This window comes from Ahaetulla prasina, chromosome 5, assembly GCF_028640845.1.
Source record: "Ahaetulla prasina isolate Xishuangbanna chromosome 5, ASM2864084v1, whole genome shotgun sequence".
Classification (NCBI taxonomy): domain Eukaryota; kingdom Metazoa; phylum Chordata; class Lepidosauria; order Squamata; family Colubridae; genus Ahaetulla; species Ahaetulla prasina.
Window position 1 is genome coordinate 55838421 of NC_080543.1, and position 144179 is coordinate 55982599.

A 144179-nucleotide genomic window follows, 5' to 3' on the forward strand; every position below is an offset into this window, starting at 1 on the left:
ATAAAAAAAACAAGGAAAAGGAAAACACATCTCAGTCAGGGGTCCCACATTTCCTCAACCCTTCATTTCAACCCTGAGCTACAAATATTCTCCTTTATTGGTACATATCAATCAATCAGAATAGAGCTGGAAGGAACCTTGGAGGTCTTCTAGTCCAACCCCCTGCTGAAGCAGGAGACCCTGTACCAGTGACGGCAAACCTTTTAGGCACCGAGTGGTCAAAGTGTGCATACATGCCCAAATTGTAAGGTGCGGGCGCATGCGCCCACACCCCATGTATCTGCCCGCACCCCGTCCAAATGGCAAGGTGTGGGACATGTGCTGCCGTGTGCCTGTGCCCCGCACATATGAGACAGAGACCCGAAGACCAACTGGCTGGTGGGAGGTGTTTGTGCATGCCTGGTAGACCTGAAACAGAGTTGGGGAAACAGTGCGCATGCCTACAGAGGGCTCTGGGTGCCACCCCGGCACGTGTGCCATAGGTCCGCCACCACTGCCCTGTACCATTTCAGACAAGTGACTGTCCAGTCTCTTCTTAAAAACCTCCAGTGATGAAGCACCTACAACTTTTGAAGGCAAGCTGTTCCACTGGTTAATTGTTCTCGCTGTTGGGAAGTTTCTCCGTAAGTTCAGGTTGTTTCTCTCCTTGATTTGTTTCCATTGTTTCTTGTCTGCCTTTGTAAAAAAAGGATGGGTGTTCCGGGAGCAGAGAAGTGAGGGGGAGTCTGCTGTCCATCTAGCAAAGCACCCCCAGAGTCGAACATCCACATTGGGGGAGGCCAATTTGCAGAGCCAGGCTGTTACTGAAGGATAGGATATTGGGGGCAGAGCTTACCCTGGAGGGCAGTGAAATGCAGTGTAATACCATAGTTTTATATTTCTTGCCATTTTGCATGATTTAGAAGTCTAGACTATTAAACTATTAAACAAAGTAGACTAGCACTACTTTGTAGCTTTAAGTTTGCCTACAGATATTTTTAAAGGTATTTTTCTTGCTATTGATGTGATTTTTATAGCCAACATGGCTATCTTGGCATTTTTGCCCTACTGCAGGGCTGTCAACTTCCCGGCCCACAAGTCAGATGCATCACCTGCTGGCTATGCCCACGCCTGGCTTAGTGAAGGGGGAAAAAGTCCCAATACATCACGTGATGCCACCTTGATGTGAGTTTTACACCCCTGCCCTAAATTGTGGTAGTAAGAGCTTTCCTCCTTCCCAGGTCCTGCTGTGTTGCTTCATTATGACATGGGGAAGACATTCCTGGGAGGGGTGAGGGAAGATTGTTGGGGATGTACTGTATGCCAAGCATATACACTCCCAGCAGGGTCATGTAAGGCATAAAACTCATCCTAGCTCCCAAGCAAAAGGGACACTTATATTTGCACCACAAGAGAAAGATGCTATAAATGAATAATCAGTTTAGTGGTGACAGTAAAGGCATAATTTCATACTATGCAGGGAAAGGTGATAGTAAACTATTCCTGTGTTTTACCAAGAAAACCACATGGAAAGACAACGGGCTGTCCCGTTGCAATGTAGTACCTTATGATGGGCCCCTCAGGCCACATGGATGCAACACCTTATTGAGGAAGACCTGAGGATTTCATGTTGTTTATGATATGGGTATATTAAAATCTTTGAAGTGACTAATTGCTGATGTTGCAGTGCAGGACAAGAAAGCTGGAAGCTGCAAACACAATCTGGACCCATTATGCAAAGGCCTAATTCTCTGAAGAAGTCCATAATGCTATGAAAGGTATTAGGATGGAGAAAGAGGGGACAATTGGTAGCAGTATGGACTAAATTACAGTAGCAATGTATACACTATTGGAAGACTTGAAGGATCATGAAGGATTGTCCTGGAAAATCCATGTGGTTGTTAAGAGTTGACAACAATGCACGACTCGCAGGCCGGATGCGTCACACGCTGTCAGCGCACACACCCAGTTTAGCTAAGGGGGAAAAAGTTGCAATATGTCTCATGATGATGCGAGTTTGACACCCCTGCTCTAGGTGGCTCAAAAACCAGTAGTAGAATGAGGATTGTTGTGTTCAGCTGGAGGACACGTGACAAGTAACAAAGCAGCCGATTGGCTAAGCCGCCGATGTCTTGCCAGTGGGAAATTAAGCAGCTGCGATTGGCTGAGCCGCTGACAGCTCTAGTATAAAAGAGCTGTCAGCCTAGGGCTCGCTTGCTTGCTCACCTTAGTTAGTAGTTGTGATTTTAATAAAGAGCTGTTAATGGCTATCCTGCATCGCCTCCCTCTTTGCTGTTGTTTTGTAAATACAACAAGGATTATCATAAAAAATTATTGCAGCCATTCCATGTCTTTCACTTTTTTCCAGGCCTGTTTTTCCAGGTTACAACTGTTAGGGCATAGAAACTGAGGCAGAATTGAGATGGACGTAAGAACCAATCAGAATGTTCAGACAAGAGATTCTGCAAAAGCTTTCATCAATCTTATTGCTTCAAGTTTGTTGGCTCCTGATATTCCGGGGCCTTTATATAAAGATTACCTCTGATGATCTTAAATCAGAAAGATATCTGAAAATTTTAAGTCCACAAGGGTAAAGCCAAATTCTGACAGCATCAATAATGGAGATATATTCCTAACAATGGGAAAATTTATTTCATAAAGTAACATGTTTCACAGTATATGTATATGCAGTATTGTAAACCATCAATGCTAATATTGTAATGGAGATAGTCAATTATTGTGTACCACAGGCAATAACTTGTAATACATTAACAAATCAATTTGCACAGGAAAACACTTAAAAGAAAATAGATAGGATTTTAGACTGTTGTAACTTTGACTTTCTAATATTGATTTCCTTTAGCAGTACATATTATAATAAACTACTCATCCTATGCTCATACATGCTTTGTTGCAATTTTTGTGGTACTTTGCTGCCAGATTTTATAATCTATTGAAGATGCTGAGGCCTGTATTTGAAATTTAATAGGAGAACTATAATAACTGAAATTATTCAAACAAGGACCACATATAAAAGAACTCTAATTGCACTACCGAGAATACAGTTGTGTTGCTAACATTATAATACCAATGCATAACACAGATGTTAATACATTATGGAACCAGAAAATTTATAGTTCTACTGCTGTTTCAAAATGTACAATTTTAAAAGCACAATATAGAAGTCATTGTATTTAATGACTGTAATAAGTAGAAGTGTTATATGAGATGATTTATATAAATACATTGGAACAGTATTATAGAAATTGAAATGATGGTTTATTTTTACTGCTCCATGGAATGAGGTGCTTCACTCAGATACCACAAAAGAAAAATATTTTGTAAACAGAGCATACTATACCAGTCTGCAAATACAGCAAAAGGAACAGACGTATTTAGCATGGCCCTTCTCAAAAAAGATTTTCATAAATTTAAAAAAGCAAGCAATATAAATAGGTGTGACAATATGACTAAGAAAAGACTATCTTGCTTAACAGTAGTATGGAACAGACATATATTTCCTTCATGACATGAAAATACTACATTTAAGTGCCATCTGTTGCAAAAATTTTGGAAGCAGACTATTGCAAGTTTACAAAGCATTATGTAGGGGATTATAGAATCTGCCTCAAGAAGCATCACCTATAACACTGATGTTTGTCTGTGGAAAGAGACATTTAACTTATCAGAATAGTACATAAACCATTGTTTTGTTCGTTGATACCATATTTGAGACACATTACTTCTATACATTGTAAAGGAAAAAGCTGGGAGAGTTGAAATATATGGACCATCTATCCAATTACTTCTTTACACAGATCTTCCTATCAAAATTAATATAAAATTTCCTTCAACTTAGAAAGCAACATTCGTATTAGAATAGGAAGCTATATAATGAGAATAAGATCAGGAAGAGAATAACGATAAAGCTGCAACAAATTTTTTCATGTCTGCAAAATAAAGCATGTGCAATGATAGGAAAAATATATTACTATATATTGTTTAAAATTATTTCAATTGTTGGGGGAATTCACTTCTACAAATCTTCATAAAGCTCTATTATAATTTATTTCCCAACATTAATATTAAACAATTGGCATCTTAATTAAACTTTGACAGTTCTTTGGTGAATACTTACGTATAAATATACCAGTTATCAGATACTGGAAGTGGTTCTACATTCTAACAGAAGGGCATTTAAAATGGTATTTAAATTTTTATATAAGAATGTTCAAGAAACAATTGTTTAAAACTCTTATGTGCCTTATTCAGAGAAACCAATACATGCTTGTTGGTCTTGAAAGACAAACTTAATGTTATACTTTCCTATGAACTAAAGTGAAATTGAAACAAGCATAACTTTTCCTTGCATTGTGTCCATTAAAGGAACAGAATGAGATCACTATTTAGTTTAATTCTGTGCATGATTCCCCACCCTGCCACCTTTGTGTAATAACTTAAGAATTAATGTTCAGTGCATCTGATTAAAATATTGCACATACAGAATTAAATCAATGCCCAGTTCCATTAGTTAATTTTAACTAATAATTTCTACCAAGTTTAAATAATTATATTTTAAATAATTTATCTTTCCATAAAATCATGTGTCGGTAATGTTTTAGGTGCTAAACAAATTAAAGGATCTGTGGTCGAATTGCTGTTGGTAGATCTGGATGGTATAGGAGGTGCAGGAGGGGGTCTTGCTGGCAATAGATGAAAAGATCCAGAACTTTTGTTATGACCACTGTAAACATTAAAGTTTGAGTCAGTGATATTTTGTTCAGTGCCCAGTGAAAAATAAGTTGCTTGCAGGGAAGAAGCTCTTTTTAAATCAGTGGGATTGGCCAATGGTTTCAGAGTTAATACTAAATCGTCCTCTTCAAATGTTACCCAACCTTTTTGTTTTCCATTGTTAGATATAGAAGATGTACTCTGCAAACTAAAATCATCTTCAAATGTATCAACATAAAATGTAGCTTTCCCTTTCTGATGAATAGGAGGCTTTAGAGATGGAAAAGGATTAAAAGTGGGTCCTTCTGCTGAACAATGTGAAGTTGCTCCAAATTCTTGAGATTTGGTTCTAAACGGATTTCCAGTCTTAATATTTTTGTCAGTAAAAGGGTTTGTGCTGTTTAATCTGGTAGCAAATGGATTCAGAGAATTGGACGTGTATACCTCAGATTTACTGTGTGCTAGTGTATGTGGTGTACTTGTGTTACTGAAATTAAAATTGTCTATTGCAGAAGGCAGGTTTTTCAGCTTCTTTTGACTTAACGATACAATTGGTGACATCTGAACTGTCTGAATTTTAGATTCAGAAAACAGCTGAAAGGACAGATCTTCAAAAGGATCATTGTTTAGTTGTGTTTCAAGCTGAACAGCGTGAACTCCATTTGTTCTAATCTGAAAAATAAATACAACGTTCAAATATGTAACTTGTCTGATAAAAGATCCATTGTTCATGAAAGAAGCTGTGGATTTGAATATCTGCCTTTTGTAATTTGCTTTATACTTGAAAAATATTCCTAAGTTTCTTTCTATACAATTTTTTTTCATTATTTTCACTGCATTATCCCTGTCAGAATATATTCACCAATGTATCTACTATGTACACAGACATACAGTATGAAAGAAAAATTACAGAAGTTTTCAGATCACAACAGAATGTTTGGGTTAAAAGCACTGCATGGTATAAAGAATTGAAGCATTAAACTAATAAAAATTCATGTGTAGAAAAAGTTATTATAAAATATTTTTCATAATGAAATCTTAGTAATTAAGTCTTAAGCCTTCTCATTTTTAAGTGCAGGTTATGTTAATTTGAAAAGAGTAATGAGAAAGTTTTACTCATACTTGATAAACAGGCCAAAATAGAAAATATTTTCTCTATCATTTATCTATTAGAAATATGTCCCATGAATTTCAACAGAATTAAAGCTCAGTGAGAATGGAAATCATACACAAGCTCCCAGCCCTAACCAACATTCTCACCCATCCAAAGCCTTTCTCTAGTGAGCTCAGACAATTGCCCCAAGGTGACTCAAGCCAATGGCCTGGTTCACCCTCCCAGCACAGGGAACATAAGATGCTCTGTCCAAGTACAGGAAATAAGTTTAAGTGTAAAGGCAAGTTATTTTTAATCATTTAGACACGTTTCTTTTAATATTAAAATATCTATTATGTAAAACTAAACTCCAATAAATATAATAATTAGACACAATGTAAAACCATCAAAGGTTATGACTTGAAATATTACACTCTAATATTGAGATTACATTTAGCAAAGCTTGACTTGAAAATTCACTATACTTAAAAACCAATGATCAATATATAACACTGAATCTTAACTATAGAATAGAAATAAAAGTTTAGCAGCAATTAACGTATTCTGTTTATAACTAGGTTATTACCAAAACCGAAAATAGCATATTATGTTTTAAATTGCATTGATCTCAGATGCAAAGAAGCTTTTTTTTAAAAAAAAAATGAAGATTAATTTAAAATTATAACAAGATCGATTTTATGTTAAAAGTAACTTTTTAAAAAATATGATGGAGAAAGTTGACTTAACCAAAAAGAAAATTTGAAAATAAAAATGAAACCAATATTTCTCCTGATTCTGTAATGTTGTCTCAGGCTACTTGTGTTGATCAGTGTTAAATAGTTTCAGATAGTGAAAGAATCAAGCACCCTCAGTTGCAAGAGTTCTCAAAATGTGAGTAAGGTCCACTTGAAAAATTGTAAATAAGACTTCAACTTTTCATTTTATTAAATAAGCTGCTAAACTGTTCTGTTCCCTTTTACCATGGCAATAGCAAGAAGCTGTACATCCCCATCTCTCTTTTCAATTAATGTGTCACGGACAAAAATAAGGCTCTTTTTGAATAAATGTTAAGTCTCTCAAGTATGCTGTCATATTACTTCCATTCTCTCCACTTCCAAATAATAATTAGTACAAATGGGTATATTGAAACATATATAACACAATTTGAAAACTCTTGCCCTAGAGGGCATAGCATGTCAAGTTAAGTAAGTTGCCTTATATGTCAATAAAACGATGCATATTTGCCTATTCATACAGGCAGGTGATTTCAGTGCAAGCACAGATGTATGAACATAATTGTTCATACATCTTTTATGCTAGAACATATGGAGAACATAGAATGGATGAAAAAATGTAAGTCCAGTAAAGAATCAGGTACCTTTTACCCTGAAGGTTGATCCTGCTTGTGAAAAGGAGACAGATATCAAAAGAAAACATTAGGGAGAAATCCAAGGTAACATGCTTCGAAAAGACTCAGTATTACGTTGGCCATATTAAGGGAACTATAATTCAGGTACAATGTACATGCAGACATCTTTTTCCTGCACTAACCTGAGTACCTCAGAACAAACAGCATTTCTCTGTGACCCTGGTTTACAAAGAAGGCTGGTAGTTGCAAGAAGTGGATTTTGTGTCACTTTAACAAAAATGGGTATTCCTGTCCTTACTCAAACTTTTCTATATTCCTATGAAAAGTTGGGCAGGGTTTCAAGATGAATTCTCTTGAAATATAATTGGATATAGAGCAAAAGTTACTTAGATCAAATACCAATAATATTGTACATTATGGAATTGCTAAATTATGGAAATTCTAAAGGTTCACAATTTTTCTCTTGCTGTTCTATTTTCTGAAGACAAATTAATAAAGGTATTAATTTCCTCATTTGCTTCATAGATCACAATAATATACTGCATGTACAATTGCTAACATACATCAACATTAGGACAGATTAATTATATATCAAATTAAGTGTTTCTTAAAAATGGATTTTAAATTATAAACTACAATTTTGAACGTTATTTTATTTTTAAAACAGCAAAGGTAAGTGGGCAGATACAATTTTCAGATTTGAGATTATTTTCTTGTAGCCAATGAAAAACTGTATTTTTCCATCTGGCTGATCTTTCATTGTAATAAATTGAAATTGAATTTATTTGTCCAGGGCCGTGATAGCTCAGGCTGTTAGAAGCCTGTTATTAGAACATAGCAGCCTGCAATTACTGCAGGTTCAAGCCCGGCCCGAGGTTGACTCAGCCTTCCATCCTTTATAAGGTAGGTAAAATGAGGACCCAGATTGTTGGGGGGGCAATAAGTTGACTTTGTAAATATACAAATAGAATGAGACTATTGCCTTATACACTGTAAGCCGCCCTGAGTCTTCGGAGAAGGGCGGGATATAAATGTAAATTTAAAAAAAATGTTTTTAAGTCTTAATTATTTCCCCCCCTCTTTATTTTGGCATTCTGTTGTTGCAAATTTTATTCTATATTAATTTCAATATTTGCATATTTTTTTGCCTTTTGGAAGTTTAAATATTTTTCTGCAAACTGTTCAAGGAACACTTTGCAGAAACAGAACCTCTCTAGGAAATAAAATTCTGGCACAGGTTTTGACTATGATGAAGATAACTAATGTCCAATGTACTGAATCCAAGATAATTCTAAACATAATTTGTTAAACCCCTCACTTGAATTATGCCTATGCTTCCTTGTGACAGAGATTAGGAAGCGATAGAACAGTTCAGCCTTAATTTGGACTTTTAATAGTTTAAGCCTATATTGGCAATATATTGTCAATTGTTCAGCTTTCTACACTGAATATAGCAGTATTTTTGAGTGGAGCAGTACGGAAGTAGCAGTAGATAAGTTGCACCCAAAAGAAAATGTTTAAAAAATATTTTGTACATACCTGCTTCTGTGATGGAATGTTGTCAGAAGGCAAACTTTGGGATGATTTGCTGCGGGGGGGAGGCTGTGGTGGTGCCTCCAGGTTTGATGGAGAAGCTGTTTGAGACGTTGCTGTCATAGGTATAAGTGGCTCCTGCATCTTTACAACAGAGGGTTGAACAGGAACTGCTCCTTGTGGTTTAAGTGGTTCAGGAAGTATAGGTGACCCTATGAATACATATTATTTTCTTAGTTCCAATACCAAAAATGTTTTTAATAAAGATAGTGATAATAGTAGTAATGCCAAATCCAGTCTGAACACCTGGCTGACTGCAACAGACCATAATGTTTTTTTTATTTATTGCTCATTTATTAAAAGCACTGAAAAAAACAGTAGCAATTCTTTCTTATAGACAAAAAAAGCAAAACATGCTTTGCAATCTTTATTTTATTTATTAATAAAATTTATATGGTGGCCTAACTCACTCAGAGTGAATCTTGCCTTATAGTTGACCTAAGTACTGACTCGCTTTAAAAATAAGAAGTGGGTATTTTGGAATTAGGTTTCATCCAAGGGATAGCATCTGTATTCCCTTGAATGCACTAATAACACTCCTTTATGTAGAAAAATTACATTAAAAAAAAAGAAAAATGCATAATATACTCACCAATTTTACCTGTTGTTAATTCTGGTGGCTTAGGATGGAGTTCAGACATATGCTTTCCTATAGAAGGACGCACATGACTTTGTGGTACACTAATAACTCCAGCTCGGGGAGGAACAATCTGAAATGGAAGTATAGATTTTTAAGCACGACTATAATTGGAATTGGTTTGTTTCAAAGTAGGCTGGCAACTTAAACCAGTTGTCCCTAGCCTAGGGTCCTACAGATTCATTGGGCTTCAGTTCTGTTGTCTTCCAGACTGATAGTCTCTAGATGCCCCATTCATGTGGAGGCTCTTAAGTTAGAAAAGGCTGCTTCACCTATTTCTTGGCATCCTAGCAATTAATAAAAGCTTTACATTTTTCAGTGTAAAAGTAAGTATATATATGGATCTTGGACATCTACAAAGGAATATCTATTGGATCTGCACAACCCTTAAAAGTAATAAAGTCAAGGAAAAAGAGGCTAGCCTGTGTAACTTGCAAGGTGTGTGCTATGTTCGTATTCCTGCCTGAAGAGGACTCCAATTCATACCTGCATCAAATGCAAACTGATCAAATTACTGGAGGAGGAAGTGGAGGATCTACAAACGTTTAACTACTCTGAGAATTATCTGTGGAAATGAGAAATTCTGGAAAGGACAGAAGTCCATCTACAAACTGAACCCACCAAGGAAGAAACAACTACCAAGAAAAATGAAGCCTTAGAAGAAAAAGGAGGCAACAGGTCACTCAGAAGACAAAACGCCTGAGAGGACCTATGCTTGCTACTGGAGCTTAACATTCATTTTCTTACCCTCTCCCTAGAAGAACGCATACAGACATCTGGACAAGAATCTTCATCGACTGTTACAGTAACAGGAAGAAAAATAGCTCAGACTGTCACAGAGAAGAAGAGCCTGCTGGGTATCCAGAAGAGGAAAAGTCACGTGTTCGTGACTTCTCAGAGAAATAGAATAGAATAGAATAGAATAGAATAGAATAGAATAGAATAGAATAGAATAGAATAGAATAGAATAGAATAGAATAGAATAGAAATTTTATTGGCCAAGTGTGATTGGACACACAAGGAATTCGTCTTGGTGCATATGCTCTCAATGTACATAAAAGAAAAGATACCTTCATCAAGGTACAACATTTACAACACAAATGATAGTCATAGGGTACAATTTAACACTTAATGATACAACACTTAATGATAATCATAGAGTACAAATAAGCAATCAGAATCAGCAATCTGCAGACCAGACAACCTATCAAGCTGTGTCCCAGATACAAAGTTCAAAGACGTGACAGTGAAGCTTACCCAACTAATTGAATTCATTGATTATTATTCCTTTCTTCTCGTTCATGTTGGGACGAATGATACAATAAAAAAGAGCCTGAAAAAAAAATCAAGGGAGGCAGGAAAGCAAAAGAGGAGCACAGGTGATGTCAACATCCAATGAGAGAATGGAGGATTTCTGAGGTAAACCACTGGCTCAAGAGCTAGTGCTGCCTGGACTATGGTCTACCTATTTATATGTAGGGCTCCTGGCAAGAGACCGAGTACACCTCACAAAGACTGGGAAGTATGGACTTGAAATACATCTTGCTTGAGCCATCTGAAAGGCTTTAAACTGAATCTGGAGGCCAATTTCTAGGACCAAACCCAAAGTATAAATATCAAGACAACGAATCTGACAATAAGGAAGGAAGTGGTGATGAGGAAATGACACTCAGGTACAAAACAGGAGATGTAGTTAGCACATACAAGGTCAGCCATAAAGGGCTCAGATGCCTGTAATAATAAAAATATGGGGAACAAACAGGGAGGACCTGAGCCATAGCGCAGGAGGACAGATACAATACTATTGCTATTACTGAAAATTGGTGTGATGGAAGTCATGATTGGAGCATACTGCTAAAAAGAAATAATTTGTTCAAAAGAAACAGATGCAACAAAAGGGGAGCTGCATTGTATGTAAAGAATACTAGACCTTTACAGAAATACACACTAAGGATGAAGATCTTCTTGAAAGTATTTGGATGAATACTAGGAGGAAAAAAAAAACACAAGTATAGGTGTATCTCCAGCCAAGGTCACCCAACCAAGCAGAGGAAAAGTCACGTGTTCGTGACTTCTCAGAGAAATAGAATAGAATAGAATAGAATAGAATAGAATAGAATAGAATAGAATAGAATAGAATAGAATAGAATAGAATAGAATAGAAATTTTATTGGCCAAGTGTGATTGGACACACAAGGAATTCGTCTTGGTGCATATGCTCTCAATGTACATAAAAGAAAAGATACCTTCATCAAGGTACAACATTTACAACACAAATGATAGTCATAGGGTACAATTTAACACTTAATGATACAACACTTAATGATAATCATAGAGTACAAATAAGCAATCAGAATCAGCAATCTGCAGACCAGACAACCTATCAAGCTGTGTCCCAGATACAAAGTTCAAAGACGTGACAGTGAAGCTTACCCAACTAATTGAATTCATTGATTATTATTCCTTTCTTCTCGTTCATGTTGGGACGAATGATACAATAAAAAAGAGCCTGAAAAAAAAATCAAGGGAGGCAGGAAAGCAAAAGAGGAGCACAGGTGATGTCAACATCCAATGAGAGAATGGAGGATTTCTGAGGTAAACCACTGGCTCAAGAGCTAGTGCTGCCTGGACTATGGTCTACCTATTTATATGTAGGGCTCCTGGCAAGAGACCGAGTACACCTCACAAAGACTGGGAAGTATGGACTTGAAATACATCTTGCTTGAGCCATCTGAAAGGCTTTAAACTGAATCTGGAGGCCAATTTCTAGGACCAAACCCAAAGTATAAATATCAAGACAACGAATCTGACAATAAGGAAGGAAGTGGTGATGAGGAAATGACACTCAGGTACAAAACAGGAGATGTAGTTAGCACATACAAGGTCAGCCATAAAGGGCTCAGATGCCTGTAATAATAAAAATATGGGGAACAAACAGGGAGGACCTGAGCCATAGCGCAGGAGGACAGATACAATACTATTGCTATTACTGAAAATTGGTGTGATGGAAGTCATGATTGGAGCATACTGCTAAAAAGAAATAATTTGTTCAAAAGAAACAGATGCAACAAAAGGGGAGCTGCATTGTATGTAAAGAATACTAGACCTTTACAGAAATACACACTAAGGATGAAGATCTTCTTGAAAGTATTTGGATGAATACTAGGAGGAAAAAAAAAACACAAGTATAGGTGTATCTCCAGCCAAGGTCACCCAACCAAGCAGAGGAAATAGAGGCACCTTTTGGAAGTCAGTAAGCTGAAGTGTGCAGGAAACACACCACTGTAATAATGGGGGATTTTACCCTGAACTGGGTAACAACTGGGAAACAAGCTGCAGCAAGTGGAAGATGGAACAGGTACCTAACATACATTGACAACTTTATCATCCAAAAGATGGGAAAAAGAACTACAGGATCAGCTACACTGGATTTCATACTTACTAATAAGGATGAAATGATTGAGGGAATGGAAAGTGACCATGTCATGCTAGGATTCACCATAATGCAGGCAAGGATAACTGAACAAAATCAGACTCATGTTCTAGATTTTAAGAGAGCTAACTTTAACAAACGAGGAGGATGAACAGGGAGGATTCCATGGATAAAAATTCTGGAGGAAAAAACAGTTCAGGATGCTTGGGAAATTCTGAAAAATGAAATAAAAAAGACCCAAACAGAAACAATATCACAGAGAAGAAAAACAAGATATCTAAGGAGCTTGGCATGGTTGTACAAAGAGCTCTCTGACAAACTGAGGGACAAACAGGACAAATATAAAAATGTAAAAAGGGATTTAATAATTGAAACAGAATATCAGCAAATTAGCAAATTTTTGCTGGAGGAGTTCTTATGCTATATTGATGGTTAGTTGCTCAGACCCTTTGTCAAACCTTCCAGGAATTGCCCAAATAATCCCCCCCTTTAATTTTCCCCATTTTAAGAACCTCTGTCCCATACAACCCAATTATATTCACCCCCCTCCATATTTTCAACTGTAGTATACAAGTCTCTAATCACAAGCGGCACATCCTGCTTGCATGTTTTGTCAATTTCAGATTGAACTCCTCAATTTCTTCTTCAGTATCAGAGATTAAAGCCTAAAGTTGGATAATCAATGGATTATCAATGAAGCCTAAGTCATGGACTGCATGGTAGTCTAGTAATGTTCTTGCTATATCCTGCCTAACCATGAAAGCAATATCGTTTCTTCTTTGTTTTCCATGTAGTAAACAATTTGGGGAGTAAACAATATGATTTTCTGACTGAAAGTGTCCAGTTCCAGTCCAGTTAGCTTGCTGAGATATAAGCTTAAATGAATCCAGTTAATTACTAATTAGGAACTAACTCACGACAGAAATACAACCATGTTTGTTATTGACATATCCTATGTGAAAGTACAGGTTTATGTTTATGTTTATAGAATGGTGAAATGAACGATGACAGGGAGCTACATCTTCACCACCTTTCTATATACTTTCACTGCATGCATTTTTCAACCCCAACCCATATCTAAGGACAAAAATGAGCCATGCAACAAGAAAAGTGATTGAGATAATAGACTCAGGATTTCTTTTGGTAATATTAAAATTAATCCCACTCTTTTATAAATGGTAATTATTATAGAGATATCCTGAGAGTTAATTAAATGGGTTTAAACTGAAAACTTAGAATATTTAAGTTTTTCATTAAAATACTCACCAAGGACCTTCTGGCTAATATCACTAGAGAATATTTTTTAAAATGTTACATAAGTAAATGTTATTCTATTCTTAGTTTTACCAGAAAATATATATCCTTACCGGTCTACATGTACTGGATCCAGATGTTCCTGTGTTTATTTGTCCAGTGGGAGGCTGAGTCTGATTATAAGCTAAAGAAAGGGGATACTTAATTAAAATGTATTTCTAAATTCAGATTCTCTATAATTACTAAATATTTAATATTAATATATAGCATCTATTATCTTTGTGGAATAGGATTTTCTTTTAGATATGAAAGGATGGCCTTCCCTTCCAAATTTGTCGTGCATATTGGTCACTGAAACTATACACTGAATACTAATGATTCCTGCAGTATTAGAAAATTACAACTGTAGATTCAAAATCCCTTTTTTAAAAAATTGATAGAACTATGTAATAAATGGAGATACCGGTTAATACCAGGAATTTCTCCATTAATACCTGTGGTGGAAATGGAGAAATTCCCTAAGATTGAATTGAAAGAATGGATTAATAAATTAAAAGATAATCAGATATATACAGTAAATGGGAAGACTGGAAGAACAAGATAAAGAATATAACACAACTAAAGAAAGTTTTATCAGATATTAAACTGGTTGAATTTAATACAATTAGAGAAATGGATAAAAATGGAAGAAAGATTCAAGGAGAAAGATAGACAACAAAATCTGAAATGATTATAAAAAAATGTGAGGTGAATGAAGAATATATAGGTAAAGGAAAAATTGGGAAAATATATAGAATATTAACTGAATTAAAAGATCAGGCAAAAGGTTTAAAATTAATTTGGGAATCAGATTTAGGGGAAATAAATGACAATGATTGGAAAAATGTTTGGAATAGAAGATTATATATGCCAGTTAAGGAAAATGGATATAAAATGATATGGAGGTGGTATCTAACACCATGTAAATTAAATCAAATAGATGTTAAATATACAAATATTTGCTGGGGGTGCAAGAACAAGGTTGGAATATATAAACATATGTGATGGGATTGTGATAGTCCACAAAAAATATGGGACATAGTGTTTAGGGAAATTAGAGCATTTTTTAATGTAAATTTAGATATGTCACCAAGGATTGCATTACTGTTGCTAGTGGAAAAACAGAATATAAATGAAACAAAAAAGAAATTGATTGTAAATTTGATAATGGCAACTAGTTTAGTGATGGCTAAATACTGGGGACGAAATTGGGATATTCCAAGAAATGAGTGCTATAATGAAATTTGGAGTATGGCAACAAATGATAAATTAACAACAGAAATTAAATTTACAAAAGGGATGATTAAAGTAAATAATTATAATGAAATATGGGGGGATTTTATAAAAACAGTGTTGGTGGAAGGCAAAGGGAATAAATCTACTCAAGAATATATGTTGCTTTGGAGGGGATAAGGGGATACTTGGAATATATCTTGTTATAGAAGTAGAAATATAAGAGAAAAATGGTCTTGGGTATGTGTGTGTGCACTGTAATATTTGTATTTCCCCCTTTTTTGTATTTAGTTATATGTATTATGTTTGTATTATTTGTATTCCAAAATAAAAAATATTATAAAAAAACACACCTAGTATGACTACTCTGATAGTAAAAAAAGGAAAAGAAAAAGAAAATTATAATTGTATACTGTAATCCTTATAACTTTGTTCTACTAATGAGTTATTGAGATAGCATTTATTTCCTTTTTTAGTATTGAAACTGGTTCAGCATACCCACAAATATATGGTCCTATTTAGGGATCTGGGAGACTTTCTAAAAAAGCATTAAATCTTACCTTTGTAATTTGTATCATTTATAGAATGATTTATTTAATAAGATTTTTTTCTCTACTGTCAAACCACTTTCTCAATGAACTATCTTGTTAATGGCACAGATAAGAATATTAATAATGAATTATTACTGAAATGAATAAGTTGCTCAGTTCCAAAAGTCTCTAAATAGCTGGCAACATGATTCCATTTGGTAAGAATATTTCAAACATTAACATTAAATTTATGAAATATAGACAGAAATCTAAATGTTCACTAGATATGAAATTTAGAGATTAAATATTTACATATTCAGTTTAAAAATTCAGCGTGACATTAAGAAAAAGAGTTACCTTCTTCTCTCCTAGCTACAACAGGGCTGGGAGGAGCACCAAAACCTTATCAGAGGAAAGCAGAAAAGTACTGTATAACATGTAAGCAACATACCAGATTAAGAAAAGGCAAAAATAAAGAGAATTGCAAGGCTTTTTAATAAGATTAATAAATGTTTTTAATTACAATAGTTGCATTATATATTATTGTAATATGCTCAGTAAAAAAATAAAAGCTGGTATATCACTCTTATATAACACAAATAGCTGCAAACACCAATTTACCACTGCCATAGCCCTTGGGAGGGAATGGTCACTCCCACACAACTAGGGGTAACAAATATGTGTTCTTTGCCCTAGAAGGGCTCAGCTGAGGCTATCAAGTGCTTGGGCAAATGTAGACAACAGCTGTTGGGTCCCTTAAGAGGTGGGTTGTAGTGTTGATTATGCATGTGTGAATGTGAAGGGCCGGGTGAAAGGAGGTGAGTGAGTAGGCAAGAACATCAGGATGGTGATGGGAATACAAGATCCAGAATTTTCAAGTGGTCTTGCTGTCTGACATCAACACATTCAAACTTGGTCCCTGGTTATTAGGACCCTGAGCTCTGCTGTTATTTTTGAATGTCAGATTGGTTTGTAATAAGGCTACCCTCATCTGTAATCTTATAATAGATGAGAGTGCCAACCTGATATGCCTAACCAAAATCTGGGTGGGCCTGAAAGAGGGTGTCCCTCTATCACAGTGGTGTCAAACTCAAGGCCCGGGGGCCATATCTGGACCACGGGGCCGCCCTAGAAACAGCAAAGGACTGGCCCGCAGTGCCTCTGCCAGTGAAAATGGAGCTTGGGAGGGCTGCATAGGGTCCTCCCAAACTCCATTTTCACTGGCAGAGGGTTGCAGGAAGCCATCGCAGCCGAAAATGGAGCTCACAAGGGCTGCATGCAGCTCTCCTGAGTTTCATTTTCGCTGGCAGAGGGTTGCAGGAGGCTGTTGAAACCAAAACAGAGCTCGGGAAACCAAAACAGAGCTCGGGAGCAGAGTGGGTTCGGGCTGCCACAGGCACCCCTGACACCATTGACGTCAAGCTGGCCACACCCACCCTGCCCACACCCACCCTGCCCCACCCCCGAGGTCAAACACAACCCTAATGTGGCCCTCAATGAAATAGAGCTTGAAACCCCTGCTTTCAGAGGTGGGTTTCAGTTTATGGTTATACATCAGCTGAGATTCTACTGGAGGTGGGTGGAGAGGCTGTTGTTATCTTGCAGATGTGAGATTCTCTGATTAAAATTGGGCACTATGGAACAGTTGGGATTGTTTCTGGTACTGTCCTTCATGGTGCCCAACATCAACCCATTGCTTGACTGGCCATAAAATCTCTGAGGTTGTTGGTTCGTGGATATTTCAATTAGCCAGAACAGATAAAGCAGGCCTACTCCAGGCCCCTCCCTTTACTGTTGCTAGTGGGATCTAGGAAGCATGCCCTTTTCATGACGGCCGCTTCCTCTTTAGTCTCTGTTTTAACCTTCTGGAAAACTGTAAACTGCTGTAAAATGTTGGCTCTTTTGCAACTCTTTTGTAAAACTTTTTTGGATTAGTTTCATTGTATCCTTATTTATTGATTGATTTTATGTTATTCTTTACTTTGTAAGCTATCCAGCCAACTAAAATGAGCACGAAAATCACTAAATAAATGAATAAACAAAACAGCAGCATCTGTTAAGCCATAGTTAAATAATCATTACCTCCAAGTTCTTTTCTAGTAAGTGCAGGACTCTTACTCCCTTAGGAGTAAGAGATAAAGGCAGCAGTAAAAAAAGTATTAATTGAAAAAAAGGATTAGAAATAAATTAAGAATCATAATAAACAAATTTATTATTGTACATTATATGGGAGCTTTAGGCTCATATTGTGTAGTGACAATAATTAAAATAGAGCACTCTTGTATATACATAATCCAAAGCAGCTATCGTACAGAAAACTAAGAAGTCTTGCTAAAACTTCTATTATGTTAAAATAATAATGTGGTTACAAAGAGAATTTAGGATGGAACAAAATGTGGAGATCTAATCTGGGTCGGTCACCGGGAAATGCAGAGAATATTAATTATAATTGGGTTTGAATCAATAGAAACCATGGTTGTAACTGTTTCAAACAAATCATAGTTAACACTATATCACTGAATTGATAGGATATGGGTAAAGCATTAAGTAATAACAGAAGCAATTCCAAAGTCTTTCTGAAACTGCATCAGACGGGTAGGAGGGTAAATATATAAGCCTGATTTTGCATCTGTTTTTCCCATGTCAGACCAAAGTCAAAAAACCTATAGTCTTCTAGCTGTTAATGAGTATCATGACCCCAAACCAGCATATCCAAGAATCAGTTATGAATGGAATATCAACAGCTGGAAGACTACACGTTTCCAAGCACTATGCTGAATTAGGATTCAGCATATCTAAATGTAATGGATAATAAAATTATTAAATATATGTTATCTAAAAATAACAGAAAAATCTTAGGACTATACTGTTTTCATGTTTTATTCCGTACCTGATGGAGGAGGGGGCCTTTGTGGTGGAGCAGGGCGAGCAGGAGGCACTCCCGGTCGAGGTGGAGGTGGGCGTTTTGGTTCCAAGCCTTGAGTAGACTCTTTTAGTTGAGCTATCGGTTGAAAATCTGCTGGTGAACGTGAAAATAATATAAAGGGATAGTTCAAACAGCAAATAATGCTATCACTATGTTAGTGTGTGTGTTACTGAAAGCAGTTCAAGGATTATACCCTAATATAATCTCACATTTTTGGGATGTTTGGAAGCTCATATATGTATGTGTGAGTGGGGGCACCCCCCCACCCCCCCAATCACAGAACTAAACTAGCACCAATAAAGGTAAATACATTAAGGTGCTTTGGAAGCGTCCCTCAGTAAAGATCATGCTGGCTCCCTCCTTGCTGGCTTTCTGGAAAACTGAATTCTTTTGGGGAGAGGGTCTTTTCTTATGTTTATACCTGAGGCCATCTTGTTTTCTAGTTGCTTTGTGTATTTTTCTTTTCCTTTCATATTTTATTCTTTATGTTTTTGTATTGGGCTTTATGTACATTGAATATATTGTAAAGAGTCTACATCTCCATGTTAAAATACCAGGTTTTTGAGTCGTAAAAAAAAAATCAGACTAAGATAACATCAGAATTTTCCTCACCTTTAATATAACATATATACAATTCAGTTGAAAAACAAACTGAAATCTTTTAGAGGGGAAAACAAAAAAAAAGTACAATAACACGTTTGTATCAGTGGTGGGTTGCTACCAGTTCGTCCCGGATCAGGTGAACCGGTAGCGGTGATGGCAGGAGGCTCCGCCCACCCACCTGGGCGCTTCTGTGCATGCGCAGAAGCATCATCTGCACACTCGTGTGCACATTCAAACTAATATTTGTTGAAACACCTTTTTGATTTTATGACAGCATTCAGTCATTTGGGGTAGGAGCCTAACTGCATGGTACATCTTGCCTTAGGAATTTTTGCCCACTATTCCTTGCATAAACACTCCAAATCTGTCAGATTGTGAAGGCATTTTCTGTGCACAACCTCTTCAGGTAATTCCACAGATTTTCAATTGGATTCAGGTCTGGGCTCTGGCTGCGTCATTCCAAAACTTTGAGCCATGGTGGAGCAGTGGTTAGAATGCAGTACTGCAGGCTACTTCTGCTGCCTGCCAGCTGCCTGCAGTTTGATTTCCATCAGCTCAAGGTTGACTTGGCCTTCCATCCTTCCAAAGTCGGTAAAATGAGGACCCAGATTGTTTGGGGGTGATATGCTGATTCTGTAAACCACTTAGAGAGGGCTAAGCAGTGTGAAGTGGTATATGTCTAAGTACTATTGCTATTGCTGTCTTCTACTGGTGAAGTCATTTTTTTGTTCATTTGGAAGTTTACTTTGGATCATTATCATGTTGAAACGTGAAATTCCACTTCATCTTCAGAATTTTAAGTAGAGACCTGAAGATTTTTGACTGATATTTGGAACTGTTCATAATTCTCTTACCCTTGACAATTGCCCTAATTATCGCTGAAGAAAAGCAGCCCCAAAGTATATTGCTACCATGACTTTTCACTGTAGTTATGGTGTACTTTTGATGATGCACAGTGTTGTTTTTGTGCCAAAGATACTTTTCAGAATTATGGCCAGAATGTTCAACCTTGGTCTCATCAGACCATAACACATTTTCCCATATGCTTTTGTCGGTCTTGATGTAGGTTTTGCAAAATGTAGCTAGACTTACATGTTTTCTTTGTAAGAAAAGGCTTCCATCTTGCCATTCGAGCCCACAGCCCAGACAAATGAAGAATATGGGAGATTATTGTCACTTGTAGTATACAATCAGTACTTGCCCAGAAATTTCTGCAACTCCTTTAATGCTGTAGGTCTCTTGCAGCCTCTTGGACTAGTTTTCATCTTGTTTTTTCAGCAGTTTGGAGGAATATTCAGCTCTTGGCAATGTCATTGCCGTGCCATATTTTCTCCACTTGTTGATGACTATCTTCACTGTATTCCATGCTATATCCAATGCCTTGGAATTTTTTTTGTACCCTTCTCCTGATCGACGTCTTCCAACAATGAGATCCCTTGATGCTTTGTAAACTGTTTGAAGACCATGTCTTTTGCTGTAAGAGGCAACTGTGTAAATGTCAGAAAAATCCTACTAGTATAGTTGAACTTTATATGGACTTTATCAGAGTCACTTTAATTGATGACAGGTACGTATGTACTGATTACTATTTAATACTAGTTTGTATGTGATATGTTAATTCTGAACACAGCCACATCCTTACTTATAAGAGAGTATGCACACTTATGCAACCACGTTATTATACATTTCTTATTCTTATTCTTCTTTTCCCCTCAGTTTGTTTTACAATTAAATTGTACAACTTCTATATTATACTAAACCTGGAAAAAAATTTGAAGTTATTTACCTTGATCTGATTTTTTTTTTTTACATCTCAAAAGACTGGCATTTCAGCAGTGGTGTATAGACTTTCTATATCCACTATAGATAATGATAGTGTCTTTGATTGTGACAGAATAGAAGTTTGATTAATAAATAAATATCTACCTTGAGAAGACACTGGAGGTCCAGGAGTCTTATTGGGTGTCCTGCTTGGCCTTGATGGAAGAGTTGGAGGCAAACCCTCTGATGGAGTAGGGGACTGGCAGGGGCTTGAATGAGGGGAAGAGGCAGGTGAGGCTCCAAGACTAGAGCCTGAAGCTAGCTGTAGGTGTTGTGGGAGAATTTCTTCTACTTCAGTACTATAATCATCAACATCACCTTGAAATGGAAAAATATTCCTATAAATTGTACCACGATTAATATAAAATGAAAACTATTATGCAGAATATTACACTTTAATATATAGTCTCAATCAAAGTTTAAAATGTGGATACATTCAGATTTCATTTATTTTAATGTCATATAGCGCAATGCAATTTATTTTAATTTATATATTTAGGCACCTCTCAACTCCAAACTGATAAAATAAATATTAACAATTATATACAAATAAAAAACAAACAAACAAGAACTGGTGGTAGATCTAGCTAAGCTAAGCCTCATACAATTTGACAGAGATCCCAGCCACCCTAATCCAAGGCCTGGGACAACAGTCAGGTCTTTTAACTTCTTTGGAATGGTAGCACAGTGAAATCATATAGATATTAGCAATCTTATTGCTAATTAAATTACTGGAACCCTGGCATCTTGATGATAAACAGGAACTTAACTATTATATATTTCTCAGTATTCTATTTGAAATTTAGGTACATCTCATTCTGGTAAATATGTGCCAAATAAAAGGTAATAATTTCATATAAATTGTTGTTGCTAACTTGGTCCCATACAGAATCAATAAGGTAAATTTAGAAAAGATTTTGTTGATAGTTAAATTTATGAACTAACTATAGGAATGTAGTATTAGATGGGAAAAATAGTTTTTATTCTTATCCTAAAAGTCAGTAAATTCAATAGATTCAACTGTGATGCGTTGTATATTAGTAACATGTGCTGTAAGATAGCATCCATTGAACAGAATCAATCTTGAATCTGGCAAACCTTCCATATCATAGTCTGCTGTAACTTCTGCATCTTCACAAAGCAAAGTAGAACTTGTTGATGAGGGCAGCCCAATATTAACTCTCTCCAAACTAATTTCATCTTCTAAACTCTTAATCCAATCAGGGTTTTTCAAAGAAATGTTAGCCGTTTTCCCAAGAACCTGAATTTCAACCAGAAAGAATAGTTCACACAATTTCTTAAAAAATCAAATCAAAATACACCCCCCCAAACAAAAGTTCTTTATACGGTAATTAAAGAGAAAAGAACAAACATGATCATTTGAAAATTCCTTGTGCACAAGCTATGTATACTCCATTTGTTTAAAAAGCAACCCTAACCCTAATCCTTACCTAGAAATAGGGACATCTACAGAAGTGTGTCAAATGATATCATGACCCAGATAATATTCTGTCCCTTTTTGTTTGTCAAGACATTCCTCACAAGGAGTAGAATTTTATATGACACAATAGAGGCAGTCCTTGACTTACAACCACAATTGAACCTAAAATTTCTATTACTGAGACAGATGTTAAGTGAGTTTTGCCCCATAACATAACATAACATAACATAACATAACATAACATAACATAACATAACATAACATAACATAACATAACAACAGAGTTGGAAGGGACCTTGGAGGTCTTCTAGCCCAACCCCCTGCCCAGGCAGGAAATCCTACACCATTTCAGACAAATGGTTATTCAACATTTTCTTAAAAATTTCCAGTGTTGGAGCATTCACAACTTCTGCAGGCAAGTCGTTCCACTTATTAATTGTTCTAACTGTCAGGAAATTTCTCCTTAGTTCTAAGTTGCTTCTTTCTTTGATCAGTTTCCACCCATTGCTTCTTGTTCTACCCTCAGGTGCTTTGGAGAACAGCCCGACTCCCTCTTCTTTGTGCCAACCCCTGAGATATTGGAACACAGTTATCATGTCTCCCCTAGTCCTTCTTTTTATTAAACTAGACATACCCAGTTCCTGCAACCGTTCTTCATATGTTTTAGCCTCCAGTCCCCTAATCATCTTTGTTGCTCTTCTCTGCACTCTTTCTAGAGTCTCAACATCTTTTTTACATCGTGGCGACCAAAACTGGATGCAATATTCCAAGTGTGGCCTTACCAAGGCATTATAAAGTGGTACTAACACTTCACGTGATCTTGATTCTATCCCTCTGTTTATGCAGCCCAGAACTGTATTGGCTTTTTTAGCAGCTGCTGCCCACTGCTGGCTCATATCTAAATGGTTATCCACTAGGACTCCAAGATCCCTCTCACAGGTACTACTATTGAGCAAGGTACCACATATACGGTACCGGTGCATTTTGGTTTTTTTGCCTAAATGTAGAACCTTACTTTTTTCACTGTTGAATTTCATTTTGTTAGATAGCGCCCAATGTTCAAGTCTGTCAAGATCTTTCTGTAACTTGAGCCTATCTTCTGTTGGCTATTCCTGCCAGCTTGGTGTCATCTGCAAATTTGATGAGTTCCCCATCTATCCCCTCGTCCAAGTCATTGATGAAGATGTTGAAGAGTACTGGGCCTAAAACAGAGCCTTGGGGTACTCCACTGCATACTTCCCTCCATGTGGATGTAGTTCCGTTGAGGACTACACGTTGAGTGCGGTTGGTCAGCCAGTTACGAATCCATCTGGTGGTGGTGCTGTCTAACCCACATTTTTCTACTTTATCTAGTAGTAGGTTATGGTCTACTTTATCAAATGCTTTACTGAAGTCCAAGTAAATTATATCGACAGCATTCCTCTGCTCTACTAATTTTGTCATTTTGTCAAAGAATGCGATAAGATTAGTCTGGCATGATCTGTTTTTGACAAACCCATGTTGGCTTTTGGTTATTACTTTGTTTGCTTTTAGGTGTTCGGTGATTCGTTGCTTGATTATCTTTTCCAGAATCTTCCCCGGTATTGAGGTCAGGCTGTAGTTTCCTGGATCTGTTTTTTTTCCTTTTTTGAAGATGGGAACTACCATTTTACGACCTTTCTTACCACAGTTGTTAAGTGAATCACTGCAGTTGTTAAATTAGCAAAACAGTTGTAAACTGAATCTGGCTTCTCCATTGACTTGTCAGATGGTCACAAAAAGGTGATCACATGACTTCTGGACACTGCAACTGTCATAAATACGAGCCAATTGCCAAGCATCCAAATTTTGATCATGTGTCATGGAATGGTCCTAAATGTGAAAAATGGTCATAAGTTACTTTTTTCAGTGCCGTTGTAACTTCGGTCAGTAAGGAAAAGGTTGTAAGTTGAGGACTACCGCTATACATTTGGCTGACATTGGCATCGTTGCGGCTAACTGCAAAACGAAATAGCTATACATGCAAACATATGTGGAAACAATTAGGGAAAATCTTAGAAACAACCACTTCATGTTGCTTCATCATTCCCATGCGTCCTAATATACCACTGACTTAGGAAGAAATATGTACATTGAAGCACAGTCCACCTCAAAATTAAGTCCCAAATTTCACAAATTTTGCAAGAATGTCTTATCTAATATCTATACGTAATGATTAGAGAATACTAAAATAAATCACAATACCACACACTCTGCTTACACCAGTATTATTTACAGAGGTATAAATAGGGATAGAAATGATTGTTACCTCAATACCATCCAGATCCAGAACATTTAAAGCAGAACTGCCTTCCAAAAATGTCACCCACATTTTATCTTCTACAAATCTGTAAATTATAACAAATTTTAAATATGAATAACACAACATACTGAAGATTACTACTCATCTATATTTTGTCTCTGTAGTTTGTTTTTTCAATATTTCTACTTTGGCCAAACTGACTAGCATGATATGGCTCCCTGAAACAAAATGTAGATGCAATAATATCTACAAAACTTACTACAAAGTAATAAAAATATTTATAAAAAAAGAATAAAGAGAACCCTCTTGCCATTCCAATTTGGTTTCTATAAGCCTAGAACACTGAATACATAGCCATAATTCTCAAGACAATGTTATATATTTAACATTATATGAATGTAAAACTGCTTCAAAATGTTTTGGCATAGGAAATGTTGTCCAAATATGTTAAAAATTATTATTTCCAAATTTTGATAAGTAAAACACTGCCAAGCAAAAACGTCAACATTGTTCAATCTATTTTCAATGCTTCTTATCATACAATATTATACTATATCACTTCTGAAAATATTCAATCCCAGGTATCCTCATATTTAAAAACAATGCATTTTTATAGCAATACAAAGATGTTTTCTGTTGTAAGCATGGGCACTATAAAAAGGCCTAAAACAAATACATATAAGAAACTCTAAAATGCATACCTATCATATGTATTTTATATGTCTACTGCTGAAAATATATACCATAAGTAGTCCTTGACTTTAGACCACAATTGAGCCTAAAATGTATGCTGCTAAGTAAGACACTTGTTATGTGAATTTTGTCCCATTTTACGATATTCCTTGCCACAGTTGTTAAGTGAATCTCTGCAAATGTTAAGTTAGTCACATGGTTGCTTGGCTTCCCCATTGACTTTGTTTGTCAGAAGGTCATAAAATGGTCATAAGTCACTTTTTTTGTAACTTTGAATGATCACTAAACAAACTCTTATAAGTTGAGCACTACCTGTAACTGTATTATCATTAGTCTTATAGAAAAGATTATGCTGAGAAGCTTCTCTGAAAATTGGAATAATTTTACCTTCTATCCTAACATAATCTCCCCAAATATTATAGACAACATAAAGATTTATCATTTTAGCTTACTCTAAATAAAAGATTTTGAACATTTTAAGAAAGGTTGCAGTATTTACAACTGAATTTGTTCTAACCTTATAAGTATAACTTCACCATAAGTTGCAAATTTTTGAAGAAGTTCATCAATCAAATTATCATCAAAATAGTTATCTTCTAATGACGATCCTTTAATGGAAATCATTATAGTGCCATCAGGAGGTCCCTGAACTGCAATTACTTCCTTGTAACTTTGTGTCGCTCTTCTGCATCAACTTCAAAAATATCTATATCAATAAGTGCAACAACAGGCCTGAAAATATATCAGTAAAAGTCATAAATTAATTCAAAGCTATGGATCATATTGGAATAGGATAGAATTTTCAAAGGATGAGAAGCTATTATGAAAGGATCATACCTATGGTCAGATGTTTTTAATTCTGCCCGTCCATAATATAGAAGACCGCCTGGATTCCATGTGTAAAGAAGTTTATTTTCATCGTCAAAATTGGAGTTCAAAAGGTCCATGTCTTCCGCTAAAATGAAAAAAATGTGATATGTTCTAGAGACCTCAGATTATAGGACTACAAAGGGAAAAGGAAATCAGTCTGAAATTCTCACTTCAGCTTTGTACTGAAACATACATTGTAAATATAATCTACAAGCACATAAATTAAAATACTTGAAGCAGTGAATTGGAATTTCACTTCAGAGCTTTTTTCATTTTCACAATACTCTATTATTAGAAGGAAACTTTTAGAATATATTTAATGCATTTCTAGTATTAAAATGTTTGTGTGTTCCCACATGGAAGTAAAACCAAAAATATCCATGAATCAGATATAATTATTTCTCATAATTCTAATACCGTATATACTCGAGTATAAGCCGACCCGAATATAAGCCGAGGTACCTAATTTTACCACAAAAAACTGGGAAAAACTATTGACTCGAGTATAAGCCTAGGGTGGGAAATGAGGCAGCTACTGGTCAATGTAAAAAATAAAGATAGAGCCAAGTGTTCTATTTCTTAAAGGGAGAGGAAGGTGTAGGGAACCCCACCACGGTCTGATTAATTAAGATGACGACATAATGAGTGCGAAACGTCGAGGCATTCTGATGATTTGCACGCCTTGGGTCTCCTCTCCTATTTAATCTTTAATCTTTCAGGGAAGGCAAAAGATTCGCCGCCGTTCGGCGAGGGATGCTGCTCTGCCTTTTTTGGCTGTGAGTGTGGCCGGGATGGAGGAGGTGCGGTGAAGTAAGATTCAACAGCGGCAGGGAGGAGCTGGCTCTGTGTTTGTGTGTGTGTAGTATGAGCGTTGGCCGCCCTGTTTCCTGGTGCTCTGCTCCCTGACCCCAGTGGCAGTCCTTACTCATTGCACTGTTCTCTTCCTTCTTCGCTTTTTCTCTCTCCTCAGTTGTTAAGCGAATCTCTGCAAATGTTAAGTTAGTCACATGGTTGTTTGGCTTCCCCATTGACTTTGTTTGTCAGAAGGTCATAAAATGGTCATAAGTCACTTTTTTTGTAACTTTGAATGATCACTAAACAAACTCTTATAAGTTGAGCACTACCTGTAACTGTATTATCATTAGTCTTATAGAAAAGATTATGCTGAGAAGCTTCTCTGAAAATTGGAATAATTTTACCTTCTATCCTAACATAATCTCCCCAAATATTATAGACAACATAAAGATTTATCATTTTAGCTTACTCTAAATAAAAGATTTTGAACATTTTAAGAAAGGTTGCAGTATTTACAACTGAATTTGTTCTAACCTTATAAGTATAACTTCACCATAAGTTGCAAATTTTTGAAGAAGTTCATCAATCAAATTATCATCAAAATAGTTATCTTCTAATGACGATCCTTTAATGGAAATCATTATAGTGCCATCAGGAGGTCCCTGAACTGCAATTACTTCCTTGTAAACTTTGTGTCGCTCTTCTGCATCAACTTCAAAAATATCTATATCAATAAGTGCAACAACAGGCCTGAAAATATATCAGTAAAAGTCATAAATTAATTCAAAGCTATGGATCATATTGGAATAGGATAGAATTTTCAAAGGATGAGAAGCTATTATGAAAGGATCATACCTATGGTCAGATGTTTTTAATTCTGCCCGTCCATAATATAGAAGACCGCCTGGATTCCATGTGTAAAGAAGTTTATTTTCATCGTCAAAATTGGAGTTCAAAAGATCCATGTCTTCCGCTAAAATGAAAAAAATGTGATATGTTCTAGAGACCTCAGATTATAGGACTACAAAGGGAAAAGGAAATCAGTCTGAAATTCTCACTTCAGCTTTGTACTGAAACATACATTGTAAATATAATCTACAAGCACATAAATTAAAATACTTGAAGCAGTGAATTGGAATTTCACTTCAGAGCTTTTTTCATTTTCACAATACTCTATTATTAGAAGGAAACTTTTAGAATATATTTAATGCATTTCTAGTATTAAAATGTTTGTGTGTTCCCACATGAAAGTAAAACCAAAAATATCCATGAATCAGATATAATTATTTCTCATAATTCTAATACCGTATATACTCGAGTATAAGCCGACCCGAATATAAGCCGAGGTACCTAATTTTACCACAAAAAACTGGGAAAAACTATTGACTCGAGTATAAGCCTAGGGTGGGAAATGAGGCAGCTACTGGTCAATGTAAAAAATAAAGATAGAGCCAAGTGTTCTATTTCTTAAAGGGAGAGGAAGGTGTAGGGAACCCCACCACGGTCTGATTAATTAAGATGACGACATAATGAGTGCGAAACGTCGAGGCATTCTGATGATTTGCACGCCTTGGGTCTCCTCTCCTATTTAATCTTTAATCTTTCAGGGAAGGCAAAAGATTCGCCGCCGTTCGGCGAGGGATGCTGCTCTGCCTTTTTTTTTGGCTGTGAGTGTGGCCGGGATGGAGGGGGTGCGGTGAAGTAAGATTCAACAGCGGCAGGGAGGAGCTGGCTCTGTGTTTGTGTGTGTGTAGTATGCGCGCGTTGGCCGCCCTGTTTCCTGGTGCTCTGCTCCCTGACCCCAGTGGCAGTCCTTACTCATTGCACTGTTCTCTTCCTTCTTCGCTTTTTCTCTCTCCCTCTCTGTCTCTCTCTCTCCCTCTTTCTTTCCTTCTCGTTCCCAGTTCAGAGCTCGGACTGCTCTTATTTTCACTCCCCCTTTTCTTTTCTTTTCCTTCCTTCCTTCCCTCCCTCCCTCCCTCCTTCTCTGCCTCTCTTTCGTCCCCCCCCTCCCGGGATCCTTGCGGGTCGAAGGTTCTGCCCTGCCTTACACCAGCCGCCCACCTATGCCAACGTCTCCCTGGCTTTTTCGCTCTCTGTAAGCAGCGCCTCCCCGGCACCGCCGCCCCCACGGGGGCCAGGAGGGGGAGGGGGGAGAGGGGGGCGAAAATGCCGACCGCCCCCTCCGCCCCCCGCCCCCTCCGCCGACCACCGCCGCCGCCGCCATCAAAAAGCGGACCGAAGGGCGCAGGAACCCCTCGAATGTGCCGGCAGGGTTGTTCTGTGTTCCTCATGAACGGCGGGTCTCAGCAGCTGGCAAAGGGGCTGCAAAGAGAACCGCCCGTTTCCCCCGTAAGGGACCTTGGTCCTTCCCGCTCGGCGTCTTTCTTTTTCTCCTTCTCCCCCGGAGGACGGGGAAAACTCTCCCAGACCTTCTCGAGATCGCTTCGGATTCAGTCCCTGGCTTTGTCTTTTGAATGGCAAAATCAACCCGCGTCCTTGGTTGGGGAGGCGGGCGGGAGAGGAGGCGAGAGGAGGGCGAGAGGAGGAGGAGTAAGAGGAGGGGGAGAGTGCCACACGCCCCCCCCCCCCCCACCGCGGGCAAGAGGAGGACGAGTGAGAGGGGGGCGAAAATGCCGAACGCCCCCTCCGCCCCCCGCCCCCTCCGCCGACCACCGCCGCCATCAAAAAGCGGCGGAAGCGCCGGAGGCCAGCCACCGCCCCAAACGAGCCGGCCGAGCTGGCAGAACATGCCGGCAGCATTTGGGCTCGTCCTGCCAGCACTTCACGGCGGCCTCCCCACCCCCACTGCCGCCGCACTCAATTTCGGCTGGAGAGGAGGCGGGGTGACAACGCCCCTCCGCCTCCGAGGCGAGAGGAGGACGAGTGAGAGGCGAAAATGCCAACGCCCCTCCGCCCCGCCCCTCCGCCGACCACCGCGCCGCTGCCATCAAAAGCGGCGGAAGCGCCGGAGGCCAGCCGCCGCCCCAAACGAGCCGGCCGAGCTGGCAAAGCATGCCGGCAGCATTTGGGCTCGTCCTGCCAGCACTTCACGGCGGCCTCCCCCCACCCACCCACCCCCACTGCCGCTTCGCACTGAATTTTGGCTTTTCGGAGAGGAGGCGGGGTGACAACGCCCCTCCGCCTCCGAGGCGAGAGGAGGCAGTGAGAGGGGCGAAAATGCCAACGCCCCTCCGCCCCGCCCCTCCGCCGACCACCGCCGCGCTGCCATCAAAAGCGGCGGAAGCGCCGGAGGCCAGCCGCCGCCCCAAAGCGAGCGGCCGAGCTGGCAAAGCATGCCGGCAGCATTTGGGCTCGTCCTGCCGGCACTTCACGGCGGCCTCCCCACCCACCCACCCCCACTGCCGCTTCGCACTCAATTTCGGCTTTTCGGAGAGGAGGCGGGGTGACAACGCCCCTCCGCCCCTCCGAGGCGAGAGGAGGCAGTGAGAGGCGAAAATGTCGAACGCCCCCTCCGTCCCCCGCCCCCTCCGCCCACCCCCGCCCCCGCCATCAAAAAGCGGCCCAAGAAAACGCCGGGGGCCAGCCGCCGCCCCCAAACGAGCCGGCCCAGCTGGCAAAGCATGCCGGCAGCATTTGGGCTCGTCCTGCCGGCCCAGCTGCAAGGGTAGACTCGAGTATAAGCCGAGGGGGCGCTTTTCAGCACAAAAAACGTGCTGAAAAACTCGGCTTATACTCGAGTATATACGGTACTTCCCATTTTTGTACAGAATGCTTACAAGAACTAATCCTCACCAGACTACTTTGTATTGGCAATATTAAATTTCATTATCTGACCTGATCGGTCAAAAGGCCATTTTCGTCTTCTCCACAGTATCCGATCTGTCCAAGCTGGTGTACGGCATTTTTCACTGGTATCATAGTCATCCGAAAATAAATCATATTTGTACGTAGGAGCAAAAGCTATTTTTCCCTCAACGAAGCCTCTAAATATCTGTGGGAAGGAAACTAGAGCATTAGGAAAACTTTATTATACCAATATCATACAAAGCTACGAAGCAAAACTTAATTTATAAATATATATGCAAATTGGTTATGACTGGAGCTTATAGGATCTCTGGAAGATGAAATAAGAAATATCAAAAGGTACATTAATATCAAGAACAAGAGGCTCCTAATGGTCCAATAGTAATGAAAAATAATAGCTCTTATGATAAAAAAAAACCCTAATCTTTTCAAGTTGTGCAAAATCAAAGGAAACAGTGCTAAGGTTTTCTTTGCTTAAGTGCAATTTAAAGAGGTTCTAGAGCCTCAAATATGAACTGAAAACCTCCTATTTGCAAACATATTACATATTACTCTGAGGCACAAAATAACTACGACCCATTGGACTCCTAATACTTCTAAAAAGCCAGATAACTAACCAGCCTTTGATCCTGAATATATTAACTTATGCAACACTCAACAGTTAGCAGCAAAGAGGAAAACCATATATCTTTAAAGGAAATGTGCAATGTTACCTGCCCTGCATTTTTCTGATTAACAAGTTGATCTCCTGCAGTAAGAGCATCCCAATTTTGCTGCCGAATTAGTTCTTTTACTTCCTCATTAGGAAGATCTATACGATAATTAAAATCACCACACCAAAATACATAGTCATGTGAAAACAGCATTCTGCCCTGAAACACAAGAATAAATCAGTGCAGCCACTTTGAATTTGGGTACAACACATATTTGCTATTAAATTACAGTACAAGTGATCCTTGACGTACAACTGTTAATTCAGTGACCTTTTGAAATTACAATAGCACTGAAAAAAGTGACATATAACCGATTTTTACTCTTTCGATCATTGTAGCATCCCTATCAAAATTCAGACACTTGCAACTGACTTATATTTATGACGGTTGCAGTGTCCTGAGGTCATGTGATCACCTTTTTGACCTTCTCACAGGCTAAATCAACACGGAAGCCAGTTTCGTATAAGAACCATGTTGCTAACTGAACCACTGCAGTGGTTCACTTAACAAGTGTGAAAAGAAAGATTATAAAGTGTGACAAAATTAACTTAACAACTATCTCACTTAGCAACAGAAATTTTAGTGTCAATTGTAATCATAAGTCAAGGACTACCTGTATATGCAATACTTGCATTCACAATTTTTTGCCAGTTTCCATTTGAAAGAAGAGATATTTGCCTAATTTCACTTTTACACTATCATGTTACTGCCTCATCCATTTCAGTATATGTTTCAGACATTTTTTTATCTGCAACTACTTCCTTCTAAACATTGTGTTGCCAAAATACATAGTCATGTGAAAACAGCATTCTGCCCTGAAACACAAGAATAAATCAGTGCAGCCACTTTGAATTTGGGTACAACACATATTTGCTATTAAATTACAGTACAAGTGATCCTTGACGTACAACTGTTAATTCAGTGACTTTTTGAAATTACAATAGCACTGAAAAAGTGACATATAACCGATTTTTACTCTTTCGATCATTGTAGCACCCCTATCAAAATTCAGACACTTGCAACTGACTTATATTTATGACGGTTGCAGTGTCCTGAGGTCATGTGATCACCTTTTTGACCTTCTCACAGGCTAAATCAACACGGAAGCCAGTTTCGTATAAGAACCATGTTGCTAACTGAACCACTGCAGTGGTTCACTTAACAAGTGTGAAAAGAAAGATTATAAAGTGTGACAAAATTAACTTAACAACTATCTCACTTAGCAACAGAAATTTTAGTGTCAATTGTAATCATAAGTCAAGGACTACCTGTATATGCAATACTTGCATTCACAATTTTTTGCCAGTTTCCATTTGAAAGAAGAGATATTTGCCTAATTTCACTTTTACACTATCATGTTACTGCCTCATCCATTTCAGTATATGTTTCAGACATTTTTTTATCTGCAACTACTTCCTTCTAAACATTGTGTTGCCAAAATACATAGTCATGTGAAAACAGCATTCTGCCCTGAAACACAAGAATAAATCAGTGCAGCCACTTTGAATTTGGGTACAACACATATTTGCTATTAAATTACAGTACAAGTGATCCTTGAAGTACAACTGTTAATTCAGTGACCTTTTGAAATTACAATAGCACTGAAAAAAGTGACATATAACCAACCGATTTTTACTCTTTCGATCATTGTAGCATCCCTATCAAAATTCAGACACTTGCAACTGACTTATATTTATGACGGTTGCAGTGTCCTGAGGTCATGTGATCACCTTTTTGACCTTCTCACAGGCTAAATCAACACGGAAGCCAGTTTCATATAAGAACCATGTTGCTAACTGAACCACTGCAGTGGTTCACTTAACAAGTGTGAAAAGAAAGGTTATAAAGTGTGAAAAAATTAACTTAACAACTATCTCACTTAGCAACAGAAATTTTAGTGTCAATTGTAATCATAAGTCAAGGACTACCTGTATATGCAATACTTGCATTCACAATTTTTTGCCAGTTTCCATTTGAAAGAAGAGATATTTGCCTAATTTCACTTTTACACTATCATGTTACTGCCTCATCCATTTCAGTATATGTTTCAGACATTTTTTTATCTGCAACTACTTCCTTCTAAACATTGTGTTGCCAAAATACATAGTCATGTGAAAACAGCATTCTGCCCTGAAACACAAGAATAAATCAGTGCAGCCACTTTGAATTTGGGTACAACACATATTTGCTATTAAATTACAGTACAAGTGATCCTTGAAGTACAACTGTTAATTCAGTGACCTTTTGAAATTACAATAGCACTGAAAAAAGTGACATATAACCAACCGATTTTTACTCTTTCGATCATTGTAGCATCCCTATCAAAATTCAGACACTTGCAACTGACTTATATTTATGACGGTTGCAGTGTCCTGAGGTCATGTGATCACCTTTTTGACCTTCTCACAGGCTAAATCAACACGGAAGCCAGTTTCATATAAGAACCATGTTGCTAACTGAACCACTGCAGTGGTTCACTTAACAAGTGTGAAAAGAAAGGTTATAAAGTGTGAAAAAATTAACTTAACAACTATCTCACTTAGCAACAGAAATTTTAGTGTCAATTGTAATCATAAGTCAAGGACTACCTGTATATGCAATACTTGCATTCACAATTTTTTGCCAGTTTCCATTTGAAAGAAGAGATATTTGCCTAATTTCACTTTTACACTATCATGTTACTGCCTCATCCATTTCAGTATATGTTTCAGACATTTTTTTATCTGCAACTACTTCCTTCTAAACATTGTGTTGCCAAAATACATAGTCATGTGAAAACAGCATTCTGCCCTGAAACACAAGAATAAATCAGTGCAGCCACTTTGAATTTGGGTACAACACATATTTGCTATTAAATTACAGTACAAGTGATCCTTGAAGTACAACTGTTAATTCAGTGACCTTTTGAAATTACAATAGCACTGAAAAAAGTGACATATAACCAACCGATTTTTACTCTTTCGATCATTGTAGCATCCCTATCAAAATTCAGACACTTGCAACTGACTTATATTTATGACGGTTGCAGTGTCCTGAGGTCATGTGATCACCTTTTTGACCTTCTCACAGGCTAAATCAACACGGAAGCCAGTTTCATATAAGAACCATGTTGCTAACTGAACCACTGCAGTGGTTCACTTAACAAGTGTGAAAAGAAAGGTTATAAAGTGTGAAAAAATTAACTTAACAACTATCTCACTTAGCAACAGAAATTTTAGTGTCAATTGTAATCATAAGTCAAGGACTACCTGTATATGCAATACTTGCATTCACAATTTTTTGCCAGTTTCCATTTGAAAGAAGAGATATTTGCCTAATTTCACTTTTACACTATCATGTTACTGCCTCATCCATTTCAGTATATGTTTCAGACATTTTTTTATCTGCAACTACTTCCTTCTAAACATTGTGTTGCCAAAATACATAGTCATGTGATCACCTTTTGACCTTCTCACAGGCTAAATCAACACGGAAGCCAGTTTCGTATAAGAACCATGTTGCTAACTGAACCACTGCAGTGGTTCACTTAACAAGTGTGAAAAGAAAGATTATAAAGTGTGACAAAATTAATTTACCAACACCACCTGTACAAATAGAATAGAATAGAATAGAATAGAATAGAATAGAATAGAATAGAATAGAATAGAATAGAATAGAATAGAATTTTTATTGGCCAAGTGTGATTGGACACACAAGGAATTTGTCTTGGTGCATATATTCTCAGTGTACATAAGATACCTTCATCAAGGTACAACATTCACAACACAAATGATGGTCATAGGGTACAATTTAACACTTAATGATACAACACTTAATGATAAGCATAGGGTACAAATAAGCAATCAGGAACAATCAATATCAATATAAATCATAAGGATTATGATTTATATTTATATATTTATATAAATATATATGCAAATTGGTTATGACTGGAGCTTATAGGATCTCTGGAAAATGAAATAAGAAATATCAAAAGGTACATTAATATCAAGAACAAGAGGCTCCTAATGGTCCAATAGTAATGAAAAATAATAGCTCTTATGATAAAAAAAACCCTAATCTTTTCAAGTTGTGCAAAATCAAAGGAAACAGTGCTAAGGTTTTCTTTGCTTAAGTGCAATTTAAAGAGGTTCTAGAGCCTCAAATATGAACTGAAAACCTCCTATTTGCAAACATATTACATATTACTCTGAGGCACAAAATAACTACGACCCATTGGACTCCTAATACTTCTAAAAAGCCAGATAACTAACCAGCCTTTGATACTGAATATATTAACTTATGCAACACTCAACAGTTAGCAGCAAAGAGGAAAACCATATATCTTTAAAGGAAATGTGCAATGTTACCTGCCCTGCATTTTTCTGATTAACAAGTTGATCTCCTGCAGTAAGAGCATCCCAATTTTGCTGCCGAATTAGTTCTTTTACTTCCTCATTAGGAAGATCTATACGATAATTAAAATCACCACACCAAAATACATAGTCATGTGAAAACAGCATTCTGCCCTGAAACACAAGAATAAATCAGTGCAGCCACTTTGAATTTGGGTACAACACATATTTGCTATTAAATTACAGTACAAGTGATCCTTGAAGTACAACTGTTAATTCAGTGACCTTTTGAAATTACAATAGCACTGAAAAAAGTGACATATAACCAACCGATTTTTACTCTTTCGATCATTGTAGCATCCCTATCAAAATTCAGACACTTGCAACTGACTTATATTTATGACGGTTGCAGTGTCCTGAGGTCATGTGATCACCTTTTTGACCTTCTCACAGGCTAAATCAACACGGAAGCCAGTTTCGTATAAGAACCATGTTGCTAACTGAACCACTGCAGTGGTTCACTTAACAAGTGTGAAAAGAAAGATTATAAAGTGTGACAAAATTAACTTAACAACTATCTCACTTAGCAACAGAAATTTTAGTGTCAATTGTAATCATAAGTCAAGGACTACCTGTATATGCAATACTTGCATTCACAATTTTTTGCCAGTTTCCATTTGAAAGAAGAGATATTTGCCTAATTCATGGCTTCCATGACGGCCTTGGACCTGACCCAGGTAGGTCCCCACCCACGTCGGGGGTAACACACTGGACTTGATTTTCGTCTCGGGACAGTGGCTAAATGATCTGGAGTTAGGGGAATTAATATCTCAACCCTTGTCATGGTCTGATCATTTACTCCTTCAGCTAGACTTTCGGACCGCTGCACCTCACCGCAGGGAGACGGAACCGGCTCAATGGTTCCGTCCCAGGCGCCTGATGGACCCTGAGAGGTTTCTGATGGAGCTTGGGCCATTCCCGAGGGAGTTAGCCCACAGCTCGGCTGAGGAGCTGGCGGCCACCTGGGATGAGGAGGCCGTTGGTGCCTTAGACCGCATCGTGCCTTTGCGGCTTCTGACCTGGCGACAAACTCGACCAGCTCCTTGGTATAACGAGGAGCTGAGAGAGATGAAGCGCCGGAAAAGAAGCCTAGAGAGCGCCTGGAGGTCCAGCCGCTCCGAACCAGACCGAACACTAGTGAGGTCATATATTCAGACCTACCTAGTGGCGATCAGGTGGCGAAACATAACTATTTCTCTGCACTCATCGCATCGGCAGATAATCGCCCAGCCACCCTGTTTAGGGTGACCCGCTCCCTGCTCAGGAGGAGGCTCGGGAGGACCCCTTACAGGGACGTGCTGAGGATTTTGTGCAGTATCTGTCTGATAAAATCGCTCAGATTCGGGACGGCTTGGACACTGATTGGATAGATTCAGGTGGGATGGCGGAGACGAGTCTTGAGAATGTTATCTGGGCTGAGTTCGATCCTGTGACTCCTGAGGACATGGACAGGTTGTTGGGTAGGTTGAATTCCACTACATGTTTATTGGACCCGTGCCCCTCCTGGATGGTGCTGGCCACCCGGGAGGTTACACGAGGCTGGCTCCAGGAAGTTACCAACGCTTCTTTGTTGGAGGGTGTTTTCCCTGCCGCTTTGAAAGAGGCGGTGGTGAGGCCCCTCCTTAAGAAGCCCTCCCTGGACCCGGCTATTTTAGCGAACTATCGTCCAGTCTCCAACCTTCGCTTTTTAGCGAAGGTTGTTGAGAGTGTGGGGGGGTATCAGCTTCCTCAGCACCTGGAGGAATCTGTCTATCTGGACCCGTTCCAGTCCGGTTTCAGGCCCGGTTACAGCACCGAGACGGCTTTGGTCGCGTTGGTGGATGACCTCTGGAGAGCCCGGGACAGGGGTTGTTCCTCTGTCCTGGTTCTTTTAGATCTCTCAGCGGCTTTTGATACCATCGACCATGGTATCCTGCTGCGACGGTTGGAGGGATTGGGGGTGGGAGGCACCGTTTATCGGTGGTTCTCCTCCTATCTCTCTGACCGCTCGCAGACGGTGTTGGCAGGGGGGCAGAGATCGGCCCCGAGGCGCCTCACTTGTGGGGTGCCTCAGGGGTCTGTTCTCTCGCCTCTCCTGTTCAACATCTACATGAAGCCGCTGGGTGAGGTTATCCGTGGTTTCGGGGTGGATTATCATCTGTACGCTGATGATACGCAGCTGTACATTTCCACCCCAAGCCACCCCAATGAAGCCGTTGAGGTGATGGGCCGGTGTCTTGAGGCCGTGCGGGTCTGGATGGGGAGGAACAGGCTCCAACTCAACCCTTCCAAGACAGAGTGGCTGTGGGTACCGGCGTCCCGGTACAGTCAGCTTACACCATCGCTGACTGTGGGGGAGGAAGTACTGACCCCCAGGGAGGGAGTGCGCAACTTAGGCGTCCTCCTGGACGATCGGCTGTCCTTAGAGAATCATTTGACAGCCGTCGCCAGGGGAGCATTTTATCAGGTCCACCTGATTCGCCAGTTGCGCCCCTTCCTTGACCGGGACGCCTTACGCACAGTCACTCATGCCCTCGTCACTTCCCGCCTGGACTATTGCAATGCTCTCTACATGGGGCTCCCCTTGAAGAGCACCCGGAGGCTCCAGTTAGTCCAGAATGCGGCCGCGCGGGTGATAGAGGGAGCACCGCGTTGCTCCCATATAACACCTATCCTGCGCGGCCTACACTGGCTACCGGTAGTCTTTCGGGTGCAATTCAAGGTCTTGGTTACCACCTTTAAAGCGCTCCATGGCTTAGGACCGGGATACCTTCGAGACCGCCTTCTGCCGCCGATTGCCTCCCAACGACCTGTGCGCTCCCACAGAGTGGGCCTCCTCAGGGTGCCGTCGACCAAACAATGTAGGTTGGCGGCCCCCAGGGGGAGGGCCTTCTCTGTGGCGGCACCAGCCCTGTGGAACGAGCTTCCTCCAGGATTACGACAACTACCCGACCTCCGGACCTTCAGACGTGAACTGAAGACTCTATTATTTCAGCGCGCTGGACTAGCCTAAGATAAAATGTTTTAGCATATTTTAATGGGGTTTTATTGGTTTTTACTGTTTTAGTGATCAGGCCATGATAATATTTAGTTTTAACTGGGTCTTAATGTTTATTTATTATATTGTTTTAATATGCCTGTGAACCGCCCTGAGTCCTACGGGAGATGGTGCAGTATATAAGTTTGATTAATAAATAATAAATAAATAAATAAATAATAAATAAATAATTTCACTTTTACACTATCATGTTACTGCCTCATCCATTTCAGTATATGTTTCAGACATTTTTTTATCTGCAACTACTTCCTTGTAAACATTGTGTTGCCAAAATACATATACAGCAGGGGTGTCAAACTTGCAGCCCGCAGGCCAGAATCCATTACGTGCTGGCCTCGCCCAGTCCAGTTTAGCGAAGGGTAAAAAAGTCATGTGACAATGCCGTGAGATGCAAGTTTGACATCCCTGATGTAGAGAGTGTTTTTTCTGCCTCTACAATCCTTTATCAACCAAACTTTATCACAGCACATAACTACAGGATGTCAGAAGAAAATGATAACTACTTATTTTCAATGAACTGATTTAGATGTTTATTCTATTTACCTTACTTAGCCTGGCCCTGCAAGTCCAATTACAAGGCTAATTTATATTCACTTCCTGTTAAGATTGGCACGTGTATACTACAACTATTCTTCTAAATGTTGGAGATGTCAAAAATTGATGTTTTTTCTCTTTTGTAATAGTCACATGATAAATTTATAGCTCTTTTCACATGAAGTCTTTGGGGAGATAAGTACTATCACTAATCAAAGAATTGAATGTTCCCAAGGAATAGGTTTACTGCATTTACTTAGTTATGTGACCAAATCATGAGCTTAAAAATTAAAAAAAAATTTGCAATATTGGAAAACTCTAGGTAACATAACCATTGAGTTGCAGATTAGTAAAACTTATTATATTGGTGAAAAAAACACATACAAAGTTAATTAATGAGACATCAAAGACAGGAATCACAATTTTATCAAATTTGGATGGGTTTTATGATTTATCTCAATAGCAAAAAAGACCAAAACCTGGTTTTGCCAATTGGGTTGGGGCCCTGAGCGTGCTGCTCACCGCTGGAAGTGGTTGACAGGGTGAGATGATCTCAACCTCATGCTAGCCATTTCTTTGATTTCAGTTATATATGTAGCTTTTGAAATTTTAATCATTTTATAGATATATATATCTTTTTACTATCTGTAAGTTGCCCAGAGTTGCCTTAAAGGTGAGAGGGCCAGCATATAAACTAATGAACAAAATAGTAATAAATAATCTGTTATGATTTATATATCTGGCAATTTTTAAATGCACAGCACCTGTTCCTTTATCCTCACTGCAGATCGTTTTTATTTGTTCCATATTTCTCCCTTTTTCTGCATAGATTTATGTTAATATTGTCACTTGCTATTGTTCATTAAAAACTAATAAAATTAAATTTTATTTTTACTTTCAAAATATTTGATAATCATGGAAAGTAAGTGCAGTTATTAATAAGAGTAAGTTCTTGATAATAATAATTATTAAATGTTGATCATGGAATACCAATTCTATTGAAATATACATAAAGGTACAGATGAAAATCAAATCTTAGTCTCCAATTATAGTTTTTTTTTGCACAAACCTGTTCATGTAACATTTACTGGGGGCTTCTTAAAGTTCGGTATTTATTAGAATCTTTTCAGATAGTATCTTTTTTTTTTAAAACAAGTTTTTTTATTATTTTTTAAAAACAAAAACAAAACATACAAATCTTTGTTGAACAAGATATCAGTTGGGTACATACTTTAACATATTTCAAATTTCACCCTCTCATTGTATCATTTATCCAATATTTTCCTCTCTTCAAATTTATAATAGCACTTTTCTTTAAAAACCTTTGTTCCATCCCTTTATCCTGGAAAATGCTTAGTCAAATCAAATTACCATATTTTTTGTCCCTTTTGTTGCCCCACCCTTCTTCCATTAAACAGAATACAACTCAATTATCTCTAATATTTATCGAAGACCTATAGCCAAAAAATAAAATAAAAACAAGGTCAAATTCTCTTTTGGCTTAAATTTCACCTTAATTAAAAGGTCACCCATCACTTATTTATTTCAAAATCCCATTTCACATAGAAAAAAGATAAGAAAAGAAAAGCCATTAAAAAAGTTAAAAACAAAAATCTCTCCTATCTTAATTCTCACCTTAATTGAAAGGTCACCCATCCCTTATTTATTTCAAAAGTCCCAATCCAAATAGTAAAAAGAACCTCACACAAAAATAAAATAAAAGTCTCTCCTGCTTTCACTCTCACCCTAATTAAAAGGTCTCCCATCACTTATATTTCCCAAAATCCCTTTCCAAATAAAAAAAACCTAAGCAAATTACACAAGAAAAAAACAGAACACACACATTTCTCGCTTAATGCTCATGTTGAAATAATTATATTGGGGGTTTTATCTCCCAATAAAAAACAATATAGAAAGGAACAAATATACAAAAAAGAAAAAGAAAAAAAATCTCCCTATCACAGAAATAAAAACAAATAAAGTTCTCTCCTATTTTCAGCCTATCCTTAAATAAGAGGGAACATACAGTATCTTATTTCTCACGTATTATTCATATTCAGATATTCTAATTAGAAGCTTTAACTTCAGATTTTTCCAGTTTCAATAAATGTGCTCAAAGAACTGTATTTTCATGACTTATTAAATTCCTTGTTTGCCCATATGCTCAAAAAATATATTTTCTTAACTTATCAGATTCCTTATGTCATATATTTTTAATGTATAATTTTTAAAGGTCAACCATCTAAGTGCTTTATTATTTCTTTTAAATATTCTGAAATCACAAAGATAGTTCCCTCTTAAGTATCATCTTCTACCTTTAAGTACCAAACTTTATCACAGCACATAACTACAGGATGTCAGAAGAAAATGATAACTACTTATTTTCAATGAACTGATTTAGATGTTTATTCTATTTACCTTACTTAGCCTGGCCCTGCAAGTCCAATTACAAGGCTAATTTATATTCACTTCCTGTTAAGATTGGCACGTGTATACTACAACTATTCTTCTAAACGTTGGAGATGTCAAAAATTGATGTTTTTTCTCATTTGTAGTAGTCACATGATAAATTTATAGCTCTTTTCACATGAAGTCTTTGGGGAGATAAGTACTATCACTAATCAAAGAATTGAATGTTCCCAAGGAATAGGTTTACTGCATTTACTTAGTTATGTGACCAAATCATGAGCTTAAAAATTAAAAAAAACTTTGCAATATTGGAAAACTCTAGGTAACATAACCATTGAGTTGCAGATTAGTAAAACTTATTATATTGGTGAAAAAAACACATACAAAGTTAATTAATGAGACATCAAAGACAGGAATCACAATTTTATCAAATTTGGATGGGTTTTATGATTTATCTCAATAGCAAAAAAGACCAAAACCTGGTTTTGCCAATTGGGTTGGGGCCCTGAGGGTGCTGCTCACCGCTGGAAGTGGTTGACAGGGTGAGATGATCTCAACCTCATGCTAGCCATTTCTTTGATTTCAGTTATATATGTAGCTTTTGAAATTTTAATCATTTTATAGATATATATATCTTTTTACTATCTGTAAGTTGCCCAGAGTTGCCTTAAAGGTGAGAGGGCCAGCATATAAACTAATGAACAAAATAGTAATAAATAATCTGTTATGATTTATATATCTGGCAATTTTTAAATGCACAGCACCTGTTCCTTTATCCTCACTGTAGATCGTTTTTATTTGTTCCATATTTCTCCCTTTTTCTGCATAGATTTATGTTAATATTGTCACTTGCTATTGTTCATTAAAAACTAATAAAATTAAATTTTATTTTTACTTTCAAAATATTTGATAATCATGGAAAGTAAGTGCAGTTATTAATAAGAGTAAGTTCTTGATAATAATAATTATTAAATGTTGATCATGGAATACCAATTCTATTGAAATATACATAAAGGTACAGATGAAAATCAAATCTTAGTCTCCAATTATAGTTTTTTTTTTGCACAAACCTGTTCATGTAACATTTACTGGGGGCTTCTTAAAGTTCGGTATTTATTAGAATCTTTTCAGATAGTATCTTTTTTTTTTAAAACAAGTTTTTTTATTTTTAAAACAAAACAAAACATACAAATCTTTGTTGAACAAGATATCAGTTGGGTACATACTTTAACATATTCAAATTTCACCCTCTCATTGTATCATTTATCCAATATTTCCTCTTCAAATTTATAATAGCACTTTTCTTTTAAAACCTTTGTTCCATCCCTTTATCCTGGAAAATGTTTAGTCAAATCAAATTACCATATTTTTGTCCCTTTGTTGCCCCACCTTCTTCCATTAAACAGAATACAACTCAATTATCTCTAATATTTATCGAAGACCTATAGCCAAAAAATAAAATAAAAACAAGGTCAAATTCTCTTTTGGCTTAAATTTCACCTTAATTAAAAGGTCACCCATCACTTATTTATTTCAAAATCCCATTTCACATAGAAAAAAGATAAGAAAAGCCATTAAAAAAGTTAAAAACAAAAATCTCTCCTATCTTAATTCTCACCTTAATTGAAAGGTCACCCATCCCTTATTTATTTCAAAAGTCCCAATCCAAATAGTAAAAAGAACCTCACACAAAAATAAAATAAAAGTCTCTCCTGCTTTCACTCTCACCCTAATTAAAAGGTCTCCCATCACTTATATTTCCCAAAATCCCTTTCCAAATAAAAAAAACCTAAGCAAATTACACAAGAAAAAAACAGAACACACACATTTCTCGCTTAATGCTCATGTTGAAATAATTATATTGGGGGTTTTATCTCCCAATAAAAAACAATATAGAAAGGAACAAATATACAAAAAAGAAAAAGAAAAAAAATCTCCCTATCACAGAAATAAAAACAAATAAAGTTCTCTCCTATTTTCAGCCTATCCTTAAATAAGAAGGAACATACAGTATCTTATTTCTCTGGAATCCATTGGATGTTACTACGTTTGTGAGAGTTTGTAGTTCGGTTTTTAGGTGTTGTTCGTCAGCTAAGCGTTTTGTTCTAGAGATGAGTGTCTTGGCTACGGAGTTGATCTGTGCTGGATGGTGGTGTGAGAGTGCATGCAGATAGCGGTTTGTGTGTGTTTTCTTCTGGTAGATGGTGTGTCCTAGGGAGCCATTGGGTTTCCTGTAGACTAAGACATCTAGGAAGGGAAGTTGGTTGCTAACTTCTGTTTCCATGGTGAACTGTATTTTGGTTATTGAGATGTGTGAGGAAGTTGTCTTTCCCGTGTGGCCAGATTATGAAGGTGTCTTCTACGTATCTGAGCCAAAGTTTGAGTTTGTGATCCGATTTTTCCAGTTTCAATAAATGTGCTCAAAGAACTGTATTTTCATGACTTATTAAATTCCTTGTTTGCCCCATATGCTCAAAAAATATATTTTCTTAACTTATCAGATTCCTTATGTCATATATTTTTAATGTATAATTTTTAAAGGTCAACCATCTAAGTGCTTTATTATTTCTTTTAAATATTCTGAAATCACAAAGATAGTTCCCTCTTAAGTATCATCTTCTACCTTTAAGTACCAAACTTTAATCTAAATAGAAAGGAACTGACAGTATCCCATTTCTCACATATTATTCATATTCAAATATTCTAATTAAAAGCTTTAACTTATTAAATTCCTTGTTTGCCCCCATCCGCCTCTTGTGCTCAAAAAGTATATTTTCTTAACCTATCAGATTCCTTATATCATATATTTTAATGTGTAATTCTTAAAGGTCAACTATCTAAGTGCTTTATTATTTCTTATTTCTTTGGAATGCCCTGAAATCACGAGACCTTCCCCTTGTATTTCTTCTTCTACCTTTAGGTGTCAGTCTTTAATAGTTACATAATATTATTTTCTATGTTATTCTTAAACATTATCAATCTTAAAGGTCAGCCATCTGAATAAAAAAATCTTCCTTTGAAGATGCTCCTTTTCAGATAATATCTGAGTTAGGGGATTTAATTTCATCTTACCATTGGGAAGCTGAGTTTGCGACATATTTCCACAAAATCTTCATTTCTCTCTTTGACTTGTGACTGCCCTGCAGCAAAGTGACTGCATACAAAGCAAAGACTGGACGTATGAAACAACATTCGAATAGCTACTGCACCCTTATTACCAGTAGCTCCTCCCATACCAGTCTTTACAGTGTCTACTGCGACGTCCCTAGAGTGAAAATTAAAACAAATTCAATTAGTCAAAAGATGTAATTTGCATTTTTTGTTCAAGTTTTCAAAGAATTTAAGTCTTATCACTTGCAAATAATTGTAAATGTTTTAGGTGATCAGATTCTATCATCACTGAGTATGTTCAATGGTCCTGCACAATGATATTCATACAATAGTGTAATATTTTACCAAGAATATTTATCCTTATATCACTTTCAACCTGAATTTTTGGGTTCATGCTGGTTGGGAATATTTTGAAACCAAAATACGAAATAACGTTTTGAATAGAAAATATTATAAGAAATAATGTTTTCCAATTTCGAAGTGAGCTTTCCCCCGCCTTGGAATAGCATGTGTATTTGCTACAATATACCATGGACTGCACCTTAGAACAATTATAACTGTAGTGAACTTGGTAATAGAGTAAAATACTGTTTTCCTTTTAAAAAAAGAGAGCTTATTTTGCTATTATAACATAAAAAACATTTTAAGAATTAATTCAGTTATAGTATTTAAACCAAAATAGGGTATGTTAGAGAGCTTTCTGTTCAATTATGAAGGTTTTGAGTCTTAAATTGTCAGAAGCCCCCCTGCCTGGACTTTTGTATGCCACACATGCACACACACACACACACACACACACACACACACGTGTGTGTGTGTGTGCCAAGCTCCCACCCAATCAGTTCAAACCCCCACTAGCAGTTAAAAAGGAAGAAACAGCTGCAGTCACACATTGCTCCCAGAAGCACGAAGCTGAAGCCTGAAGATGACGAATGAGACTTCGTCGAAATGTCGCCAAGATACTTCCAATTTTACGCGGGAGAAAACCCGAATAACCAAAGACCTACATACAAACACCTGCGAAAACCTCAGAAAACAAATATATATATGTCTTTGGTTATTCGGGTTTTCTCCCATGTAAAATTGGAAGTGTCTTGGCGACGTTTCGACGAAGTCTCATTCATCATCTTCAGGCTTCAGCTTCGTGCTTCTGGGAGCAACGTGTGATTGCAGCTGTTTCTTCCTTTTTAACTGCTAGTTTGAACTGATTGGGTGGGAGCTTGGCTGTGCTCTGATTGGATGGGATTTTTTTTGTGCTCTGATTGGCTGGGGGTGTGTCCTCTTTGGGTGGGGGCTTGGTTGTGCTCACATTAGTCTGAGTTGCAGGGGGATTTGAGCTGGTGAGCTGCATTGCTGTTGTTTGGCTTCGTGTTCGTGGTCATGCTACATCTTCATAGTGGGTGTCTGTCTGTTGTATGTATGGATTGGAGGGGTTTGAAATGGCTAATGTTGCAGCTGCGGTCTGGCTTCTGGTCCTTGGTCGTGCTTCATGATTAGTGTGGGTTTGGGTCTGTTTTCTGGGTGGATGTGTGGTGGTGACATCCTGTGTGGACCTCGTAAGTGTGGGTCTGGTGTCATTCATCGTGTTAGGGACTCGTTTGTCAATACGGGCGGGTTTCCAAATGGTTGGTAGGCCGGAGGTATCATCTCGTTTGATCATGCTGTGGGGGCGTTTTTCTATCTCGATGGCTTCTCTGATTATTCTGTTGTTAAAGTGTTCAGTTTTGGCGATAGTTCTGGTCTTTTAAAGTCAATATCGTGTCCTGTGGCTTTAAGTGTTGGACCAGGGAAGAAGTTGGTTCCTCTTTTTGACTGAGTTCTTGTGTTCTGCTATGCGTGCATTTATTCTCCTATTAGTTTGTCCAATGTATGTGGTGGGGCAGGCGGTGCATGGCATTACATATACATCTTGATTTTCTAACTCAATTTTGTCTTTGGGGTTTCTTAGGATGGTGGATATTTTTCGGTTTGTGCAGAATGCTGTCTTGATGTTATGTTTGTGGAGGATCTTGCTGATTCTATCTGTGGTGCCTTTATATATGGGAGGAGGCGATGTCATTGTTTTGTTCTGTGTCTTGGTTTTGGGTTGAGTGTCTCTTTGGATTAGGTTTGTAATTGTGTTTCTTTGGAATCCGTTTGAGATTAGTACGTTTGTAAGTGTGTGTAATTCAGTTTCTAGGTGGTCTTTGTCAGCTAGGTGTTTGGTTCTAGAGATGAGTGTCTTGGCTACGGAGTTGATCTGTGCTGGATGGTGGTGTGAGAGTGCATGCAGATAGCGGTTTGTGTGTGTTTTCTTCTGGTAGATGGTGTGTCCTAGGGAGCCATTGGGTTTCTGTAGACTAAGACATCTAGGAAGGAAGTTGGTTGTTAACTTCTGTTTCCATGGTGAACTGTATTTTGGGGTGAAGGCTGTTGAGATGTGTGAGGAAGTTGTCAAGTTTTTCTTCTTTTCTTACTGCAATCTTGTGTTCTGCTATGCGTGCATTTATTCTCCTATTAGTTTGTCCAATGTATGTTGCTGGGCAGATTTTGCAAGGTATTTCATAGACTCCTTGGTTTTCTAGCTGGATCTTGTCTTTGGGGTTTCTTAAGATGTTGGCTATTTTTTGGTCTGTGCAGAAGGCTGTCATGATGTTGTGTTTGTGAAGAATATTGCTGATTTTATCTGTAGTGCCTTTGATGTATGGGAGGAGGCGATGTCATTGTTTTGTTCTGTGTCTTGGTTTTGGGTTGAGTGTCTCTTTGGATTAGGTTTGTAATTGTGTTTCTTTGGAATCCGTTTGAGATTAGTACGTTTGTAAGTGTGTGTAATTCAGTTTCAGGTGGTCTTTGTCAGCTAGGTGTTTGGTTCTAGAGATGAGAGTCTTGGCTACGGAGTTGATCTGTGCCGGTGGTGATGTGATTGTGCATTTAAATAGCGGTTGGTGTGTGTTTTTCTGGTAGATTGTGTGTCCTAGGGAGCGTTGGTTTTGTAGATTAGGACATCTAGAAAGGGAGTTGGTTGTTCACTTCTATTTCCATGGTAAATTGTATTTTGGGGTGAAGGCTGTTGAGATGTGTGAGGAAGTTATCCAGTTCTTTCTTTCCCGTGTGGCCAGATTATGAAGGTGTCTTCTATGTATCTGAGCCAGAGTTTGGGTTTGTGATCCGATTTTTCTAGTGCTTGGGTTTCAAAGTGTTCCATGTAGAGGTTGGCAATGACAGGTGAGAGGGGTGATCCCATGGGTGCTCCTTCTATTTGTTTGTATTTTTGTCCGTTATAGATGAAGTATGTGTTGGATAGGCAGTGGTTGGTCAGATCTAGGATGTGCTTGGGGGGGTTATATTTGTTTTGGATAGCTGTCAAGGCTTCTTTGATTGGCACTTGGGTGTAGACATCAAAGCTCACGAGTAGGTCACTGGGCTGTAAGTTTTGTTTCTTTATGATCTCTATGAACTGGAATGAGTTTTTTACGTGTGAAGCGATGGATTTTGCATAGGGCTGTAGTTGTTTGGCGAGAAATTTGGCTAGGTTTTGTAGAGGTGAGCCTATGGAGCTGACTATGGGTGTGAGTGGGGTTCCTTCTTTGTGTATCTTGGGGAGGCCATAGAGCTTAGGGCATCTGGATGATTTCTCTCTGGGAATGATTCTTTGTTGGATTTCTTTGCTGATGGGGGAGGCTTTTATTTTGGATCTAGTGGTTTTTTTCCTAGGTAGGTGGTGGGGTCTGTTTTTAGGGGCTTGTATGCAGGGTCTTGGAAAAGGTTGGTTAATTTGGTTTGGTAGTCAGATGTGTTCATAACCACCGTGGCGTTGCCCTTGTCTGCTGGTAGGATTATTATGCTGGTGTCTTTTTTCAGGTTAAGTAGTGCTGTCTGTTCCTCTTTGGGTAAGTTGCTTTTGGGTGGCTTGCTGCTGCAGAGGATGTTGGTGATTTCGAGTCTGATTTTGTTAGCGTCATCGGGGTTGATTTTGGTCAGGCCAAACAACAGCAATGCAGCTCACCAGCTCAAATCCCCCTGCAACTCAGACTAATCTGAGCACAACCAAGCCTCCACCCAAACAGGTCCCACCCCCAGTCAATCAGAGCACAAAAAAACCCCCATCCAATCAGAGCACAGCCAAGCTCCCACCCAATCAGTTCAAACCCCCACTAGCAGTTAAAAAGGAAGAAACAGCTGCAGTCACACATTGCTCCCTGAAGCACGAAGCTGAAGCCTGAAGATGACGAATGAGACTTCGTCGAAACGTCGCCAAGACACTTCCAATTTTACGCGGGAGAAAACCCGAATAACCAAAGACCTACATACAAACACCCGCGAAAACCTCAGAAAACACACACACACACACACACATATATACAGTGCATTTTATAGCAGGAATATATACATATACATATACATACACACACACACACACACATATATATACACACACACACATACATATATACATATATATACATACATATATACATACATACATACATACATACATATATATATATATATTTTCTGAGGTTTTTGCGGGTGTTTGTATGTAGGTCTGTGGTTATTTGTGTTTTCTCCTGCGTAAAATTGGAAGTGTCTTGGCAATGTTTCAACAAAGTCTCATTCGTCATCTTCAGACTGGTATTTACAGCTTCGTGCTTCTGGGAGCAATGTGTGATCGCAGCTGTTTCTTCCTTTTAACTGCTAGTGGGGAATTGAACTGATTGGTTGGGAGCTTGGCTGTGTTCTGATTAGGTGGAGGTGTGTTCTGATTGGTTGGGGGTTTGGCTGTGCTCTGATTGGATGGTGGGGTTGGCTGTACTCCGATTGGATGGGGGGGTGTTCTGTTTGGGGGGGGCTTGGTTGTGCTCAGGTTAGTCTGAGTTGCAGGGGGATTTGAGTTGGTGAGCTGCATTGCTATTGTATAGCTTGCATTTGTGGTCGTGCTACATCTGGGTGTCAATCTGCTGCATGTATGGATTGGAGGGGTTTGAAATGGCTAATGATGCAGCTGCGTTCTGGCTTCTGGTCCGTGGTCATGCTTCATCATCGGTGTGGGTTTGAGTCTGCTTTCCGCGTGGATGTGTGATGGTGACATGGTGTGTGGCACTCGTGAGTGTGGGTCTTGCGTCATTCTTCATGTTAGGGACTCGTTTGTCGATAAGGGCGGGTTTCCAAATGGCTGGTAGGCGGGAGGTATCATCTCATTTATTCATGCTGATGTTTGTGTGGGGAGTAGTATTTTGGGGCCTGGTCTGGTTCTGAGTTTGAGGTCTTGTCATGTGTGGATGTTTGTGTGGGAAGTAGCATTTTGGGCTCTGGTCTGGTTCCAAGTTCAAGGTCCTGTCTTGTGTTGGTGTCAATTTTTGTAGCTGGGATTCGTTTCTTGACTACTGCTAGTTTCCAGATGTTTGGTAAGCGGGAGGTATCGTCACGTTTATTCATGTTATGGGGTTTTTTCTCTATTTCTATGGCTTCCATAATTATTCTCTTGTTTTGTTTAATCTCAGTTTTGGAGATTAATTTGGTTCCTTCAAAATCAATGTCATGTCCTGTTGCTTTAAGGTGTTGGAAAAGAGATGAAGTTTTTTCTTCTTTTCTTACTGCAATCTTGTGTTCTGCTATGCGTGCATTTATTCTCCTATTAGTTTGTCCAATGTATATTGCTGGGCAAATTTTGCAAGGTATTTCATAGACTCCTTGGTTTTCTAGTTGGATCTTGTCTTTGGGGTTTCTTAAGATGTTGGCTATTTTTTGGTCTGTGCAGAAGGCTGTCTTGATGTTGTGTTTGTGGAGAATTTTGCTGATTTTATCTGTAGTGCCTTTGATGTATGGGAGGAGGGCGATGTCATTGTTTTGTTCTGTGTCTTGGTTTTTGGATTGAGTGTCTCTTTGGATTAGGTTTGTAATTGTGTTTCTTTGGAATCCGTTTGAGATTAGTACGTTTGTAAGTATGTGTAATTCAGTTTCTAGATGGTTTTTGTCAGCTAGGTGTTTGGTTCTAGAGATGAGAGTCTTGGCTACGGAGTTGATCTGTGCCGGGTGGTGATGTGATTGTGCATTTAAATAGCGGTTGGTGTGTGTTTTTTTCTGGTAAATTGTGTGTCCTAGGGAGATGTTTGGTTTTTTGTAGATTAGGACATCTAGAAAGGGGAGTTGGTTGTTCACTTCTATTTCCATGGTAAGCATTAAGCTTTAAAAATAACAAAGAAGCATTCAAAAGCATTCAAAAACCTTCTCAATTAAGGCTTTATCAATTTTTCAAGCGATATTTCTACATAAATAATAGCTCAGAGAATTGAATTCTGAAGCATGTTTTAAAGTCAAATTTAGCCATATTTAAAATTTCCATTTTAGTCTTAATGATGAGCGATAGGATATTTTCACCACTTCAGTTCATATGATTCTACCATTTTGTTTAGATAAGCATGACAAAAGCACCATAAAATTCAAAAGTATGTATTTAAAATCTGAAGTTCAGCACCAAAAAATTCTCTAGCTTATCTTTCAAAGTGTTAATTGCAAAATATTTCCCAAGGCAACCAAGTCTCATGACATTATTGCTAAGAACCAATCATCATTCTTTAAACTGAGAACTGTCAATTCCATTTTTCTTAAAACAGTAAAGCCAAAGTTTATATTCTATCCACTCTACTTCCCTTTTACTAGTGACAATGTTATTTTATGTTTAAGAATAAAAATAAGATTCGCGTTCGATGTATACAGGCGATCGCGTGCCCCGATCCCCCTGACTTCTCCCGTTCCCCGGATGGTCAAGATCCTCAGAGCCTGGGCCTTCGTCTGATGTTATGCAACGCACGGTCCGTGGCCAATAAGGCCCCCCTAATACATGACCTGATTCAGGGGGGTGCCACGGATATTATAGGCGTTACGGAGACCTGGTTGGGCACTGAAGGGGGTGTCCCCCTGGTTGAGATGTGCCCACCGGGTTTCCGTGCATTCCATCAGCCGAGGGCCCAGGGTAGGGGTGGCGGTTGTTATTAAAGAGTCTAGAGCCGAAGGAGGCCACTGTACCTCAGATTGCCGGGTGTGAATCCCTCTTTGTGAGGTGGGGTCATAGATGTCAGATGGGCTTGCTGGTCGCGTACCTGGCTCCTTGCTGCGTGACAGCCGCCCTGCCCGAGCTTCTGGAGGTGCTTGCCGGGGTGGCAGTGGAGACCCCCAGACTTTTAGTCATGGGGGACTTTAACTTGCCATCTGCTGGCTCGTCATCGACAGTAGCTCGGGAGTTCATGGCCTCCATGACAGCCCTGGACCTGACTCAAGTAGTTGATGGCCCTACTCACATCGGGGGAGGCACACTGGACCTGATTTTCATCTCTGGTCAGTGGTTGAAGGATCTGGACTTGAGAGATATAGTCACAGAACCTTTGTCATGGTCAGATCACTCCCTCCTTCGCCTGGACTTTCTGACCGCTACCCAACACCGCAGGGAGACGGAACCACTACGTTGGTACCGTCCCAGGCGCCTGATGGACCCAGAGAGGTTTCGGACGGAGCTTGGGCCATTCCCTGAGGATCTGGCTCACGGCACGGCAGAGGAACTAGCCGCAGCCTGGGAACGGGCTGCGGCTGGGGCTTTAGACCGTGTCGTGCCTCTGCGGCCTCTGACCCGGCGCAGATCCCAACCGGCTCCTTGGTTCTCCGAGGAGCTGAGGGGGATGAAACGCCGGAGAAGACGCCTAGAGAGTTCTTGGAGGTCCAGCCGTTCAGAGGCTGATCGGACACTAGTTAGATCCTATACTAGGACCTACCTAGTGGCACTGAGGGAAGCGAGGCGTTGCTCCGCCCCCCCCCCCATTGCGTCGGCAGATAACCGCCCAGCTGCCCTGTTTCGGGTGACCCGCTCCCTCCTTCACCAGGGGGAGCGGGATGACCCGTTGCAGGGACGTGCTGAGGAGTTTAACGGTTATCTATACGATAAAATCGTTCAGAGACGGTCTGGACCAGAATTGTGGCGATTCGGACGGGACGGCTGAGGGCGGTCTTGGTGATATTGTCTGGGATGAATTTGACCCTGTGGCTCCCGAGGACATGGACAGGTTGCTGGGTAGATTGAATGCCACCACGTGTTTACTGGACCCGTGCCCCTCCTGGCTGGTGCTGGCCACTCAGGAGGTGACACGAGGCTGGCTCCAGGCTATTACGAGCGCTTCCTTGTTGGAGGGAGTCTTTCCGGCCGCCTTGAAAGAGGCGGTGGTGAGGCCCTCCTCAAGAAGCCTTCCTGACCCGCTGTTTTAGGTAATTATCGTCCGGTCTCCAACCCGCCCGGGCGAAGGTTGTAGAGAGTATGGTGGCATATCAGTTTCCCCTGCACCTGGAGGAAACTGTCTATCTAGACCCGTTCCAGTCCGGCTTCCGGCCCGGTTACAGCACTGAGACGGCTTTGGTCGCGTTGGTGGATGATCTCTGGAGGGCCAGGGATAGGGGTTGTTCCTCTGCCCTGGTCCTATTAGACCTCTCAGCGGCTTTCGATACCATCGACCATGGTATCCTGCTGCGCCGGTTGGAGGGATTGGGAGTGGGAGGCACCGTTTATCGGTGGTTCTCCTCCTATCTCTCCGACCGGTCGCAGACGGTGTTGGCGGGGGGGCAGAGGCCGCCCCCGCGGCGCCTCACTTGTGGGGTGCCGCAGGGGTCGATTCTCTCGCCCCTTCTGTTCAACATCTATATGAAGCCGCTGGGTGAGATCATCAGTGGCTTCGGTGTGAGGTACCAGCTGTACGCTGATGACACCCAGCTGTACTGTTACACACCGCGCCACCCCAATGAAGCTACCGAAGTGCTGCCCCGGTGCTGGGAAGCCGTACGGGTCTGGATGGGGAGAAACAGGCTCAAGCCCAATCCCTCCAAGACGGAGTGGCTGTGGATGCCGGCATCCCGGTACAGTCAGCTGAGTCCACGGCTGACTGTTGGGAGCGAGTCATTGGCCCCGATGGAGAGGGTGCGCAACTTGGGCGTTCTCCTGGATGAACGGCTGTCTTTGAGGACCACCTGACGGCCGTCTCCAGGAGAGCTTTCCACCAGGTTCGCCTGGTGCGCCAGTTGCGCCTTTCTAGACCGGGATGCTTTGTGCACAGTCACTCACGCCCTTGTGACGCCTCGCCTGGATTACTGCAACTGTCCAGACTTTTTATAAGAAAGAATATTGCAGAATATTGACATCAAGGATTCAAAATAGACAAGCTGTGTATCAAGGACAAGTATAAGCATTTGATTTTATGTTCTGAATTACTCAAAATAGTTATTTTGTTTTTGAAAGTTTGGCAGTCTGTTTAATTCAATATTTATAAAGCAGTGGCACCTACCTTGCACTCACAATGTTTCCTGCATTTAGCTCTACCATTTCTTCAAACCCTATAGCGAAGATATCAATAGGCTTGCTCTTTCGATCTGAAATTTAAGAGTAAAAATTATGACAACTGCTTTAAAGAATAAACATTCAAAGTGAATAAAAATCAGAATAAACCCAGTAATACAGCAAGGATTACCTTGGAATTCACTGATGCAAGCTATCTTTGGTGCATCCAAAAGCCAGTCAGTCAGAGTCTGGTTTCTAAAGGCAATGCTTCGAAATTGCTTTCCACCATTGACATTCCATGTTCCAACACAAATTCGAATTTTTTTGGGCTTTGAATATTTATAAAAGTTCTCACACATGCTCTTCAGTATTTTTGCTGATGCTACAAAACATTGTTTACACAGAAATATTTTATTTTGTACCGTATATACTCGAATATAAGCCGATCCGAGTATAAGCCGAGGTCCCCAATTTTACCCCAAAAACGGGGGTAAACTGGGGACTCGAGTATAAGCCGAGGGTGGGAAATGAGGCACCTACCGGTTGAAACCCCTCCTCCTCAGCTGAGAAGGCTGGCGGCTCCCCGCCCGCCCTCTCACTGCACCGCAGGGCTTCAGTCCGTAAAATGTGAAAAAGAAACCTCGAGTATAAGCCGATCCGAGTATAAGCCGAGGGCTTAAAAAAAAAACTTGAGTATAAGCCGATCCGAGTATAAGTTTAGGACGTTTTTCAGCACAAAAAATGTGCTGAAAAACTCGGCTTATACTCGAGTATATACGGTAAGTAAATTTTTAAATCTCCAAGTCAGCAAGCCAAAAGCATTAAGCTTTAAAAATAAAACAACAAAGAAGCATTCAAAAGCATTCAAAAACCTTCTCAATTAAGGCTTTATCAATTTTTCAAGCGATATTTCTACATAAATAACAGCTCAGAGAATTGAATTCTGAAGCATGTTTTAAAGTCAAATTTAGCCATATTTAAAATTTCCATTTTAGTCTTAATGATGAGCGATAGGATGCTTTCACCACTTCAGTTCATATGATTCTACCATTTTGTTTAGATAAGCATGACAAAAGCACCATAAAATTCAAAAGTATGTATTTAAAATCTGAAGTTCAGCACCAAAAAATTCTCTAGCTTATCTTTCAAAGTGTTAATTGCAAAATATTTCCCAAGGCAACCAAGTCTCAGGACATTATTGCTAAGAACCAATCATCATTCGTTAAACTGAGAACTGTCAATTCCATTTTTCTTATAACAGTAAAGCCAAAGTTTATACTCTATCCACTCTACTTCCCTTTTACTAGTGACAATGTTATTTTATGTTTAAGAATAAAAATAAGATGGCCTTAAAACCGAATATAGCTGAAACTAACAGACTAGCAATAGATCCTGGAATAATAGATCAAACTGTTTACAGTATAAGAGTGCATAAAATACTCTGCATGCATTTCAAGGAAACAAAAATATCTGAAAATAATTTAACATTGATTATCTTTCCATATATTGATAATTATGGGTGCTATACTCTACCTGATTGCAAAGTTTGCTCTGAAACTACGGATGCAATGAGAAAGGAAAGAAAATAAATTAAATGAACAATTAGATGTTACCAAGTTATATTGGAAGATTTCCAGGATACCTTACACTGAACGTTAAAAATTTAGAAAAAATAACTATTTAAATTTCCTAATCTTCTGCAGAATATTGCATATATCTGTTTATATAATATTATGTAACCTGAAAATAACTGCAAATTTAATTAACTAAACTTTGAAATTATTATTCAGACTTCCAGAACCAGAATCTAGACATTTATACTTTAAAGTACAAGTATAAATACCAGTAGTTATGTACAGAGAGTTGCAAACAGTAGTTAGATTGCGGAAGATATGGGATTTTTTCTTATATTAATAGTCTATTCATCATATATACATTTGATATATAATAAACATGAGATTCCTTTATTTTCTGAGGTTCTCAAAAATAATCTAACCAAAGCATAGCCAAATATTTAAGGAAAGGGGACTGTTGCTATAGAATAAATGTTTTGAATTTTTCTTAGAGCACACAGAATACAAGAGCTCAAAAATTATGAACAGTAGCATGAATGTGTGTACTGAAACAATACAGTGCATGGATTATAAAGCAATTCTCATACTTCTACAAAATGTTTGAAAGAAGAATGTATTTTGGTTTTGTCTTTTGCAAAACGCTCTTGCAAAAATGAGTTTTTTCTTTAGATTTTGGTACCGCCCAGCTTTAAATTGACTCTAGGCAGCTAATCTTTCACATGCAGAAGTGAAATCTTGGATGCAACCACTTTTATTAGCAGCCATACATATTAGGAATCTAGAAACACATACCACGTAAACTGCCGGTGGTCAAGAGAGCCCGTGCTTTGTCTGCTAAATCACTATTTAGGGTATTGCCCAACAACAAAACATCAATAGCTTCCTGCTTTGAGCTATCAAAAAAATTATTTTGAATTGTTCTAGTCACGGAACGTGCACCATCCTTCAGCTTTCCAGCCTGGTAGGGAGGAAAATGTATAAATGTTTTATAAGCTATTTATACAAGTTTGGCAAACACGCATAATGTGGTTCTAAATCAATTTACAGTCTTCTATTAAATAAATTAGTTTTCATGGAGTATTAAACTCAATTACTACAAATTTGCAAATCAATACGTCTTATGCTGGGATAGGAATCAAAGACAAACATAAAATCCTTAGACATACAAACCAAAAAATTATTTAAAGGGTGTGACAAAAAATTACATAGAGTGGTCATGCACATCTTGCATTTATGAAAAGTAAAATACCTTTATATTACAAAGCTATTTATTTAGCATATGCTGTAGAAATTATTCTTAAGCATTTCAGTTGCAGTTGGTTGTTTTGACTTTTTCTTAGTAGAATTCTGCTTGCATTGGAGAAGAGACAATGGTATTCCTAAACCTTTTCCACATCATGGTGATGTTACAGCTTTATGTATTTCATCTCTTTTTTTACATCTACCTCACTTGTGTGAATTTGCTCCTCTCACTCCTGAGAGAATGCTGCCTATTCTCTCAAACTGTCTTTCATTCTTGCCCTTTTGCTGAGCTGAATAAAGATGGTTTATTTCAGGTTGCCTAAAGCTAAAGTGTGATACATGCTATATATTGTTAGAAGTAATGTTGTTTGAAGATATGGGCTCTCTGCAGAAGATATAAATGTTCTATCAGAACTGACACCTTTACTTCCACAATGGCACTGTTGTTACAAAGTAACAAAGGAAATTAGAAGTAGTAGGAGACTGAGTGTTACATTGTATAAAAGAAAATCCGTCTGCCATATGTAATACTGTGGTTTTCTTGGGAGATGAGGTGGATAAAGTCCCATAGTTAAAGGAAGTCCTGGAGTGATTCCGCATCCCATATAAAAATATTGTTTTTGAACAGTAGCTGAATAGCATCTAGGTAAATAATATGTTTCAGTTTGAGCTCTTAAATTATCACTGAACTACGGTTGAAAGTGACAGTTGTGAGTTTTGAACTATCATGGATAGCTAAATTTACAGGACAGAGAATTGGTTTTTTAAAAAACGAAAATCTGTAGGACTGCTTTGGTTATGGTCCTGACAGTAGTGCTTTGTTGAACTGAGCACAGTGACGTAAAATGATATGAAAATGAGAATTTACATGGAAAAGAGTGGAGAACTAAACTGTTTACTGTAAAATCCAAAAAAAGGAAGCCACCATGGGCTACTTCCTCCTTAGAGCTAACACACAATTGCAATAAATAAAGAATACTCTGTGAGGCCATGTACAATTCATATTCTTACAAGTACCACAGAACATGGACATTGTAAACTGCATCAGATAAATGTAGATAGTTTATTCATGGATGTGTCTTAATTCTGTCCTTAAAATGTGATGGCATGGTTTCATATGTGTTGATAATCGGATCTCAATGAGACACAAGCACAAACGCTAACACATTACCTTTAGACACAAGCACAAACATTAACACAATTACCTGAAGAAACATTCTGACAATTATTGTGTGAAAAGTTATTATTAGGAACTCAAAGAAATTTAATTGTGTTTGAGGAAATATGCATAGTGTCATTAGTAGTTAATTTATAACGTGTTAAATTATTAAGAAAGTAAAGATCAGTGTTCCACATGCTATATATTTTTGAAATTGCAATATAAGATAGAACAACATGTGGGGAAAAGGGAATGGCTTATTTAATGGATATCTCAGCACCATCTCATATACAGATGTTTTTGAAAGATTGGGTAAATTTTAGAAGAATATCCCATAGCACTCCTACTCCTATTTTGACCAAAGAAAAAGGCGGGCACAGAACAATGGAAAACAAATAGCAAAATCACAAAAGTTACTGACAATGCACTACTGATACATTCAAATGTTTACAACTCAAAAACAAATATGTATTCACAGCACATTTATAATGCATAGGCATCTATCTACATGTCTCTATATATGTGTGTGTTTAAATCATAATTTAAAATTTAGAAAGAAGGGGGATGGAAGAAAAATCCTTTCTTTAACAATTGATTTGCTCAACAGGCAGCATAACGTGCTGCAGTTTTTAAATTTCATTTTTCATTGTTCCTAGCTATCACAGCGAATGGAAAAAGACTGCAACAATTGTGATCCAACAAAAATATATTTATTTTAGAAATGGAAGGCATGAGGTTGCCTACTCTGTAAACAGGATAAAAGAACATCTTCCAATTCCCAACATTTATATTTCAAAATATTCTATACTTCACAACTGAACACTTCCTGAAATGGATGAAAAAATACCTTCTAGATATTTTAGAATGTTTCAGGGTCACTGTAGTGTGAATTACAAAAGTATAGTCATTGTAATATTCCAACCTAGTTTATTACTGAGAGGAATCTCAGTTGTGAGTTATTTCCCACACATAGTTCTGCCAATATCAAATATCCTACAGAGCATTGTATTGCTTCATTTATCTCAACTTTTTTTTCCAAATAAATTTTAAATTGCTTTATTTTTATGTTTTTTAATATGGCGTAATACCATTTGTAACCAACCCTTGAGGCGGGGGCAAAAATTGTTGGAAGCAAAAGTTTCTTAAAAATATTTATATAGCATTAATTCTATAATAACTTTTGAGGTTTGAAATAACTATATTTAAGAATCCAACACTGGCCTTTAAACAAAAAAAATGTATCCTAAAGGGAAAACTACCCTTTAAAAAAGTAAACATGAGTTCATATCAAATCTTACCATTTTGCTTCCTTAAGTTTGGTGTATGTAAGTATTTTTAAACACAACACAGAACATTTGATAATATTCAAGAATTAAAACTCACCAATTACATATCAGGCAATAGAAATGAACCGAAAGAAAAGGAAAAGAAAGATTAGTCAAGATGTTAAAGACTACAGTTGAAAAAAAATGAAAGAATATTTCAAGTTTTAACTTGAAAAAGTTAATCTTCATGGTATTATTACAGAAATGCATGCAATGAAAATGTAACAGAATATGTTATTTTTCTCAATTTAATGACTATGTAAGACTCTGAAAAGTCATAGACAAAATACATAGAAAATCATAAGTAAAAATATATCTACTAATTTAGTTTTCATATAGAACATACAGGCAATTCAGGCAAAGACACGCTATATGAAACTTAGCTTGACTATTCTAATTATATAGTACCACTTACAGCTCGCTGACAGCTACTTAATAAAACATATATCTAATATGTTTTATTAGATATATGTTAGTCATGCACATTGCTTAGTCATGCACATTGCCGAGCTAAATCTATAAGATTATTTGCAAAATGTAGTAAAAAAACATGGGAAAACAAGATAAATATTAGTTTTTATAACAGTCATTGTATGATTTTTAAATGATAAAGAACTACAGAAAAATGACTAAAAGAGGTTGAAATTGTCAGATATCCTAACTCAAGGATAAATGCAACACTTCACTGGGATTACAATATATAGTAGTCCAAAATACAGGAAAAATCCATAGAGTTAAGATATCAATAGTGAATTTACTATTAAAATATTACCTTAGCTTTTCCTTCAAGAGCTCCAGTTCCAGCATATATTTTACTGACCGAGTCACCATTAACAGACCACATTGACCGAAAAACTTCCTGGAATCGAGTAACCAGCTGAGGTTTTTCAGCTAAGCCTAAAACTTCTAATTGTTTTGTTAGCATCTATAATGAAGTAATGAAAAAGTTAATTTAAACAATGTCAACCGATCTAATTTTTTAAAAAAGCTTTTGGGCATTTAATCAGTTATTTAATCAATTTCTAAAATTTATAGAATATATTCTAAAGATAGATTATATAATTGTTATTATAATTACAATTAGCAACGACAGGAAGATCTACAGAGTAAGATGAGCAAAAACTGTCCTACAAAAAATTGTTCTTCTTTCCCACCTTATTTTTTAGACAGAACGAACACGGGTCAGTTTAGTGTAGTGGTCAAGGCTCCAAATTTATAGGTGGAAGCTCATTGGAGGAAGATTCAAGGAGGAATTTCCTGACAATAAAAATGATTAATCCATGGAACAATTGGCCCCCTGGAGTTGTGGGTGCTCCATCGCTGGATATCTTCAAGAAAAGATTGGACAACCATTTGTCTGGGATGGTATAATTGGGCAGGGCACTGGACTAGAAGAGCTCCAAGGTCCCTTCCAGCCCTATGATTCTATGACTAGAAACCAGGAAACAGAGTTCTAGTCTTGCCTTACGCATGAAGCCAGATTGATGATTTTGGGACAGTCTCTCACTCTTAGCCCTAGGAAGCAGGCTTTATGCCTCCTATTTTCCTCAGAACAAGAAACCTGTGAGGTGAATTGGGCTGAGAGATGATGACTGGCTCAATGTCACCCAGTTGTTTTTCGTGACTAAGGAAGACCCTGAAATCACAATATCCTATTAGGCCAGCACCTTAACCACTACATGAGATCAGCTCTATACATCTACTGCCATGTTCATTGTTGTCATGCAGTCTTAGCAGGGTCCATCTGCAAATAGAAATCCGGGTACAGTATAATTAAAAAAACTGCTAAGACTGCATGACAACGATGAACATGCCAGTAGATGTGTTTGATAGTATGCATATGGATGCAAAGGAGGCAAATAAATAAAATATGTTCTGTAATATCTAGTTGTCCACTGAAAACCTACTCCTATCTTTTACTACTCAAGCTTAGCAGAACTATCCGTGTGTCCACCCATGATATAGCAAACAATAAGTTCATACTCCAAAAATTTTAAAGTTTTAATTAACATTTTAATATTGCTATATATGCATTGGCAAGATCTTCTCTACTGAAACTTTCACAGGATGCTTTTTTAAAAGCGTGTTCAAAATAATATTTTTCATGGACATAGTTCTTTCTCTAATCACAATTCCTTCACTCTTCAAGATACTTTCTTAATAGATGGCTGTTAAAAGAAGAGGTTAACAAAAAAAAATAAGCTTGTGAAAAATGCATTCAGGGAGATTTTAATATTATACATTATTTATTGATATTTTCAGCCTCTGACTGTAAGCATTTGGTTCCTAAATGTCAGTATTAGGAAGGTTTGTAGCAGGAACTTTTTTTAGATAACTTTTGCTCCAATAAAGTAATTGTATAAATTTGTATAAATCTATTAACTCTCTGAAATGGAAACTTAACTCTACCAGGAAAATAAAGGACTGGAAATCTCTATTGTTATGATCTGCTCAACAATAAGACTAATTTATTAGACTTATATGTCATGATTTATTCTCTTACAAAAATGAAAAACAGAATGGAAAAAATAATTCATCCTTTTATAAGTTTATTTAATTTTTAAGATACATCATTCAATGAATATTAATTTCAATGGTTTTCTCCCAAACTATAATTGTGGAATACAGTTAGATTCTTACCTCTAAGCCAATAAATGCCTGCACACTATTTGTTCTATCTAGACAATCCAAGCAGTTTGTTCTTATAGTACCACTCTGTGATCTGCACCAAATACAAGAATAATATTAAATAATCTTCATATAAACCACAAAATTCTTTCACAAAATGTTAGTCTGGACATCAAAGGTAAAGTGTTACTTCACACACATTTGTGCAAAACTGACTTTCACCATTTATACCTTTAGTGGAAGAAGACAAGCAAGGGATAAACTGTGTTATTAGAGCAAAGGCAAGATATAATTTTCTATTTGCAAATCAACAGAAGTGAAATAACCAAACCTTTTAACTTCTTTGCCATCAAAATAAAAAAATCCACATTCAAAGAATTTCTGGATCTGTGGCTTAAGAACACCATGCAGCTTTTCTGCTTTTCCACCTTTCACCATTTGATGATAGTCAAAATTTACCATTTTGATGTCATTAGCATGTTCAGATGCCTTCAGGTGGCTCTGTTGAGATGGCAGAAGAAAAGACAGATAAGTCAGTATCTGAAACAAGTAAACAAATGACAAATGAAATCTGGTTTGACTTCAATAGCTGTAAAGATACGATGCTGCCAACAACTGTTATTTTAAATGTTTGCTTTATTACTAATAGTTATAAATGAACATTTTAATACATTCTAGATACCATGCTTCTATTAAAATTAATGTAAGATACTTTCTGAAAATCAAGATGTTTTAGTGGGATTACTGACATATTACTACTGATACTCCATCTGTCATTTATTAAGAACTGAATTTCTTCTATTGCCATGATCTTAAAAATAATTTTGGGTTATTAACATGTTTTAATAAATTAATACTGGACTAATTTTAATTGGTTTATACTTTCAAGATTCACTTAAAGTAATTTTTTAAAATACAAGACAGTCTTACTGATGTCAGAATTTTTCCCTAGAATGGCAAATTTAGTAACGGTTATAATATTCTTACCTGAAAAGCTTTGCTAAGCATATGTTCCCCTTCTTTTGAACCAAGAAGATTCACAATTATCTGCTTACCATATAGATTTTTAAGAGTATGAAAATGCCTGCAAAGTGAAAAAGGTCTGTTATCTCTCAGAATGATAAAAGTCTAGCAACTTTAAACATTTGAGTGGAAGATGCTCTTATTCTTTAGCTATTACCAAACAGACAGATGAAGCTTTTTCCATTTCTAACTCTTACCCTGTGCATGAAATTATATGGAAACTATTCAAAAGAATTTTAATCTTTAAGGCAAACGCAAGTTAAGCTTATAACAAAGTTTACTTTTGACATGGATTCATTATTCAGAAAACAAAATATGACTGCTTTTAAACAATTAAGATCCTAACATAAATTATATGTTACAAATGTTAAATCAGAATTCAACAATATACATGTTAATCTTTAGGTTCGTTTTAGTTCCACTGAGATAAATCACATATTAATTGTGAAGATATATGATATTAAAATTAGAAATAAATCCATTCTTCTTGAAAAAAGAATTTTACCTGTCAAAGGCTGGTGCATTCGCTTCAAATCCTCTTGACATTCTGACACGATGAGACCCAACCTGAAACAGAAAAGTGATTTGTCCTAATGATTTGTCCGGTATGTCCTTGGATTCATTTCTTGTTTCACAAAAACATTTAGATTCAGTAAATTTTATTTCTAAACTACTCCTATCCATTTTCACTGGAATCAAGTCCATAAATCTTGCTGCAGTTGATCTGCATGAACGGTCCAAAATATAATAATTTGAAGCTAGATAATTTGTGTCTTCAGCAAGAATTCTGCACTTATTTTCTTGGCTTTCTATGGAATTCTTAACAGTTTTCCCCAACACCAAAGTTGTGCACTAATCTCAAATGGGGAAGTGGTAGCCCACCCAAGTCCAAAGGTGAAAAACCTTCAAACTGGGAAGGGGTGGTAGTGGTGAACAACCAGAGCCACTCAGTTTTGTCGGGTCTGAGACTTCTAATCTTCTTGATTTTCCAATATCTGAGATTCTTGTAAGTTCCCCAACTCAGTGCTCTTTAAATCCTGGCTGGATATAATAGGAGTTAAAATACAAAACATTCAAAGGGGAAAGCTCTTTTAAAATCACTTGAGCTACAAATAAGCAGGATAGAAACAACTCTGATGTCTTCATAAACAATAAATCTAACAATTTAAACAACTGTGTTTTCCACAATCTCTAAACAAAGATTAATTTCTTCTAAAATGTATTGGCTACCTGCCCTCTAAATAGTTTATTCAATTATTACAGGAAACACAATGGAAAAGTGATACCCTTCATACCTGTAAGCCAGGTTGCTCCCAAAATAATGGAACAGATCCACGGATTTGTATAAAAGAAGACACACATTCATCTAGAAATATCACCTGTTGGACATATATTTATTTTATTAATTTGTCTTAAAACAAATAACAAGGCAGGATTTTTCTTTTGTTTTTTTACATATTCTTCCACAGTTCTGCATATTTAAATTTTAACACTGAGAAAGTACATTCTATGGATTAAAATGAAATTAACATTGAACTTTTACTTAAAATGCAGATAATCATCATCCTTCAGGCTTCTCTGCTGGGTTATGACAATTTCTCCCATGTGCAGTCCTTGGTGCTCTATGGGCTTGGTTGTTTTCAAGGTTTCACTACCCAAAGCTAAAAAGAAACAAAAATACCAGAAAACCACCTTGCCACTAATCAACACCCAGATAAATAGGGATTAACACCAAGATTAACACTAGACAAATAAACAGTAAACAGTAACCTAATAAAGTAACTATTAACAAGAACTACCAAGGAGAAAACAACATCCCCACCAACAGTGACAGGGCAAGTTGCTGTGTATTAAACAGAAAGCAAATTCCACTCCCTTCGAGCACTGAAGACATTACTAAGTTGGATAATAAAACGTCTGCAAAAAACCAACCAAGCCCAGAGAGTACCAAGTGCCACAATTCAATCGTGAGCTTGCTTATTTACTTATTTGAAAAATTGCTATAGTGCCAAATTCTATGCAACATGTTTAATAAACCTTACTTCCTAATATATGCATTGAGAATTTCTGCTTTAAAGGGCAAATTTAATAAAATTGATTTTGTTTCTATGCCCCATAATTTCAAATCCATACTATTATGACAAAATCCATGTAATGTGTCTCTTGCAGATGTAGTGGCTAGTATCGCCTACAGAAAAACTCCCAATTTACATATTCTAATTAGATTAATGAACATTTAAATCCTCATCATACCTGCTCTGTTTCAACAAAATTGGCTACATGGCCATCATCATTTGTTCCTCGAACGTTAAATCTGGTCCCAGCTCGCTCACAGCTTAGTCGAGAAATAATGCAAGCCTTTGCTTGTTTGTGAGCTGCATAAATAGTTCTAATCTCCACTCCTCCACACATGAGTCGTAATAACCAGTCATCACACTTTACTCCATAATGTTTCAGATGCAAATGCAATGACTGATTCCTATCAGAAAATCAAGGTTAATAATTTAATTCCAAAATTAAATTTAAACCAATATGCATTATATATAAAAAATAATTCTAATATATGAATTTAGGAAAATAGGAGGAAAGTATAAAAATTATTCACTTTAAAATGTACATTTGAATAAAATTCAAAATATTTCAAATATTTCTACATCAAACAATATTTTATAAATTAGACTTAATAAATTTTATTCAACAAATTTCAGTTTACTTTCAGTGGGAATTTCAAATGACAACTTACAGAGAAAGCCTAAATGAAAATAGCAGATGTAATTTCTCTTTTAACACTTATTACTTGAGAATATTTTTTCCAACCATTTACAGCCTACTACTTGTTTGTTTCTCCAGATTAACATGATGGATAAGCTTTATTTTCATGTGAATATACAAAGAATTGGAGAATGTTTAAATAATAAAGTGATAACAAAACACTACACATTTAAAACAGAGAGGTTTTAAAGACTTCTGTGGAGTGCTTTAAACTGTTTCTGTAATTTTGGGGAGAAATGTTTACAACCCATTTCTAAACTCAGATCTGTGTTTTTCCCCATACATGGAAACTAAATATTCAAAAAAAATCTTCAACTCTCACTGCAAGATCTGATTTTTTAAAAATAATATATTGCTTTAAGAAAAATGGCAATTTTTAAAAAGAAGGTAGGTAAAAATCATGAGACATTTCATAACACAGTTACATAAACTAACATAATGGATAGAACTTTTAAAACAAAACTCACCAGAAAAACCTATTATCAGTGCTTTCTTCCTGCATGTTACGATGAGCATTTAGACTAAGATCTAAACTGACTCCAGTAGAAGACCAAGCAAAATAAAAATTTCCTGAATTCAAGACTTTGCGCACTTCAGAGACACGTTCCTCATCTGAAGGATCGGTTCTTAGTGATATCAAATCAGTAGAAGTAACACGAAAAACTTCAGAATCTTGAATTTTTCCAACAGACATGCATCCTGTGACAAGTACTAAATAATGCAGTAATGTATCTCCTGTAATAAATATAGTAACTGATTACTATTCTTCAAGAAAAAATAATTTTCAATTGTTTTACTGTTTCAGCACAGAATTAATTGAATTATTTTAAAATAATTACTCAGAACATAAAATTATCAGTAATTGATTTTCAACTCGTTCAATAACATCTTGATGTATAAACAAAATTACTTAACTTCTTTGAAAAGTGAACATACTAACCTACAGAAAAATATCACGAACAATCTGTAAGAAATTCTAGCAATTATTATTTTTCTGAAGTGAAAAGATAGACGGACAATTTCCAAAATAAAAAATAGAAGGTACTTACCAAGGTTTAATCTTAATACACCTAGGAGTCCATATGCGTCCATTACTTTGGAGTACATATTCTTGATTGCCTCTTTCTCGGCACATGCTGTTTAAATAAATTTACAGGTCTGCTAAAATTTTTGTTTACAAATTCATTCTAAAGTTCTTCATTTTACTTCAAAGTATTTATAATTCCAAATAAGCAACTAGATTTGTATAATTGACATGATTTAATACTTAAGAAAATCGATGAATATATATGCTTTAGAACAGAGCTATCAAACTGTTTTGCAGAACTCTCAAGATTTTGCAAGAACCTGAAAGATTCCATGAGAAACTACAGGTAGCCTTCCATTTATGATTATTAGCTCAATAACTGTTATAACGATGCTGAACCAATCCTAAAAGCTACAGCCATTGCAGCATCCCCGCTGTCACAAATTCCAGTTTCAGGCACTTGGCAATTTATGACAGCAAAAGCATTTCAACTTTTCCCACCCATCTCCCCCATCTCTGCTCTTTTGGCCCCTGAAGTTCTAGCTGACCTTCATTGTCTTCTTCCTGCTATGACCAGGCATGGCTGGTCTGGTCCTTTGGGAGGCTACTGCAGGCTGCACAGTTTTCTTCCCAGGATCATGCACGTTAGTTTCCTTGTACCATCTGGAGAAGATGGCCTCATGTGGCCAGCAGCTGCCTTGCAAAGGGTCAGGGCAGGCGCATCTTATCAGTAGTGGGAGTAACAGGACAGTGGAGGTCAGCTGGGATGGCAAAATACAGGGTGGCAAAGGCGGCTATGCTGCTGGACTGCAGCTTTTGGCTGTGTCACTGGAACTTCCTGGGGCAGTTAAGGTTTCCCAGGATCTTGCAGTTTTACCCCATGCTGTTGGAGCTTCCAGAGAGGCTGTGGCTTGGCATCACATTGCTGGGCCAGACTGGAGCAGCTGCAGCTTCATGCTGTGTTGCAGCTAAGGGGTCTTTTACTAAGCCTCTTGACAAGAGTTGTGGGAACTTTTTTAAAAACCCTCCGTTTGAATACACCAACTTCTGATATGCAATCATCTTTCATTATAACAACTCTAAGCAAATTTTAATACTTTGATTGCAGCATGTATCACAGTTGGGATCCAAACAGGGTTTTTTTGGGGTGGGTGTGAGTGAGAGGATAAGCAAGGATAAAAGTTTGGATTGAGCCAGGAGGATTTTGAATGTTATAACTGATGTATTCCCAAGTTACTTTTTTTAAAAAATACTATAGTTTAAGCAATCAATTCACTTTTAACATGTCAATCACTTGCATGTTTTGCATACTAAACCCAAGAGTTTGGAGGCAGAAGTCTGTACTGCAATAATGGGTTTTCTAACAACTCTGGTTGTTATTTCATTTATTTTATTTTTTTCATATTTTTCATATTTCAAATAATATTTCATATTATTTATTTCATCAAGACCAAATAGGTTTTATTTCATGACAGCAATAAAACATATTTATTAATACAAAAGACAGTACGTATTGAAGCACATTCTAATTGCTGAATGTAAAAAAAAAGGAAAACTGTTCTTCCATACTGCATGAGGATTCAGCAACTTTTTACAAGTAATGATACTATTTCACAACTTAATGTATTTTCCCTCATTTTAAATGGCTGAAATCTCATGAGATCTCATGTAATAATCAGTAGATATCATGGCATTCATGTAATGACACTACATCGCTTGATCTTGTATTGATTTATAAACTCTAGTATTCATTTCTGAACAGGTTCAAATACAGTATAATCCTTAGAAGCTTCCTTTTTCACTCAACTACATCCTTTAATTTAAACATAATGATCTTATCTGTTCAATTGTGTCCAATTCTCAGCAATTCTCTGGACTAGTTTTTTCCACATTTTGCAGTCTTGTATGGCTTCAGTTGTTTTATGCTCTTGTTGATGTCAGTTTGATGGTGTTTAGCCCCATGGTTTTTTTTTTGGTGGGAGGCACATTTCATTTTACTGTTGACCATTCCAAACATAATTACCTTTTTTTAGTGAGATGGTTGCTTGATATGGTCATAATACGGTGCAATTTTGAGATTTTTATCTTTCAGCGATATGTCTGGTTTTATACAGCCAGTAATTGCTTGTCACTTTTGCCATTCAAGGCAAGAGCCGTTTCCAACACCACAGCCTGAATTGCTCAATATTCCTCCTAGATGTCTTACTTTTTTCATTATTCAATTTTCACAACTGCAGAAACAGTTGAGTGAGAAACACAAGAGTGCGGTCTTATATGCATTTAGTTGCTAGGCTGGTGTCCTACCTTTTCTGTACTTCATTCATGCTCATCCTTGCTGTGTGACCCTTGGGTATCTGATGCTTCATTTCTGGACTGTATTCATTGCTTTGATCAATCTGTGATCAAAGGAAAGGGAATTGATGCATGGATTTGATCTCTTCATTGTCATTTATTACTTTGACATTTCCATTCTTTGCAGTGGTCATGTCAGACTTAAATCCAGAGACAAGATGGTGAGAGCCAATCAAATCCAATTCTTTATTTGCTTACAACCAAGACAGAATCTTGCCAAATTATACAGTTCTGAAACTGTAACTTTCTAAGCTATTAGATATATCCTGAGAAGACCATGGAGTGTGGTTATCCGAACATCTTCCACTCTCCCAGCTTGGGACTACACTGTCTCTTGATACAAGTTTCTTTCAAAGGAAGTTCTGATTTGGCAAAAATCTTCCCCTTCTGCTGCTGCAAATGCACATTCCATCACAAGTCATGAGTTTGGTCTTTTTGACATTTCAGAAAAGGCCAAATTTCTTGTCGTCTTCTTTAGTCCTTTTCATCAGAAGTTTTAGGCCTCTTTAGTTTCTGACAATTATGTCATCAGCATATTGAATATTGTTGATGAACCTTCCTTCAATCTTGACACTGATTTTTGATTCTTCACGTTCCAACTTCCTCATGATCATTTCAGCACATAGGTAGAACAAGAAAGGTGAAAAAATGCAACCTTGCTACCCTCCTTTTTCTATTTTGAAGAGTTACCTTGTGGTGAGATGGACAGCTAATACATTTTACCAATAAATAAAATTTTGAACTAATCAGTGTCTTTGTGTTGTATTTGCACACTGACCTCCTGATTTGTGTATAGTGACTGCACCAACATGATGAAATGGCTTGGCACCCCCTTATTTTCTAGGTTTATGCACGGCTTATGATGATTAAAAGCTTGCTTGTAATCAATAATATTTATGTAGATGCACTTTTTGATATTCTTGAGATTTTTCCATGATCCAGCATGGATTTGCAATATGTCATGAGTGCCATAATCCCTATTGGATCCAGTTTGAACATCTGATAATTCAGTTTCAACGGTTAGCACTAGCTTTGTTGTATGAACTTAAAGAGAATCTTGTTAGCATGAGGTATGGGGGCAATTATCTGCTAATTGAGCAATCCTAGGAATTAACCTTTTCTGGCAATGGAATGAACACCAATTGTTTCCAATACTGTGGCCATGTGTTTGTTTCTGGCACAAGGCTGGTGGTGGTGGATGATATAGGCCTCAGCAATTCTGTGCGGATGGTATCAACACATGGGGTCTTTGTTGTTTTGACAGTTGGCTCACTGCCCATACTTATCCCTGAAGGATGGTTAGTTCTATTTCTGCTTCCCTTTCCTCCTCAAATTGAGAAACCTGGGCCATTTTGTTGCTGCCATATAGCTCTTCTGTATTAACTAGTCATCTGTCTCCCTATTAGTTAGACAGTTCTTTTCTTTGGTTGTTTTTGATGAGCAGCAAATAGTGTCCAAATCCTTTTGACTTGCACAACCACTTTCCTGATGTGGACCTTCATGCTTTCCTCTTCTAGCTGCTTGTAATACTGGTCCCAGTACATTGTCTTTCCTTGCTGCTCCTTAGAAATACACATTCAATCTCTTTGCTTCTTCTTGTTTGTCTGCTGCTTTGGCTGCTTTTCTTCACTTGGCCATTCTGGTTTTATCTGAGAGCCACCTACACCTCACTTTTTCTCTGGCTTCTTGTATGGTATATGTTCACCCGCTATTTTAATGATGGATAATTACTAAAAAATTTTTGCTACAGTTTGTTTGACATCTTCTCAGCAACATCCAGCAGCTCAAACCTTTTTTTTTGCCTCAATTGCACACATAGAAGAGATGTTAAACTTCTTCAGTGATGTGGTATTTTTGATGTCACATAATATGACTCTGATCTTAGCAAACAACAATTCATGATCTAAACTTCAATCAGCAGTACATTTTGACAGAGAGGACAGAACTGGACTAGTGATGGCTGCAGAGGACACAGTTGATCTGATCACAGTGCAATTTAATTTGTGAGGTCCAAATGTATAAGCACACTTGTGCTGTTTGAACCAGGTATTCACAATTCAAAATTGATTTCCATGGAAAAATTGAACTAATGAATTCCACCAGTTTTTTTCAATGCTGGCAAGAAACCCTCTATTTCAAGCTTCATTGCATCAATCATTGGGGCACAGACTGGACAACTGTGATTTTGAGGGGGTTGGCACAAATTCGGATGATCAAAATGTGATGATTAACTGTTGGAAATTTTCCATTGCTTGCGTAAGTTTCTTGCTTGTGATAATGCCACTTCATTCATTTTTCTGGTGTTATATCCCAGTAATATATTGTATAGTGAATTCCCCAGACTGCAAATAGCCATTGTCTATCCAATGTAGCTTGCTGATGCTTAAGGAGGTCAAGGCCATCTCCTGTTTGATGATTTTCCCTGACTCATTCCTCAGACATTCCAAGTTGCTATCGGATATGGCATTGTAAGCACATATCCTTGCATCAATAGCTGGGATTCCTGCTGGATTTACCCAAGGCACATTATTAATGTTTTGACTACTCACTGAAGATCCTTGTTCTTTCCTCTTAACTTGCTGCATACCGTCTGATCTTGGGATCTCTCCATTGAGCACCATTTCTAATTAATTTGAAAGCCTTTCCATAAAATTTTCTTGGCAAGGTTTTTACAAGGTAGGTTACCAGGTTTTATCTCAACCAACCCCATCCCCACGGTTGAGACTGGAATGCAAATATTAGGTAAGTTTATCTAGTAAGCTTAAAACAAACATTCCAATTTAGAGTTACTAACCACTTTACAGCAGCTATTGCAGAAGCAAAAGTTGATGTTGCAACATCTAACAATGCATCAACATCGTATCTTAGACAAGTTAAAAACAGTTTTATAACACATCAAATAGAAGTAAAGATTTATCTTTCTTCTCAAAAAGAAAAAAATGGCTTTTATTAAAGGGAGATTCATTAATGCAGCTTATTTATAAAAAATCAGAGAAAGTAATTTATCGCATATGTTTTTGAATTTGAATTGAGCCAGTGTAACTGCCAAGTATGGAAATTAGAATCCAAGCAATATTTGTATTTGTTTGGAGATTCAGGTCTTTCAGAAAATCATTAGCACAACTGGTAAGACAGGATAAAGCAGGCCAGTGGAGAGGATGGTTTGAAGATTACCCGTCTCAACAGCATTAATTTTGTTTGTTGTGAGAAGTCGTCATAGATGGAGTATGGTGTATGTGTCCTCATGTTTGATCCCTAACTGCAAGCCATTTGAACGCACAAGCTATAAACTATTCTGTCAAAAAAAAAAAATCCATAGCATCATTATCAGCCATACTGGCTGGTCTGTCGAGAATTATATTTCAGTCATATCTGGTAGACTGCATTTAGCACAATGTCCAAAAATTAATTAATCATTAATTCTTTAATTAATTCTATCTATCTATCATCAATCTGTCTATCCTAATAAAATATGCTAATCTGAAAACTGCAATGTAAAAGACTAAAAAGATTAGAAATCATTGGACAGATGAAGTTACTAGCCAAACACAAATGGTGACTCAACACCATTTATTCTGTTTCAGTCTTTCATTTTTGCACATATTATCAGCAGTCTGGTTATAACTGCAATGATCATCAACTTACAGAGAACAGCCACAGCTCCAGATTCAAACATGAGGCATTCTTCCTTGTTTCTGGCTTCCACAATTACACTGAACGGTGGTGGGTCCAGTTTATGATAGATACGATAGCCTTTACTGAATGCCATTTTTCCTTTATGAAAGGCAGAACTGTGCAGCAAAATCAAAAAAGAAAACACAAGAGTTTTCTAAATATTTAGAGATATCCATAATCAAGCTATTATAAACGAACTATTATAATTAAATTAATATCATTTCAACTGACATAAGATATTTTGATTAATTTTCATCATTATACTCACCTGATTAACGCAAGTTATCACATCACAAGATTGAATTCAGAAACTGATGATCTAAAGTAATTAATACATATAACCATTAATCAAGCATTTATCTACCCTAATTATTACTTTCAGCTCAGATTACTATTACATATTTTTATGCCTTCTTTAAAAACCACACAGGAACTCTGAACTGACTGTTCCAACCCAATGGATTTTTTCCTGAAGATAGGCTGTTTGCTTCCATTGCTACTCATCCTTTAAGATTCAAAACATACTTTTAATAAGCTCCTTCAGATGTTGCTTTTTAAACACATGAAAGGAGTGTTTTCATATTATTAGTTTTATATATTTCTATAGTTAGAATTTTAAAAGCTATCAGCACTTGATAAAAATGTGACATTTTTCATAATATTGTTTCATAAGAAGAATCACATTTTAATATATACACATTAAAATACCAAAACATTTTAAAGCAAATTGCTTCAGCATGGGTAAAAATGCATATCTGTCAAAGCACATTTTATACAAAATACATCCTGGTGCATCTAAACAAAACAGGGAGAGAATAAATGCATTCTAGGTTAAGGAATGCATTTATTCCAGGTTAAGGTTCACATCCAAATTTGTAGAGAACGGAAAGGTCACAAGATGCAAAAGAAACATTCCTTTTTGTATAAAATTAAAATATCTATATAAATACAGAAAAATATTGTAATAGACAAGCTAAATAAATGAAAAGCTGTTTATAGTTTGGTCTACTAATGATAGACATTTCAATTCTCACTGTATTAGCATTACAAATGCTAGAACCTGTTAATGCAGTTAGCAAGTTGGCTAACTTCTTTATATGTTCTACTTCCATAATATCCCAAACAGAGAAGCCAGAGAAAGCACATTAGTAAATGTACCAACAAGTTTATTCTTTTATTCATATTTTAAATATATAAAAGATCCCTTTAGACCACTTCAGTCTCCTGACTCTTAAGCAGCTTGCAAGCAACAACATATAACTGCAAATGTGTTGGAAACATTTCCACAGCCATTACAATTAGAAACAGAACACTAATTATCATTTGTGGCCTAGTAAATAAAAATTGAAAAAAGTGAGATTTACTTTAACTTGCACCCTATCATATCCAAAAGTAAAGATGAGAGTTGGCTATTTTTAAAGGTGATGCATTTACAAATAATCGTTCTAATTACCACTGAGCATTCCACATTCATTTAGGATTTAGCTTGAGCTGGGATAATCTGACTCAGCTTCACAACACAGAAATTAATTTGCTTTTACTGTCATCTACTAAAGGGGAGTAATCAAATTCCAACAAGCAAATATGTAGACTAGAATATAAATCATATCAGTAGCAGCAACACAATAGGTAATTTGCACGGAGTGATAAATCACTGTTAGACAACTAGAAATAAATTGAATATGCATCTCTTATTTAAAAGAGACTGAAAGTATTCTCTGGTTGATGTATATTCCTCTTCCTGCTTATATATACAAAAATGTATATTGTGCTTTTAAATACATAAAAACATTGTATTTAGGAAAAGATATAGCAGAATATAAAGCAATGGTTGTTATGAAGTAGCATTTCAGTATCCTATTTATCCCGTTATTGGGAGGTGCAGTATTTTTCCAAAAGAAAATTGATTTCTTAGGCAAGCACAAAGAAGAGAAAACTGACTAATGGTAGCGGTAAAGAATGTACAAGATTTTTTTTAAAAAACGCAATAGTTCCAGGGACAAAAACTGCACCTTTTAAAATTAATAGAGGCAGCACAGAAATGGTTTTCTTAAGCAATATGCACTGACAAGTTCTCTTTCCGTCTCTACTACCCACCCCTTCCAGGTTCTCTATGCTGGGTAACCGCACTGAAGATGACTTAGCTCACTAGATATCAGCCCCCCTGGCACCGCTATCTTTGCATTTCCGCATCAAAGACTTAGGAAAGCAGCAGAAAAGCTATTTGGCCAGTTGGGTTAAAGCAAAGCAACTGCAAGAGGTCCCCGGTGTCCATATTAGAACAGGCTATATATACTGCGACCACCAGACTTCCCTCGTTGGACTATTAGGTTGATGGTTGTGAGAGAGGCTGCAAGGAGGTACCAGCCTTACCAAAGCAATGCCAATTAAAAGACCCAGGAAAAAGAAAATAATACTAAAAACAAAGAAGCCGCCGAGTCAAACCCCCCCTTGACAGGTTGACCCAGAGAAATGAGGGGGAGGGGGGTGTCACCGCGGTTCATAAAGCCTCCATCTTGTGCGAGGACACCACTTCCCCTCATACCTCTACAGATCCGCCACTCCGGAAAAGATGGAGCCGGTTCTCTAGGACAGATAAGGCTCGCCAAAGGACGAGATCGAGGATCCCGAACAGGTCAAAATCAACCTCTTCGTTCAATGTTCCTTACCGCCTTCCGAAGGAGCTCCTCGGTGCCGCTTTCTGAGGCACCTGCCTCACTTCCTCTCTGACTGACCCATCACTTCCGCATTATACCGCCTCTCGCCGGAAGTGGTGGGAGGGAGTCTGGGGAGAGCGGGGGGGGGGCGTTTCTGTGTCTCGTTTGTGTTGCCTCTGATTGAGAGGCGTTTGCCCCCCCCCCTTCGGCTCTTAGTATTTCAGAATGCGGTACTAGACGCCAATAGTGGACAATAAGTTCCCCTTAAGTCTGTGAGCTTTTTTTCTCCGACTTATAAGCGATAAACTTAACAAACCATGGAAATAACTAAAGTGGGTATTTCATTTGTCAAACCAGCCCCCCCCCCGCTTTCCTTTTTATTTCTGAGTGCAGGTTCACTCATATTGCTCATAGCTTGTCTTATATGTGAAGTGACCGATCTCTTTGCTCTGGCAATCATAACCATTAAAAAAAGCTGATCGGTTAATACCAATAAAGGAGAATATTTGTAGCTTAGGGTTGATATAAGGGGTCCTTGGTCCTCTCCGAGTTTGTTTTCTTGCAGACGTTTCATTACTCAAAATAGGTGTCATTATCAGTGCTTTATCTATTGAGTTTAAGGAGTTTGCTTTGCATTTTGGTTTTTCTTTTCCCAGCATGTCTCAGGGATGTACCGTATTCATGATGGTTGTGGCCAGTCTCTCCATGTGCTCTGAGGTGGTAGGTCTGTTCCAACTGTTCCTCGAGGTTGGTGTGCAGTTTTTTTTTCAATCTGAGGTGTGCGTCTGTGATCATGAGCTGCATATTTTTTGCCCACTTTCTTAGGCTATTTTCCTTGTGATCATGAGCTGTATCATTTCTTGCCCGCTGTCTTGGGCTATTTTCCTAGCTAGCACTGATGTTGTTAGCTGGTTTGGGTAATGAAATGTTTGCAAGAAAACAAGCAAGTTCACAAAGCACCAAGGACCCCTCTGATCAGTTTTGCTATCTCAAATTCTTTCTTTATACAGTTAAAACCAACTTCGGTTTTCAAATGTGCCTTCATTGTAGAATATTTGTAATTTTGAATGGTAAAGTAAAAAAAAAAATTATTAATTTGTGTGGTTTTTCTAAAAGCCATTGAAATACTTGAAAAGATTTTAAGCATATTGGGTCTCCAGCCAAGCTATATTACCAACGAACTTGCGCTTTAGACATTGACTGGTTTATAGTATTAACTTCAGCAAACTAAATCCACGGTCAATGAGATGGTACAGTTTACACAGGTCTTGGAAATTTCAATGGGAAGTAAGTAGGCAAGGGACTATCCAAATGCAATTTTTTTTATCATTCCAGGCATCCAAGAAAGTTATTTTTTTTAAAAAATGCTAGATTTCTTGTATGTAACATATTTTGAACTGTAAATACTTCTATCCAAAACATGCTTGTGTTATTCTAAAACTTGTTTTGGCTTTTAAAATGTTTGGTAACTGACAAGACATTCTGACAAAAGTATTTTTTCCCCTGAATGTCCAGCTTTTTGGAAGTTCTGTGACAGGCATAATATTATTTTTAATGAATCAGTATTCTACTGTAGTAGTATTTTTTGTTTTTTGCATAAACTTTCTGGTAATTAGTATTGCTACCATTGCTTTGCCTTGTTTTGTGATATTTTTCAATACATTTTCTTTAAAAGTTTATTAATTTATACAACTGCCTCAGAATATGAGCTTCTATATATACTTACATATTTAAGAACTGAAATATGAGAAAAATGATGGCAAGAAGTATGCAGACTTTAAAGAGTATATAGCAGGATTGATTTATCCACATGCTATCACTGAATTATGTCCCACAATTTTTGTCAACTACATTAATTAGAATTAAGAATAATTTTTTAATGTAAAAAGTCAAGTAACAACCTTAAAAGGAGACTTTGAATTTTATAGACTTGTTTTTCCTAGCACCTTGCAATATGTGTTCAAAAAGTTATGTGCCTTAAGAAATTTAGTACTGCATGTAATTTGGATATGTGGCATATTTTTCATAAGCTATTAAAACATTCTTAAAAACATTGACTGCTACAAGGTTCCTTTCTCTCTTAAAATATTTTTATCAGGGTAAGACTAGGGCATTTACTTACTTCAGTAGAGTTTTTAACTGTGTATTATAATTATATTGCTATTATTGTCACAATCTTGAAAAAATAGTTAATTGATAACCTGATAAACTACTGCTTTTTACAGAATTAAAGTAGAAGCTACATTGAATGAAATAGAAATTGTGCTAATCTCATATTAATAAAGAGGCTCAATTATATATGTTGCACTTTTAAAGAATTCAAAAATGCACATACTGCATTGAGTTACAAACATTTGAAGAATTTCAATTCTTTGTTTTAGTGACTAAATTATTTATGCATCTACTTATTCCAGCTAGGATCAGATGAACATTAACATATATGCACATTTGAGCAAATAAATGGTTGGAATTTTAAGTTAATAACTTGTTTTAAAGAATTAGTTTTGTTAATCTTTCAGCTGAGGAATTTCATTATGTATTAGACAAAATTTTAGCACAATTACTCTCAAACTGTATTTCAAACTGTATTTTGAAATTTATAAAGGCCCTAGATAATGCTAATATATTATTTTTCAGAAAAAATCCATGTTAATCAAAAAAATGTGAAAAATTGATTTTTTTTATATAAAATGGCATGAAAATTTCTCTTAGCTCTAAAAAAGGATGGCCAAATCAGTGGTGGGATTCAGCCAGTTCGCACCACTTCGGGAGAACAGGTTGTTAACTTTCTGAGCAGTTTGATGAACTGGTTGCTGGAAGAGAACGGTTGTTAAATTATTGGTTGCGGGCAGAGAACCGGTTGTTAAATTATTTGAATCCCACCACTAGGCCAAATGTAGATAATTGTAATTTATCTTAAGGAATACATAGAATAATTTGATTTTGTGATTGTTGAGTCTGTCATTTGCACCTCTATAACTGTTGGTTTGTTCTGCAACTCAACAAGAAAGACACAGACTTCAGAAGATAATTAGAACTGCAGAAAAAATAATTGCTACCAACCTGCCTTCCATTGAGGACCTGTATACTGCACGAATCAAGAAGAGGGCCGTGGAAATATTTACAGATCCCTCACATCCTGGACATAAACTGTTTCATCTCCTACCCTCAAAACGATGCTATAGAGCACTGCACACCAGAACAACTAGACACAAGCAGTTTTTTCCCAAAGGCCATCACTCTGCTAAACAAATAATTCCCTCAACACTGTCAAACTATTTACTAAATCTGCACTACTATTAATCTTCTCATCGTTCCCATCACCCATCTCTTCCCACTTATGATTGTAACTTTGTTGCTGGTAATCCTTATGATTTATATTGATATTGATTGTTCCTGATTGCTTATTTGTACCCTATGACCAGTATGAGTGTTGTAAATGTTGTACCTTGATGAAGGTATCTTTTCTTTTATGTACACTGAGAGCATATGCACCAAGACAAATTCCTTGTGTGTCCAATCACACTTAGCCAATAAAAAATTCTATTCTATTCTATTCTATTCTATCCAAAAAACCCTAACGTCTCTAAAATAAATTTTAGAAAAGGTTTTCTTACATATGATTTCCACAAATCTGGTCTGGGGAACATGCCTTCCTCTGACTTTGCATATGTGGTAAAGTATGGGATATTATGTGAATAAATGATAAAAAAATTTAACACTATCTGCAAACAGGCACAAAATGAACAGCATTATTCTTAATTGCTGTTTCCCTTGTGACAAAATCTCTTTGAAGCTTCATAGATGGCTAAGCCTTAGATTGGATTACATCTTTTCAGATCTAGCTAAATAAGCTCTTTGTATCAGTTACCTCCAAAATTTCAATGTTAGTCTTAGCTTATGAACTGTTAAAAGAAATTTTAGTAAAACTATCTTACTATAATCAGTTTTACATAAGAATGTATCCTATTTCTTCCTTTTTTTAAAAATCATAACAGAATTTGGTTATATAACTGCATAATAAGATAGACTTGTACTCATATGACTTCTGATAGCACTGTACAATGGAAATGGGACAGAAATATCATATATCAGCCCTTATGTTTTCCTGCCAGTGGCAAAATTCTGCTGCTGAATAACGGAGACATTGCTGGCAAAGAAAATTAATTGCTAAAAGTTGTCCTTCCCATTCAATGCTCTACGCTTAGTAAAGAGATATTGCTAATACGTATGATAACCCAACAAATAATGCCAAGAATTTATCAATATAGATTGTATTTTCATACTTCCAAGAATATTGATTCTATTTAGTCACATAAAAATATGGAAACAGACTTCTTCCTTACTTTTCCTCTCTGAAAAAGAGAAGAAAATAATTGCAAATTACCCACATTCTACTGATGTCTGCTGCCAATATGGAGATATTCTTGGTGTTACTATATAAGTCTAAAGGCTTAACACAATTCTGGGATACAATTGAAAATAATCATGGCAAGGAATTCAGAAATTATTTAGTGTCCAAAAGGCAAACTGTACATTTAATATTTTCTTTCCATCACACAAGACCATGATAAAGTACGATGGTTTGGTAGTCCATTTCTTTTTTCAGATACAAAGGACTACATATCAAGGTAAGATCAAGGATATCTACACTGACAACATTCTTTTCAATTCAAACTAAATTTAGGAGCAAGCCATGACAACCAAAAGGTTAATCTTAAACAATCCAAGTAATTTTGGAAAATTTAGTGAATGATCACAGGATATAAAATCCTATGGACATTGTGGGATTTTAAATTACCGTATGCTATGAGAAAATACATTCCAACGAATTAGGGAAAAAAATGCAATTTAGGAGTGTTGCTCTTAAAATAAGAATCTAACTTACATGGCACAAATAATTTCACCTGAAATATAATTTATTGGGTAACTAAAACTATGACTGCAGGATTGTTTTTTTCCTAAAATTTAAGAATATTACTTTATGATCAATGTGTATTTTTAACAACAAAGTATTATTTGGGAAGCTTGTTCACTCTCACAAGGCATACACATTATGTAGTTGTGACCAATTCCAGCCAACAAAGTTACTTCAAAAGGTATCATTTCAAACACGTAACCATGGAGGTATAAATATCTGAAATCATCTATTCATTTTATCATACAGAATTTCTTTCCTACTCTGAAATTAATTGAATAGATGGCCATCATGGGATATAAAAGTTTTTGTAAACAAAATGCATGTGAAAAATCTTGGCTTTCACTTTTCATCAACACTATTACATATGATGTATTTAAGAATGCACTTTGTCTTAAAAACAATCTTTTACAATTTAAGAAAACTTTACATATGTACAAAATTACAATTCAGGAATGATTTTATATTATAGAATTAATTGACACAATTTTATTTCCCATCACTTAAGTTCTTTAACTCTTTCACATTATGATCATTTGCTACTGTAAAAGCATGGTCCAGTGCTCGAATACTTGATAGAAGTTTTATTATCTGTTTTATATGTTCCCTACAAAGAAAAAAGACAAAAAAGTCAGATTGTTACAAAAAATATGCAAAGTACAGATCTATCTACAGTATTTGGGAAATATGCAATACAAGTATACTAAATAAATCATGTAACAGTACTTAAGATGCTCACAAAGCCTCATCCCAACAATGACCGTGGAATGCATAGTTCAGAATAGATTCAGCAATATCCCTCCAACAAGAATTTGTTCCAAAAGGTTTAGAATGTTAAACATGCTTAATTATTTGCTCTAGAAAAAGGACACAACTCTGCTAACATCAGCAGTAACACAGCCCATCAAACAAATGTCAATCAAACAGAGAATACGTTTGACACTGTCTTTTTCATGTGCTACATGAAATTGGTTTGAAGACCACCCAGAAATCGTGCTTGAGTCAAAAATAAGCATTCAGCTTGTTGACTGCCACCTGGCACTATGATCACGTTATACCCATTTTGCAAGGCTCTATATTAATTATCAGTAGCTTTTCAGGTGCAATTCAAAGTAAACGTGGTTGTCTTATAAATTCGTATATTGCTTGGTGTTCATATACCTGTAGGCCACCTACTGTATCATGAGTTAACTGTCAGGATACCCCTCCCACCAAAACTATTAATGGTGCCACAATTCTATCAGCTGACAGGACTGAAGCTAGAAAGCACTGCCCCTTCTTCATGGCATCAATTTTCTGGAACAATCTTCACATGTAAACTAGAGATTGGTTTCTTTGGTAACAGTTTTCAGAAGTTGGAGAAAATCAAACCTTTCTGAAGGGCTTTGGGGAAAGAATTGCTGCCATGAGTTAAGAGGATAATAATAGAATTATTTTTTTTTTATTGGCCAAGTGTGATTGGACACACAAGGAATTTGTCTTGGTGCATATGCTCTCAGTGTACATAAAAGAAAAGATACGTTCATCAAGGTACAACATTTACAACACAATTGATGATCAATATATCAATATAAATCATAAGGATTGCCAGCAACAAGTTATAGTCATACAGTCATAAGTGGAAAGAGATTGGCGATGGGAACTATGAAACGATTAATAGTAGTGCAGATTCACTACTTTAAAATCTTTTAAATCTTTAAAAACAACAAAGTAGTTATTTATTGATACTGGTACTTTGATTTTGCTGAATGCTTTATGTTCTTGAAATGTTTTGTGCTTTGATTTTATTACATGATGTTATATTGTATGTAAATTTACTAAGTCTGATAAGAATTGGTGAGCCAAGAATAAATAATAAATATGGTTCTTGGGGATTTTATTTATTTTCTTTGCCCATTTTGGACCATATGACAATGAAATAGGAGAAGTGATATCCCTACTGCCTAGGTTGCTGGTAGCTGCAAGATTCAGTAACACTGATTATACCAAGGAAGTATTTTCTAGAAAGTGGGACTTGGAGGTGCTACACTTGCCTGTACGTGGCACAATGTTCCTAGAAAGAAGACTATTTCTCAATCCTTTGGTCTACAATGCTCTGTTTAAATATCTATATGAAATCCTAAGAAGTAAGTATTGAAGTTTTAGGTTTGAATATTTTTTTATGATGCCCAGCTTTCTCTCCACTGACACCAAGATGTTCTTAAAAATCCTGCATCATTGTCTGGATGGAATGAGAGCCTAGAATTATACCTATTTGGCCAAAGTAGTTGAGTTAGAAGCTGCAAATTATAGAACTTCCATTACTGAAATAGCTTCATTTGCTTCAATATAAACATTTTTAATGTTTAATTAAACCACAACACAAGTGTGTACCTGCCCTTTGTGACCCAACCAATGTACACTTGAGGACCTCATGGCAGCGCTACAGAACACAATGTTGCTAGTTTCTAGGCAACTTCTGTTTAATTTATACATATTTTAATTTTGTATTTTATATTTTATATCATATAGGATATCTTATTTTAACTGAGATGCTTCTGACACAAACATTTTAAATACTATTGTTGCTTATATAGAATTACTCCAATTAACAAAATTGAATTTTGTTGTACCTTGAATTTCTTTTCTCTACATCAGAGCTTCCAATGCTATTTCTGTATATTGTATCAGCAAGGTGAACAAGATATCTACAGAGATTTTCTAGATGAGATACTGTCTTATTTCCTTTAAGATTAGTGAACCATTGTTTAGGGAAGCAGTTAATTACCTAGAAAAAGATTATTTTAAAAATAAAATTAAAAATATAGAACAATCCTGAATAGAAAATAGTATTATAAACTCAAAATGATATCTAGCTGTTTGTACAGTACACTAGGCAAGATTTTAAAATATGACCAACTATAATGTTTGATATTTGTCTGTAGCAGTATTTGCCATTTTATTTTAAACTGAGATTGTTCATCAACTTCAATGTTCACCTTACATTATTTAATTAAATCTTTCATATATGGGAACAGGAAGAAAAACACTAATTGTAAGCTGATTTCCATGTAATTAGCATTATTAAAAAAGCATTACATTAGAGGATTGGAGAAGAAAAACTGACCATTTAACTGCAGGTAGTATGCATAACACCCTACTTCAGCACTGCAAAATTGCATCACTGAAATTTTATAGCACAAGTACCATTTTCAGCTACAATTTTTTTGATTCTTTCTCCTCTCCAAATAAGAGTAGAAACTGAAGCAAAATATTTCACTTTCCACTCTTAAATACTCCTGGCTTCCCACTCAGCATTTCTAAAATTATGGAGCTGAAAATTGACTATTTTGATACTGAATTTTATCAATATCATCTTGAGTCATTTGAGGAGGTTTTTCAAATAATACAATGCTTTTTTTTTGCCTCCTAGATGCTTTTTTCTTCTATTTATTACATCCCTCCAAACCATGCAAAAGATAAGTGGGGGGGGGAGAGCAGGTCTACTTTTTTCCCTCTGGTATCACATGTGACCTTCAGTTGCTTTAGAGAACAAACTACTGCTCAGAAGGTTATTCAACCATGGCCCAGAATTTAGCAAAAGCTGGTCCCTGTTATATGCATGTGTTAACAATTCCATTAATTGTTTTATTAGGGAAATATGGACTAGATCAGGGGTAGTCAACCTTTTTATACCTACCGCCCACTTTTATATCTTTGTTAGTAGTAAAATTTTCTAACAGCCACCAGTTCCACAGTAATGGTGATTTATAAAGTGTATCGTCGTCTGTGCATGTGTTCTGTCCCCCTCTGCAGTCCGGGAGACACGAGCAATGACTTAATTAGCCAGCAACTATCAGATCTGGCAGCAAACTAGCGAGCGCCTGCCAAGTGTCTCTGTTATCTCTCTTGATGCTGATGAGTCAGCCAGGAAACCAGGAACAAACAGGACTTCAGCTCTAATTCTCCCTCTAAGCAATTGATTTGCTTGCCACGAAGTGCTATAGCAGCCCTTGCTGCTTTTATATCCTGTGGGGTGTGGCTCCATGACTCAGCACTTCCTAGGCTTGCCCCACCCTTGCTTCTGTTGTTCCCGCCTCTCCTGCCTAGGAAACCTAGGGTCCAGCCAGGCCTGATTGCCATCAGCTGGGTCTGGAGGCGTGGCCTGGGGGGGAAAGAGTCAGGGGATGGAGGCCTCATTATCTCCTCCACCTGGCCTGCCTCTGGCTCCTGGAGCTGAGCCAGGGAAGCCGGTGCTCCAGAGGTAAGTCCTGATGGCCCTTCCCCCTCACTTTCCCAGTCACTTTCTGGCAGGGGGCCTGACTCGGGGGGCGCAGACACAACAGCATGCCTCGCGCGCATCATGGATTGGGGTTGGGGGGGGCACGGGCTACCAGCTCTGCTTGTCTGTTACAGCTGGATGGTGTGGGGGAAGATGCGCGAGCTATTCTGGGATGAGGCTCTTTTGTTTGCGATCGCATTATAGCAGTATTTAGTTTCACTTAGGTAACGTGAACTAAACTTATGCACGGGCGATACAAATAGTATATTTTCAGAAATTTAAATTGTCACAGGGAATTTTATGAAAACTTAATGAAAATGTTTTTAAATAATGTTATGAACATTTTTTAAAAAGTCAATTAAATTTTAAAAAAGGAAAGTGCTTTAGTATCAGACAAAACCCCTACCGCCCACCATGAAAGCTGGAACGCCCACTAGTGGGCGGTAGGGACCAGGTTGACTACCACTGGACTAGATTATCAACTGCCAGAGATCAGACATCTGCCACAGTTATTTCTATTTATTGCTAGTGTACTATGGACCTTATTGTAAGCCATTTGGGAACTAAACTTGGATAAACAGCGGAGTATAGATGTGAAGTCATATGTTAATTTTAGTTTTTGTACTATTAACAGTAGTAAAAAAAAAGGAAAAGGAGTTCTCGTGGATTTTACTCCGTTACTCATTGCCAATTAGAGGGCAGTGCTCATCTCCATTTCAAGGCCTTTGAGTCTGCACTGCACTGCCCAAAAATGTTTCTGCAATCATGTAACCAGCTTGATGTCTCAGAGTGCTGTTACTTTCCCACCGAAATGGTACCTATTTATCTACCAGCATTTACATGCTTTTGAACTTTTTAGCAATTTGAAAGCATGCAAATGCCAGTAGATAAATAGTACCACTTCCTATTGGTAGGAGCTGAGGAAAGTAACAAGCGCTTACCCCATCACCAAGGCCAGCATCTTAACTGCTGAGCCATTACACTGACCCATTAATAGTAGTGCTAAAATAGAAATGGAAATTCAAGCAATGTTGCCGTAAAATAGTAGTTTACTCCTTTTTGGGTTTGGTTTTGCTCCTCTTCCAGTGATAGAAAATAGGATGTACTGGCCTCACTGTTGTATTTTAATCTGAACATCAAGACCTGGGCTAATTGATGAAGATGAACTTCATGGTTACATGTATATTTGAACATATTCAGATTCCTGCTACTATAGCTATTATAACACATTGCCTCTAAATATATGGGCAAGACTAAAAAAGGAATTTTTTAAAAAATGAAGTGAAATTTAAAATACATTTACTTACATTTTGAGCTTTTTTAATGCTATCATCCCCATACTCAGAATTCTGGAAAGCCATAAGAATGTATCTATTTAGCAAACCATCTATTGATAATTCTTGTAATGTTTTGTTGGAGAATATTCCATACCACTGCAGAAAGTTTCCCAATAGCTATAGAAATAGAAAAATTTAACATAAATAGCAAAGCAATAGAGCTGTATCAATATTTTCTGCTATTATTTGTAGTTAACACAAACATTTTAAATGAAATATTTCTTGTGGAACATATGAAAGCAAATAGCCAAAATCAGAATGTTCTCAAAGCTGCTTACTGTCTAAAAGGAGAGCAATATGCTACAATTCAATTGACTATGTCCCATTTTAAAAAATTCTTCCAGCAATAACCCATTTGTGTGAAATTGTCAGCTATAAAACATGAAATTTCATCAATATCTGCTAGCAAAACATAGTAGTAATAAATTTGGTCAATCATAAAGTTATGTAGGATGCTTAAATCAGTAATTTATTCCTATTAGAAAATACCAACCTAAGTGCTAACTGGTTTCCAGAATTAAAAGGTTAAAAATTTGTATAAAGTTTCACAATTGATAAATAGGAAATTCATTATGTACTAGTAATTACAAATATCTTCTACTTTGTAAAAATGACTCACTGTTACTTTTTGGTTATATCTGGTATATTTTGAATGTGAATACTTTTATATTTAGTTTTTCATGTTTCAGGTATAGAATGCCATTTCCAAATCCATCTTCTTTGCCTATACAATATTCTCAAACTCTGTGTAACAATGATTCACTGCTCTTTTCACCACGTGATGGGAAAATGCAATTCGGTCGCATGCATAGCTTTACAGAATCACAGCCTTTTGGTACAATTCACACTAAAGATTAGTTAAATTTCATAGTGATACAAGATCTCAAAGGTAAAGGGGTTCCAATTCACTTCACTCCAGAACTAAGCAAATCAACTCATCCATTTGGGGAAAAATCAGTTGGATTTTTATTTCTTTGTTAGTTTACCTTAACTGAAGACCAAAACTGGCGTTGGAAAAACAAGTAAGGACCAGAGTTCTTGTTCTCTAAAACACTGAAATACAAAAGATGTTTCAATAAGCATAAAAGAGTTGTCAACATGTTACATTATTACAAAGGTAAATGATTCTGAGATAAAATAAACAAACTAGACTAGAAAGTTTACCTTTTGGGATAAAGTGGCATGAACACATCATCATCTAGTGTTCGCCTCATTCTAAGTAAGAGGGCTTTGAGTAATGTCTGAAAGTTAATATAAATTATGTTAAAACAATATTTTTATAATGCATTTTAGTCCAAATTTGACCAAGTATTCTTCTCTACATTAGCTGTACATTACTCTAATTAAGAACCTACTTTGTTTTAACAGTATTTTCCATTAAGATTGTTCATGAAAATTCTTTCAGCAACAAGTTACTAGAAGTAATTAGTAAAGATCTCATTTAAGACTGGCACTAATTCTCACTACAAGTAATCCTCAACATATGACATTTGTTTAACAACTCTTCAATGTTACAACAGTGCTGAAAAGTGAGTTATAATAAGTCCTCACACATACAACTGTCTCGTCATTCCCAGTCATGATTAAATTTGGTTGATTGGCAACTGGCACATATTTATAACAGTGTTCCAGGGTCATGAGATCACCATTTGGGATCTTGCCAGGAGGCTTCCAAGAAGCAAAGTCAATGAAGGAAGTCAGATTCACTTAAGGACCATGTGAGTCCCTTAACAACTACAGCAAAAAGGTTCTACATTAGGATGCAACTCACTCAAATCTGGAAAAAAAAATTATATCCCGCTTTTCATAGCACTTCCTCCTTCTAATTTCCCAACAAACACTCTGTGCATTTAGAGGGACTGGCCCAAATCACCCAGTGAGTTTTTATGTGTAGGGTATGCACTAGAACCTGAGTTTTCTCATTCCTAATTCAGAATCTTAAGCATCATATCACACATATCTCACTTTTTTGTACTGGATTTCAAGACAGCATATGGAGAAATCACAATCTATTTTCTTTGCATGGGTGTTAGATTCAAACCACTAAGTTACTCTGTTCTATTTTTTTAAAACAAATTACTCACATGTAAAGCAAGAACATATCCTATCTTAAGTTAGGATTTTGAAGATACAGAAGCGTAATGAAAATTATAATTCAATACTAGTAATTGAAGCAATATATATAAAGTCATGAATCCAAAAAAGTTAAGTAAATTTTTTTGGTCACCTGTGTATTTTTGTTTTCTGCATGTACTACTGTAGGATATCCATTAATTAGTTTCTGGGTAATAGCAATCATCCTGGATGTTTGGGTTGTAGAGAAGGGGTCCCATACATTTTCAGCCAGCACTAACAAAGAAGAAAAATTAGTACTTCTCAAAATACAATTAAATTGTACTGTGAAAAATAAATTTTTTTTTTAATTAAATACTATACAAAGTACCTGTTAATTTTGGTAAAACCACTCTTTCAACAATAGTAGGCAACAGTGAAACATCAGCATCATCTTTCTCCTGATCATATTCTTCACATCCATAAAATAGCAGGGATTCAAACCATAGCATACTTTCAAAATCTTGACATTTGTCCTATTAAAAAATAAATGCTAACTGTGTCAAGTGTGTTTAAGCTTGAGATGTATAAACACCCCCATATATTCACCAGTGCAAATCTTTTGGGTGTGGGCTTCACTCTCAGGATGTCTTGAATGTCAACACAACAAATTCTATTGGTAGACTCTATTACTTGTTCATAGAAATAAGACATCTGTGTTTTTTATGACATCACAATCTTACATTCCTCATCACTGCCTTTCTGTCTGAGCTATTGATATTATAATTTAGTACTCTCTGGAAAGTCAGAAGTCTTCCACACACACCCCTTTCCTGAACTATTTTGTTAATATATCTAAATCAGAAACAGCAGAAGCTACCAATCTTGTCCTGATATACATTTCCCTCACTGGAATACTATAAATATTTTCAAAGTACACTGGTGAAGCTGTTAAGATGTTACACTTCATACCATTTTGACATTTATCAAGTAATTAAAATACTAAAATACTTTAAAAATGGCACATCAGCATTAAAGCGGAAATGTACACTATAGGCCCAATCTAATACTCAAGAGAAACAACTTGTCAATGAAGAATAATTTCACATGATTATAGTATTAATTTATACTTAACATTCTACCTTGTTAAAGAGACTAAATACACTTTTAACTTGCTCTTACCTCCAAAGGATTCCAGGTAAGTAACTGAAGTCTTATTAAAGGATTTAACAGCTTGGGTAAGCAAAGGCCAATATAAGCATCCTTATATGAAGACAAATACTTAAAACGCCAGGCTTCAAATTGTGACTTAATATAGTCAATGGAGGAAAAGTTTTCTAATACATCCTCAAAAACTTTGCTGGACTCCTTCAAAATACGATCTAGGATAGAATTTTTTAAAAATTATTTTTAAAAAAGTTCATCTCCTGTTTTTCTGGTTTATTGTAGTATATGTTTCTGTAATCTAATATACTAACTACATCAAATTCATGAAGCATGCCATATATTTGTTTTGCATTGTTTGCATGATTGCTTTTGTTTTGGCATTAGCTATGTTTTAATTGGAAGTTGCCCACAGTCAGCTCTAGAAATTGAACTAATCCTCATTACCAATCAAACAAGTAAGGAAAATGTAATAAAAGATTAACAATTTGAATGCTTTATTCTAGCTTCTCTATATATTTAATTATATTTTTGAGATTTTTTTCCCCAGCTGGTTTTAAACTAATATTTAACTTGCTTGCTTAAATTTTTGAACAGATCTTGTGATTTATTTTGTATGGATGATTACTTGTCAAACCATTATGATATGATAATGATCTGAAAGATTATCTCATGGAAGCAAGGTTCTAACTAAGTTCCCTCTCTAAGCAAATATATTTTTAACAAACTACATATTCTATTTTTAATATGCAGTGAATTCCAAAGAAGGCCTAAGGCTATCCTGTCATTACTTTTCTTATGGTCACTCACAAAAAATTTGAGTTTAATTAAGAGCATGAAGAGAAGTAAGGTACTTTTCAGTAAATCTGGTTTTTGCTACCACCAAGAGGAATTAATACTTTTAGCTTCCTACAATGCTCACTTAAGAAAGAGAATCAAAACATATCCTACATTATCCTATATTTCAGCAAGTCAAGGACATTATTACCTCAAAGCTACAATAATAATAAACTAGAATTTAATTTTTTCCCTTCAGACCTTATATCAAATCTTGCCATTAATCTGCTCAAAAGCTTTCTACAAAACACTGTGTTTCAAAAATTACTATTTCTATTATTAAGATGAACTGTCTAACCTCGTTCCATGTTGAAGTTTGTTGTGTCTGTTGAGGTTTCTTCATCATCACTAGAAAGACCCTCAAGGTGATCAGCCATTTTCCCAGACTGCTCTCTGGCAAGTCTACGACGAGCTCTGTTACAAAGAATAAATGAATGGTTGCTGAATTGAAGTAACTTCCTATTAACAAAGAAGGTGTAATATTGTATGGGCAAATATGCCTTGCCTTTTTCATTTGAAGAAAAAATATATTTAACCCATCCACCATAAAGTGAAATGGAATATACAACCTTCAGCCAAAGCCTTTGTAACCATCACATCAGATTTTTAAAGCTATTCCCAAAGGAAATTTGATTAAAAATAAATTTTGACATGATTCTGTCTAATTCTTTATTCTGATATTCTGAAGTGTGGCTATAGGATATCAATCAAAGGCTCACAAAAATATTATGTATCACAAAAATATATATTATGCAATTATAAACCTTGAATATTTTATTATTTCCACCTTTTCTTTTAGTCTGAGACTGTTCATATACTAACCTGTAATTTTCCATCCCTAGCAACTGCTTTACTACTATTCTGTGCATGATCTAAACAGTACAACTAAAAGGCTACTGATATATACTTCTGATTGTGCATTTATCTCCCATTTTGCAAATTCAAAAGGAAAAAAAAGTCTTTTTTTAAAAAGTTACCATTTGGAATAGTCACACACCAAAATGTATGGTATACTATAATGGAGAAGAATCTGCAGCCCTTCCTATCTTTTAAAACTTCTATGCTATCTGGAGCTGATGGGAATTGATCAATGATCAAAGACAATGTATCATTCTTTAGATACTAGTAGACCATAAGAATCACCCTTTAAAACCCTTGTAATGCTTTACTACCTTCTAGCTTCCCTTTCTGCAGTCCGTCTTTTTACATGTTCTTGGTAGAGGGTTCTATCTCGCCCGAAAGAATCAAGGTTTGGTGCCATCAGTGCTTTATCTGTAAATGTACAAACACTGAAATTAGGACTGCATCTTTTGTAAGAAAAAGTAATATTGTGTGTGTGTGCATGTGTTGCAGTTTCATAGATGTTTAACAAATGTCAACATACGTGCATACATCTATTAAGTTTGATTATACTACTTCTTACCCATTCTTGTATAGAAAAAATGGTGTCAAGTGAATTTCATTTTTGGATGGATATTAAAAATATTGGACTTTCTTCAATATTATCAGCAAAGTTTTAAATGTTTTATCACACCATTTAGAATTTCTAAATGGTAAACAGAATATTTAACAATACTTTTTAAGTCTATGTTTGTATTTTTTAAATAGTATTCAGCGTTTTCATAAAGAATAATTTTTTCATATCCTGCTGAATAACATTAATGAGCAACAGGAATTAATACATTTTCAGCTGAAGTTAAGACAATTAGTATTGAAACAGAATACAACTTGATATCTGTTGTTTGCCACGTGTGAAAGCAATAACATGTCTGAAATGTGGGAGGATTCTTGGATGAATGTAGTTTACCCAACAAACATAGTCTTCTACCAATGAAAGCATGAGATTTCATAGGAGAGGTTACGTTCATTTTTAATGGAAATTTTGCATTATTTATTTTATAAATTAGTCCAAGAAAATTGTGTAATATGAATTTATTTAAAACAAAAGAGGTTAGCACTAATGTTTAAAAATAGGAAGATATGACAAACTGTACCTTTTGTGTTTGTCTTAAAGCATCAGAAACCAGTATTACTGAAACGAAAACTGCTAGCAGAATAGCCTTAATCATTTTCAGGTTCAGATAACTTTCTGTGAAATACTTTAGGGGAGTGAGTAAGATGGTATATTGTCATATAAGTTACTATCTTTTTTCCTATTTTTTGCCATGGCAAAAAAGTCTGGGAAGAGTACTTTAAAAGTATGAGCTAGATTTCTTTAATCTGATTCTCTTTTATCAGATTTAAACCAAGACATACTTTAAAATTTCACTTTATATTATAACTGAACTATGTAAACAAGGTTGTTTAATGAATAATAAAAACCTTCAAGATGGACTGACTTGAATGGCTTGAAAACTCCGAAGATTCATCTTTAATATCATCTTGTCGTCTTTGGACAAGGCGGGAGGCGCGCTGTTTGTACAGCTGGTGCATTGCTGTTTCAAGTTCGTTAATCAGGAGCACCTGTAAAAATATAATACTTCGTAATAAAAATATTTTCAAGTGTTTAATTGTATGGGATGCCACACTATTCCAAAGTGTACTGCTGCACTTTCAGTTTACTATTAACGTTTAATTATTGAATATTTAATAGTAAAGAACAAAACTAAAGCTCCCTAACTAGAAGCAAACTATCAAGCCTGTACAAAAAAAAAATACAGAAAAGTTATAAAGCTACCACACATTTTCATTAGCTGCCCTCATTATCTGCCACATTGGAACAATGGTTAATTTGGAATAGTCTGAAAGAAAAAAAAACACTGTTTCCAAAGCTTCTTTATTATATAAAAATGGACAGATTGTTTTTAGATGACTAAGTAGATTGCAAACCACAATAAAATGTAAGTCTCTTAGAAGCTTTTTCATGATTTTAAAACAAAAAACCATTATAGAAGCCTGTTGGGGTTTTCAAATACTCTGAAATGTCTCCTATCAGGTTTCACTACCTCAAATTGAGCAATGTGTTCTGTCAATTCTGTCATTTCCCTGGCCTTCTCTCACAAAACACCATCCCTGGAAACATATCTGCTCATAGCTGATCTTCAAAAGGTTAAGCAGGGATGGGTCTAGTTAGTATTTGAATGGGAGACCAACATGATATCCTAAAGATTGTAGTCAACACTGGGAAACAAAAAAAGAATTCCCAGGAGAAAGAAAAGGCAAATCACATCTCTAGTGTTCCAAAAAATGCATGGATGTTTATCAGCAGTTTTCAGGCACTACTGAAGGAAGAGTTGACAAGACTATAATCTAATACCTGGATTTGAGCATACTTATTTGAAAGTTATTTCTTTTAGTGGCATTTATTTAGAAACAGATATTTCTATATACGTTACTACTGGTATGAAAAAAAGTTTCTAATATTGAAATGAAGTTTCAATAATAGAACCTAAAAATAAAAGGAGAGGTGGGGAAAATGTGAGATTTAGTTTTTTGAAAATTGCCAGTGATGCTGTAAAAATTAGAATTTATTTCTGTAAGCTTTTATAGGGAAACAATACTCTCTTCAATTTTCAGATAGCTACATTTAAATTTTTATAAGCCCATTTGTTGTTACTTGAATCTGTCCTCTGTTTCGTCTCTTCTACCAATTTAACCCAACCAATATTTTCAAATGGTTACAACAATGTTCACTGATACATTAATAACACTGTTTATATTATAATATGGAGTTTTGATACCAGGATTCAGAAAGCTAGTTAAGCTATTAACACGCAGGGATTTTGTTATAAGAGGAAGTAGCAAAGACAACTTTTTTACCCAAAGAAAATGGGTAAAATATGGATTTGAAAACAGAAAATTTCTTACTCTAACAAGGAACTTCTTTTCATTAGTGAACTTTTTTTTTAAAAAAGGAAATATATGTTGTGAACCAGTGAAAATATTTTTAAGAAACCAGAAGTCTGAGTAAGTGCAAAACACTGAAAGAGCATTTAAAATTACAACCAATCAAAAAGTATCTACCAAATCTAGTGTTCACACTAGATCCCAGGATTTCACTGTTGCTGTAATACTATTTTAGTATCAGTAGTCTATTCTTATCTATGTTACCACTAGGAACTGAAATATGATCTGTTAAAACAGGTTATCAAATAATCCAAATCACATCGATATACTTTATATTTTCACAAATGTTACCCTTGATGATTTGGTGTGAATAAGACTTAAAATTCAAAAATAATTTTAAGGTTTTTTTCTCTTGCTTCTCAATTTGAATTTTGCCAATCCAAATAAGAACAAAATGAAAGAAATATGCGAAGAGAGCAGCACAATTGATGCATAACCCACTATCGTTCCACCTACAGAAATTCTTTTTGTGAGAAAACTCTGTCCCACATGCACCTCACAATCCATAATACACAATAGTGTTGTGATGTATAAAGATTTGCAGATGCTCCTATACAAGATAGTTTAACTATGCACATGTCTTCTTTCTGATTTTCTAGAAAGATGTGAAAGTTAAATTACAGCAAAATAATTCTTTGAAAATCCATAATCTACAGACTAATAATTGTAAAATTAATATAATATAAATCTGGATGTGGATTGCTATGAGGGCAAAATTAGATAATCTTGCTCATTCTCCCCTTGGGGGAAAAATAATTGTTTAAAATATACCATAATCATATACATGTTCAAACAGAAATATCAATGTATACTGAGTATCTGGTAAGAAAAAAAAAACAGATTGCCTCTTCAAATTTTCTTTTCTTTGTTTTAATTTTGGCTCCTGCTGTATGAATGGTTTTATTTTCTAAACCAATCTTATAAATTACATTACAGATGCATCTATTTTTCATTAACAGAGTATTTGTCTCCTTTCTTTCTTTCTTTCTTTCTCAATCTCCCAAAAGTCTTCTCCAAAGGTTTTCAAGATGTGTTCTAACAGCAAGTCATGTGAGGTTTGAAATGGAAGGAAGAGAAATCATGGAAATTTGGGGGGGGGGGAGGACCTCCCATTTTTGGACTAAAGAAAAATGATTTGCAAGTTGTATGCTTAATAAGCACTGCTTATGTCAAAGCCATGGAAACTAAGAAATGTTTTTATTTTGTTATAGTGGATTTTACTCTCTAATGTTGGTAGTGATTTAAATATTTCATTGATATATATCCCCAAGTACAAATGTTAGACTGAACTGTCCATGCACATAACCAAGATATTAAATTTCAACAGGAAAAAGTAGATTTAATGCACAGAGATAAAAATTAAAAATTCTTATTTATTTTGATTGTATATTATTGAAATAAGAAATATTTATATTTAGCAGTATAAACAGTATGCTGCAGTAACACATAATCAAATTACAGTAAATAGTACTCAATTTAAAACTAAGTATAAAGAAGTCTTCCAGTAGCAGTTACATGTTCAGATAGCAATTGCACAAGTATTTAGTAGTACAAGCATTCCCAGTAGGGAATTGTGAAAATATCTGTGAAGTAATTTACACAAAGAAAATCAAAGTATTAGATTTGACATACAAAGATGAAAACTGTTTTCCATTTTGTACTAGCAGAAAAGAACTGAACCAATATATACTAAAGTATAATATATATTATACTTTTTGTATAATAAAGAAGATGAGATTATTAGTAGCTGGGCCTTGATTCACGACTGTAATGGAACCTGCCCATTACAAACTGATGTCATGACAGCTGTTAAATGAAAGTGATTGCTTCATTTACAACCCCATCCCTGCTCTCCTGAATGCAATTGTTAAAATAAATGTGTGGGTCGTTAAGCAGACCATGGTGTACCTCAGAGGTCCCAAGGAGGACTTGGGACACCTAGTACAAGTCCTGTCTTAGGCTACTAAGGCTTCCCCCATCATGAGGCATCCAGTGTTCTGCTTCCTGTCCCTTGGGGTCCCCTTAGGCCTTGTACTTGCTTTCCACCCCCTGGGCCTCACACCTTCCTCCTCCCTATGTTACCCGTCACATATTTACCTTTCAAAGATTTCTGAATCTCAGGATAGGGAGGAAGGGCAGGCAATTCCATTGCTAGTCCATAAAACGCAATCCCAGAAGCAGCCATTTTCTGAGCAGCCACAATTCAATGCAACTGCTCAGAAAATGATGTCTGCTTCCAGGTTGCACTGCACTGCCCAGCAATAGAGCCTCTTACTATGCTTTCCTAACATGAGTGCTGCAGTGTTCCAGCAACAGAGCAGCCTGTCCTCCTTCCCTAAACCGGGCTCTGGAATCTTTTGAAAAGTGAATAAGAGCGTGTGAGGCCCCCTTACGTAGGAAGCAGGTCTGAGGTCTGTGGCACCCAGTGTAGGAGATGAAGGGAAGATAAAACAGGGGAGCACTACAGCATCCCTATGATCAGTTATAAAGGCGAATAACTATGGAGATACTTCAGTGGCCATAACTTTGGAACCAAGTCATAACTAGCTTTTGGGGGGGTGTCTCCCATAACTTGACCATTTGTAAATCTACCTATATATTATTACATCACGTGAATGTCTGTATGTGTATAATATATATTATATATTATACAATTCATAGTGCACATGATATTAGGTAGGGCTCTCCATAGACAGCTTAAAGTTTTAATCAGGCTCCAGAGCAAGGCTTCTTTAAAAATAACTTTAATATAGTTTTTGGTTTTTTTAAAAGCTTTTAAGCTTACAGTGCAAACCTATGCCTATCTATGCAGAATTAAATGATATGTAATAGGACTTACACAGTGTGCAAATAGTTGTGAACTTTGACAAATAGGCATCCTTCAACAACCACAATATCAATTAAACAGTATAGATAAACTGGGTGAAATCAAGTTTTGGGAGTGTGGAATGATATTTGACACAAAGTATCAGGCTTCAGAACAAGAGGCACAGAATAATTGTATATTTTACAATCTATAACTCTCCTTGGAAACCAACATGTGAAATCGGCATGAAACTGAAATTGGGTTGGTTTCAATGTTCTTAACTAATTCTAATTGTAAATAATTGGTGCATACACCATTTATTTGGATCCAATGTTTTCCTGTAATTACCTTGTAATGCCTCAAAAACTGCAAAATGTAATTTAAAAAGCATTGGAGCATAATGGTGAATAACAATAGTTTTCTGGAAGAAGGTATCTTCTAAGAATTATAAAGCTGGTATCAAAAGCTTATCTTCAGTTTCAGGAACTATTCCAAAAGTTAACTTACTATGCTTTTTTACCACCTTTAAAGCCAATTCTTCAAACATGTGCTTTCACTGGCATGTATAAGACAACATGTTTGAGCACAGAGTAAACTTCGTTACTGAAAAAGTTGGGATATATTTTGCATTCTTACCTTTTCACTGAAACACTCAAGCAAGTCTTGGACATACCCTCGCATTTCTTGCAGAAATTTATACCGTTCACCAATACCCCCAGAAGACCCTTCTAATCTTTCAATTGTCTTGGTAGAATCATCACGGTTTTGCTGATGCCTCTCGTGTTGTTGTTGATTCGCTTTGTGAAATTCTTTCAGTGACTCCAACCTAAAGGCCAAGAACACACGTTTATATCCAAAAGCACAGTATAAGTTACAGTATATACACATGGGGGAAGGGGGGGGTTGTACAGCAAGAAATCATCCTAACAATGACAAGGTTGCTGTCAGGAGACAAAACACATTCCTTATTCCTATTACAAATTTGTTTTTTTACTTGTCATGTAAGTTGCTAGAATCACAACTTTTTATATGAAGAATATTGTAGAATCTTCAAGATTATTTTTTTTATAATTTATCTTGCTGTAATTGCATTTTTAATTAACTTTTATGATTTATTTTGTTTTATTAAATAAATAAAACAAGACCCCACAAAAGATTAATTAATTGTGGAAAGAGCTTTCTGAAACAAGAAAACTATAGTTTCATAGTAGAATACCTCATATCTGCTATTTTAAGGCTATTGTCCAAAGGTGCTTTTTCAAAACGCAACAGCTTCTTGGATGAAAAACAAAACGTCTTCAAGAAAAAGAAAAAAAAAAGTCCAATTGCCTTTTGAAAAAGCGCCTTTGGGACAACCATGACCTGAATAACTGAGAATCTCCATAAACATTCAAGACATTTGTGTTCCTTTAAAACAGTGACTAACCTAAAAGTTATATACTCAATACATGAGTCTCTTATTTCTATCTCCATTCAGCAAATATCCTTCATATTTACTACTTTGCTGTCACCTATTCTCAGTTATGATGGATACAACCCAGTGATTTTTGACATACAGTGAATTATGGTTTAACCGCTTAGATAAACTTTATGATTTAAATAAAGACAGAAATAATTTTGGCTACTTCTGCTATTACTTTCTCATATTGTGTCTTACCTACAGAAGTATCACTTTGGCATAGTACTCAGGACCCTTAATTCCTGATGGTCTCAGTAGAAATCAGAGAAGCACACAAAAATAATGAAAGGCAATTTCTTGGAGGTTAACATCAAGTTTGCAAATAGCTAACCTTTCATTTATCCATTTTTTTACTAATTATGTTCAATTTCAAACTATAACAAGGGACTTATATATTCATAAGCATGAGCAAATATTTAGTGTACTATACAGCATTTTGCATTTCCAATTAAAATAATATAGAATTTAAAAGTTTACCTTCTTACTTTGAATTGCTTAAATTATGCAATCATTATATAGCAAGTTGAAAACATCAGTGTTTTTTTTTTTAATTTTTCTTAGTTACAAAATTATTTTTCCAAGAACAGAAGATGTACCAGTCTTCAAAATGGTTCAAGCTTCATTTCCAGAAAATAATGCAAATAGCCTATTGAACAGTTTTTCTTACGTTTTACAACGCAGGATCCAGTCTGTGGGCTTCCGTTGATGAAATTCTGATCTGCCCCCCAGACTGAAACCTAGAGGACAGGTCTTACATTTTAATAAGTTGATCTGCCCTACCTGTCTTTAAGCTGTTTCTTTACCAAATCAATAGTAACAGGAGCCATCTCATTATTGGGGGTTTTGAAAGGTATTATGTTATCTGTTTTTTGAGACTTTGTCTCTGATCCATATGCAGCATATGTGTAAGGCATGCCATAAGATGAACCGTAAGGCATTGTCTGGTAAGCATTCTGGTAGTAGAGGTTATTCACATCAGCAGGCTGACTTGCTTGAACCTACAGGAACGAAACATATGTTATGCAGACATATAAAAACTGGGATTCTATAAACTCTATTACAAATCAAGATTATTTGTCAAAAAACAACTTTAGTAATTACTGTAAGAAATTACCAATCTAATTATGTTCCTTGGGCAAAGCAGTACGTATCAAAGAAAGCAACACCTGAAAACAATCACTAGGAACCAGAAAGCATAAAAATAGCAACAACAAACTTCAAAATTCCAGTTGTATGTGTACTCTTTGTGAACGATTAGTTTATAGGAGGATCACTTTGATGAGGGTAAAGAATGCTGTACTACCTGTCTAAGTTTCCTGAAGTGAATTGCTATCACATGCACCATTTATGCTTCTTGCTGGTGTACTGGTACATGAGCAGCAGATGGCATTCACCAGTAGACTAGTCTAGGGCACCAATTGCTGATTCTTACACTAAAAAATTAGTACTGGACAGTAAACAATTAGCACAAAATATTAGAGTAAAAAACAATTAAATCTAAGAATCAATTAATTTGTAAAGCAACTTATTAGCATGACATTTAGCTCATTATATTGGCTTGTTATGAAAAAAATGAATTTTTCTATCTCAAATTTCCATTCTAACAAGATTAACAGGAACATCTTCATATAGTGATTTTTTGCATCATCAACATGATGCAGCATTATTTCAGCATATACAACACTGAATACGCGCACCCACAGAATATTGGGTGGATGGATGGATGGCTAGATAGATAAAATTTAAACTAGAATGATAAGTTACAATACATTGTACTGTACCATCTACATTTATTGCTTTATGTGATCTTAATATATTGCAACTGGTTGAGCCTATAGAATTCTTATTAATTGTATTGTATAGAAATCTGACATGGTACAATTTAACAAAATCTGAGTTAATTTCATTTAGTGCATTAAAACATCACTGAACTTTTTGATTTCAATAACATCTATGTTCAAGTAAGCCTAACTCTAACCAGAGGAGACAGAGTGAAATGGTCTGTCCTAAGTTTTCATGGGCAAAATCCCTCTGCTACATGTTCACTACTTTCTCTTTTGCTTTGGCAAATAGCTTGGATCAACTATTGCTAAAACTACCATCTGTTGCTCCAAATCCTAAGATATTTGAATACGTGCCTGAGGTATATTAATGCCTTTCCGTATCTGTTCTTGCTCCCACCGGCTTAATTCTTCATCCTGTTCTCCAGCAATCAGAGCTTCATCATCACTTCCCTCAATACCTAAATACAAAGGTAAATATAATAATGCAGACTTGTATAACTATCAGAAGTAAACATTGAAGGCTTTGTTGTCTCTGTGATTCTTTTTCAGGGAGAAATATCAAGAATGGCCTGGTGTCTAGAGATGCTTCTAGACATCTACTCAGGGCATCTCTAGCTTCCTAGGCAGATGCAGTTTTTTTGTTTCAAAGTATGCATAACTATCTAAGAAGGGGAATGGTAAACAGGGGTGGAACATCAGGGAAAGTGATAGGTTGCATTTTGGTAAATCTGTTCTTTATTACTAATTCTCGCTCATCTAGCAATTGTTATATAAACAAGTCCCCTCAAGTAGCCACACTCTAAAAAGTCCAAAGATACTTATCAAAAGCTTAAGGATACCTGTTCTAGAACTTCTACTCATATTCTACACTTTGCAGAAAACATTGACAAATCTTTCTGAATTCTATATGAAATAACCTGATGAAATGGAATTCAGCTAACCACCAGAATTCTAATTTTTCTAATGCCATAATGCATGTTTTTAATGTTTAAATAGATAAAAACAAGCTATTTTATAGGAGTTTTAAATCAAATTTAATGCAATTTAAAGAAATTATAGCTGTTTTTAAAATTAGTCATAGAAACCAGGAAGACTGTTCACCCTTGACAATATGTTTCACTATTAGTCTACACCATCATTAATATGCACCCCATGCTTCAATTCAATTGTTGATTTTCTGACCTGTCTTGCTCAGGATGCCCCAGTAGTCACTGCAGGTTATATAGAGTCATATTTTACAACCAGTACAGCAAGTTATTGAAATTGGATTATTAATTGTAGTGTCCTGACATAAATTGATGACAGAATCCAAAAGAAGTGTGTGCATATGTATGTACATATGTGTGTGTATATGTGTGTGTGTAATCACTAAGATAATTCTGCAAATTGATATATTTGTGTTTTAGTCTACTGAACACCTGAGATTCCATATAATAAACCATCACCATTAGTGTCTTCTAAGATCTACCATACAAATTCATGGAGGAGTAACTGTGCAAGGGAAAAGTTTAAAATTTCCCTAATTGGCCGGTTCTTTGAGAGCGGTCTACAATTCCATCCTAGTTACTGAAAAAAAATATTTTCATATCTGGATCTAACTCAAGCTGACAGGTGAACAGTGCAGGAGGAAGCCATATAACAAACCATGATTAGAAAACAAATATTTGAAATGTAAGTTCATTTATCTTTTTTCTCTTCTTAAAAGTTTACCTATTTCCTCTGCAATCTTTTGCCTCTGGGACTTCTCTTTCACTGAAAAAACGATTCTTCGCTTCTCATCATCATCCTCATCATCACTGGCATCATTTTCATCTTCTCTCACAAGACGCCCTTTACCAGGATCATTGTCAAGGGGAAGAAAGTCTCCATGTTCACGAGCCATTTGGCGCTTTTTCCTAGCAGCATGAATAAAAGCAGCATCTGGAATTTCTCCTGAGGGGGAAAAGGGTTAGGTTTTAAAAGTTAGCAGTTACATCTGATTCTAGTATCTACTTGTTACACTGCAACTCTAACTGAAAATCTGCATCAGAAAAATAGGCAAGACACTATAACTTTTCTATCAACATGACTGGCATCAAATGCCAGTCAGCTTGTCCTCTCCTATTGCTTTCTGCCTCAGAAGCCATTCCCTCATTCTCTTTCAATAGAGAACTAATACACTTCTTGCAACTCTGTGGGTATGTAAAGATCTAAAGTTATTTGAATATTGCAGAATAAACAGTCATAAAAAGATATATTATCAGATCAGAAAATAGAAAATTTAGTATCAAAAAAAAGATTTAAGAAAATAATTTTGAACACACTGAATAGAAACAAAAATTTACAAAATTATATATAACATAAAAGATGAATTTATCCAGAAAAGATAACTTTTTACATGATATGAAAGAAGAAATAAGAGACTAGCAGCCAAATAAATGTACAGTGGTACCTTGGTACCCAACTGCTTTGAAACTGATTGAATTTGGTATTTAACAGTTTTTGACGTGAAAATTTCATCCTGGTACTCAACACACAAGCTAGAACTTGTTGATGTCGGCTGCCTTGTGACTCACCACATTGTTCCTTATGGGAATAATTTCTTTGGTACTCATCGTTTCTGGTACTCAACGTCCCTCCCAGAATCAATTGAATACCGAAGTACCACTGTATTCAGAATTACAACTAAATCCATATATCCAAAATAAAAAATTTAGCTTTTTAAACTATTAAAAAATAGACAAAACAACAGAAAACATACCAATAGAACTAGAAACATTTCTTTTCTGGAAACAAGTATCTCTTCTAACAGTACCCTATTACCGTAGTCTGTATTTTTACCTATCAAGCAAGGAACAATTATTCAACTCCTGAAAAATATGAAGGAAAATGTGCTAACCTGGACGAAGAACATTTAGAGATGACAAAGCACTGGAAAATGCTCCTGCAGCTTTGTTTTTTTCTTCTTCCTTCTCACTTTCAACTTCCATTTCTTCTTCTCCTTGTTCACTATTTGTAGCCCCATCTTCCTGAACTATATCTTTAAAAAGTCCTACTTTGTCTGCAGTTTGTTCATCTGTGAAACAAATCTATTCAGTACTTCAAATCTCTTTATGAAAATGTTATTTATACATACTACATTTACACATTTCATTTCATTACAGTGAAGCATTAAATTCAATTCATTAAAACATCATACACTGCATATACGTGTTCATCTAGAATATGTTTTCACAGAAGTTATATAATTGTCAAACATGAGATATTTCAATTCTCCTGAAAATTTGTTTGGGCCTGCATGCACCAAGGTAACCAAAGATTTCACCTACTCTCCATTGTAGAATCAGGACTTCTGCCCTATTGTCTATTACAGAAAAGTTTGGGCAAGAGATCCAGTTGATTTAGACAGAATGTGATGCAACAGGAATTAATTAGTAGAAATATCTTTGACTGGGGGAATTATGCCCCAATTATGAGGCAATAGTCTGCTTTATAATTTATTCAAAGTATTCTCTCTTTTATAATTTATTTATTTCCCAATCCTTCAAGTTGAGGACAGCAAATAGGAAATTTCCAATTCACAACATGGATCCAACCCATAAGCAATTTTATTTTGTGAATGGGTGTGCATGACATTTTCAAATTATATACATTAAAAATAGGGGGAGAAATCCTAGATTCACTGCAAATAATGATACTGGAGCTGATGGTATGATATTGATTACCTTTACCTTATTTAAAACAATGCTATATTATAAGGGTTACAAAAAAAGATTCTGTTTATGGTATTTATCTAAATCTAAATCTATAGTTGCTGTTTACACAGATATTTGAAGGCATGTTACCACATAGAAATTAGGCATATCTCCTTGGATGATACTTCCTTACTATTCTTAATAAGGGTTTATCAAAGGAACTAATATTTCGAGATGTCATTAAATTGAATAATACTCCTAAAATTTGGAATGTATCAACTGATGAACAATGGCTCTATTGTGACTGGATTGCAACAAAAAGACATGTTCTCAGAAAGGCACCAAATTTCAAAGATTGGTTTAAAGAAATGTGTGCACTTAGCAGTTAAATTGGCTCTTTACTGATGCAATGGAAAAAACCCAGACACTATGATCCCATGTGATCAATACCTACTTTGTTAAACAATTTAAACATTGAACTTTAATAGTTTTAAAATTTGTAAAATTTTATTTTAAATGTTTAAAATATTTTTTCTGTATTTTGGTTTTTTAATTTTTATTTGTTGTATTTTTAAAGCAGTAATATTCTTTAAAAATACTGTGAGTACATCATGAACATATTCCTGTCTTTCCTGTCTTATAAAGTTCAAAGTCCCATGAGACAACAAATACCTATATGACATCCTAAGATGAATAGAGAAACAGCACAAGAGAACAAACTCAGGGTGAGGAAAATCAAAACAGTAACAGAAAGAGACAGAGCAGTTCTCCCAATTACTACTTTTCACCTCTAAAATTTACAAAACCAAGGTTTGATTTATATTGACCTGTATCACCCTGCCTGACAAGGTGAGACAGGTCAATATAAATCAAATGAAAAGCAACTCTTATGTGCCCCAAACATTTCTAAAATAATGCTTATTTCCTATTCAGAACAGTCCAAATGTTACATTTATTAAGCATCGTTAAATGTGCATTGAAAGTGTTCATAAATCCAGTAGATTGTGTTCTCTTAAATCCAGTAGATTGAAATAGATATAATCTTTTAATGGAGAAATATAACTATTTTTAAAATATATAACTAAGATTACCATCTGCTGAAGCATTTGTTTCTGGTTTTGTCTTTGACTTTTCAAGATCTTCTTTGTATTCTTTCTTAAGCAGCTTTACTATTTTTTTGCTGTAACTTGATTTCTTCACTTTAAAAACTTCGGTTTCTTTGAGAAAACAAAAAGATAATAAATTAAAATGGTTAAAATTAATTTCTGAAGTTTGAAGTAGAATAACTACTAATAATTTTAACAAACAGAAATTCTGAAGCCAGAACAACTAATGCAAGGATGAAGAAGTCCTGACTCAGACCAAATGCAGACTGCCAGATTTCTCCGGGCAAACTGTGGGGTTTCAAGTGAATTGCCAAACCTTCACCGATATAGGTACAGAACATTCAAGAGAGTTCTAGCACAGACTGGCATTTTTCAGAAGAAATACGCTGAACGTATTTCAGATATATTCTATGCAAAACAGTCTGTTTCAGTATCCTTAGGACACAATAGACCACTTTCAATTTGAAAGCTTTATTTCAAAACATCAAATTATCCCAGAACAACATGGTCTGGTTAGAGCAGTGATGGCTAACCTTTTCCAGACTGAGTGTCCAAAGTGCATGTGCACGCACCCAAACCCTCAAAATGCAATGTGCGCCCCGTCCCTGCATGCATCCCGCCCCCTACGCATGCAAATGTGACCCCTGCATGTGCCCCCCCCCCGCACAATCGCAGCAGAGACCTGAAGACCAGCTGGCTGGTGGGAGGCTCGCATGCATGTGCAGTGGAGCTGAACTGGGGCAACGGCTCACATGCCATCAGAGGGGGCAACTCTCAACACTTTTCCAAGCTGTTCCATTTCCAGAAGAATAAATATCACATATATGCACTCTGTACTTCTCACTCAACTGTATACAGAATGCAATCTTCCCCTATCCATCTCCTGTGCAGCAAACAGGCAATGCCTTTATTCTAATGTAGAAAGATGTTAGGAGAAATCACAGTTTTATTCTTTCAGCCTAGAAAAGACAAGCTCGTATTTTACTTTGAACACAAGGAGCTCTTCTAGCCATCATATGAGAGAAACACCGGAAGAAAGACTCCTTTTCTTCCTTTAATAAATTCAGAGATGTATTAAGCCAAATAAATTTCTAAACTAATTAATCCATTTAATGGGAAGAATAAACTTGCTTATAGTTGTATAATTTGTAAAACATGGGTTCATTAGCTACTTTCATTTGCTAAACTCAAGAAAGACAGACACTTCATTGCGTTAAATCAGTTTATCTTAAACTGCTTTAGGTTGTAACTTACTAGACTGTAAACTGCTCTTGGTAGTCTCTCTCCCAGTATAACTACTGAGATGAGATATAAATATGGGAAAGCGTAAGAGGTAGAGGAAAGAAGAATGAAGGTGTTGAGGAAAAAGAATTAATTCTCCCGAGATTTCTAGTCAATAGGTGAATAATAAAATTAGACCGTATTTATAAAGCTATAAAACCATGATAGCAAACCTATGGGCACGCGTTCTGGAAGTGGCACGTAGAGCCATCTCTCCGGGCATGGGAGCCACCGCCTGTTGCTCTTGCAGGTTCTGGTGTGTGGGACAGGTGGTCTTCACGTGTGTGGGAGTGCTGGAAATCGGAAAAGCAGCCACCCGTGTGCATGCGGGGAAGATAATCTTCCAGTTCCTGGTACGTGCCGGCCACCTGGTCTTCCAATTTCTGGCACGCATGCGTGTGTGAAGACACATGTGCGTGCCTGAAACTGGAAGGTCATCTTTCTGGCACATGCATGTGTGATGGGCAGCTGCTCTTCCAGTTTCTGGCACTCCTGCACATGTGAAGACCAGCTGGTCATTGCACCGGAACCCGGAAGTCGCTTCCTAGGGGAGCAGAGCTGTCAGCCAGGACAGGCGGGCCGGGGCTTTCCTCCCTCCTTGCCCGAGCAGGCTTCTTGTGCGGCTCCAGCCTTCCAGCCCACAGCACCAACACGCATCCGTGGTCCAAAGCACTTGGCCAGCTTGGGCGCATGCGGCAGCGTTTGCTGGCTAGGCGGCTGGCCACCTCACCCGCTACCGCCAGGAGCAAGGAGGCAGCAGCGATTCTTGGGCTGCCGCTTCCAGCTGGGATAGAATAGAATAGAATAGAATTTTTATTGGCCAAGTGTGATTGGATTGGACACACAAGGAATTTGTTGGTGCATATGCTCTCAGTGTACATAAAAGAAAAGATACGTTCATCAAGGTACAACATTTACAACACAATTGATGGTCAATATATCAATATAAATCATAAGGATTGCCAGCAACAAAGTTACAGTCATACAGTCATAAGTGGAAAGAGATTGGTGATGGGAACTATGAGAAGATTAATAGTAGTGCAGATTTAGTAAATAGTTTGACAGTGTTGAGGGAATTATTTGTTTAGCAGAGTGATGGCCTTCGGGAAAAAACTGTTCTTGTGTCTAGTTGTTCTGGTGTGCAGTGCTCTATAGCATCGTTTTGAGGGTAGGAGTTGAAACAGTTTATGTCCAGGATGTGAGGGATCTGTAAATATTTTCACGGCCCTCTTCTTGATTCGTGCAGTATACAGGTCCTCAATGGAAGGCAGGTTGGTAGCAATTATTTTTTCTGCAGTTCTAATTATCCTCTGAAGTCTGTGTTTTTCTTGTTGGGTTGCAGAACCGAACCAGACAGTTATAGAGGTGCAAATGACAGACTCAATAATTCCTCTGTAGAACTGAATCAGCAGCTCCTTGGGCAGTTTGAGCTTACTGAGTTGGCACAGAAAGAACATTCTTTGTTGTCCTTTTTTGATGATGTTTTTGATGTTAGCTGTCCATTTTAGATCTTGCGATATGATAGAACCTAGAAATTTAAAGGTTTCTACTGTTGATACTGTGTTGTCTAGTATTGTGAGAGGTGGAAGTATGGAAGGGTTTCTCCTAAAGTCTACCACCATTTCTACGGTTTTGAGCGTGTTCAGTTCCAGATTGTTTTGGTTGCACCACAAGGCTAGTCGTTTGCCCTCTCGTCTATATGTGGATTCGTCATTGTCTCGAATGAGACCGATCACTGTTGTGTCATCTGCGAACTTCAGTAGCTTAACAGATGGATCGTTGGAGATGCAGTCATTGGTATACAGAGAGAAGAGAAGTGGGGAGAGCACACAGCCTTGGCGGGGCCCTGTGCTAATTGTACAGGTATTTGATGTGATCTTGCTTAGCTTCACCTGCTGCTTCCTATTTGTTAGGAAGCTTGTGATCCATTTACAAGTCTGTTCCGGTACCTGTAGCTGGTTTAGCTTAGTTAGAAGAATGTCTGGAATGATGGTATTGAATGCTGAACTAAAGTCTAGGTCTTTGGAGACTCAAGATGTTGTAGGATGTAGTGCAGAGCCATATTAACAGCATCATCTGTTGATCTATTTGCTCGGTATGCAAATTGCAAGGGGTCTAACAGTGGATCCGTGATGGTTTTCAAGTAGGAAAGCACTAGCCTGTCAAAGGTTTTCATGACTACAGATGTTAAAGCAACTGGTCTGTAGTCATTCAGTTCCTTGATGGTGGGCTTCTTCGGCACTGGGATGATGGTAGAGCGTTTGAAGCAAGAAGGAACATAGCACATCTCTAGTGATTTATTGAAAATATGGGTGAAGATGGGGGCCAATTGGTCAGCACAGACTTTTAAGGAGGAAGGAGTTATCTTGTCTGGGCCTGGAGCTTTTCCTGGCTTTTGTCTGTGAAATAGGTCCTGCACTTCCTTTTATGTGATCACTAGAGGTTGTGAACCCAATGAAATGGGGTCAGTTGTAGGAGGCTTGGCTGTTGTTGGTGTGTCTGAGATGGGTGTTGTGGAGATAGGTGGTTGTAGTTTCCTTTCAAACCTGCAGTAAAACTCATTCAGGTCATCTGCCAGTTGTTGATTACCTTCAGCCTGGGAAGGAGGTTTGCCATAGCCGGTGATATTTTTAAGAGTTTTCCACGTTTGCTGGTTCATTTGCTGAAAACTGATTCTTTAGCTTTTCAGAGTAGCTTCGTTTTGCTGTTCTGATCTCCAGGAGATCAGAGATCAGACCAGGAGCAGCCAGGAGGAAGAGGAGCTTCATCAGGGCGGCGAGCAGCCACAGGAGGGTCAGAGGAGAGCACAGCTCCTCATGCATGGAGATGCCGCTGAGGGCCCAGCTCGAGGGCAGGGGAGCGGCTGCAGGCCAGTTGCTCCTGCCCCTCGCCCTGTGACTGTCACTGCTGGGGTGGCAGGGCTGCACAGGAGCTGAATCCGCATGGGAGGAATGTCCGTCTGGCACCTCTGTAAGAGACGTGCCGGCCAGGAAGCAGTTGCATTTCCTTGGCAGAAGTGGCAGGAGGGGGAGCTGCGCTGGCTTGTTCTCAGTGGCAGGCTGTGGGGGCGCTTAACTGATATGTGCGTACCAGAAACCGGAAGATCATCTTGCCGGTGCGTGCATGCACGCCGGGCAGCTGATCTTCCAGTTTTCAGCAGGCAGGCACTCCCGTTTCGGTACTTTGTGCCGAAAAGGTTTGCCAACACTGCTATAAAATATCTGGAAAATCATCTTCATGACTCTTCACAAGAAACTTTTGAAATTGAAAAATTTAATAACAATTGCTTTGACTCTTGTTGCTTAGTACAACCCACCAAAAGTTATATAGTTTTAAAAAATGTAGTACTTAAAATGATTATTTTGGACGTTCTTTATAATAGTGAAACAGGATTCTTAAAATGGATCCCACAACAGTGAGGTATCAAAAAAGATTAGTTCCTACTTGCCTAACCTAAAGAGTTTAAGGAATGTAGAGAACACACTTTTCAGGATATATCAGGTTACTGACAGGTAATACGGAAACATCAGATCTAACAGAACTTTATTGAGCAAAGCCTAGAAACATGAGAAGTACATAAGCCAAGACAAGAAATCCATTGAGGATTACCAGAAATAACATTTCTATTTTAAGATGATCAAATAGGCCAACTTTATATTCCTTTTAACAATCTTGATCCTTACACCCTTCAAATAATGGCTTACAACTTGATTTCTTTTCTTTTTTTTCTTTATCCCTTCTCACAAAATTCTTTGAAGTTTAATAAGCCTCTTTTGTGAATCCAATATAGGAAAATTATCCAGGTCACTCTCTTGGTTTATTTTTGTTTATCTCTTTTAATTATTAAGATATAAGGTGGTTTCTTTTGTATCTCCAATGTAACATAAGAAGCAACTGTATGTAGCACTGGTGGGCAATCTCAAGTTTTCTCGTCATGAAAAGAATTACAAAGAGTTGGTCTCCTGGCCAATTCTTTATTCTGCTGTAGATGTCAAAGAGAAGCTCTTTTCAATTTCCCCGGAAATCCAAAACATCTCAAACATTTGTGATAACTTTCGGTCTCTTCTTAATGAACAAAATCTATGTTTCTTATCCTCCTTTCAGTCCCACAGCTGATCTTTCATTTATAACAATATTTAACCAAGATATTTTGGGAACTCAAGCACCTCTTTTCCACACACCTGTAAAACAATTCTCATACATCTGAGGCATAATAAATCCCAAATTTTGCTAAAACACATACAAACTGACAAGAGTTTTTCGCCAGACCTTACAATTCTAAACATTTTGAATTGTCTCTCCCTGTAGTGGACATATTATTGGGAGCTATATGAACTACAGCCGAATATGTTTTAGAAGCCACCTGCCTGGAGAAGGAAGGTCCATAGATCAGTATTTTTCAAATTTGACAATTAAGATGTGTGAACTAACTCCCAAAATTCCCTGTTAAAAGGCTGCCTAATTAATTCCTAGCCTGGGAGAAAGTCTACAAAACATAAACATTTCCAAGTTTGATATAAATTGTGCTGTTTTCTGAACGGGGAATGTTTCTAAGTAGAGGAAACTTCGCTTGGGAAGAACACTAAGTTTCAAATAAGTATAAGGAAAAAGTCAGGAGTTGATTGGCGTGTTTGAAGAATCTAATACAGGCAGTCCTTGACTACAATTGAGACCAACATTTTTGTCGTTCAGTGAGACATTAAAATGAGTTTTGCCCCATTTTACAACATTTCTTGCCAGAGTTAAGTGAATCACTGCAGTCATTAATTTAGTAACAGGGTTAAGTGAATTTGGCTTCCTTGCTGGTCAGAAGGTCACAATAGGTGATTTACCTGGCCCTGACATCCTGAGACCATATGAGTCAACTGCCAAGCCTATGAATTTTGACGAAGTGCCCATGTGGACACCGCAATGGTCGTTAAGTGTGAAAACAGTCATAAGTCACTTTAGTGGCATTGTAACTTCGAACAGTCACTAAATGAAATGTTAAGTCGAGGACTACCTGTACCTCTGAATAACGAGTTGGTCGAGCTTTTAATGTGACCAGCACAAGCGCTCGTATGCGGGGTGAAGGGCGAGGGAGAAACAAAAACGAAGCATTAGGCCCCGGTCCCGGAGGAAAAAGGAAAAGGAGCCGGATCGACGCGTGCTTACCCTCTTCCTCGTCCTGGAAGCTGAGCAGGCTGCGGCTTCCACGGGGCACCCCAGGAGCGGCTCCCCACTCTTTGCCCTTTTTCCGCTCCTTCGGCTTAGAAACAGCAGACAGCCCGTTGTTTCCCAATGGCAGCTGCTGCGAAGGCGGCGGCAGCGGGACAAGCGCCATCGGGAGTTGAGGCGGCTGCAATTCCGGGGCCGGCAAATTGGGGCCTCCCCGGCCCACCACCTCAGGACTGCTAAAAGCGAAGCCTCCGCCGGAGGACGGGGCAGAGGAGGAGGAGACCAGAGGGACGCAGCCGGTCGGAAGAGGCAGTAGCGGTGGCTTAAGGGCTGGCAGTTCAGGCTCTGCCGCAGGCCCATCACCTCCTGGCGGCGGCGGCGGCGGCTGAGACGGCAACGCTTCATCTCGCTCTTCGTCGTCGTCCTCGGACTCGTTCCGCTTCCGCACATTCACGCGCCGTGCCTTGCGGAACATTCTTCTTCAACCAAACCGCCGCCGCTGCGGGAAGGTTTAAAGAAGAATCGGGGGGGGGGGAAAACAAGCGCGAAAAAACCAACTACCGCAACGGCGCCGAGAGCGCGCACGCCGCGAGTCGCTCCTCGCTCCCACCCCGTTGCTGCAGCAAGAGCAGCGTCACAGCCTAGAAGTCATTATAGCGCCCCCTACCGTACGCCGCCGCTTTTGACTATTTTTCGCTTTGCTGCCATGGGCAGAGGAAGAAATATCAAACAGTCGAGTTCGTCCTGTTAGCTAGAGCGCCTCGCTAGACCAGGCATAGATTGAGACAAAAGTCACTGCCGGGAAGGTAATTGAAGAAGTCGGCCATTTTGGGACGGCGGAGTTAAAAAAAACGTAGGTGGGGAAAAGGGAGGAAGGCCTGTGACGTGAGTGGTCCCTTGGCAACGGATGTGGAAGGGCGGGAAAGTGACCGGTGTATAGAAATGCCCGAAGGGCAGCGAAGTTTCCTTTGTAATCGATCGATTGTCTTATATTAATAACGAAATGAAAAATAGAATATTCTTTATTGGCCAAATGTGATTGGACACACAAGAAATCTGTCTCCGATGCAGTATACATACAAGCAACAAAGCGATAACTCATAAATCATAAGATACAATCACAAGTCGTAAGATAAAACCAACAAGTGATAGTCAAAAGATACTAATAGGAATAGGTAATAGGAAAGGTGAAAAAAACAAAACTCGATAGAGATTTTCAAAATATCCTTTGGTTTAATATGCTAAATAGCATTTATTTTTTATTTTTTTATTTTTGTCGCAACAATACACACAAGCATCACACAAAATGATTATATAGTATATAAACATATATATGAAGAAATATAAGGAAGTATAAGCATATATGTATAAGAAAAAACAATAGGACAGGAACAGTAGGCACATTTGTGCTCTTATGCACGCTCCTTATGGACCTCTTAGGAATGAGGTCAATAGTAGAGAGTTTTTGGTTAAAGCTTTTGGGATTATGAGAAGAGACCACAGAGTCAGGTAATTTGTTCCAAGCACTGATGATTCTGTTACAGAAGTCATATTTTCTGCAATCTAGATTGAAGCGGTTAACATTAAGTTTAAATCTATTGGTTGCTCTTGTATTATTGCAATTTAAGCTGAAGTAGTCTTTAACAGGAAGGACATTACAATAGATGATTCTATGAGTTAAATTTAGGTCTTGTCGAAGGCGGCGGAGTTTTCTAAACCTAGGATTTCAAGTCTGGTGGGAGAAAGTATTTTGTTGTTTTCAGAGAAATGAAGAATTCTTCTTGTAAAATATTTCTGGACACGTTCAATTGTATTGATGTCAGAAATGTGGTGTGGGTTCCAGATAGGCGAGCTGTCTGGATACAATACATTTCTGGCCAAGCAGCAGGGGATTTTACAAATAGCTGGGAACACTATAGTAAGCTACAAATTAATCACTCCTTATTGAAGTGTATAACACTAAAATCTTGGCTTAATGGACTTCTGTTAGAATGGATAAAATTTGACTTCATTCTCACTTAACTGAGTAATGTCCATTAAATCGCAGGCATATCTGGTATATCAAGTTTTTGCTGCAACAGTTGCATCAATTTTGTAATACAGTGTAATGTCAGATTTAATGACATCTCTCTGCAACAATATGTTATATTAAAATTTTATAATATGCTTTTTGTGTTTCAGGACTTTTGGTGGAGAGTTACCTTTGAATCAGTTGTCTCAACCAGGCATCCTAATCAGTCGCCTCAGTCCTATAGCGACTGAGAATTGAGAAGATGAAAGAGGACAGGAAAAATGATTGTTGTTTTGAAACCCCAAAATGAATGAGAATGGTAATTATTTGCTGACTCCCTAAGAAAAAAATCCACTTGTTTCTAATTCATGGTTTATGCATACATCATGGCAAACTAATGAATATAAAAGAAGAATATATATAATGAGACAATAAGGAGAAACAACATCAAGTGCATTGCATTTCTAATTGCATGCTGGTAAGGCCATGAATCATTGTTTTAAGTTACACCTGGCATGCTAGCAAAAGAAAACAGAAAAAAAGAAGATAAAGAATAATCACAGTCCTATCTGATTAAAGATAACACTCTCAAGAGAATAATTTACAGATGCATTACAGTATGCTCTGGTGGTTTTCTATGAAAAACACTTTTATTATTGTTTATTTTATTAAGTTACCCAATATTAAATGCAGTGGGGAATTTTTTTTTTAATTTACATTTATATCCCGCCCTTCTCCGAAGACTCAGGGCGGCTTACAGTGTATAAGGCAATAGTCTCATTCTATTTGTATATTTACAAAGTCAACTTATTGCCCCCCCAACAATCTAGGTCCTCATTTTACCTACCTTATAAAGGATGGAAGGCTGAGTCAACCTTGGGCCGGGCTTGAACCTGCAGTAATTGCAGGCTGCTGTGTTCTAATAACAGGCTTCTTACAGCCTGAGCTATCACAGCCCTTACAGTTTGTTGTTTCAGTTCTTCTTTAAAATGAATAAATTGCTATTTCTCATTCATATTATAACTTTTTCACTTCTTTAATAATATTTGGAACCTGTTTTGTATTACTAGGGGCAGCAGAATCTTAGTTGCTGATTATTCTGCTATTTCTTCTTAACAGAGTAGCATAATGTAAGGGATTTAGCAATCAGATAAGATTTTTGAAAAGTGCTTAATTCCCAAGACCATATATCTAGAAATAGATATAACTATAGTATACCAAACTATATAGTTAGAAATTGTCTTTGGAAATATTTTTGCATTTTATACAATATAAATAAAATCTTTTGTCTGAGAAGTAATTTCATACAAAGCACCGGTAGTTAAATCCCACAAGCAACCCAAGGTAAATCAGTAAATAATGGATATTATTAAAAACATTTAGAATGCAGTTGAAAACAATGAAAGTGTATGATGAAATGAATTCAGTTTTTAAAGAATAGTTACAACACAAGAATGGGAAAAATTATTGGCTTAATCTATAAAATGTAGAATTATAACTTAAAGGAAAATTGGTACAAAATGTTTTCAGATAATATACAACTCTGTTGATCATATCTGAGATAGACAAATCATACTACAGCAAATGCTTGAAATGCCATGAAATAAAAGGAACTCTTTATTACATGTAGTGGACATGTAAAATAATCCCAAACAATTGGAAAGATATACAGAGATATACAGAGGACAATGCAGAACATTTTGGAATTTAAATTTGTAAGGAAACCAAACCTTTTTTACTAGATATAATCTCAGAAAAAAATCAACAAACATAATTTAATGAGATATATGGTTACAGCAGCAAAAATAAATGTGATATAACATTGGAAGAAAAATATAGCAATGACAATATGTGATTGGGAATATTTTTATCTGATTTGGAGCTTAAACTTTGAGAATATGCTGCAAAACTAGTATACATATACAGGTTTAATCAAATATATATATACATATATATATATATTATACATATAGAGGTTTAATCAAATTTAAGCAAGAATGGTTCCCATATATACAGTATAGCACACAGAATGTCAAATAGAAACAGTATGGCTTCTAATATCTTCAATATTATAAATCAGCATATCTACAAAAAGTGAATAACAATAGCATTTAGACTTATATACCGCTTCACAGTGCTTTACAGCCCTCTCTAAGCAGTTTACAGAGTCAACATATCACCCCCAACAATCTGATCCTCATTTTACCAACCCCAGAAAGGTAGAAGTCTGAGTCAACCTTGAGCTGGTGGGAATCGAACTGCTGAATAGTTAGAAACCTAATAGCTTTTTGTCTATTTTTTTTAAAATTATTTTTTAGTTTTTTAATTCCTGTTAAATTTGTATTGCTTACCTACAGTATTTTTTCTTTACTTTTTTCTATACAGACATAAACACACATGCACACTGACATATATAGTATGTAGCAATCATACAATGCATGCAGTATGTAGCAATCATACAATGGAAGTTTCAATAGTAAGTAATCAGCTCAAAACGGAAATCTTCATTGTACAATAAATACTTTGATGTAATCTGCAGTGATTTCTTTTTTCTAATATCCTCAGTTTTTTATAAAGACAAAAATATGCTTATAATACTGATTTTTTTATTTCCAATGCTCTAAGTTATCTAAACAACATATCAATAATTTTATTAATACTGTACAAATATTGTATCAAACATTAAAATATCTGGGTTAACTATATTATGGGTGGAAGAAAACCATGCATGGATAAAATAATCCATGGGAATAATTGGAAATTTGATCATTCATTTTTTACTGTGTTTAGGACTGTGTCTCAACAAATATTACTTGGTTACTGGAATTAAAAGAAAATTCTTAAATCATACAGTTGGAAGGAACCTTAATGTTTTTAAAATATACTCTTAGATACATTCTGCTAGATTTTTTATTGGCCATATTAAAAACAGATCAATAAGATCATTTTTCTAATGTCCTCAAGCACTCATGTAACATGAATACAGTTAATAAATCTGTCAAATATGGCACACATATACACTTATCTTAATCATGGAAATACAATTCATGTATTCATGTTATACACAAAACATTGCATTTTTACCTATGCATTTAACTAAAGTAAGTATACCATATTACATAAAGTGAGTTTAAGGCATCCCTTCTTTAAAAGTTTGGCAAGGTATGGAATACTTCTTTGGTGTTTATTTTTCAAATTTATGTAGGTGTCTATGTCACAAAAGAACTGACTCTGGGCAAGATACAGCAAAGTTAAAAAAAAACAATCATTCACAAATGATGAGGATTAAAAACATTAAATCTTTTTCTAATAACATTGTTCATTTTTATTTGTTTACATTATTTTTGAAAAATTGGTGGTATAAAATCTAATTTCTGATGCTGAGATCATTACATATCTAAATCATAATACAAAATTTATTCTTAATTTTAAAATAGGATTGTTTTATCTGTGCTTCTATCTGTAATCAGTACAATAATACTTGAATGTAATGCATTAAGACAGAATAACAGAGTTGGAAGGGACCTTGGAGGTCTTCTAATTCAACCCCCTGCTCAAGCAGGAGACCCTATATGATTTCAGACAAATGATTGTCCAGTCTCTTTTTTAAAAGCCTCCAGTAACAGCATCTACAATTTTTGAAGGCAAGCCGTTCCCCTGGTTTATTGTTCTCACTATCAGAAAATTCCTCCTTATTTCTAGGTTGCTTCTCTCCTTGATTACTTTCCATCCATTGCTTTTTGTCTTATTTATTTATTTATTTATTTATTTATTTATTTATTTATTTATTTATTTATTTATTAATCATATTTATATCCCGCCCTTCTCCCGAAGGGCTCAGGGCGGTTAACAGCCAATTTAAAAACACGTTATTATACAAGTTAAAAACAGGATAAAATTAATATAACTTATGGCCAAATTTTCCTAAAAGCTAAACAATAACAATCTAAAACCCCATTAAAACAGCATTTTTAGGCTAGCCCTGCTCGATGGAATAAAAGAGTCTTCAGCTCGCGGCGGAAGGTCCGGAGGTCGGGGAGTTGGCAAAGCCCCGGAGGCAACTCATTCCAGAGGGCAGGAGCCCCCACAGAGAAGGCCCTCCCCCTGGGAACCGCCGGTCGACATTGTCTAACTGACGGTACCCCGAGGAGGCCCTCCCTGTGAGAGTGCACAGGTCGATGGGAGGCTGTTGGTGGCAGTAGGCGGTCCCGTAAATAACCCGGTCCTAAGCCATGGAGCGCTTTAAAGATGGTAACCAACACCTTGAATTGCACCCGAAAAACCACCGGAAGCCAGTGCAGGCTGCGCAGGAGAGATGTCACATGGGAGCCACGAGGGGCTCCCTCTATCACCCGCGTGGCCGCATTCTGGACCAGTTGGAGCTTCCGGGTGCTCTTCAAGGGGAGCCCCATGTAGAGAGCATTGCAGTAGTCCAGGCAGGATGTAACGAGGGCATGGGTGACTGTGCAAAGGGAAACCCGGTCTAGAAAGGGACACAATTGGCAAATCAGGCGAACCTGATAAAAAACAAACCTGGCGATGGCCGTCAAGTGATCTTCTAGAGACAGCCGTGCATCCAGGAGGACGCCTAAATTGCGAACCCTCTCTGTGGGGGCCAACGACTCGCCCCCAACAGTCAGCAATGGAGTAAGCTGACTGTACCGGGAAGCCGGCATCCACAGCCACTCGGTCTTGGAGGGGTTGAGCTGAAGCCTGTTTCTCCCCATCCAGACCCGTATGGCTTCCAGACACCGGACATCACTTCGATGGCCTCATTGGGGTGGTCTGGGGTGGAAATGTACAGATGGGTGTCATCAGCGTACAGGTGATAACGCACCCCAAAACCGCAGATGATCTCACCCAGCGGCTTCATATAGATGTTGAACAGGAGAGTCTTGCCTTCTCTATATGGGATTAAATATGGTATTTAGGTAAAGGTAAAGGTTCCCCTCACACATACATGCTTGTCGTTGCCAACTCTAGGGGGCGGTGCTCATCTCTGTTTCAAAGCAGAAGAGCCAGCGCTGTCCGAAGACGTCTCCATGGTCATGTGGCCGGCATGACTCAATGCCAGAAGCGCACGGAATACTGTTACCTTCCCACCAAAGGTGGTCCCTATTTTTTCTACTTGCATTTTTATGTGCTTTTGAAACTGCTAGGTTGGCAGAAGCTGGGACAAGTAATGGGAGCTCACCCCCTTATACAGCAGCACTAGGGATTCGAACCGCTGAGCTGCCGACCTTTTGATTGAGAAGCTCAACATCCTAGCCCGAGCCATCGCGTCCCGTAATATGGTACTTACACTTGGTAATTTCTAATGAATTGTATTGCAATTAACACAGTGTCTTTTCTGATAGTGGGTTTCATTAGGAAAATGGACATTTTTAGAAGATAGAGTGGGATTGTAGTAAAAGTAAGAGGGTTCATTATTTACTTATATGCCCACTCAGGCAATGCTATCTTTTAACCAGATTATTTTAGAAGCTATTAGTTAATTCCAGTTTAAATAATACTAATCTTCAATGCAAACATTTTAATTATATGCCAATGCAATCCATTATGCAAAAGCAAATTTATGCATTTTTTCAGATATGTTCTCAAGAACGTTTATAAATTCAGAATGAAATTTTAATAAACATCTATGGCCATATGTGTAATAGGAATAAAAAGATTCTGGAGAATTTTTCTGTACTATAAAACAACAACATTGTTATATCTACATTATATAGTGTACAATGAAACCTGAAATTTTGAAATCCAGGCTTTAAAAAAAATCATTTTTAGGGATATTATTTTCTAATTCAAAGGATGTATTAGATCAGTGTACTTATCTTTAGATGGTTTCCTTTAAGTCTTGTCTGATATATCAAAGGTGTTTTCCAGTACTAGAATATTTTTTCTAGGACTAGGATACTTGCTAGGAATTACCATCACATATATTGATTTTGTAAACATACAGTAAATGAAATTGGGGTAAATCTGGCAATGGGAAAACTAGGTTCACATAAAGAAGCTTTTGACTACACACCTATCTTGCCTTTATGAGCTGGCAAACAAACATGAATATCTTTCATTAACTATTGTCTCTTATTTTGCTCGGATTTACAAATATTAATAGTTTTGAAACAAGTACAATAAAAAGTCAGTTTCAAATCATGGAATAATGTGGCCTGGGTTACCCTGTAATTGTGCTGTATAACGATTAAGACTCAATGAGGAAACTGCATAACGGAAGAATTTATTTTCTGGCTGGTTTAAAAATAGAATGCCAATTTCATGATTAAAGGCACCAGGCTAGAAACTGGAACATTATGACTTCTAATCTGACTTTAGACACAAAGGATCACAAAAGTCACCAAGGCTGGTGACTTTGGGTCAGTCACTCTCTTTCAATCCTAGGAAGAAGGCAATGGCAAACCACTTCCAAACTTTTGCCTAGAAAACTACAGAGAGTTGCCCAGAGTAATTGCCAGAAGTCAACTTCAACTCAAAGATACAAATACAAAGTATCAGAAAGGCTATATGTAACTCAAAAGCTATATTTCTTAGGAGAATGTAAATATTACCCTCCAAATGCCTATATGGAATAAATTAGCCTACATTATTAATATAACATGACTTGAACAATTATTGTTTATCAGCATTAAAGGCTTGATAAGAACCGTGGTGGCGCAGTTGTTAGAATGCAGCACTGCAGGCTACTTGTGCTTAATGTCAGCTGCCAGCTGTTGGGCAGTTCAAGGTTGACTCAGCCTTCCATCCTTCCAAGGTCAGTAAAATGAGGACCCAGATTATAGGGGGCAATATGCTGTCACTGTAAACTGCTTAGAGTGGGCTGTAAAGCACTATGAAGCTATGAAGCTGCTATTGCAGGGGTGAAATGCTCCAAGTTCGGACCGGATCGGGCTATGCGGTAGCGATGGGGGCGTGTAGTTCGGACAACCAGTAGCAAAAATCCCTGCCTCCTCCCCCTGCCCATGCCTACCCAATTGCCCGGTCCCCACTTGCCTACTTGCTGCTTCTTTTGGGCTCCCTAAGCCTTGCTTTGGCTGCTGCAATCAATTGCATCAGTTAACAGCTGAATCTGCCTGCCTGCAATCCATCTCATCAGTGAGCAACTCAATCTGCCTACCTTTAATTGGGTAAGTAACTGTGGGGAGGGAGATTTAAAAAAATAGTTAATTGGGTTTTTTAAGGAGTTTTTTTTTTTAGACAGTAATTTAAAGTTAAGGAAGTTTTAAATTTAGCTGCTTTTATCTAAAAATATAAATAAAATAAAATAAAATAAAATATCTGTGCATCTTTCTGAGATTTGGTGTGTTTTTGTAGTGTTTCACTCTAACTACACAAACACACAAAATCTCACAAAGCTGTATGTGGCATTTTGTGTGTGTGAGAGAGTCAGTTGTGATGTGTTGTGTTGTGTTGTGTGTGTGTAAAGTGTGAAAGTTGGTTTTTGAGCTTTTTGTGGCTGTGTGAGGTTCCTGCTTGTTGCAGGGGCCATTTTGGGTGAGGTGTAGCTGCTTTTACTTTGTGTGTGACTCAATTGTATTGTATTGTGTTGTGTGTGTGCGTAAAGTGTGAAAGTTGGTTTTTGAGCTTTTTGTGGCTGTGTGAGGTTCTTGCTTGTTGCAGGGGCCATTTTGGGTGAGGTGCAGCTGCTTTTACATTGTGTGTGAGTCAGTTGTATTGTGTTGTGTGTGTATATAAAGTGTGAAAGTTGGTTTTTGGTACCTCTTATTGTTTTGTATACTTTGTTTATTATTTTTATTATTTATTGTTATTGATCATGCCTACCCAGTCACCTGACCACCAAGCCATGTCCACCAATTAAGCCACAGAAACGGTAATGAAAATTTTTAGATTTCACCCCTGTGCTATTGCTACTGCTATTCTGGGGTTGAATTAAGCTAAAATATTCTATAGCATTCTGTAGATTATACTGAAATAGCTATTAGGACTAAAGTTTATTCATCTCCCTGTTATTATTTTTTTTTGTAATATAAAGAGCAATAGAAGTTTAGCGTCTACAATATCTCAGGATAACCAAAAATGTTTATATTATAGAAATGGCCAAGATTTGTGTGTTAATAAATGAATGTTATGATACAACTTTTGTTACTTGGAGTAAAAAAATTGTCCAAATGTGGAAACTGGTCTGAAATGTTAGAAATATTTTCTACACTGTATGCTTTCAATGGGCCATTGCCACTGAAAAGAGATGTGTCTAAAACAGCAACATGAGTAATCATGTTTTTGTCTTTGTATGACATCAACTTGCCTTGGGCCCCATTGTCACAACTAGTAGAGATTGTTAAACTTTGCTGTTTTAATTGGCCATTATTCTCACTTCTTATCTGTAATTTTTGTAATCCCCAAATAGTCAAATATTTTGTTGTCAAAGGAATAGTGCCACAGAGCGAGAGTTTTAGATTGTGCACAGATGTAACATTTAACAGGATTCTCAACATATCAGTTTCAGTGAACCAAATTACCAAATTATTATAGTAGGTTTTGTCTACTGTATAGGGCAAAACAGTCCTACAGTTACAAATTAGATTTGCCAAGCTATAATCACAGTCATTAATACTATCAGGACACATGCACTTACGAATTGCATTTTCTTTAGTAAAAATAAGTGTGTTATTTTTTTCACTGCACACAGAACTATCTACACAGAAGCTTAACAGACCAATCAAAAAGAGATTAATCCTGTGGGTTAAAAAAGCCATAATTCTTGTGGAGCTGATAGCTCTAGGACCCTCACTTACTTAAATCACTGGAGGGGACATTTCATTCAGAAAACAGGTTTTGTCCCAAATATTTCTACAACATTGATTTATATGTGGGGGCACAATAAAATGGTTGAGAGTTGGGATCAGTAGCTCTTGGAAATTCTACCCCCTTTACAGCACAGAAGTGGATTAAACCTAGGCTGAAATTCTTATTTCTTTATTGGAATTTTCCCATTTTTTGGTTTTTGATTCCATTGGGATTGTCTTCTAGTTTCATTTCTTCTTTTGTAAATTTGAGGGAAAGAGTGATCTAATTCATAAGATCATTGGAAGAATAAAAAGGCTGGATATGTCCAAGTATAAATGCAGCACTGTATTCCTTCCTCGTAGGTTTCAGTATAGCTCTCTTGCAGGCTTAAACATAATAATCAGGTGAAAGATGTGCTTGGAACCAATTTTCCAGACCTTTCCTTGAGGTTCAGCTTGATGCATATCTGTTTGCCAGGCAATGCTCAGAGATGTTCAGAGACTTTCTTTTATAGTGAAATATGTCTTACATAAGCATCAGGGCCATATGCAGCCACTTCAGCAGGTCTGAAAAATAAATAAGCTTTATTTATTTATTATTACAAAGATTTCTATGCTACTCCATTCCAGACTGGCAGGATGTAAGAAAAGATCATGCATTAAAAACAGGAAAAAAAACGATATTAAAGATATAATCTACAAGAGGGTCTGTGTAATATAACTTCAGACCCAGAGCAAGGGACAGTGAACACTACTGTAGGCATCAGTTTTGCATCAATAGTATGGTAGTTGTACTGATTTTCTCACAGGCTGGTGACTTGTAGAATTCTCCAGCCCACTTTAGTTGCATTAGAAAATACAGAAAGCCTTCCAGGAAAAAAAATGACCAGTTATCTACGCAGCAGATTTTTTTAAAATAAAGTTTTCATTTTCTAAAGGAAAACAGTCGCAACATTCTGTTACCTTATTTTTCATCTATTCTTGGAAAAGTTATGTAACTGAAAAATCTGTGACTGAATTAAGACAGCAGTGACATCCTTGATCTATATTTTTTTGTTTTTGTTTTTATTGAAAAAGTTTTTACAAAAATTTTTAACCCCCCTTTTTTCCCCCCTCCCCCCTCCTTCCAAAACCACCCTCCCTCCGACTTCCCAGAACAAACACAAGGTATAGTTCAAAAAACAATCATTCACTAAATTTTCCCTTTCCCAGAACACCCATAAGGTATAGTTCAAAAACAAACATTATTCCAAAACAATTATACAAATTTTTCCTCTCTGGCTCTGACTTCCCCCTTACATAACCAAAATCCTTCAAGAAATAACAATTAACATTGATAAAATATATTCAACACAGCAGATTAATCCTAAAGTATTTAAAATCAGATAATGCTTAAACATCCAATCCAATTCAGATAATATCTCCCTTGTAACTTCTATAAACCATATAATCAACCCATTTTCCCCCCAAATCTTTCTTACAAAGTCTTTTGAGAATATTCTATTTACAATTCAGTAAAACACATTACATAATTTCAATACCGCAAATTACAGTCTCTATTCAACTTTAGTCCTTCCTCCTCTGACCATCGCCATTTTTCTTAGTACACAAGCTTAAGAGGAAAGAAAAAAATCCAATATAATTCCAAATATCTAGTCTTTTGTGACATATATCAAACATATAATCAACCCATTTCTTCCAGATCTTTCTTGCATATAGTCTTTCAGGAACGCAAATATTTTTATCTGTTAATATTTCAAAAAAAACTTCTTTCAAGAATAATACTTTTGTCTCTTGCCGTTTTTTTAATGCATTAGTCTCTGTCTTTCCTTCATTACTCCTTTTAAAATGTCAATCACAACATCTCCTAATGGTTCCTTTTGTCCAGCAATCCACAAATTACTACCATATATTCCATCAATCCGGAAAGAAAACTCTTGTAAAGCATTAGCCCTGTGTATTTTATCGGTTCAGGAAACAACCTCTTGTAACGGAAATTCAGGTGTTTCATCCAAATCTTTTGAAGAAAGCCTCTTTACATCATCTTGTTTATTTATGATCATATCTTCATTTTTATCCACTTTTGCTTGTATCTCCTCCACTCCATTTTTTAAGTACTGATTGGACTGATTAGTTTCCTCCAAACTCTCATCCAAAACATCCCAATTGTTTATCAATTCATATTTTTTGATAATTACATACATTTTCTCTCTATATTCCTGTATAAAGTCATGAATCCATTCTTCTGAAAGAAACTTCATGGCCAAATTCTTACTGAGAATCCCCTTCTCAAATACCTAAGCAAACTAAAGTAATCCAGCAGTCCGTTTAGATCCAAATAAAAAAAGAAGAAATTAAAAATAAGCAAAAATCCAGTCTGCTCTGCTTATAGTCCAGCACAATACGATAGAGTCTCCATTCACTTTCGCTTTCTCAGCAACTAACGAGCGCCATTTTGTTTCAATGTTGATTGTAAGCGGAGAAAAGTTTTTAAAAAAATAGAAGTCAGATTTAATATTTGCAGTTTAAATAACTGGTCTCTTGTGTTTGTTCCGTCTGCTTATTATTATTATTTTTTATTATTTGCATTTATATCCCGCCCATCTCTGAAGACTCAGGGCGGCTTACACTATGTTAAGCAATAGTCTTCATCCATTTGTATATTATATACAAAGTCAACTTATTGCCCCCAACAATCTGGGTCCTCATTTTACCTACCTTATAAAGGATGGAAGGCTGAGTCAACCTTGGGCCTGGTGGGACTTGAACCTGCAGTAATTGCAAGCAGCTGTGTTAATAACAGACTGTCTTAGCAGTCTGAGCCACCATAGCAATCATTTGAAGCAGAGATGGTTGCTTTCTTCTCTTTCTGCCGAAGCAGAGACACGCTGGGTCTGGAGCTGCTGCAGAGGGATTTCCAGGGAACTTTCCCCTTCGAGTTCCCCGCTTTCAAATCGAGAAAGCGGGGCCTCTAGGGAGTTCTTCCTATCCCTCCTCTGCTCTTTTCTTTCCCCTTTACCTGGGGAAAGTACTTTCAGCCAGCAAACAGCTGATATTTGCTGTTTTCGCCGGCTTTTTACAGAATCCCAGTGCAGGCACCTTTCAGGTGTCCGTCGAAGAGAGCGGAGCCACCGGAAGTCCATAATCTATAGTTTTTGACTGAAATATTTGGAATTGTGTTTTTCCTCTGCAGACTAATTTCTAGTAATCAGAACTTATTCCCATTACAATGATTTTTCAAAGAGGGTAGTCTTCCACTTATGGATGACAGGTGGTCCAAAAACTTTCATGAGATAGTCTTTCATTGTTTCTGCAGGCAGATTTTGCCGGTTTTTTGTACACTTTGAATTGAGATTTTAAAATGAAGTTAAGATTGAAGGTCACCAACTTCAGTCTCATTACAAACAAGCAGCATTCCATATATTTCCAATTTTATACTGAAGAAAGAATGCTCTTCATACTGATCAAAGTACCATATTTAGAGGAAACAATGGCCATTTATAAGCCAGCTTCTGTGACTTATATTCTAAATCTGCAAGTATTCAAATTGTCTGTTTACAATTGTAGTGTCCAAAAAAATTACATTTTATGTTCACACAGCAAATATTCTAAATTGAGCTGTAGCCATGTGGTTTTCAACATTCTGTGAAAATTTCCCAACCACTCATGCAATCTTTCACTTTCTCCCCCAGCCAGCAGCAGCCACTTATCTGCCTTCTGGCAATGAAAAGAAAGGAAAGGAAAGGAAAGGAAAGGAAAGGAAAGGAAAGGAAAGGAAAGGAAAGGAAAAGAAAGGATGTAATAGGAAGAAGAAACAGAGGAACAGGGAGGAAGGAACTCCCCTGCACTCTTCCTGATCTATGCTATCCCCCATGTGCCTTGTCCAATATGTACAGAACATCATGCGCACCCCATTCAGCCTCCCCTCCTTGCATTGCCTCTTGTGCTTTCCCCAGCCTGTGCAGCACCTCTTGAGCACCTCCTCAATCCACACCTTCCCTCCTGTGCACCTTTCATGATCTACATGGCACCTTTCCCAACATGCATTCCGTACATGCTGTCCCCAAGCCAATCAGCACCTCTCACACAATCCTGCAACCCTCCCCATGCATCCTTCTTAACTACACTGACCCCTAGCATTCCTCCCTGACCCATAGGGAAAGAGTAAAATGTGTTTTTGATTCATTTAAAAGTATACTCTTCATTTTCTGTACACTATTGCCCATCTCTACATCACAGTGATGATGTTGTTTTTTTAAACATTATGCAATATTTTCAATATATATGATTAAGTCATAGTTTAATCACACAGTAGAGTTACTATGCTTAAAAACATTTTAAAATAACATTTTTTAAAAATTAGATAAGATATATAGAAAAAAACAGGCCTCATATTCAGTTCTTGGAATTAGTTTTCTTTTAAATAAACTTGCAAATGCCAATGGGTGATCACATTGCCAATGTTTGTTTTATCTAAGCATGTGGTATCATAGCAGCCTGTCACTCCCACGAAATATTTGTACTTATACTGGAAGACTTTTAAGCTGAGATTGAGCAAGTTAGGTATTCAACATTAAAAGATTTAATATAAAATGCCAGGAAACTATAATTTCTGAAAGGCATATTGCAAAAGTGGCAACTAAAGTATTGTATATTGACATGCAATACATAGCAAGATAACTTTCAATAGGCCTTAAAATATATTTTTATAGCACAAGTTTTAAAAATGTCTTGGGTTAGGGTTGATTGCTGATGCCAACAAATATAAATCTTAAATATTCATTTCAGAAGATTAGTGAAATAAAATTTTAAATTAGTAGGGACAGAGTTTCTGGTGTTGAAAAAAAACGCAACTGGACTGCCCTTTTCACAATTTAGTTATATTAAATACTATTTATCCAAATGCAGGATCATCTTTTCTCCCCAATAGTTTTATACATTCACCTAATACCAGTAGTGGGATTCAAATCCCGTCGCTACTGGTTTGCTTGTGGATGTGCGCACTTGTGCTTGCATGCAACACTTCTGCGCATACGCAGAGCTGTCCAGGCCGGTGGGTGGAGCCTCCCGCTGCCACCGCTACCGGTTCGCCCGATCCAGGGGGAATTTGTAAGCAACCCACCACTGATCTAATACACTAATTAAACAGCAACTGTATTCAAATTTAATCCTAAATTTTGGCATATTCCGTGAATTGAACTCTGGGTAGCATAGCAGTTATTCTTATAGGAATGTCATCAAAGATTGAAATCCTACATTTGGGTTCTTTGTATATTTGTAGAATTGACCAAATTAATTTGGGCAAGAAACAGAGCCTCCTTAGTAATTTGTTAAGACATTTATCTGCAGGCAAATAAAACCTCCCTCCCTGTTTCCCTCCCATCCCCAAATCTGGCAGCAATAAGTATTTGCAGTTGTGGCTTAAACGGGCATAACCAATTTTCATCAATATACTTTCACTGCAGCATATAGGAAAAAGTTTTGAAAGATCAATGTCAGCATTCTGAATCTGGTTGGGAATTCCTTCTGTTCCGCAATCAGCTGGAATATATTTCAGTTTTACTTTGCTTTTTCTTTCATGTTGTTTGAAGAATTTATTTATGCAATTTGCAAGTAATTCAAGAGAAGCAACATTAAAATGTTTTAAAACTGGAATATCAATAATTCTTACAGAATTTATTTTGTTTCATTGTGATACTTGTGTTGATTTAATCATACTACAGAAAACTATGTATTGCATAATGTATCTGCTTTTTATCATGTACTCAGGACACAATTAACGGGGTACCAACTTGGTCATACTCTTATTATCTTAACCCATTAAATAGACAGAAAAAATATTAGCATAACCCTACTAAAAGCTTATGTTGTTGAAAGCAGTCCAAATTAGTCCATGATAGGTCTTACTGAGTTCAAAGGGACTTTCTTCCAGAAAAATACTTTAAAAACTCTAGTTTTTACAATCAATTCAGTAATTTTTCAAAAATTTTATAAAAGATTTTAAAATTTTAATTACAGTAATTTCAGAGCCAAATAATTGTGTAGAATAGCATCTTTACATAGAGCTGGAAGCTGTATAAGTGCAACAAACCAGAATCCTACTATTTTATTACCGCATCCTCTTTTACACCTGTGCTTCTACAAGCCGGGATGGGATTTTCTAAGCTAGGAGAGATAAGATATGGCAGGTTCCTCAAGGATAAAACGAGACCCGTCAAATCAGACTTAGAGCCTCAGATAATTGTAGCTTGGTACTTAGCAGCCTGTGACTGATCTCAGCTGAATGGAGGAAAGTTCTCTTTGGCTAAATCTGTAGAAGATTGCTAAGGAAGTTAATGGAAAAATGTTTCTTATTTACTCTTCTTCCAGCAGCCTTTCTCCATATCCCATAGCATTTCAAAAAGTTTTTTTGGGCTGGCAGTTGACTGTAGGAGAGAGGTGATGTGATATTGGTTTTTGTTCCTATAAATCATCTTAAGCAACCATATATGCATCTTACAGCAATAATTCTGGATTACCACTTATTTTACAAGGCTCTACAGATAGATATGAAAGAAGCCCCTTCTCATTCAGAAGACCTTATAACTCTGTTCATAATAAAACAGCACAAAGCTCAAGATTTAGAATTACATTTCCCTGACAACAGACTTTTCTGTTGACTGTGATGCAATGCCGCTGAGGTGGAGCTGCTTATTTCTTAGCACAAGACAGTTCTCTTCTCTCTTTCTGAAATAGCCAAAGTATACTTTTTTTTTAATATAAAGAGTACTTACATTTGCAGCTTGAGAGCAGTTTCGCTCTATGTTTCTTCTCATTGTGGATCTTGTCTTCTAACTGTTGATTTCCCTTCCTTTCTTTTGACAGCCTGGCTAATCAGCAAGTCTAAATGGAATGTGCGGCCTTGCACTTGCTGTTCTTTTATGTTTTCTGGAAGCTAGCAGCAGCCCTAGTTGCCATGACAACCAGGACCAATGCTGGAAGCCTTCATTAATAATTAAATAAATCACATACCTGGTTTATTAATCCTGGTTGGGTGCTTCATGCCATTAGATTTTGTTTTGGAAATAAGAGGACATTTCTAAGAAAATAACCATGCAGTTTTGAAATGAAATCTTTGCATTTTCTTAGATGTCTCTGTGTGGTAAGAGCAGCTTTTGCTTACCTGTTCTCTTTCAGACATATGCTAATGGTGTAAAATATGCATAAATTGCTGATAGTGTCATATTGATTGATTCTATTACTGTTTACTTGAAAAATATTCTTATATGTCTGGGTTGTATAAACTTTCATAAACCTGTATAGAGGATTGTTTTTTACTAGCAAAACTATACAATCAGTTTAGATTTGTAATGCACATATGTTTGTGTCAAAAATTAACTTTTAAAGGTGATTATTAGTGTGTACGTGTGTAAAGGAAGATGTTACTATATAGTCTTCTTGTGTTATAGCCATTGCTATTCAATTCTCTGGATTTTGTTCATGGTTCAGTTGCTTTAAGTCTTGCTTCCACTGGGAACTTAAGGTCTGTGCATACATTGGATTTTGCAGCATTTAAAATGGCTGGGGATGTTTTTCAATACCAGAGCTCCCCCTACTGATAAAAATGCTGACAATTTGAGTTGTTTTAGGAACAGATGGGATGGGAAGCCACTTGCTACTATTACCTATTTCAACTACTTCAAACTATCCATGTTTTCTTCTTGCAGAGAAGCATTGCTGTTTTCAGTAAAAAATCCCAAAAATTTTCAGTAAAAATTTTTCAGTAAAAAATCCCAAAAATTTTATGAGACTGGTACAGATAAAGAGCATATATGTGCAAAAGGAAAAGGGAAGGGAATTGTATTTTTCTTCACTTATCCTATTAAACAAAAGAAATGTCTCCAGTGGGTGATAAAACAAATGCAGCTTAATCAGGCATTTATGAAAAATAACAAAATACTATCTGAGTCTCAAATGAATATTGTTTATTGGTTGTGTCCACAAGCACTTAATCAACTCATATTAACTCATTATAACTCATATAGATAATATTTATAATATATATATATATAAATATATTATATAAATTAATATATATAAAAATTAATCATATATATAATTAACTCATATAGATTTCACAGAAGACAACGTTGGAAAAGCTCTTCACAACTTAAAACCATCACTATCTATTGGACCCGATGGACTGTGCGCATACTTCTTAAAAAAACTTTCCATTAATATAGCAGAACCCCTAAGTATTATCTTTGAAAAAGCTTTCACTACCAGTTCTCTTCCCAAACTTTGGTCACTAGCCACAGTCATCCCTATCTTCAAAAAAGGAGACCCCAGCTTAGTCGAAAACTACAGACCGATCTCCCTTTGCTGTGTCACCTGCAAAGTCATGGAATCTATCATCAACCAATCCATTACCTCATACTTAGAAACAAACAACCTACTCTCCAACAAACAATTTGGTTTCAGAAAAAAATTATCATGTAACTTACAACTTCTGCACTGCAAAAACATATGGACTTCAAATCTTGATCAAGGCAAATCAATAGATAGAATCTACATAGAAATCTGCAAAGCTTTTGACTCAGTAGTACGATAAACTTCTCCTAAAACTAATATCCTATGGCATCTCAGGACCCCTCCACAAATGGATATCTGCTTTTCTGTCTAACAGACAACAAGTGGTCAAAATTGGCAATGCTCTATCAAATCCTGTTCCTGTCAAGAGTGGCGTTCCTCAAGGCAGCGTTCTTGGACCAACACTCTTTATACTATACATTAATGATCTTTGTGACCATATCTCAAGTAATTGTGTTCTCTTTGCTGATGATGTCAAACTATTTAACATCACAGACAATACTTCTATCATTCAAAACGACCTTGATCATCTAACCGCTTGGTCTAAAAATTGGCAGCTCCAAATTTCAACCAGCAAATGCTCAGTCTTACATATAGGAAAAAAGAACCCAAAAACTAAGTACATACTAGATGGACATTACCTTACAGATGACCCCCATCCCGTGGAGACCTTGGAGTTTTCATGTCAAATGATCTAAGTGCCAAAGCCCACTGCAATTACATAGCAAAAAAAGCTCTTAAGAGTTGTAAACCTAATTGTAATGTATCTTTAAATATTTTGGCGGGAAACAAGCACGTTGCTGATTGGTTGAAGCCGCCGGTTAGACTGTATATAAGGAGAGGTTTTTCCCCAGCCTGGTTGCTGGGTTCACCATATATTAAAGAGCTGTTGTCACTACCCTGGTCTCCAGCCTCGTTACTTCCCGAACTTAACACTGGCGACGAAGGTGGGATCTCGAGGCTAAGAGCACCAGGAGCAGGCTGAAGCACGGAAGAACCGAACCCAGCAAACTCAGGGCAGAAGCGGAGATGGCCAGCTACACTCCGCCCGCGTTTGACCCATCCAGGAGAAATGGGGAACGTACATGACCCGTTTGAGAGCTTCCTCGAGGCAAACGAACTGCAAGGAGTTCAGACAACCGCAAAGGGCATATTTCCTGAGCCACTGCGGTCCGAGGTCATCGACATCGCGGAAGCCCTGGCAGAGCCAACGCCCGGTACAATCGGTATCGTGGCAAACTCTGCAAAATCTATTGAAGAACCATTTCGCCAACACCGTCCAAATATGCGGCGTTTTGAATTTGGAGGCGCAGACAGCAAGAGGCGAATCCATCAGCGATTACATGGCCGCCCTGAGAAAAGCCTCCAAGGACTGTGGGTACCGAGACTTGGATGAGGAGCTGTTAGAGCAACTCATCCGTGGGGTCAGAGACATTCGTTTGCGGGCGGCTGCTATCAAAAAGCAATCTAACGCTGGCAAAGCGCTCTGGGCGAAGCCAGAGCTCATGAGATGTCCACCCAAGCGGCGGAAACCCTACAAAAGCCACTCACGCCAGCGGCAATCAACCCGGTCCACAATGAAGAAATCCAGACCGAATCAGGCGGCGAGGATGAGGAAGGAGTTTGCCTCACCGAGAGAAGGGGCAAAGAAGACCGGGATGAATGCGGAAGTTGCGGAGGGCAACACCAGCGTCAACGATGCAAGTTCAAGGGCGCTACATGTCGGCGGTGCGAGAAGAAGGGCACCTGGCTCAAGTCTGTCGAGCACCCCAACCTTCCCGCCGAAAATTCAAACCAACCAATCAGAGCGCAGGATCGGCAAGGCGACCCGCGATTGGTCAAAACAAAAAGGCGCGAATTCAAATCGAGCGACCGTGATAATAGGCCGTGCAGCAACCCGTCGAGAAGAAAATCTTCACTAAACCGAAAATCGAAGGAGTGCCGTGCCGACTAGAAGTGGACACAGGGTCAGCGATCACAATCATGTCCTGGGACACTTTTGCAGCTTTGCCGAGAATCGCCAAACGCAAACTGCAAACACAGCGGCTACGAGTTCACGACTACCAAGGGAATCGCATCCCTGTTCGAGGACCACCTCCGTCCGCGTCGATACGGACCACACAAGAAGACCCTGCCCATCACGATAGTCGAAGGACCCTGCCAAGTTTGTTGGGACTAGACTGGTTCCGTGCATTGGGCATGGGAGTGACTGGCATCTACAGAAGTGACTTTAACCTAAAGACACACTCATGAGCGAATTCGAAGATGTCTTCAAGGACTGCCTGGGCAAGTACAAGGGACCCCTATTTCCTTCAATTTAGACCCCAGGTAGCCCCCATACGGTTAAAAGCAAGGAGGTCCTTTGCCCTTAAACCCAAGATTGACAGGAGATAGACAAGCTCATCAGTCAGGATACTGGTGCCAGTCGATCATGCAAAGTGGGAGGCAATCGTCACCCCAGTGAAACCAGATGGGTCAGTTAGAATCTGCGCTGACTACAAGGCAACGTTAAACAAAGCCTTGCAAAAAGCGCTACCGGTCCCGTGGTGCAACACTTGCTGCACTCGCTGGGGCAAGGGCACGTTTTGCCAAATTAGATTTGGCCCAAGCCTATCAACAACTGCCCGTGACGCCAACACAGCGAAGCCAGACAATTGTGACTCACAGAGGTGCTTTCAAGTGTACCCGGTTACAGTTTGGGGTGAGTGTGGCACCTGGTCTATTCAAAATTTAATGGGCGACTTCTGCAAGGGCTCCGGGGTAGTCCCTATTTCGATGATGTATTGGTATCAGCGAAAATTTAGAAGAATTGGGGAGCGTTGAGAAAAGTTCTGGGCATTTTCGGTCAGCGGTCTAAAGGTTAAAGTGAACAAATGCCAAATAGGGGTAGAATCCGTAGAGTTCTTGGGCTACAGAATAGACAAGGAGAATTCACCCACTGAGAGCAAGGTCAAGGCAATAAGAAAGGCTCCAGCGCCCAAAAACAAAACAGAGCTACAGGCATTCCTGGGTCTAGTGAACTTTTACGCGGTCTTTTTAAAAAATAAGGCAACCATTGCCGAGCCGCTACATAAGTTACTGGGAAAGAATACTGCTTGGTCTTGGGGAAAGGCGGAAGCTAGGGCTTTGAGCAGTAAAAACCTACTCTCGGCGATAGCTTACTGATTCAGTATCATAGCAAATGCCATTGGTATTAGTTTGCGATGCTTCCCCTTACGGGTGGGGGCTGTGCTCAGCCACAGGCTTCCAAATGGCACAGAAGCCCCAATAGCCTTCTACTCCAGAGCGATGTCCTCGACAGAGAGGAACTATAGTCAGTTGGATAAGGAAGCTCTAGCTATAGTGTCAGGGTAAAAAGTTTCACGAATATGTTTTGGTAGAGACTTTGAAATTGTTACAGACCATAGACCACTGTTAGGGTTACTGGCTGGCGATCACCAACGCCTGTGGCACTTGACTGTAGGAGAGAGGTGATGTGATATTGGTTTTTGTTCCTATAAATCATCTTAAGCAACCATATATGCATCTTACAGCGATAATTCTGGATTACCACTTATTTTATAAGGCTCTACAGATAGATATGAAAGAAGCCCCTTCTCATTCAGAAGACCTTATAACTCTGTTCATAATAAAACAGCACAAAGCTCAAGATTTAGAATTACATTTCCCTGACAACAGACTTTTCTGTTGACTGTGATGCAATGCCGCTGAGGTGGAGCTGCTTATTTCTTAGCACAAGACAGTTCTCTTCTCTCTCTTTCTGAAATAGCCAATGTATACTTTTTTTTTTTAATATAAAGAGTACTTACATTTGCAGCTTGAGAGCAGTTTCGCTCTATGTTTCTTCTCATTGTGGATCTTGTCTTCTAACTGTTGATTTCCCTTCCTTTCTTTTGACAGCCTGGCTAATCAGCAAGTCTAAATGGAATGTGCGGCCTTGCACTTGCTGTTCTTTTATGTTTTCTGGAAGCTAGCAGCAGCCCTAGTTGCCATGACAACCAGGACCAATGCTGGAAGCCTTCATTAATAATTAAATAAATCACATACCTGGTTTATTAATCCTGGTTGGGTGCTTCATGCCATTAGATTTTGTTTTGGAAATAAGAGGACATTTCTAAGAAAATAACCATGCAGTTTTGAAATGAAATCTTTGCATTTTCTTAGATGTCTCTGTGTGGTAAGAGCAGCTTTTGCTTACCTGTTCTCTTTCAGACATATGCTAATGGTGTAAAATATGCATAAATTGCTGATAGTGTCATATTGATTGATTCTATTACTGTTTACTTGAAAAATATTCTTATATGTCTGGGTTGTATAAACTTTCATAAACCTGTATAGAGGATTGTTTTTTACTAGCAAAACTATACAATCAGTTTAGATTTGTAATGCACATATGTTTGTGTCAAAAATTAACTTTTAAAGGTGATTATTAGTGTGTACGTGTGTAAAGGAAGATGTTACTATATAGTCTTCTTGTGTTATAGCCATTGCTATTCAATTCTCTGGATTTTGTTCATGGTTCAGTTGCTTTAAGTCTTGCTTCCACTGGGAACTTAAGGTCTGTGCATACATTGGATTTTGCAGCATTTAAAATGGCTGGGGATGTTTTTCAATACCAGAGCTCCCCCTACTGATAAAAATGCTGACAATTTGAGTTGTTTTAGGAACAGATGGGATGGGAAGCCACTTGCTACTATTACCTATTTCAACTACTTCAAACTATCCATGTTTTCTTCTTGCAGAGAAGCATTGCTGTTTTCAGTAAAAAATCCCAAAAATTTTCAGTAAAAATTTTTCAGTAAAAAATCCCAAAAATTTTATGAGACTGGTACAGATAAAGAGCATATATGTGCAAAAGGAAAAGGGAAGGGAATTGTATTTTTCTTCACTTATCCTATTAAACAAAAGAAATGTCTCCAGTGGGTGATAAAACAAATGCAGCTTAATCAGGCATTTATGAAAAATAACAAAATACTATCTGAGTCTCAAATGAATATTGTTTATTGGTTGTGTCCACAAACACTTAATCAACTCAAATTAACTCATTATAACTCATATAGATAATATATATATATATAAATATATATATATATATATATATATATATATATATATATATATATATATATATATATATATATATAATTATATAGATTTCTGAAGACAACGTTGGAAAAGCTCTTCACAACTTAAAACCATCGCTATCTATTGGACCCGATGGACTGTGCATACTTCTTAAAAACTTTCCATTAATATAGCAGAACCCTAAGTATTATCTTTGAAAAGCTTTCACTACCAGTTCTCTTCCCAAACTTTGGTCACTAGCCACAGTCATCCCTATCTTCAAAAGGAGACCCCAGCTTAGTCGAAAATTACAGGCCGATCTCTCTTTGCTGCGTCACCTGCAAAGTCATGGAATCAATCATCAACCAATCCATTACCTCACACTTAGAAACTAACAACCTACTCTCCAATAAACAATTTGGTTTCAGGAAAAAATTATCATGTAACTTACAACTTCACTGCAAAAACATATGGACTACAACTCTTGATCAAGGCAAAACAATAGATGCAATCTACGTAGACTTCTGCAAAGCTTTGACTCAGTAGTACACGATAAACTTCTCCTAAAACTAATATCCTATGGCATCTCAGGACCCCTTCACAAATGGATATCTGCTTTTCTGTCTAACAGACAACAAGTCGGTCAAAATTGGCAATGCTCTATCAAATCCTGTTCCTGTCAAGAGTGACGTTCCTCAAGGCAGCATCCTTGGACCAACACTCTTTATACTATACATTAATGATCTTTGTGACCATATCTCAAGTAATTGTGTTCTCTTTGCTGACGATGTCAAACTATTTAACACCACAGACAATACATCTATCATTCAAAACGACCTTGATCATCTAACCGCTTGGTCTAAAAATTGGCAGCTCAAATTTCAACCAGCAAATGCTCAGTCTTACATATAGGAAAAAGAACCCAAAACTAAGTACATACTAGATGGACATTACCTTACAGACGACCCCCCATCCCGTTAAAGACCTTGGAGTTTTCATGTCAAATGCTCTAAGTGCCAAAGCCCACTGCAATTACATAGCAAAAAAAGCTCTAAGAGTTGTAAACCTAATCTTGCGTAGTTTCTTTTCCAAAAACACCACACTATTAACCAGAGCATATAAAACATTTGCTAGACCAATTCTAGAATGCAGCTCACCTGTTTGGAACCCTCACCACATCTCTGACATCAATACAATTGAGCGTGTCCAGAAATATTTTACAAGAAGAGTTCTCCATTCCTCTGAAAACAATAGAATACCCTATCCCACCAGACTTGAAATCCTAGGCTTAGAAAACTTGGAACTCCGTCGCCTTCGACAAGACCTAAGTTTAACTCACAGAATCATCTATTGTAATGTCCTTCCTGTTAAAGACTACTTCAGCTTTAATTGCAATAATACTAGAGCAACTAATAGATTTAAACTTAATGTCAACCGCTTTAATCTAGATTGCAGAAAATATGACTTCTGTAACAGAATCATCAGTGCTTGGAACACTTTACCTGACTCTGTGGTCTCTTCCCATAATCCTAAAAGCTTTATCCAAAAACTTTCTACTATTGACCTCACCCCATTCCTAAGAGGACCATAAGGGGCGTGCATAAGCGCACAAACGTGCCTACCGTTCCTGTCCTATTGTTTTTCTTTTCTTCTTTCTATATATATGCTTATACCTCCTTATATTTACCCATATATGTTTATATACTATATAATCTTTTGTATGATTCCTACATATATTGTTGTGACAAAATAAATAAAATAAATAAAATAAAATAAACCACGCAGACCATGCAGTCATATAACATGTTAAACAGGTTAATTATGATAAGAGGGGTATGCATGTATATGTGGCTTATTGTTGTTCAGATTCCAATTAATACGAAATGAAGCCAGACAATGGATTATTTCAGTAATGCCAAACCCATTGATCTCAATCACTCTGCACAATGCAAACATACCACAATGGGTTATTGAGAACATTCAAATTAAAAACAAGTTGGAAGATAGCATTTAATATTCATGGCAGTCTACTGTATTGTATTTGCCCTTATACTGGACGTAGTCCACTAAAAAAAATCTGTCCTTCAAAATCAGTGGAACTTACATTTAATTGTGTTGTTTTTTATGCTGTTTAATCTCTAGACTGGCAACAACTCTTTCAAAATCTCAGAATTTCATTTTTAAGGACATTATAGCCCTTCTCATATAACTTGTACACATAAAAACTATCACTCAATATAATATTAATTGTATTCATTAATGCATATATTTTGCACAGAAAAATAGTGAAGCATAACAAAGATTAATGCAAAGTTTAATGGGGAAAAAAAAGAACAAGGGGTGACATGGTAGCAGAGTTCCACTATCTCATGGGTTGCCACAAAGAAGAGAAAGTCAAGCTAGTCTCCAAAGCACCTGAGGGCAGGACAAGAAGCAATGGATGGAAACTAATCAAGGAGAAAAGCAACCTCTAAGGAGAAATTTCCTGACAGAACAATTAATCAGTGGAACAACTTGCCTTCCGAAGTTGTGAATGCTCCAACACTGAAAGATTTAAAGAAGAGATTGGACCACCATTTGTCTGAAACAGTTTCCTGCCTGAGCAGTGAGTTGAGCTAGAGGACCTCCAAGGTCCCATCCTTCTGTTCTGTTCTGTTCTGTTCTGTTCTGTTCTGTTCCGTTCTGTTCTATTCTATTCATCAGAGTTTAGGCAATGTGACTAGTATTATGAGATAAAACCAGGAGCAAAAACACAGCACACACATCCTTTAGATTATTTATTTATTTATTTATTTATTTATTTATTTATTTATTTATTTATTTATTTATTTATTTATTTATTTATTAGATTTTTATACCGCCCTTCTCCCGAAGGACTCAGGGCGGTTCACAGCCATAATAAAATAGAACAATATACAAATAAAACAAAGAATAAAAAACTTATTATATATCGGCTAAAATTTAAAAACAATATACCATTAAAATTAAACTCTCTAAAATTTATAAAATTATAAAATTTAAAAATCACGAAGCCAGTCCCGCGCGAATAAACAAATAGGTCTTCAGCTCGTGGTGGAAGGTCTGAAGGTCAGGCAGTTGACGTAATCCAGGGGGAAGTTCGTTCCAGAGGGTAGGAGCCCCCACAGAGAAGGACCTTCCCCTGGGGGCCGCCAGCCGACATTGCTTGGCGGACGGCACCCTGAGAAGCCCCTCTCTGTGTGAGCGTACGGGTCGGTGGGAGGTATTCGGTAGCAGAAGGAGGTCCCATAAGTACCCTGGCCCTAAGCCATGGAGCGCTTTAAAGGTAGTAACCAACACCTTGAAGTGCACCCGGAAGACCACAGGTAGCCAGTGCAGTCTGCGCAGGAGTGGTGTTACATGGGAGCCACGTGTGGCTCCCTCTATCACCCGCGCAGCCGCATTCTGAACTAACTGCAGCCTCCGGGTGCTCTTCAAGGGGAGCCCCATGTAGAGAGCATTGCAATAATCCAGGCGGGAGGTGACAAGAGTGTGAGTGACCGTGCATAGGGCATCCCAGTCAAGGAAGGGGCGCAACTGGCGAATCAGGCGAACCTGATGAAAAGCTCTCCTGGAGACGGCCATCAAGTGATATTCAAACGACAGCCGTTCATCCAGGAGGACGCCCAAGTTGCGCACCCTTTCCGCTGGGGCCAATGTTTCACCCCCAACAGTCAGTTGCAACTGCAGCTGCCTGTACCGGGGTGCCGGCATCCACAGCCACTCCATCTTGGATGGATTAAGCTTGAGCCTGTTTCTCCCCATCCAGACCCGTACGGCTTCCAGGCACCGGGACAGCACTTCGATAGCTTCGTTGGGGTGGCCTGGGGTGGAAAAGTACAGCTGTGTATCGTCAGCGTACAGTTGGTATCTCACCCCAAAACCACTGATGATCTCATCCAGCGGCTTCATATAGATGTTGAACAGGAGAGGCGAGAGAATCGACCCCTGTGGCACCCCACAAGTGAGGCGCCTCGCGGTCGATCTCAGCCCCCCTGTCAACACCGTCTGCGACCGGTCAGAGAGATAAGAGGAGAACCACCGATAAATGGTGCCTCCCACTCCCAAACCTTCCAACCGGTGCAGCAAGATACCATGGTCGATGGTATCAAAAGCCGCTGAGAGATCTAATAGGACCAGGGCAGAGGAACAACCCCTGGCCCTGGCCCTCCAGAGATCATCCACCAACGCGACCAAAGCCGTCTCCGTGCTATATCCAGGTCGGAAGCCGGACTGGAACGGGTCTAGATAGACAGCTTCATCCAGGTATTGGGGTAGTTGACGCGCCACCACACTCTCAACAACCTTCGCAACAAAGCAAAGGTTGGAGACCGGACGGTAATTTCCCAAATCAGCTGGGTCCAGGGAAGGCTTCTTGAGGAGGGGCCTCACCACTGCCTCTTTCAAGGCGGCAGGGAAAACACCTTCCAACAAAGAAGCATTGATAATCCCCCGGAGCCAGCCTTGTGCCAGCCCCTCCAGCCAGGAGGGGCACGGGTCCAGTAAACATGTGGTGGCATGTAACCTCCCCAACAACCTGTCCATGTCCTCGAGAGCCACAGGGTCAAACTCATCCCAAATAATCTCGACAAGACGAGTCTCCGTCCTCTCACCTGGATCATCCCAATTTTGATCCAGACCATCCCGAAGCTGAACGATTTTATCGTATAGATAACCACTAAACTCCTCGGCCCGTCCCTGTAAGGGGTCATCCCGCACCTCCTGATGAAGGAGAGAGCGGGTCACCCGAAACAGGGCGGCCGGGCAGTTATCTGCCGACGCAATGAGGGAGGAAGCGTAGGAACACTTCGCTTCCCTCAGTGCCACTAGGTAAGTCTTAGAATAAACTTAACTAGTGTCCGGTCAGCTTTGGAACGGCTGGATCTCCAGTCACTCTCTAGGCGTCTTCTCCGGCGTTTCATCTCCCTCAGCTCCTCAGAGAACCAAGGGGCTGGTTGAGATCTACGCCGGGTCAGAGGCCGCAAAGGCACGACCCAGTCTAAAGCCCCAGCCGCGGCCTGTTCCCAGGCCACAACTAGTTCTTCAGCCGTGCCGTGGGCCAGATCCTCAGGGAACGGCCCAAGCTCCGTCAGGAACCTCTCCGGGTCCATCAGGCACCTGGGACTGAACCATCGTATTGGTTCATCTCCCTGCGGTGGTGGGTAGCGGTCCGAAAGTCCAAGTGAAGGAGACAATGATTTGACCATGACAAAGGCTCTGTTACTAAATCTCCTAACTCCAGATCATTTAACCACTGTCCAGAGATATAAATCAGATCCAGCGTGCCTCCCTCAATGTGCGTAGGGCCATCAACTACTTGGATCAGGTCCAAAGCCGTCATGGAGGCCTGGAACTCCCGAGCCGCCGTTGAGGACAAGCCGGTCGATGGCAAGTTGAAATCCCCCATGACCATAAGTCTGGGGGTCTCAACCGCCATCCCGCCCAGTACCTCCAACAGCTCGGGCAGGGCTGTAGTCACGCAGCAAGAAGCCAGGTATGTGATCAACAAGCCCATCTGACCTCTATGGCCCCACCTCACAAAGAGGGATTCACAACCAGCTATCTGAGGCACAGTGGACTCCCTCGGCTGTAGACTTTCCCTAATAACAACCGCCACCCTGTCACCCCTACCTTGGGCTCTCGGTTGATGGAATGCTCGGAAACCCGGGGGGCACAGCTCAACAAGGGGAACACCCCCTTCCGTGCCCAACCAGGTCTCCGTAATGCCCATAAGGTCCGCGGACTCCCCCTGAATAAGATCACAAATCAGGGGGGCTTTGTTAACCACGGACCGTGCATTGCCTAACATCAACCGGAGGCCCAAGCTCTGAGGATCCTGGCCGCCCGGGGAATGGGTGAAGTCTGAGGGGCCGGAGCACGTGATCGCTTTTAAACAGCGAGCACGTGCTCCCAAAGATCGATGCGGCCCCTCGCTTCCGCCATACCTGCCTCTCCCACTTACCGTACAGATGGAACGACCCTCTAAACCAGGAACATACCCCTCCTCCCCTGCCTTCGGACCCGATAAAGTAATGCCGCGAGCAAGCCCGGGAACTGGACCCCTCCCCGACGAGTTACCCCTCACGCCCATCCTATCCCTCCCCCCCTTTAAAAAACCCTTATCTAAAAAACCCCAAAGATTCTTCCTCGACGCATGCCACCACTCTGGGTCCCAAAACCCGTCAATAAGGCCGGCCCTCGGTAAAGTGGAGGGCCATTCCTGCGAGGCGGGGGTACCTCACAGGCGCAAGAGTTCATGTGGCGAATAACGCATGGAATCGACCGACAGCTGGCTAGGTCCCCTTTAGCAGCTGAGATGTTATGCTGAGATGTTTTTCCGGGGTCCGGTATCAGATGGAAAAAGTAGAACAGGCAGTCCTTCCTGGATAGATGTAAAGTCCATGATATCCTGGTGGATTAACAGACAAAAGATCGTAAACCGTCTTAACCCAACCAGGACCAAACACGACTGCTCTGTTCCATAACCTGAATCCCCTCAGGGAAGTAGATGGTGCTTCCGTCGCCTCCTTCACTGTCCGTCATTGTCCCCCATATAAAAGGAGGACTCGTTGAACAGAGACCACAACGCCTCCGGCGTTTCTCTCGTCTCCGGCTCCGTCCTCCGCGGGTACCTGGAGATGCCATCCAAGGGGCCATCTTTCTCACCTCCCACGCCCCTCCTGGCAGGATCAGGCCACACCCCAAAGGATTCGGACGTCCAAAACGCCGCAATTGGTCTTGCGGCTAGAGGAACAAAACAGAAAACGTCGATCCGGCCGGATCACCATCTCCCTCCTACGGCTCATCCTGTCCGCTATCCTTCATCGCTCACCCCTCATCCAGCACCATGCGCGGCAGCCGTGGTTACCAAGAGGCCTAAACCTCATCCAACGGCCACCAGGCAGATGTTCCACTGGGCCAGAGAATGCCGTCTGCAGGGGAGATGTTCCAGCAGTCCAAGGAGGAGGTCAGGGGGTGGGGTAAATGGGTAGCCACGGTATCAGCTGGGAAATACACTGTCCTGCCCCCACACCTCGACATGGTCGTCAAGTCCACCACTCGCCCCCACACTCAATAAAACCAATTAACAGTGGTTTTATCTACAGCTAAATATATACAGACTTATATGTGGTAAATACCTTACCATACAGCTACTGACACGAGAGCAATGAGATACACAATGAGAGAGAACATGAGGAGAAGGGAAACGCTCTCTAATGGTTTCCCTTATATAGGCAGTTTCTTATCCAGCTTCTTAAAGCGGCAGTATCCCTGCTGCTTCATTTCCGTTGCATCAGCTTCTGGTTGCCTCTGCTTACAACCTCTCATCAGCTTACAGCTATTAAATCTACATACCCTGACACCTATTCTATTCTATTCTATTCTATTCTATTCTATTCTATTCTATTCTATTCTATTCTATTCTATTCTATTCTATTCTATTCCTATCCTACCCTACCCTACCCTACCCTATTCTATCCTGTCACAAAAAAGGTTATTGCCTATTTTTCTCTTATTTTGTAATATAAACTTTACATTATATAAAAGATTGCATCCTGGACCCTGTTACTTGAGAATATATTTTAAAAAGCCAAATGGTAATATATTATAAAAGGGAGCAAGAGAATTTCTCTAAAAAGATCAGCAAACAGATAAAATGAGGGATAAATTGGACAAAATACAGAATCCATGAAAGCTTATCTTACAGGGTTATCAAACAGAAGCAGATTGTGGGAAGGAGGCAAATTTCTCCTTTCCTGCAAAATATCTACCTGTTCAAATTCCCTGTTCTAGTCCCACTGAGTTTACTATGATATTCCAATACGTCTTAATATTTATTATGGCTAATTATATAAGAATAGAGTAGAGTAGAGTAGAGTAGAATAGAATAGAATAGACTAGACTAGACTAGAATAGAATAGAATAGAATAGAATAGAATAGAATAGAATAGAATAGAATAGAATAGAATAGAATAGAATTTTTTATTGGCCAAGTGTGAATGGACACACAAGGAATTTGTCTTTGGTGCATATGGTCTCAGTATATATAAAAAGACAAGATACATTCATCAAGAATCATAAGGTACAACACTTAATGATAGTCATAGGGTACAAATAAGCAATCAAATCATACTAGGAAGAAAATAAAACAATATAAATTGTAAAGATACAAGCAACATGGTTATAGTCATAAGGGAGAAAAGATAGGTACTAGGAAGGATGAGAAGAAGAATAGCAATACAGTCTTAGTAAATAGTTTGACAGTGTTGTGAGAATTAG

General features: G+C 37.6%; 3 protein-coding genes across 3 annotated transcripts; all 3 read right to left on the minus strand.

Annotated features, from left to right (window-relative positions):
* Positions 1 to 2595: 2595 nt before the first annotated feature.
* Positions 2596 to 76127, minus strand: SYNJ1 (synaptojanin 1). Its single transcript, XM_058186215.1, has 31 exons — positions 76026 to 76127; positions 73625 to 73675; positions 73327 to 73472; positions 67352 to 67438; positions 66770 to 67037; positions 65784 to 66009; positions 64826 to 64909; positions 64036 to 64097; positions 63495 to 63591; positions 62839 to 63008; positions 62520 to 62601; positions 60652 to 60804; positions 56946 to 57111; positions 56113 to 56136; positions 54770 to 54961; positions 54587 to 54671; positions 45249 to 45441; positions 36152 to 36310; positions 31120 to 31276; positions 28177 to 28294; positions 27856 to 28071; positions 24970 to 25048; positions 22340 to 22502; positions 21347 to 21559; positions 18782 to 18910; positions 17974 to 18012; positions 16249 to 16293; positions 14203 to 14273; positions 9358 to 9475; positions 8712 to 8917; positions 2596 to 5382 (listed from the first exon to the last, which is right to left on the minus strand). Exons 3-31 carry the CDS (start codon positions 73448 to 73450, stop codon positions 4564 to 4566), a joined length of 4545 nt encoding a protein of 1514 aa, XP_058042198.1. The 5' UTR covers positions 73451 to 73472; positions 73625 to 73675; positions 76026 to 76127; the 3' UTR covers positions 2596 to 4563.
* Positions 76128 to 80052: 3925 nt separating this feature from the next.
* On the minus strand, positions 80053 to 112293 carry PAXBP1 (PAX3 and PAX7 binding protein 1). The gene is made up of 18 exons (XM_058186621.1): positions 111693 to 112293; positions 105243 to 105368; positions 103356 to 103532; positions 102188 to 102409; positions 100832 to 100935; positions 99474 to 99691; positions 97871 to 98060; positions 92922 to 93045; positions 91755 to 91854; positions 90881 to 90996; positions 89764 to 89963; positions 88973 to 89117; positions 88757 to 88878; positions 87694 to 87770; positions 87516 to 87582; positions 86500 to 86646; positions 83544 to 83698; positions 80053 to 81538 (listed from the first exon to the last, which is right to left on the minus strand). The coding sequence occupies exons 1-18, from the start codon at positions 112168 to 112170 to the stop codon at positions 81421 to 81423; spliced, it is 2886 nt and encodes a 961-aa protein (XP_058042604.1). The 5' UTR covers positions 112171 to 112293; the 3' UTR covers positions 80053 to 81420.
* A 9500-nt stretch (positions 112294 to 121793) lies between these two features.
* On the minus strand, positions 121794 to 122438 carry C5H21orf62 (chromosome 5 C21orf62 homolog). The gene has a single exon (XM_058184684.1). The coding sequence runs from the start codon at positions 122436 to 122438 to the stop codon at positions 121794 to 121796; it is 645 nt and encodes a 214-aa protein (XP_058040667.1).
* Positions 122439 to 144179: the final 21741 nt, after the last annotated feature.

Bases quoted from the DNA above. Each gene is read 5' to 3' on its own strand.
- SYNJ1 (XM_058186215.1), bottom strand. From the start codon at position 73,450: ATGGCATTCAGTAAAGGCTATCGTATCTATCATAAACTGGACCCACCA. The intron at 25,049-27,855 runs GTTAGAACAAAT...TATAATTTACAG, and splicing joins GGTGAAGTTATACTTATAAG to ATTTGTAGAAGATAAAATGT. The intron at 5,383-8,711 runs GTATGTACAAAA...TTTATTTTTCAG, and splicing joins ACATTCCATCACAGAAGCAG to ATTAGAACAAATGGAGTTCA.
- PAXBP1 (XM_058186621.1), bottom strand. From the start codon at position 112,170: ATGTTCCGCAAGGCACGGCGCGTGAATGTGCGGAAGCGGAACGAGTCC. The intron at 102,410-103,355 runs GTTAGCACATTT...TTTCCCCCTCAG, and splicing joins TCTAAATGTTCTTCGTCCAG to GAGAAATTCCAGATGCTGCT. The intron at 81,539-83,543 runs GTACAACAAAAT...TTTTCTTTGTAG, and splicing joins GTAGAGAAAAGAAATTCAAG to GGAACATATAAAACAGATAA.
- C5H21orf62 (XM_058184684.1), bottom strand. From the start codon at position 122,438: ATGGCTTTTTTAACCCACAGGATTAATCTCTTTTTGATTGGTCTGTTA.